We start from the raw sequence: 133,070 nt of genomic DNA, 5'->3' as shown, positions 1-133,070 counted from the left end.
CTTACAAAATACACATTGGAACCCAGTTGTCTGTTAGATTTATCAAATGTTTAAGGGGCTGATGTAATACATTAGAAATAGTGTATCCTCAGATATTTCGAAAACCCTCTATTTTCTAAATTGATGCCTCTACGGACTGCTGAAATTATTTTATTTTATGAGGAATAGTCAGTATTAATTCACACAGGGGAGTGGATAATGAATGAGAAAGTTAGGTTAAAGACAAATTCACCAATTCCTCTCTTGGTGTGAGGAGGTGTTTTCAATGATATTTCTTTGTATCTACAGTGAAATTAATCTTTCCTTAGTGTCATGTTTTCTTACTCTTTAATTTTCTTATCACTCTGAATGACCTTCATCTCTCCCTTTCTACAATTTAGACCAACTCACAGTAACAGGCAATGTAGATTAAAGTGACAACTAAAGTCAACAGCTGCTATTTTTCCCTTTGGCAGTGACCTAAATTCAACTCTGTGGAATTGGTTTCAAGGTCTACAACAGAATTGGTCTGTAAATTAAAAACTAATATTATTTGATCAATTTCTGAATCATCATAAGGAAAGTTCTTCATGGCCCATTGAGTTTTTCACTTAAATTCCAAATATACATGGGATGCAAACTTAACCTCACATTTGAATTATCTTATAAATGTCTTAATGTGTTATCAAGCCATGACATGTTATTTTCACAGTAAGAAGTTTAACAACACCAGGTTAAAGTCCAACAGGTTTATTTGGACCAAATAAACCTGTTGGACTTTAACCTGGTGTTGTTAAACTTCTTACTGTGTTTACCCCAGTCCAACGCCGGCATCTCCACATCATGTTATTTTCACTCAGATGTCCTTTCGTATTGGAGGTCTTGTGGTGCTGTGGGTAGCATCCCTACTCTCTGAGCCAGAAGCTCCGGGTTTGAATCCCAATCCAAGGCCGGGAATGTCTGGTTCCACCTGCAGCAGGAATCATCCCAGGCAGGAGGAGAGTTTGACAGGCCAGCCATAAGTCCATTGATTTTGGGTGGGATTTCTGGTCTCTTGGCCCAAGACTTAGTGGCCATGTAAGGTGCAAATGTAATGTGATCAAACAGGTTGATTATCATCCTGTAAATCCTTCGAAAATACCTATGGCAGGTAGTAAGAGTGGAGGAGTCCACTGATCAGCTTTTCTTGATGTGGAATGATGCCCCTCAAGCGATAACCTCTGACAACAGACTCACAGCCTCTCCATCCCTTGTGGACCCTACAGTCTCTCCATCCCCTGTAGGCCCCACAGTCTCTCCATCCCCCGTGGGCCCCACAGTCTCTCCATCTCCCGTAGCCTCACTAGTGAGTCTATCTACAGCAATCACGGATGAGGAATGACCTGTGATTGGAGAAGCAGCACCCTGCTATTTTTCCCTTTGGCAGCGACCTAAATTCAACTTTGTGGAGTTGGTTTCAAGGTCTACAAAATCTTTATAGCCTCAGCTTCACTTAACTGTCTGATCAGCAAGTGGCTCCAGGGGACATAATCTGACTCTTGGTCTATGTGTTAGACAAGGCTATGCTATATGGGATATTAATTCTAATTTCATCAGCTGGCATATGGAGCCTTTTGTAATGAAAAAGACACTTGTGCTAAATAAAGAACAATGACTTGAAGTAGCTAATTTGCACCTGTGAAGTCACGTTCCATGCCTTGGAGATGCAAAGTCAATGGAAACACCGGCAGAGACATTGACATTCCTGGTGGTGTGAACACTTCCTTCCTATTTCATCAAGATGGAGAATGGGTTGATCAGAGTTAATGACTGGAAAATTTTCAAGATGAATGACCTCAGCTATAAAACAATGGTTAGAGGGAAGTTATGTGAATCATGAGCTAGTCCTTTGTATTCTTTGGAATATACAACTGACATGAAGAGAAGCCATGAGATACAACCGTTCTCTTCTGCCACTGCCAGGCCAGGCCTCAATCTGAAAGGAGAAAAGCATTGGGCCCGATTTTACCATTTTGATTCTAAGTGCCGAATCTCGGCGTAGTACAGATCCGACCTAGAAATCCATGCTCAGACACCCCCATACGCTTTCAGCCGTCTCCAGTCCGATCTGCACTGTGGGCGGGGCTTAGCACTGCCGGAACGATCAGAGCTCTGAACTGCACATGCGCAATTTGAAAAATATTTGAAAAAGCGCGCCCGTGTCAGGAAGAAAAAAAAAGCAGAAAGCAGAGAGAGCGGCTTGGAGTGAAACACGGCAGCGGGGGTGTATCTCGGGGGGGCTGGCAGGGGGGTCTGCTGCCACTCTGTGGGCGATCGTGGGGGAGGGAGGGGGGCAACAGTGTTAAAAGCATCGCCCATCTCCATCAATATGAAAGAATCACCCATATCCAGCAGGTTGGAGTCATTCCATATTACGATCAGCACTAAAATGCCGCCAGTATATATCATGAAAATGTCACCCCGATCCATTGACATGAAGTTATCGCCCATTCCCATCAGTGAAACAACATCTCCCATATCCTTTAGAATGAATATTTTTCCCATATGTTTCATGATGAAAATTTCGCTCAGATCCATGACTATGAAAACATGGGAAATATTCAACAGTTTGAAAAATGATCTTCCATCCATCAGTGTGAAATAGCTCACGTATCCATCAGTCTGAAAATATCTCCCTCATCTATCAGACTAGAAAATATCTGTCACATCCAAAAACCCCTCTCATCTCCATCAGTGTGAAAATAGTGTAGGCATACATGAGCATGGAACGATTTCCCTTGTCAAAAATTAAGAAAGCATCTCCCCTATTCATCAGCACAGAAAATATCTTCTGCATCCATCCCAACATCTCTCAATCAATCAACATGAAAAATAATATCTAACAAACAGAACAAAAATTCCCAGAGCAAGCAACTAGCGCAAAATCTCCAATGGACATAGATATGAAAATCGACCACCAATCACTGTAGTGATGGTGTATCCCTTTACAGGCCCAGCTTGGTCCTTCTCCAGTGTCTCCTCTTGGAGTTGTACCTGATCTTGTTGCCGGTTTTCATGCAGACGCACTGTGGAATCGGCCGGTCCTGCTTCATCTTCTTAGCAAAGAATCGCTTGATCCTGAAGGTTTTGTGGGATGGCATGGCCGCACATCCACTCCGGGAGGTGGGATTCGTTCCTCCGGTGGGGAGCTGGGGTCACCCACAGAGTGGCAGCAGACCCCTCTGCCCCCCCCCACCAGAGATCCATCCGCGCCCCCCCCCCCCGCCCTCGGTAAAGTGGCAATTTGCTTGGACGCGGATGCAGATCGCGATAAAGGCCTCACACCCGGGCCCGAAAACGGGCGCAAATTGTTGGTAAAATTGTGCCCATTAGGTTGGGCTTGTAGTAAGAGGAGAGGGTAAAGCAAGACAGGCATTTATAGCTTGTAAATTAGAAGAGATTGTGATCCAAATGAAGGGATGAAGGGAAGTGCAATATAAAAAGGGAAGTGCAACATGAGAAGGAGAACTTATACCATCACCTTCAATAGTTTCCACCCTGCCACTGGTCATGGCTTCAGTCACTGACACTCCATTATGATTACTCTGTCCACCAATCAAGGTGAGGACATGCCAGTGCGCTACCTTCTCCTTCAAGAGAAGAGGAAGAATGTTGATTGATGTGCCTGAAAGGGTTGAATATCTGGTATTCTGTACAAGCTGTGAGATACGGATGTCAGGCTTGCAGTGATGCAAAGGATGTGAGAGTGAAGTGTACTTTGTGAGTGTTAAGTTTGATTGATAGACTGATGGCAGGTGAGTGATGGAAGTGTGATGCCTTGTGCAATATGTGAGGGTAAAGGAGCAGTTGGTGGGATATTGCATTTGGAGTGTATTCCCCAGACCTTGAAATTGAACTTCTTGTGGCACTGAGTCAAGGTCCTTGGGATTGTGCTCTAGATGGAGATTAACCATGATGGCTATATACTCCCATTAACCTCTGAAAGATTGACCGCAGTGTCTCCTGGCACTCTGCAGATGGATGACATCTATCTTCCTAAGCAGCCACATAGCCAAGGCTTCAAGTGCAGCATCAGAAAATCTTAGAGTTTGCTCTCTGTCATGTTATGCCATCATTCAGTGTTCCTGTAGCTCAGTCTCTCATCCCCAGCCATTTCCAGCATTTGCTCCAGATAGAATCTACCTATTTATTAAGAGGATCAATTTTAAGTATTGCAACTTAGTTTTATGTAGTGCCAACATCTCAGGATTTTGTGGTCCTTGCTCAGGTGTGCAGCCACTCACCAGAAATCATTTAAATGAGGAGACAGTCTAAAGTTGCAGTGCTACCTGCAGTGGTAGCAATGAATGTAAATTAATCACACACCAGGATCCATGTGCCCATTTTCAGGCTCTGAATTATTTGTGTGGCCAAGCCTCTGGGTGTCCAGATCACAAACAACCTGTCCTGGTCCCTCCATGCTGATGCTATAGTAAAGAAAGCCCACCAATGCATCTACTTTCTTAGGCAATTCGGCACATCCACTACGACTCACCAATTTTTAAAGATGCACCAGAGAAAGCATCCTTTCCAGATACTTCACAGCTTGGTATAGCTCCTGCTCTGACCAAGACGGCAAGAAACTACAAAAGTTTGTGAACGTAGCCCAGTCCATCACACAAACCAGCCTTCCATTCTTTGGCTCTGTCTACACTTCCTGCTGTCTCAGGAAAGTAGCCAGCATAATCAAGGATCCATGCACCCTGGACATTCTTCCACTTTCTTCCATCAGGAAAAAGATACAAACTCTGAGATCACATACCAACCAACTCAACAAATATATAAAATGAGAAAGAGTGGCTAAAGTAAACATTGGTCCTTTAGAGGATGAGAAGGGGGTTGTAATAACTAGAAATAAGAAAATGGCTGAGGCATTGAACATGTATTTTGTGTCAGTTTTCACAGTGGAAGACACAAATAACATGCCAAAAATTGATGACAGGAAGGCAATGGCATGTGAGAACCTAGAAACTATCATTATCACGAAAGAGGTAGTGTTGGGCAAGTTAATGGGGCTAAAGGTAGACAAGTCTCCTGGTCCTGATGGAATGCATCCCAGGGTACTAAAAGAGATGGCAGGAGAAATAGCAGCTGCACTAGTGGTAATTTACCAAAATTCACTGGACTCTAGGGTCGTTCCTACAGATTGGAAAAAAGCAAATGTGACGCCACTGTTTAAAAAAGGAAGTAGACAAAAGGCAGGTAACTATAGGCCAGTTAGCTTAACTTCTGTGGTAGGGAAAATGCTTGAATCTATCATCAAGGAAGAAATAGCGAGACATCTGGATATAAATTGTCCCATTGGTAAGACGCAGCATGGGTTCATGAAGAGAAGGTCATGTTTGACTAATTTGGTGGAATTCTTTGAGAACATTACATGTGCAGTGGACAATGGGGAACCTGTGGATGTGGTGTATCTGGATTTCCAGAAGGCATTTGACAAAGTGCTGCACCAAAGACTGCTGCATAAGATAAAGGTGCACAGTGTTACGGGTAATGTATTAGCATGGATAGAGGATTGGTTAACTAACAGGTAGCAAAGAGCGGGGATAAATGGGTGTTTTTCTGGTTGGCGATCAGTAACTAGTGGTGTGCCTCAGGGATCAGTGTTGGGACCGCAATTGTTTACGATTTACATAGATGATTTGGAGTTGGGGACCAAATGTAGTGTGTCAAAATTCGCAGATGATACTAAGATGGGTGGCAGAGCAAAGTGTGCAGAGGATGCTGAAAGTCTGCAAAGGGATATAGATAGTCTAAGTGAGTGGGCAAGGGTCTGGCAGATGGAGTACAATGTTGGTAACTGTGAGGTCATCCATTTTGGTAGGAATAACAGCAAAATGGACTATTATTTAAATGGTAAAAAATTGCAACATGCTGCTGTGCAGAGGGACCTGGGTGTCCTTGTGCAGGAATCTCAAGGAGTTGGTTTGCAGGTGCAGCAGGTAATTAAGAAGGCAAATGGAATTTTGTCCTTCATTGCTGGAGGGATGGAGTTTAAAAACAGCGAGGTTATGTTGCAGCTGTATAAGGTGCTGGTGAGTCCACACCTGGAGTACTGTGTACAGTTTTGGTCTCCTTACTTGAGAAAGGATATACTGGCATTGGAGGGGGTGCAGAGGAGATTCACTAGGTTGATTCCGGAGTTGAGAGTGTTGGTTTATGAGGAGAGAGTGAGTCGACTGGGGCTATACTCATTGGAATTCAGAAGAATGAGGGAAGATCTTATAGAAACATATACGATTATGAAGGGAATAGATAAGATAGAAGCAGGGAAGTTGTTTCCACTGGTGGGTGAAACTAGAACTAGGGGACATAGTCTCAAAATAAGGGGATGCAGATTTAGGACTGAATTGAGGAGGAACTTCTTCACACAAAGGGTTGTGAATCTGTAGAATTCCCTGCCCAGTGAAGCAGTTGAGACTACCTTATTGAATGTTTTTAAGGCAAGGATAGATAAATTTTTGAACAGTAAAGGAATTAAGGGTTATGGTAAGTGGGTGGGTAAGTGGAGCTGAGTCCACAAAAAGATCAGCCATGATCTTATTGAATGGCGGAGCAGGCTTGAGATGCCGGATGGCCTACTCCTGCTCCTAGTTCTTATGTTCTTATGTTCTTAGGACTCAAGACCAGCTTCTACCCTGCTGCCATCAGACTTTTGAATGGACCTACCATATATTAATCTGATCTTTCTCTACACCCTAGCTGTGACTGTAGCACTATATTCTGCACTCTCTCTTTTCCTTCTCCCCTATGTAATCTATGAACATTATGTTTTGTCTGTATTGTTGAAGAAACAATACTTTTCACTGTATCCCAATACGTGAGAATAATGAATCAAATCAAATCAAATCAAAGCTGCCTGAAACCACTATGGACAACGGTTCAGCACAAGGGGATTTTTATCCTTCAGAGACTGCAGCCATACAATATATTTTATGTCTTTTAGGTAGTGGGGTAATTTTACCCTAACTCCATCTGGCAGGAAGGGGAATGGCTCAGGTTGGGCATCTCTTTTGCAGCTCTCCCAATTTAATGTTTCAGTATCTTCAAAGATGCATAAAATTGAATGTGGTATAAAATGAACATCAAGTTTTAAAGTTTATTTATTATTGTCACACGTAGGCTTACATTAACACTGCAATGAAGTTACTGTGAAAATCCCCTTGTCACCACACTCTGGCACCTGTTCAGGTACACTGAGGGAGTATTTCACATGGCCAAAGCACCTAACCAGCAAGTCTTTCGGACTGTGGCCTGGAGCACCCAGAGGAAACTCATGCAGACACAGGGAGAACATGCAGACTCCGCGCACACAGTGACCCAGGCTGGGAATCGAACCCAGGTCCCTGTAGATGTGAGCTAGGAGTGCTAACCACTGTGCCACCCAGAGTTGAATCCATTCAGTTCCTAGCAAATATGATAGGTTAAATTACGCCACTACCTAAAAGACACATAAAAATATATTGTATTGCTGCAGAGAATACCTGGTCTCTTGCAAGATTATGAAAAACACAGGTTTGAGGAGTTATGGCATAGATGTAAATAAAACATGTAATTATAAAATAATTAATGATGCAGAGAGGGGAAGAAGATGTGATGATAAAACTCAGCCTCTGTTTCAAATCATGTTTTTGATGGCAGCTATCAGCTTGTTACATGCATAAACTGCACTGTTCATTAAGAAACTGCGTGTTACCAGGGTGACAGGTTGATGTTCTATCATGCTGTACCGTGCCACTGCAGGGCATTTATACAAGCCATTCCACATTCAGCAGAGTCCTTTTGTCTGTACAATTGGAGGAGTTGCTGAGTGATGGTGAACTATCCCAGAGTGAGCAGAGCACAAATCCAGGGGTCATCTTGTGCCGCTTTTGGCAATTGGCTGAAAATTGCTACTGGCAGAAACAACACAGACACACCAACCTGTTCCCTCAGTTGAGAAATAATGCATGTTCTCCAGAGATTCAAAGACAGAGAAGAAATACACAAAGGATGGTTAGAAAGAGTATTGTACAAATGAAGGGAATGTGATACTGCATGATCGCGGTTTCAATAATAAAATCCTTCCATATCTCTTCTCCTAAATTGTCTGAATAGTTAAAGTAGCAAAGAAGAGTTAAAGGGAACAGCTTTATTGGGTCATGATGCGACAACATTGATTGCTCAGAGGAAATGAATAAGACACATGTATACAATATAAACTTTTATCTGTAATAATATATTAAAAATGCCAAGCTAAATTAGGTGTTGTTGGATGTACTTTGGCTGCTTCACATGATCTATCAGTTCGGTTCTCTTTATCAGTTGGGATAAAGTGTTACAAATAAATAACTTGTATGTATAATGCCAGGCCTGACAAGTAATGCAAAAAGTTTAATACGTACATTGTCTGCTTGCTTAATTCACTATTTAAAATGTTGCTGGCTGCTGCACTTAGTTGATGAGCTAGTGGGAAGTGTGTGGGAGAGTGGGGAGCGATGGTGGTTGGGTTTGGAGGGAGCTGACACCTGAATAATATACTGACACATAGTTAGTTTCTGTCTGTCCTATTTCATTTGGACGGATGTTGCTTTTATGTACTTTGTGTAGTTTGATCATTTTATTTCTTGTGCAATCATGCGTTTGTTGTCTGTGACATACACCACCTCCCCCACCCCCCCCCCCCCCCCACCTCCCGTTTCCACCATTAAAATAATCACAATATAAAGTTGTGATCAAGACTGTAAAGGTCTCAGTTAGTACACGTTGCTATTTAAACTCCCAGTGAAAAGGTTTCAGGATTTTCCTTTAAAAGTATGGATACATCCGCAAAGAATTGTGGGGATATTCAGTTCCTATTTTATGCGTAATGTTTAACAAGATGTCAAACAAACTCATGACATGTGAAAACAAACTGGGCCAATTTAAATAATATTTTAGAATTTATTTGGCAAAACACTTCATTGTATTGAAATTTAATATAATTCACTTCACCTGAACATACAATGTTTCAAATGGCCCCTCTGTGTTCCATGCACAAGTACCCCCAAGACCCTTTGTGCTGTAGCTTACTGTAGTTTTTCTCCATTTAAATACTACTCTGTTCTTTTTTTCTCCCTTCCAAAATGAACAACTTTACATTTTTCCACATTTTTTGCCCACTTACTTAACCTATCAATATCCCTTTGTAAACTGTTTGTAACCCTCTCACAATTTGCCTTTTCATCTATTTTTGGCTACAGTACATCCACTTCCTTCCTCCAAGTCATTAATATATATTGTAAACAGTTGCAGTTCCAGCACTGATCCCTGTGGAATCCCTGTGGTTACAGGTCGCCAACCTGAAAAAGAACCCCTTATCCCCACGCGCTGTTTCGTGCCCTTTAGTCAATTCTCTGTCCATGCCAATATATTACCTCCAACACCATGGGCTCTTATCTTATGACTTTTACCTTTTGTGAGATATCTTTTCAAACACCTACTGGAAATTCAAGTACAATACATCTACTGGTTCCTCTCTATCCACTCTGGTTGAGGTTTTTCAGAAAAATTTTAATAACTTAGAGAGACACGCTTTCCCTTTCATGAAGCCATGCTGACTCTGCTTGATTAGATCATGATTTTTCAAATGTGCTTCCTTAATAATTGATTCCAACATTTGTCCAACAATAAATGTTAGGCCTACAGTTGCCCACTTTTTGCCTCCCTCCCTTTTTGAATCATCTGACACATTCACAGTTTTCCAATCCTCTCGTACTTCTTCAGAATCCAAAGGTTTTTGGAAAATTACAACCAATACATCCACTACATCTCTGGCTACTTCTTTTAGGATCCTAGGATGCAAGCCAACAGGGCCAGAGAACTTATCTGCATTTGACCCCATTAGTTTCTCTAATACTACTTCTCTAGTGATGGTGATTATACTTAATTCTTCTTTCATATTCTTTAGCATTAAAGGAGTGTTCGAAGTATCTTCCACCGTAAAGACTGATGCAAAATATCTGTTTAACTCCTCTGTCATTTCCTTGTTTCCTATAACTATCTCCACAGTTTCATTTTCTAAGGGGCCTATGTTCACTTTGACCTCTATCTTCCTTTTTATATATTTAAAGAAGCTCTTATTGTTCATTTGCCCTCATAGTTTATTTTCTCTCTCTTTATTATCTTTTTATTCCTCCTTTGCCTGATTTTGAATTTATCACAATCTTTGGGCTATCATTGACTTTTACCTCCTTATATGCATTTTCTTTCAACTTATTACTCTCCTTTACACCAATCTGAGGTCCCTGCCTGCTTCAAGAAGCTGACCATCATCCCGGTACCAAAGAAAAGCCAGGCAGTGTGCCTTAATGACTATCATCCAGTGTCTCTGACATCCATCATTATGAAGTGCTTCGAAAGGTTAGTCATAGCACAAATCAGTTACTGCCTACCAGACTGCTTGGATCCATTACAGTTTGCCTATCGCCACAACAGATCCACAGCAGACTCCCTGGCTCTACACTCAACCCTGGAACACCTAGATGCCTCGTGGGCCGTACTCAGAACCTAGATGGGTCGCATGTGGCCCCTGGGCTTCAGGTTGCCCATCACTATGTTGCACTATTCTATCTTTTCTTTACTTTCATTAAATTAAGGGATGTTAGTACTAGGGAATTGAACTCTTCTGTTTCAGACACCCAGGGGATAATCTTTTCAATTTAGAAGATTCTCATGCATTAGGACTATAAGCAGTGGGTCCCAATCCTGATGGATTCTAAATCCTTGCCCTTAATCCCGAAGGTATTAACAGGCCACATTTTGGAGCCCTGTCCAATTAAGATCAATGGGCAGGCTGAAGAGCCAATTGGAGTAGCCAAGGCTGTGGGTGGCCGGTAGCCGCATTGGGAGAGGTGGGCATTGTCAATGGAGGTTGGAGACCGTGAGGGCTCCTCTTGATGGAGGCTCCTTCAGAAGAGTTCAAAAACGGAAATTAAGGATAGGTAATAAATATTGGTTTTGCCAGTGAAGCTCACATCCAAGAATTAATTCTTAAAAATTAATTGGGTGTCCTTGTGCACCAATCGCTGAAGGTAAGCATGCAAGTGCAATAGGCGGGAAAGAAGGCAAATGGTATGCTGGCCTTCATTACGAGAGGTTTTGAGTACAAGAGCAGGGATGTATTGTTGCAATTATACAGGGCCTTTGTGAGGCCACACCTAGAATATTGTGTGCAGTTTTAGTCTCCTTTTCTGAGGAAAAATGTCCTTGCTTTTGAGAGAGTGGAGGAAAGGTTTATCAGGCTGATTCCAGGGATGGCGGGACTGATGTATGAGGAGAGATTGACCAAGCTAGGATTGTTTTCACTGGAGTTCAGATGAATGAGGAGGGATCTCATAGAGACTTATCAAATTCTAACAGGACTAGGCAAATGCAGGGAGGATGTTCCAGATTGTGGGGGAGTCCAGAACCAGGGGTCACAGTCTGAGAATTCTGGGTAAGCCATTTAGGACAGAGGTGAGGAGACATTTCTTTACCCAAAGAGTGGCGAGCCTGTGGAATTCATTACCACAGGAAGTAGTTGATGCCAAAACATTGAATGTATTCAACAGCAGCTGGATATAACACTTGGGGCAAATGGATCAAAGGTTATGGGGAGAAAGCAGGATTAGGCTATTGAGTTGAATGATCAGCCATGATTGTAATAAATAGTGGAGCAGGCTTGAAGGGCCAAATGGCCTCCTCCTGCTCCTATCTTCTATGTTTCTATGTTTCTAGGTAAAATTACATGATATGGGGAAGATTCCATTAGATTGGAAAATAGTAAATGTAACTCCTTTGTTCAAAAGGGAGGGAGACAGAAAACAGAAAGCTACAGGCCAGTTAGCCTAACATCTATCATATGGAATATGTTGGAAGCCGTTATTGATGTTAGAGCAGGGAGCTTAGATAAATTCAAGGTCGTCAAACAGAGTCAACTTGGTTTTGTGAAAGGAACATTGTGTTTAACTTAGTTATTGGAGTTCTTTGAAGAAGTAACATGTGCTGTGGATGAAGGGGGACTGGTGGATGCATTGGACTTAAATTTCCAGAAGGCATTTGATAAGCTGTAACGTAAAAGTTTATTATGGAAAATAAAAGTTCATGGCAGGGAGTAATGTATTAAAATGGATGGAAGATTGGCTGGCTAACAGGAAACAGAGATTCGACATAAATGGGTCACTTTTGGTCGGCAAGATGTAATGGGTAGTGTGCCACAGGGAACAGTACTGGGGCCTCAACTCTTTATGATTTATATAAATTACTTGGATGAAGAGACCGAAGGTATGGTTGCTGAATTTGCTGATGACACAGGGATAGGTAGGAAAGTAAGGTGTGAAGTGAACATAAGGAGGTTACAAAAGGATATGGTTAGGTAAAATGAGTGGATAAGATTGGAATAGTAATGGCAGATTGGAAAACAGCAAATGTGACGCCCCTGTTTAAAAAAGGAGGAAGACAAAAGGCGGATAACTATAGGCCGGTTAGCTTAACTTCTGTAGTAGGGAAAATGCTTGAATCTATCATCAAGGAAGAAATAGCGAGACATCTGGATATAAATTGTCCCATTGGTAAGACGCAGCATGGGTTCATGAAGGGCAGGTCATGTTTGACTAATTTGGTGGAATTCTTTGAGAACATTACATGCGCAGCAGACAATGGGGAACCTGTGGATGTGGTGTATCTGGATTTCCAGAAGACATTTGACAAAGTGCTGCACCAAAGACTGCTGCATAAGGTAAAGGTGCACGGTGTTACGGGTAACGTATTAGCATGGATAGAGGATTGGTTAACTAACAGGAAGCAAAGAGTGGGGATGAATGGGTGTTTTTCTGGATGGCGGTCAGTGACTAGTGGTGTGCCTCAGGGATCAGTGTTGCGACCGCAATTGTTTACAATTTACATAGATGATTTGGAGTTGAGGACCAAGTGTCGTGTGTCAAAATTTGCAGATGACACTAAGATGAGTAGCAGAGCAAAGTGTGCAGAGGATGCTGAAAGTCTGCAAAGGGATATAGATAGTCTAAGTGAGTGGGTGAGGGTCTGGCGATAGAATACAATGTTGGTAAATGTGAGGTCATCCATTTTGGTAGGAATAACAGCAAAATGGACTATTATTTAAATGATAAAAAATTGCAGCATGCTGTGCAGAGGGACCTGGGTGTCCTTGTGCAAGAATCACAAGGAGTTGGTTTGCAGGTGCAGCAGGTAATTAAGAAGGCAAATGAATTTTGTCCTTCATTGCTAGAGGGATGGAGTTTAAAAACAGTGAGGTTATGTTGCAGCTGTATAAGGTGCTGGTGAGGCCACACCTGGAGTACTGTGTACAGTTTTGGTCTCCTTACTTGAGAAAAGATATACTGGCACTGGAGGGGGTGCAGAGGAGATTCACTAGGTTGATTCCGGAGTCGAGAGGGTTGGCTTATGAGGAGAGAGTGAATAGACTGGGGCTATACTCATTGGAATTCAGAAGAATGAGGGGAGATCTTATAGAAACATATATGATTATGAAGCGAATAGATAAGATAGAAGCAGGGAAGTTGTTTCCACTGGTGGGTGAAACTAGAACTAGGGTGCATGGCCTCAAAATAAGGGGGAGCAGATTTAGGACTGAGTTGAGGAGGAACTTCTTCACACAAATGGTTGTGAATCTGTGGAATTCCCTGCCCAGTGAAGCAGTTGAGATTACCTCATTGAATGTTTTTAAGGCAAGGATAGATACATTTTTGAACAGTAAAGGAATTAAGGGTTATGGTGTGTGGGTGAGTAAGTGGAGCTGAGTCCACAAAAAGATCAACCATGATCTTATTGAATGGCGGAGCAGGCTCGAGGGGCCGAATGGCCTACTCCTGCTCCTAGTTCTTATGTAAAGATCTGACAAGTGAAGTGTCAGGCTCGATTCTCCTGGCCCGCTGCGTTGCTAAAGTAGCACAGTTGGCTGGGAGACATCAGCCACATCTTGGAGCCTATCCCCTTGGACCTGTAGTGGGACTCACAACTGGCGTCCAGCAATTGGCGAGTCTCCCGTGCCAATATTTTTGATGTAATCAGCCTGAGGACCAGGCGTGATCACCCCATTGGTGGGGACAGAGCCCATTGAGGCCCCCCCGGGAGATCCAGGGCAGGAGGTTGCCTCTTGGGCAATGCCAGCCTGGCACCCTGGCATTGCCCATTGGGCACACTGGCTTCACTCCCCTGCTGCCCCACATGGGCCAGCCCAAATTACCATCCCCCAAAGTCCAGCCCCGACCCCTCCCCACCCATGCGCAGCCCTGATTCCCCCTCATGTGCAGCCTACTGGGAGTGGGGGTCGATTGGTGTTGGTGGGGAGGGGACTCGCTGTGCACTCTGCATTAGGGATCGTTGGGGTTGGAAGGGGGAGGGCGATGAGGGTTGCACATGGTGGGATCGGGGCTGCACATGGGTGCGGGGGTCAGGGCTGGCCTTTGGGGGCTGGCAATTTGGGCTGGCACAGTAAGAAATCTCACACCAGATTGAAGTCCAACAGGTTTATTTCGTAGCACAAGCCACAAGCTTTTGGAGCGCTGCTCCTTCATCAGGTGAGTGGGAGTTGTGTTCAAAAACGGCATATAAAGACACAAACTCAATTTACAAGATAATGGTTGGAATGCGAGTCTTTACAGGTAATCAAGTCTTAAAGGTACAGACAATGTGAGTGGAGAGAGCGTTAAGCACAGGTTAAAGAGATGTGTATTGTCTCCAGCCAGGACAGTTAGTGAGATTTTGCAAGACCAGGCAAGTCGTGGGGGTTACAGGTAGTGTGACATGAACCCAAGATCCCGGTTGAGGCCGGCCTCATGTGTGCGGAACTTGGCTATCAGTTTCTGCTCAGCGATTCTGCGTTGTCGTGTGTCGTGAACGCCGCCTTGGAGAACGCTTACCCGAAGATCAGAGGCTGAATGCCCGTGACTGCTGAAGTGTTCCCCAACAGGAAGAGAACACTCCTGCCTGGTGATTGTCGAACGGAACAATCGCTGAGCAGAATCTGATAGCCAAGTTCCGCACACATGAGGACGGCCTCAACCGGGATCTTGGGTTCATGTCACACTATCTGTAACCCCCATGACTTGCCTGGGCTTGCAAAATCTCACTAACTGTCCTGGCTGGAGACAATACACATCTCTTTAACCTGTGCTTAACGCTCTCTCCACTCACATTGTCTATACCTTTAAGACTTGATTACCTGTAAAGACTGGCATTCCAACCATTATCTTGTAAATTGAGTTTGTGTCTTTATATGCCCTGTTTGTGAATAGAACTCCCACTCACCTGATGAAGGAGCAGCGCTCCGAAAGCTTGTGGCTTGTGCTACCAAATAAACCTGTTGGACTTTAACCTGGTGTTGTGAGACTTCTTACTGTGCTTACCCCAGCCCAACGCCGGCATCTCCACAATTTGGGCTGGCCCAGGTGGGGCGGGGGGGAGGGAAGCCAGTGATAGGGAGCGGGAGGGCCTGGGAAGCATTCGGGATGCCAGCAATCAGGAGGCTGGCAATGGAGAGTGGGGGGCAGTGCGCATGCGCTGATCTCCCCACTGACAGATTGGTGCATGTGCAGTGGCCCGCTCAGCACTATGCCGCTGGGTTCTCAGGCAGGATTAGGCGCCGCCTCTCCTTACTGGCATGAATCCCCCTGCGGCACTTTTGTGAGTGCCAGAGATCCATTCAACTAATTACGCCCAAAAAACGGGTGGGAAAAACTCCTGTTTTCCCACCCATTGGGCACTTAGTTTTTCTGGGGGAGAAATGCCCCCATAATGTACAAAAATGTGAAATTTTCCATTTTGGCAGGAGGAATAAAAAAGGAAGAGATTGCAGATCCTCCATCTGAGTGCCCTAGTACATGAATCACAAATGGTTAGTATGCAGGTTCAGCAAGTAAGCAAGAAAGCTAATAAAATGTTATTATTTATTATGGGGGAAATTGAATACAAAAGTAGCGATGATATGCTTTAGTTCTCCAGGACATTGTTGAGCCTGCGTCTGGAGTACTGTGTAAAATGCTGGTCTCCTTAGTTAAAGACTGATGTAAATGCATTGGAAGTTGTTCAGAGAAGGTTTACCAGATGAATACTTGGAATTGGCAGTTTATCTTATGAGAAAAGGCTACATCGGCTAGACTTATATCCGCTGGGGATTAGAAGAGTAATAGTGACTTGATTGAAACATATAAGATCATGAGGAGTCTTGACAGGGTGGACGTGGAAAGGATATTTCCTCTTGTGTGAGAATATAGAGCTAAGGATCACTGTTTACAAATAAGGGATCACTATTTAAGTCAAAGATTAGGAGATTTTTTTTTTCTCTCAGGGCGTCATGGGTCTTTGGAACTCTCTTCCTGAAAATCTGGTGGAAGAAGAACCTTTGAATATTTTTAAGGCAGTGGTAGATGGATTCTTGGTAAGCAATGGATTGAGAGGTTATCGTGGGTAGATGGATCTGAAGTTGAGGTTACAATCTGATCAGCCATGATATTATTGAGTGCATAGCAAGTTTGAGGGGCCAAGTGGCTGGTTTGTATGTTATATGTGTGGCCATCGCTGCCAGGCCATCATTCACAGTCTTTAGCTGCAGCTTTTAAATTCTGGCATTGGCAGATGCTGGGGAGAATGGTGCTGGGGGATGCAAAATTAAAGGAGGTCTTGCTGGCCCTCATTGGTTGTCAGGAAGATTCTAGCAGCATTACTGAATTCCACCAAGTGGGCAGTTAATTGTCACAAATTATCTACCCATTGCTGCCAGGCGACTAGCTAATACCAGTCTGACCTTTCCTTCACAACAGCTTTCAGAGGCAGAACTGTCAGCTAGACGACCTTATCTGCAACTTCCAAAAGTTTCTCAGTCTCCCTCCTTTGTTTTTATTAATTGATGGGATGCGGATATCACTGGCTAGGCCAGCATTTATTGCCCATCCCTAATTACCCTTGAAAAGGTGATGGTGAGCTGCCTTCTTGAACTGCTGCAGTCCATGTGGTCTAGATACACAGTGTTGTTGGGGTGGAGGGGTTAGTTCCAGGATTTTAACCCAACGACAGTGAAGGAACAATGATATATTTCCAAGTCAGGACAGTGTGTGGCCTTTCAAGGAACTTGGGAGGGCCTTCAATGTGACTGAAAAGATTTGGCCCCAGTGTTAGCTTTCCCAGGTCAGAATAGCATAACCTTCTATTATTCTCACCACACAGATGACCAGTCCCTACAACAGCTGTTAGGCTTTTATTTTGCATTGCCATTCCCAAGGCAAATCTGAATGAGATTCCCACATATTCAATTGTTGTTATTAAAAAAAAAACTTTTTATGTTTTTACCTATTACATTAGAAAATATAGTCACTGAGAAAAATGTTTTTTAAAATTTTCTTTAAGGTGTCATTGAGTGTTTTGGTAAATTCTCATGACTGGTCATTCAGGATTGGTTGTTTTAATAAATCCTTAATAGTTTTCTTTCTGTCAGTTTCGAGAGCATGTTCCTCTTGACAAAATGTTTTAGCGTACTTTCTTGATTGCAACATTTTCAGCAGCTGAACACCCCATGAATACAGGAATGCATTTCTAAATTTGAGCACAATTGATTCTACCAAATATAATTTTACAAATGGATTTTGAGGGAAGATTTCAGTCTGGATTAGCTCATTGAAACTGAACATTTGTGGGTTAAAAATTAATTCTGGCCTCTAAATTAATATTCCTCAAAGTTCTGCTTTAAATTCCGGTTTTATTGTTGCACAACCATGAATTTCACAAGATGGAAACAGATCATTTGGCTGAACCAGTTCATAGTAGAGTTTTCCCACATATAAGATGCAGTCCTATTCTGTTTGCCACTTCTGATTCCATATTCCTTAATTCTCTTTTTCTCCTTCAACCATCCATCCAGCCTATCTTTAAATATTGATACACTTTCCGCTTCAATCACTAAAGTGCATTTTGGCAACCTCTTAACAAAGGTTTCTCCTGTTCTCTATCCTAAATCTCTTATGTCTCTTGTTCCTGTGCTGAAATATTTGCAAGTACCTTCAACCAAAAGTGCTAAGTTGTCAATTCTACATAGGTTCCCTGATGATTTCACCATCATTGATGGAAGTATCCAGTCAATTTGATTTATAAGCTCCATGTGACATTATGAAACAGCAGACTAAATAGCAAAGACTACAGGCCTTAACAATATCCCACCTGCAATGTTAAAAACCTGTGTAACAAAGTTGTTCCCTAGAAACATTAGAGAGTGATATATATCAAAAAATGTGGAGTATTATCTATCTATAAATCTAACGGAGCCAGTTATCATCATGATGGTTTCCTTTCAATCATCAGTAAAGTTGTAGAAACCAAGCAACATCATTATGAAGGATATGGAGAAGCATTAAGCACAGTAACAAAATAAGATAAATGGGTCATTTACAGTTATTCTTGCCTGACATTAATCAGACAGTAACAGCCCCAGCAACAATGATGTTGCAGCTGGCTCTATTTCAAAGGTAACCTATCACTAGATGTTTAAAGTGCTCTCCTACTTTAGCAGAATATAGTAATTAGAGTCCTTTGAGTTAAGGAGGGCTCTGATTGAAAATAGATTTGAGTGTGCAAGTTGCATCTCACATGGCTACGGTCATAACAAAAGAAAAAGTTAATAGAATATTGAGAATAAAAGATAAAAAGTAATGGTTCAGGACTCCACCTTGGTTGGTGATAAGAGTTTTCATGAAGCCCTGTTCCTTCTGTTAATCGAATTTGATAGGACTGCACAGTTTTACTCTGAACTACTGTTTGTGGGATCCTATCATCTTTCTGTACAATGTGTAGGTCATCCTGTATCAGAGCATCATTAAGTTGATGACACTTTTTAATGTACACTTTGTGCGGTTTCCAGCAGGCCCATGAACATTTCACATTGAACCAAGACTGGTTTCCCTTGCAAGATCCTGATCAAGGAGTGAGGTCACGAATGTACTGGAGATTCTAATATGAATGAGGAACATAAAATAATTAATATTAGTAGACACACGTGCTGGAGGAATTAACATAGGTATAAAGGAAATAGGAGCAGCAGTGGGCATTCAGTCCCTCAAGTCTGTTCCAATATTTAATTAGGTCATGGCTGATCATCTACCTCAACACCATATCCACACTATCACCTTGATGTATTTACTATCTAGAAATCTATCGATATCTGACTCAAACATATTCAATGTCTGAGCACTGCCCTCTGAGGTAAAGAATTCCAAAAATTTACCACCCTCTCAGAGAAGAAATTCCTTCTCATCTCAGTCCTAAATGGCTTAAACTTTATTCTGAGATTGTGTCCCCTGGTTCTAGAGCCCCCAGCCAGAGGAAACATCCTTCCTGCACCTCCCTTTTTGAGCCCTGTAAGAATTTTGCATGGTACAATGAGATCACCTCCCATTCTTCCAAACTCCAGATAATAGACCCAGTCTCCTCAATCTTTTCTCTTGCTGCCATCCCAGGGATTGGTCAGGTGAACCTTCATTGCGCTCCCTTTATGGCAAGTATATCCTTCTTTAGGTTGATGTGGAGATGCTGGCATTGGGCTGGGGTGGGCACAGTAAGAAGTCTCGCAACACCAGGTTTATTTGGTATCACGAGCTTTCAGAGCACTGCTCCTTCATCAGGTGAGTGAAGAGTTGGATTCACAACTAGGGTACAATGAACTGTTTTGTTATCTATCTAAGGAACATTATACTTGCTTTTGAAGGGGTGCAAGGAAAGTTCATTAGTGCCTATTGGGGTGAGAGGGCTGCTGTATGAGGGGAGACGGAATATAGAAGAATGAGAGGTGATCTCATTGTAAAATTCTTAGTGAGCTTGACAGGTTTTATGCTGATTGTTTCTTCTGGTTGGAGAGTCTAGAACTGACGGTCATAGGCTGGAATTTACCAGACTCTCTGCAGCTGGTGGTTTTCCCACCATGGACGTGGTGAGCCATTGGCTGCTGGCAGGATCTTCCGGTCCCATCCACCACTTGGGAACCCACCACCAGTGCTGACTTTCCTGGGACTGGAAGGCCCTGGCAGCTGGAGAACCAGAAAACCCCACTTTTAGTCTTAGAAAAAAGGGATTAGCCATTTAGGATTAAGATCAGAAACATCTTCTCTCCACAGAAGTACATTGAAGACTAAGATTATTAAATTCTTGGACACTAAGTGAATCAACTGATTTGTGAATAGGGCGGAAAGCTGAAGTCGAGGTAAAAGTTCAGCTATGAAATTATGAAATAGCAGAGCAAGCTTTCAGCTCTATACTCTACTCCGGGTCCTCTTCTTGTGTTGTTACACATTGCAATGACATCTGCTGCTGAAAACCCACAATGCCTAAGGGAGCGGCTAACACCACTGAACACAAGAGATCTGCCGAATTTATAACACTCAGTTTTGCCACAATAATATCAAATGCAAATGATGCCCAAAGCGATGAAATGCACTTGAGCGTCAATTGCCCCGTTGAAGGAGTAAATATTAAAAAGTGTAATTTTACTTTCGGGATGTTCCCCTTTAAACCATACAAATAGAGACATTCAGTGTCAGACAAGGGAAAGTGGTGTGGCTGGGGAAACAAAGACATTTTCCTGCATTATATATTCCGTGTCACTTCCTGCAAGGTCGCAGCAAATGTCGGGATCACCAGCGGCTCCGCTGATCCAAAGCGGCGTACATAGCACCGCCTCTTGGAGCGAGTAGTCAGTCAGTGAAAGGTCCCTCCCTCTCCAAGTAGCTTATCTGTCTATCAGGGCAGTAGTCCTGGCAGGGGGGACGCAAGTACAGCAGCAAGCCGAAATCAACCATGATAGCAGCACTAACCGAACACGGTGAGTCCCTTCTTCCTAAGACCTTCCGCTTGCCAAGCCAGGAGGCTCATTTATTAAACTCAATGGTGCACCTTCGCAAAGAGATGAAAAAAAACACCTTCAGATTTTGCCAATAAAACTTCTACTTCCCCTTGACTGTTCCCACAGATTTATTGCCATTACTCAATGAAGAATCACTTGTTCTTTTTTTTCCATGACTGAATTCTTCACTGGTATTACTTGTTAATTTATCCACGCTCGGTTTTTGATCGCTTTAATATCTCGGGATCTCCTGGGTGTTGAAATCTGGCTGCCACAGCACTTTGCACAATAGCGGCTGCAGAGCCGTCGCTTTATGTCCCCGCTTACAGTAATAGGACACCAAAGACAAAAAAAATCATTTCCGCTGCTTTAGGAAATGGGGGAAGTTGGGACATTTTCGACTCGATTGTGTTTATTGTTAAAATTGCACAGCAGAAAGAGTTAAAATATTCACGTAATCTATGATTGACTTTCTATTATGCTCAGTATCTAAATGTTCGACCCTGTATCTCCGCCCACCGAGCCGCACCCTTGTCATAACTCAAGATGGTTACGAATTCATTTCATGTGACATTTGTGTCCTGAACAGCAATGTCACAGTTTATAAAGGCGATTCCTGAGAAAATTGGTAACCTCTTTTGTATCTTGAGAATGCCAAGATATTTCATTCCATTTAAACTATGACACCCCAAATATCTATTCCCCATCATTTGATAGCATAGTTATAATTGTTGGGAATATTTGATATCTCTGAAGTATCTTCTTTTTAAAAAAAAAATTCGTATTGGCCAATGACTTAAGTAGTGGATCACCAGACAGGCTAGCTTAGTAATGATAAAAGCAAAATATTGAGGATCTGGAATCTGAAACAAAAACGGAAAACGTTGGAAAATCTCAGCAGGTCTGACAGCATCTGTGGAGGGAGAATAGAGCCAACCTTTCGAGTCTGACCCTTCATCAGAACTAAGAGTAGAGAAAATCAGAGAAGATTTATACTATGAGGATGAGGGGGACTGTATTAGGACAAAGGTAAAGTAAATGAGGATGAAGAAGGCTGAGCGAGGTGCTAAAAGTGTCCATTAAATGATCAGAATGTGTGAATGGCAGACCGGAAGTACAGATAGTTAAGGCAGTTGCTTTGAAAGGCGGGGGGGGGGGGGGGGTGGTCGGGAAGGAGAGCGGGAATGGCGAAGTGGAGAAATGGTAGTGAGAAAGAAGGATGATAAAAATGGATGAATGAGTGAAAAGAAGAAACGGAATAAAATAAATGGAAATGGGGTGAAGGTGGAGAGGAGAGTGCATTGCCCTCCACCCCCCCCCCCACCCCCCATCCTCATGGTATAAATCTTTCCTGATTTTCTTTGCTCTTAGCTCTGAGAAAGCGTCATCCAGAATCGAAACATTGGCAGTATTCTCTCTCCACAGATGCTGTCAGACCTACTGAGATTTTTCAGCATTTTCTGTTTTTGTTAGCTTAGTAATGACTTAGCTTTACAGCTGTATAGCCATATTTTTCTGATACATTTATACGGAGATGCCCAAAGGAGATTGCTTTGGTGCCACAGTGGTTTAACAAACTGACAGGAATGGATCTCATTGCAGGGTGTTGGATGAGGAGATAAGGGTAGCTATAAGCAACACGTAGAGATGGTACATGGGGGCGGGCAGGGGTGGGGGGTGCGGATATTGGCTCATATACATTGATGTTCTTCCTGGTGCTGAGTGAGAATGAACTGCAGGCCAACTGGGAGACAATGGATGTCACTGGGAAAAGTTAAAGTAAAGTTAAAGTTTATTTATTAGTCACAAGTAGAAGTTATTGTGAAAATCCCCTAGTCGTCGCACTCTGACCCCTGTTCGGGTACACTGAGGGAGAATTTGGGAGAAAAGGGACAATAACTTAAACAAAGGGATTTATTGCTTATTTTCTTTCTGGAATATGTAAAAAGCCATCACCTCTGTCTCTGCCTCTCTCCAGAAGAAAGTGTCCCGCTTTTCTGGGTCCAAGGGCCTTATGCAGATTGGCTAAAGCAAAAATATAGGGAATTCAAAAGTATGTACAAGAATACTGCTGAATTTAGCCAAATAAAACCAGGCAGATGATTAGCACAGAGCATTAGTAAGATTATTTCTTTTCTGCCTGTCATATATCACTCCCCATTAGAACATTAGCTAAAGTTCGGGAGTTCATGGGGAACAATCCCAATTTTCAGTGACTGTCCTTCCAATTTCCATAAGTGAGTGAGACTGGTTACTCAGTCACTGGTAGTGTCTTAGAGTAATATGGACTTACATTGATTACATGGACTGGCATTGATAACAGGCTAGTGAGTCTTCCACAGATGGTTCACTTCATTTCAATCTTTTGTTACCAGGCTTGTTGTTCTGGAGATATTTAAACTGTAAAAACATAGCTTACCCACCTCCCACCCCAAGATAGATGTCATTAGATAAATTATAAACATCACTTTCAGATCTCTAAAAATAGACGGTAGCTGCAAATAATTTATTCTGAGCAGCACTGTGAGCACCACACCTTGTGTGCACATTGCTGCTATCCTTTTGAGCACATATTATGCTCCATTAAATGATGGCTCTACCAGTTGGAGGTATGGAGCTTCAGCAGCTACCTGTTTCTTTGCAATGTAAGGATGGTAAGCATGATTTTCTGAATGCACAGCACATATTCTTATGCCTGGCCACCAGTTAATGCCTGCCAATGGTTTTAATCTAACAACACAAGGTATTGCTGTTGGACTTTAACCTGGTGTTGTTAGACTTCTTACTGTGTTTACCCCAGTCCAACGCCGGCATCTCCACATAATGGTTTTAATCCCAAGTCTCAAAGTTTTGTCATGAACTGTATGATAGATATCTACTTGCAGCATGGTGGTAGGACCTCTGCAGAACACCATTTGCCATTCCAGAAATTAGAAATTTGTAATTTATTCAATTATGAGTATTAAAAAGTAGGTATTAGATAATGCTATCATTTACCTCATTAACTTTAAGGGAAGTTAGTATGTGGAGAACTGTCATGATTGCTGTATTGCATAGAATTTTTAAGTGTGATTAGTCACTTTTTGTGAGTCATCCAGAGATGATCCTATAAACATAATCAAAAACTACAGAAATACTGAATCTATTCAACAGGACAGACTAGACCATATAATGAAACAATTAGAAGGTTGCCTCACCCTGATGGCTCCAAAACTTGATATTTTTATTTTACATATATTCAAACAGGGAGGAATGTTAGGGTAGTTTGAAGATTCAAAATTTCAAACAACTTTATTCAGGTTTTATTAGTTGTCCTGACCTAGGGGGGAAAAAAAATCACAATTCTATCTTAGGCACAAGGACAAGTAAGGAGAAATACATAGTGGAATCCACATAAATGCAAGCCGAATGCAAGTAAATTTTTTTCACTGACCTGGTGCATTAAAAGTGTTTTTAAACCTCAGCCTTGCTCCATATATGATTAATGAAGTGATACTGTTCATTGCAGATACTATGCAGGATTATATTTCTGTAGCATAACTCCTTGAATAAATTAATTTCTTACTTTAAGCAATAGGGAAATTCACCAACAGTGCATTCCCTGTGAGGAACTGTGCTGAAAGGAATTTGGCCACAGATGGGGCTACAACAATGTTGTGCTGATTCTCTGACCCATGGTCCCTTTGAGTATGCCTTTGCACTAGAAGCATTGCATTTGTGAATTTACCTTAAAATTCTTCAGTTACTTCAATTTCTGCCTTGCTTACATACTCACAATAGCTAAACTATGTGCATACCACTGCGACAACAGGGGCTATACTTCAGTATTTTGGGACACCCTGAGGACATGAATGTTGATACTTTAACACAATTTTGTTTTCTCTATGTGACAAGGCCAGGCAAATTGTTTAAATATTAAATTATATATGATTGGATTTTGTTGTTTTATAAACTCGGCAACTTGAATTTTTCAAAATTTCTTTCTTGTTTTAATTTTTCCCTTCTGGGGGCTCGCACCTTCACTTAATTGAGATATCAGGTATGCTGTTCCAGATGATCACAAATGATGCTCTTCACCTGTCAATAGTAATTGTATCATAGCAATCTGGGCTGTTTTATTCAGCCCTAGTATGAGAGAATGTCTCATGTCTTCTCAGATCTCTTATACATAACTCAGTTGGTACTGGCAATTCATCATGTGTAGAATCATAGGAATAAGACTGATCTTTGATATTGTACTCAAGAATATTGGTACAGCAACATTGAATCCTCTAGAAGGTGGCAATTTTTATTCATTCATAGAAACATAGAAAATAGGAGCAGTGGTAAGCCATTCAGCCCTTTGAACCTGCTCCACCATTCATTATGATCATTCCTGATCATCCATCCTTTGATCCTCTTTGCCCCAAGAGCAAAATCTAACTCCTTGAAAATATACAATGTTTTGGCTTCAACTGCTTTCTGTGGTAATGAATTCCACAAGCTTATCATTCCCTGGGTGAAGAAATTTCTCCTCATCTCAGTCCTAAAAGGTTTACCTTGTATCCTTAAACTATGACTCCCAGTTCTGGACACTCCTACCATCGGGGACATCCTTCCTGTATCTACCCTTTCTAGTCCTGTTAGAATATTATATGTTTCTATGAGATCCCCCCTCATTCTTCTAAACTCCAGAGAATGTAATCCTAACTGACTCTATCTCTCCTCATATGTCAGTCCTGCCATCCCAGGAGGTCTGTTAGACCTTCTCTGCACACCCTTTATAGCAAGAACATTATTCCTCAGATAAGGAGACCAAAATTGCACACAATATTCCAGGTATGGCCTCAACTAGGCCCTATATAATAGCAGCAAGACCTGCTCCTGTATTCAAATCCTCTCGCTATGAAGGCAAACATACCATTTCCCTTCTTTACCGCCTGCTGTACCTAAATTCTTACCTTCAGCGACTGGTATATGGGAACACCCAGATCGTGTTGGACATTCCCCTCTCTCAATTTATAACCATTCAGATAATAATCTGCCTTCCTGTTTTTGCTTCCAAAGTGGATCAGCTCACATTTATCCACATCATACTGCATTTGTTATGTATTTGCTCACTCACTCAGCTTGTCCAAATCACACTGAAGCATCTCTCCATCCTCCTCACAGCTCACCCTCCCACCCAGCTTTGTGTCATCTACAAATTTAGAGATATTACATTTAATTCACTCATCTAAATCATTAATATATATTGTAAAAGCTTGGGTCCTAGCACTGATCCCAGTGGTATTCCACTAGTCACTGCCTGCCATTCGGAGAATGACCCTTTCATTCCTACTCTTTGCCAACCAGTTTTCTATCCATCCCAATACATTACCCCCAATCCCATGTGCTTTAATTTTACACGCTAAAATCTTATGTGGGACTTTGTCAAAAGCCTATTGAAAGTCCAAATAAACCACACCCACTGGCTCCCTTTGATCAAGTCTTATAGTTTATTTCTCGGAGAATTCCAGTAGATTTGTCAAGCAATGATTTCCCTTTTGTAATTCCATGCTAACTCTGTCCGATTCCACCATCATTTACCAAATGTTCTGCCATAACATCTTTGTTAATGAACTCTATAAGTTTCCCCACTACCCACATCAGATTGACTAGTCTATAATTTTCTGTTTTCTTCCTGCCTCCCTTTTTTAAATAGTGGGGTTATATTAACTACCCTCCAATCTGTAGGAACTGTTCCAGAGTCTACAGAATATTGGACGATGACCACCAATGTATCATTCTTCTGGAAGAAACTGGCACCGTATAAAGAGCACTTACATAAAAAGTTACTTAAAACACTGAAAAAAATATGTTTTATCATTAAGTGTTCTGTCTTGAGATGAGATAATCACGTGTGATTATTGTGAAATATTAATTATTACAATACAGAACTAATAGAAAACGTATTTTTGTAATGAAGAGGGGAACCTAGATGTAGAAGATATAAATATAGTACAGCAATAAAATAATTATTTCCCTATTTTTAAAATGATGATGAAATTGAGAATATAGGTGAAATAAGAGAGACCATAGGATAATTGTTACAGGAATTAGCTCTGAACAAAAGGAGACAAAATTGAAAAGTCATGATATCCTGATGGCATGCACTCATTCTAAGTAATTCATTCAATCCCGATGGTGATATTCCATGTTGAAGGATGTCAGAGGGGCCTGATCATAATTTCAAATCCCCTTTGATATGCAAGTAGTTCTGGAGGAATAGAGAATTGCATTAGCTCACTTCAACGAAGAAGGGAAGGATAAATTGGGTAACTAGACAAATTAGACTAACAAAAGTTTTGCAGAAACTCTTAGAGATTCAAGATCAAATGAATGTGTTCTGAAATGTATGGAGCAATCAAGATTAACCAGCATGGATTTGTTAATGATGTTTGACTAATTTGGTGGAACTTTTGATGTTTAGATAGGGTGAGCACAGTTGATGAAAAATATACAGATTGTCAGAACATATTTGATAAGTTATCTTACTGGACCTTTCTGCAAACTTCAGGCATATGGTATATGAGGAAATGAGCAGCATGGATAAAAAGTTTCTTGATAAACATAAAAGATGTTTGGGTAAATGAGTGTTGCTCAAATTAAAAAAGGGTTGGGAGTTTTAAATCTGACTTTTGTTTTCAATTGATGATTTGGACTTGAGCATAGGAACATAATATCAACATTTGCTGAAGACACAAAGGCAGATGTTTTAACAAACTATGAAGAGCGCTAGAATTGTCTTTGGCAGATTTGTAGGATTGGCAGACAGGTAATAAATACATTTTGAGAATATAAATGAAGAATGAGAATATGCAACCAATGGAAAGGTGCGAAGGATGTGGAGGAATAGAGATTCTACGGGGTGCCATACATAATTCCAAGAATGTGTGAGAACAGGTAGATTAAAACACAAAAATACCTCTGTAAACAGGCACATTAACACACAAGAAAAGTGGGATTATCATTTTGCACACTGATGGTTTGATTAGATTTCAATATTGTCAAGTGGGGACAAAAGTGGCTGACGAGTTTTGGGGCAAAGTTCCTGATTAAGCATAAAAGATAAAGCATGAAGGTAAGTTAATGCGGTGATTTTTAAACTGTGCAGGCAATTGCCTACATAGATAATATCAACACATTCACGGGAGAAAGAGTGGCAAAGTGGTAAAACCACTGGATTAGCAATCCAGGCTAATGCTCTGGTGATGTGGTGGAATTTACATTCAGTTAACAAATCTGGAATATAAAGCTCATCTTAATAATGGTGACCATGGCAACTATCATCAATTGTCATAAAAACTTATCTGGTTCACTAATGTATTTTAGGGAAGGAAATCTGCCATCCTTAACTGGTCTGGCCTACATCTGACTCCAAACCCACAACAATGAGAACTCTTAATTGCCCTCTGAAATGGCAGAGGAAACCATTCAGTTTGAGGGTAATTAGGGATGAACAACAAATGTTGGTCTTGCCAGCGACACCCACATCCCATGAAAATTAAATGAATAAGCTTCTGCAACTATTACCACATTTATGGTAACCCTGTACACAAATATCAAAACAATTAGTTGCCATTCATTCTTATGTCAAACATTGGCCGGAATTTTACCGCCCCGCTCACCACAAGAATCAGAGTGGGCGAGGGGCTGACACGAGAGGGTCCATTAACTTTGGGTGGGATTTTATGGTTTCAGGATAAGCGAGGCCGTAAAATCCTGCCCAACATTAACAACATCTGAAAATAGCAGCATACTCTCAATGATCACTGGAAATACTGGCACTCTGTTTTCTCGCAAATATTGATACACTTGATACACTGATACACTGCTGCCCTAATTTCCAAAAGACTCCATAACAGTGCAATTATCAGAGAAGATGTTATTATGCAGTGACATGAATACTGAGCTATTTAGCAAATACATTTGATGGTGGATAGAAGAAATTTGATGGCTTCAAGGAGCCACTATCATGGTCCAGGGAGGAACTCCAGTTACCAAGATTTAAGTATTTTAATTCTATAATCTTGAGGTATGGAAATCTAAAAAGGTAATTGTGAAACACCTCAGCATCAATTCTTGCGAGGGGTAACCAGGCATGTAAGACATCAGTTTAACTTGGGTTCGACGGTCCTTTTATGTCTACACAGACTTTTGTAAACTTTCAGAGGTGAAAGTTTATTTGAGGATTTTCAGTAATTTGATTCTATAAAGTCATTTGAGGCTGTTTTCATACCTTAACTTCTTTATAGATTTATGCAACTATCATTTTGTCATTAAAATAACAGATATTCTTAGTACCCTAAAACAATACAGAATTGGGTTTCCACATTACTCCTGACTTCGGTGCGTCCGTGAATCGGTGAAAATGGATGATTTAATATCTCATGTATAAAAACCCTTACGGTTCCTGATGTCCTGCATTATGTTGCAGATTAAAAAGCGAATTGGACATTACGAACAAAAGCTAGCACCGAGATATCCACCTGGAAAAAGGTGGCAGCTTGTCCAATTTTGGTCCATTTAAGCTTCCCTGTCTGCATGTTCCTTTGAAACAGTTTGCCAGAAATACAGTCACATGCGATAATAGTAAGCTTTCTTGTTATTTTGTAATTGCAGGGCTCTGTACGGTTAGAAACTGAAATTTTCTGCAGCCCGGAAGTGGATAAGTATCTAAGTGGTATGCATGGAGCTGCCTGAGAATCGCCTTTAGATGACGATAGCACCATGAACCCAGCCAGTGGCGCTGCTGAAAACAGACAACATCCTCACAACAAGAAACAGCAGCGAGCCTCATCGCCGGCTAGGTTCCGGGATATTAACTCCAGACCCTCCATAAAGACTTCCTTCGGTGCCAAATCGAACACACTCAAGCAGGGTTACCACCCGAGCCGCTTTTCCAACCAGGGGGCTGCGAATCTCAAAGAGAAAGCGAGCCGAGCCGGGGCTGCTGTCCGCTCCGCTGGTGCTGAAAGGGAGATCGCCGCGCCCGAGGAGCCCGGCAGGGTGGAGGCGGAAAGCTGCCGCTTCGCCCCGAGGAAGAACTCGGATTCGCCCCTCGCGAAGAGTGGCCGTGCGGCCGGGGACCCCCTTGAGAAAGCGGACGGTGCGGTAAAGGCAGCGCGGGGCAAAGCAGGCGAGCAGCAGCCGCCCGGAGGAGGAGGAGGTGGTGGTGGTGGGGAGGCGGAGGGCAGCGGGCAGCCGGGAGGAGCGGGGAGGGGCCCCGGGCTTGGCCTCCACACTCAGAGCGCGGGGTTGGGGTCGCCGCCCGGTGCTGCGGCTGTCATGCACACCAAAAACACAGCGGAGCCCGACAACCAGAACGAGAGAGCGGCGGGCGGATCCAACATGGAGACAATAATGACTGAGCAAGAAAAGAGCCTGCAAGAGGAGGTGGAGAAACTGCGCTCGGAAAACCTGGGCCTCAAGGTAAGGGATTGGCCCTGTGGCAGACTGCCAGAGACTGGGGGAGGGGGGAGTAATCTCTGCTCCGGGATAAACACGGACAGAATGCAACATAAATACCAAAACAACCCCGCTTCTGAGAGGAAGAGGCTTCACCCTGTGTGGGCCTGCAAGCTGCAATGCTCGCACAGGAGATGCTGTTGACAATTTACAATATGGCCATTGTCCTGGGAAACGCCTGCCGCAGATTTGGGAGAGTTTTGTTTTTTTATTTTGATTTTGCTCTTCTATCGAAACACATATATATACACACATAAAGATATCTTTGCTTTGTTTCAGGCCGAGATAGAGGAAATGAGGAACGAAATGGATGAAATGCGGGACAGTTTCTACGAGGAGGACGCCTGCCAGCTGCAGGACCTCCGGCGGGAGCTGGAGCGGGCCAACAAGAACTGCCGGATCCTCCAGTACCGCCTGCGGAAGACGGAGAGGAAAAGGATGAGGTTCGCCCAAACTGGCGAGATGGATAACGAACTGCTGAGGAGCCTGGAGCAAGACCTCAAGGTCAACTTTCCTTTTCAATCTCTTGACACGTCGTGAGTTTCCTGAATTTAGCAAGGATTAAAACAGAAAACAAATCTGCACCTTTTGAGATAACGAACTTTTAAGTAATTAACATCCATTTTAAAATAGTTATGACTTTAGTTTTATTTTCTGCGATTATTAGTATCCATTTTAAAACAGTTGTGACTTTGTTATTTCATTTTCTGTGATGAGGATGCCATTTACTGTTGTCATTACTTACAGGTTGCCAAAGACGTGTCTGTCCGGCTGCACCACGAATTGGAAAACGTAGAAGAAAAACGCACCAAAACAGAGGAAGAAAATGAAACCTTGCGTCAGCAGCTAATAGAAGCTGAAATTACCAAACAAGCTTTACAAAATGAACTGGACAAGATAAAAGAGGCAAGTACAGTAATGATGACCACCACTTCCCTATTCCAGGGTCATAAATTGAAGACAACAGATCACAAACTCAGAAATCATCTTTGGTCATGTCAGTGGGAGAACGTAATATATTCATCCAACATTTCTCTATTTCTTTAAATGGGGTTAGGCCTTATTAAAATGGTTAAACAACTGAGTAAAATCGTCACTCAGGAATATTGATAATTGTAATTTATGAACGTATTTCTTTGTTGTAAAAAAAAATCCCTGAAGGGTAGAAATTGGCCTTGTGCCCAAAATGAATGTTAAGTCACTGGAATGATATTCCCACACACTGGTATTTGCTGGTGTGAGGCCAGTACCACATTTAGTCACAGGTCTCATCTGCACTTAACTGGTGATCTGTGGTGCCAAGCAGATGACCATGGGAAGCAACTCAACAGTGCCAATAGCAATAGAACAAATTCAAGTGGTTGTAGCCAAGTAACTTGTGGGTAAACATGGATATATATGTCAGAAAGAAAGTGTGAAGCAGGCTATGTCAATCTGTCAAGAAAGACATCTGTTGAGTAGCTGACTTTAAGCATTTGCTATTCCAAAGTTGTCTGGTACAAATCAAATTCTTGTCCAATAGGTCGGTACATTTAAGAAAAATGGGGGGAATTAAAATTAACTTTGGCAGAGCAAAAAACGGGCAAAATGAAATCAGCTGATTATATTACACCCTATGAATAGAAAATAAAGGGTGAGGTATAAAACTCCTTATTACCTAGTTACTATTACCCCCAAGATCTTAATTTGGTAACAGTCAGATTTTGCTAGAACGTTATTGATGGGTTTAGGAGCAAACACAACTGAAACAAGTGTGATTATAAGGACAAAGTAGATTTATTTTTCTTTTAACTATACCAAAGGAACAATGTCAGCAATTTAAAAAAAACATTTGGTGTGTGAACAAGGGGTGATTGGTGTAGAGTACACTGTTAAATACCCCGGGATTATGGAAGGGCTCCTTTAAACTGGTCAATATGGTGCCTGAGTTCTCCATTGGTACTTGGATGAGAACCAAATTGTTTGATAGATCCATTTTCCTAGGAAATATTTCATTAAAAATAATCGCCATTGAATAGAGATTTTCAAATTATATTTTGCCTCACACGATTAACATGAGAAAAAATATGAGTGAATAACATAGGCTGCCTCGAGATGCCATTTCTCTCTCATTCATCTGCACATTTCACTGACTCCCCACTGCTTCCTTTCACATGAAAGATTCTTTTGCATTTTCGCTACCTTTCTTTGTTTTTGTGTTCCTGCAGTATCTACCTGTATCTCTATTTTTTCTGCAGATTTCTTTATCTGTTGATGTTCGTGTGTATTTGTCTCTTTTTTTCTCTTTGGTCACTGTAAATGGGAATTTTAAACTGAAACTATGTATGGTTTTGAGAGTGGGTGGGTGTTTTAAAATGCTGACATTGATGGTGTGTTGGGAAGTTGACAGCACCCATTGACTTCTACCTTTAACATGGTAATCTTCTGCCCACAAATTCACCTCACAGGTGACTGAATCCATGTTTGCCAAGGCAAAGAATTATGTGCATCATTAACTGATGAGTGTAGTCAAAATGAGTAGACATTTAGCTTTGTGGCTCTGATTGGGTTTCCATAGATCCAGGGAATCATCAATTGCATGCATTAATCTGCATAATCTTAAGAAAAAAAAGCAAATACTAGACATGTATCATTGTGTTAGGGACACACGTGCATACAATCGTGCAGCTACAGTTCTTTACTCTTTATTTCTGTACTACTCCTATCTGGTGCAATTGTGTGCAATTTCTGGCAATTTGTGTGCAACCACAGCGATGTCATCACATCCTTGTGCAAGCTTCCCAGGAACTACCATGATGCTTTTGTCCTGCACCGGTCAAGCCTCCCTAAACTCTTAACATCAAAAAGCAAAGTTAGTAGCTGGCTCCTTAGGGACAAGGGGTATCTATTGAAGATGTGGTTGATGATACATATTTGGAATTGAGACAATGTAGCCAAAGAAAGTAACAGTCAAAGCCAGATGACCATGAGAGCTGTCATTACCAAATATTTGGGATGCTGAAGATGTGGTTTGAGGTGTCTGAATAAATCTAGATTCGTCAGGCTGGATATCAAGAATGATTGTGGTGTGTTGTGCCTTTCACAACATAGCGCAACAGAGAGGACGGGAGTTCTTGGAGGAAGAAGGTACAGAGTGCACTGTTTTTTGAGTGGGAGGAAGAGGAGCAAAGTGAGGTGCAGCAGGAAGAGGAACATGATGGGAACTAGCACTCATGCACATGGCTGCCAGTGATAACTAGGATTGCCTAATTCTAGCTGGACTTAGTTAGAGGGAAGCAGAAAATTCATTTGGCAGCTAAATTCTGAACCAACTTGGATTGTATCTCACAATGCAAAGCAGTCCTACAATCTACAAACCATTTCTGTCAAGACATCCTTTGTTCATCTTTAACTCTTGTCTTACCTCCCATCACAAATGGGAAAACTGTTTTCTTATTTCAGCCTCTCCCGCTTTACTTGTGGTGGCCACAAAGGTTGATCACCTTTCAACATCTCCACCAGTCAGTCACTCAATCTTCTTCCAATCTTGCTGTGTTTAAGTCTCTCACCCCTGTATCCTTTTACCTTACGCCTTCCTTTTCTTCTTCCTGGCAGTCTTGTCTCCATCACTTGCCTGACCACATCCTCTCTCTGCAACAGATTACCATCTTATTTCTTCTTGGCTACTTTCTTTAATTCTTCCACAATCTTCACTGATTCCCTTATATATTGCTCCTGATCTTGCCCTTTCTTGTATCTCCACACATCCGTTTCAACATCTGCATCTCATTCATGTTCACTCATTGTTCCTCTTGCCCTGATGTTACCAAAGTTTCTGCACTATATAACAAGGCCATTCTCACAACTGTCTTGTACTTCTCCCTTTCAGTTTCAGAGACTCCATTGCGCTTCTTCCAATTACTCTAACCAGAGCAAATCCATTGCTGAATTTTCATTCGCGTACTTTTATTAGTATCTCAAAACCAGCAACCTTGAGACCGAAGCTTTTAGACCTTGTTGGATTTTAGCTCAGCAGTTCAGGCCATTGACAGTTCGGAGCAAGCTGGATTGGGTGAGGTCAAGGGTCACTTGGAGTGTGGGAATAGATTGGCACTGAAGCAGCAAAGGGGATAACTAGTCTGTGGCCAGACCATGCCAATACAGTGCCTAGCCAAATTGCTCAGGTAAGTTTTTTTTTGTACTTTACTCAATTAACTTTGATGCATGGTCCATTCCAATTTTCAGACAACTCCAAATTTTGGACATTCGGATTTGAGACACTCTAATGTACCTGAACTGGTCCCACTGCTTTGTCATTTTTCATTTTTCCGCGCTGTTCTGATTGCTACTGGATTGATACTATCATTTCTTCATTTATGACTACTTCTTCTGTCTTCCTTCTTAAGTTTTCTTCATTCATAAGCCAGTTAAAATATTGACCCCACTTCTCTTTGATTTCATCCTCTTTCACAAAGGTTATGCCGCCTGGTTCCTTGATTGTATGTACAATTCCCACATCTTTTGTTAAACTACCTCTCAAAGCTGCTGAGATCCTTTTGTTATTCTTTGGTATCCAGATGTTTAGATTTTCTTCTTGGCCAGGGATCTCTAGCGATTACTTTTGTTGCATTCTGTTTTTGGCTTTTCGTAGTGTTCTTCAGCCAAATCAATTCACTCCATGTGATATCAAGAAAGGGCTGAAGGTGCTGGATACTGTAAAAGTTATGGCCCTGACAGTATTGCAGAATAGTACTGAAGACTTGTGCTGCAGAATTAAACAGGCTCTTAGCCAAGCTCTTCCACTGGCATCTACACGGCAATGTGGAAAATTGCCCAGGTATGTCCTATACACAAAAAGGCAGAACAAATCCAACTTGGCCAATTACTGCCCAGTCTACGCTCGATCATTAGTAAAATCATTAAAACAGTCATCGATAGTACTATCAACCGACACCTACTCAGCAATAACCTGCTCACTAACACTCAGTTTGGATTCCACCTCGGCCACTCAGCTTCTCACCACATTATGGCCTTGGTCCAAAAATGGACAAAAGAGCATTTTGTAATTGAGAGTGACTGCCCTTGACATCAAAGCAGCATTTGACTAATTGTGGGATCAAGGAGCCCAAACAAATCTGGAGACAATGGGGCTCGGGGAAAGTCTCCACTAGTTGGAGTCATACTTAGCACAATGGAAGATGATTGTGATTGTTGGAGGTCAATTATCCCAGTCCCACTGCCGGAGTTCTTCAGGGTGGTGTCCTGGGCCCAACAATCTTCAGCTGCAGCATCAATGACCTTCTTTCCACCATAAGGTCAGAAGTGGGGATGTTTGCTGGTGATAATAGAATATCCAGCATCATTTGCAACTCCTCAGATATTGAAGCAGTCTGCGTCCATGTGCAGCAAGACCTGGACAACATGCTGGCATAAGCTGAAAAGTGACAAGCAACATAAGGGCGACATAGTGACACAGTGGTTAGCACTGCTGCCTCACAACGTCAGGAACCTGGGTTCAATTCCAGGCTCGGGTCACTGTCTGTGTGGAGTCTGCACGTTCTCCCCGTGTCTGTGTGGGTTTCCTTCGGGTGCTCCGGTTTCCTCCCACAGTCCAAAGATGTGCGGGTTAGATTGATTGGCCGTGCTAAATTGCCCCATCGTGTCAAGGGGACTAGCAGGGTAAATGGGGTTATGGGGCTAGAACCTGGGTGGGATTGTGGTTGATGCAGACTCGATGGGCCAAATGGCCTTCTTTTGCACTCTAGGCATTCTATGATTTGCACTACACAAATGCCAGGCCATGATAATCTCCAATAAGGGAGAATCTAACCAGCTCCCCTCGACATTCAATTACATTACCATCACTGACTCCCCCACAATCAACATGCTGGCATTACTTTCCATCAGCAACTGAACTGGGATCAGCTTTATAAATACTGTGACTACAAGAGTAGGTGGAGAGGATGGGAATTCTGTACTGAGTAACTCACTTCCAGACTCCCTAAAGTGTCTCCAACATCTACGAGACTCGGGATGATGGAATACTGCCCATTTGCCTGGAAAAGTACACTCCTGCAATACTCAAGAAGCTTGAAACCATCCAGGACAAAGCAGCCCACTTGATTGGTACTCCGCCCACCATATTAAACATTAATTCCCCACACAACCGATGCGCAGCAGCAGTTTGAACCATCTGCAAGATGGACTGCAGCAATTCAACAAGGCTCCTTCAGCAGTATCTTCTGAAGCCTCGAAAGACAAGGACAGCAGATGGATGGGAACACCACCAACTTCAAGTTTTCCTCCAAGCCACGCACCATCCTGATTTGGAACTATATTACCATTCATTTACTATCCCTTGGGCAAATCCTGGAACTCCCTTCCTAAGAGCACTGTGGGTGTACTCACATCACATGGGGACTGCAGGAGTTCAGCACCACCTTCTCAAGGGCAATTAGGGATTGACAATGAATGCTGGCACAGCCAACGATGTGAAATAATAAAAAAAACAATAATTCTCTGACCTACATAGTGAATTGGCCACTGCATCACAACCTCCTGGGCTTCCTTATCTCTGTCACAAGAATACCTGCAAGCAAGATATGAAGATTGAAGACATTGACACTGGGAGACAGTTGCTGACGGTCCTAAATCTCTGGAGACTGACTGTTTGGAGGGACATTGGAAGAGACAAGCAGAAATGAAAAGTTCAGCTGGTCGAGAAGAGAGCCCAGGCAAAACAGAGGCCTGTGAATTGTGCACCTTCTCAGCCCACTGGCTTCCTATGCAGCAAATGCGGCGGAGGCTGCCATGCCAGAGTGGAGCTGTTTAACATAGAATTGATCATCGTGACATAAATCATTGTCTCATGAGACAGAAGGCTGCAATAGAGCTGCTAATGCAGTGACTGGGGTTAAAAGTCACTGACAAGCACACTGCTGAAATTCCTGAGTTCTTCATGCACTATCGGGTTCCCTTCATTGTCGGTGCATTGAACAATTGAAACACAATCCTTGTTCTGTTTCAATTTGCTCTCTCTCATTTTTTTATTGCTCTGATCAGTGTCACTTTTTAAATTACACTTTACCTTTACCATCATCTCACACCCCTTCGACATTTCACAGACTCCATTTTATGTCCAACTTGGCCTTTTCTCTGTATCATTTTGTCTCTATTATTCTCTGTTTCCCAAGCCACATATTTTCTGAAGTATCCTGTCACACTAACAAATCACATAATCTCTGCACAAAAGGAACCTATTCCGTCCACTGCATTTGTGGCAAAGTTCACTCTACATTTCCTTGTACTTTGCATTATTTAATTTCTTTTTGTGGTGCAGTATTTGATCCAACTGGAGCACATCAACAAATAACAATTATTTTATTTTTAATGTATAAATATATTACCTTGATCCTAAACTATCATCAATGAGAACAACTTTTTTTCTGTCTGCCTTATCTAAATCTGTCTTAATCTTGTACACCTCTATCAGAGCTCCTCTTAACTTTCTTTTCTACAAGGAAAACAATTCTAGCTTCTCCAACCTAACCTAGTAGCTATATTCCCTCATTCCTGCAATCATTTTGGTAAATCTTCTCTGCATCCTCTCTAGGACCTTCACATAAATTGGAGGGATTGGGGACTTGGAACCAATTCAGATCAGTGGGGACCTGTATGTTTGATGAGTGGGACTTGTTATAAGAAAGGATACAGGTGGCACAGTATTAAATGAGCTGAGGCCTCAAGGAGGATGGAAGGGAACAAAGGAATAGATGAGGATTTCAGTAGTAGACAGTTGAGTGAGTGATACAGTGGAGGTGAAAGAAGGCGATCTTAATGAAGGTGCTATGGGTTTGAAGCTCAGATTAGGATCAAACGAAATGTCAAGGTTGCAAAGAAAATGGGAAGGGGATGGAATTGGTGACAAGGATACAAAGTTGTGATAAGGACCAATGATGGTGGTTTTGGTCTTCCCAATTGCTCACCAGAAGAAATTGAGCCTCATCCACAATTGGATGTCAGATACTGTTTGGGACCAGAGAATATCGGTTTAAGGTGAAGAGTAAATGGTTTAGAAAGGATCTGAGGAAACGTTTTTTTCACCCAGAGGGCGGTGGAAATATGGGATGTGCTGCCTGAGAGGGTGGTGGAGGCAGGTACTCTCGCAACATTTAAGAAGCATCTGAAGGAGAACTGAAACTGCCAAGGCATAGTAGGCTATAGGCCAAGTGCTGGGAAATGGGATTAGTATAGATTGGTATTTGATGGTCGGCATAGTTGCCCAAAAGGCCTGTTTCTGTGCTGTCTGACTCTGTGACTCTATAAGCAGAGAAACAATAGAGAAGTTGAGAGATGTGATGGTGAGGTAGAGCTGTACATGTTGAAGCTGGCTTCAGAGCCTTGAACATTATTAGCAAGGGACAGGATGCATATAAAATAAAAGTTTATTTATTAGTCACAAGTAGGCTCACATTCACACTCTAATGAAGTTACTGTGAAAATCCCCTAGTTGCCACATTCCGGTGCCTTTCTGTGTACACTGAGGGAGAATTTAGCATGGCCAATGCACCTAACCTGCACGTCTTTAGACTGTGGGAGGAAACCCACGCAGACACAGGGAGAATGTGCAAACTAGACAGTGACCCGAGCTGGGAATCAAACTCAAGTCCCTGGCGCTGTGAGGCAGCAGTGCTAACCACTGTGCTGCCTCATATGAAGAAGAGGTGTAAGGAAAAGATAGATCTTTAGGGTGCACTAGAGATAATGGTGCAGGGGCAAGATAAGAAGCAATTGCTGGAGATGCTCTGGCACGATTGATAGGTAGGAATGTAACCAAGTTAGGGCAGTTCCAGTGAGCCAGACAATGCAGTTCAGGCATGGAGGGAGGATAATTTTTGATCAACCATGTCACAGGTTCCAGAGAGATTGGGAAGAAATCATTTCATGGTTGCAGTTGCAGAGGATGTCATTGCTAATTAATGCAGTTTCTGCTTTGTGGTTGGAATGAAAAGCTGGTAGGAGAGATTCAAAATGGGGGGATGATTTGAAACTCAGGGTCACTTGTTTCCTGTCTGAAGAACAGGTGGTTCTGAAAATGTTGGACATGCCTCAGCTTCCTCATTGATCCCCAAGGCTTGTCTGATGTAATTTTCAGATAGATTTGTAAATGGGCGCACAACATTCCTGACAGGGGCATGCAGATATTTGTAGCAGACATTGTGCAGCCTAACTAACTGAGCTTAAAAGGACTGTTGCTCAAAATAGTGTCCTGGAAATTTTCATCTCTTCTCTTGGACCCACAACAAAACCCTGGCTCAGTGCCAGAAAGAGTGATTGATGATGAGGTGGTAGTTTGTAATGATGGAACAGTCAAGGGTGTCTAATTTTAGAATGCACTGAATATTCATTTTTCTTACCTTTTCCCAAAATAAGTTCCTATTGACAGTATTCTCTGATGAGACTGCACATTCCTAAAGCTACCTCTGTAATTCCCCCTTAAATTTTGTAATAGATCATACGACCATTAGAAATAGGAACAGGAATAGTCCGTTTAGCCCCTCAAGCCTGTTCTGCCCCGCCATTCAATAGGACCATGGCTGATCTGACATTCCCCACTTCCACTTTTCTGCCCTTTCCCATAACCCTTGATTCCCTTATTGATGCCCAACTGAACTGAAACCCCCTACCCTTCCGGGGGCCATATCCTGGCCGGTGAAGGCAAGCATGCCGTATGCCTTCTTGACTACCTTTTGCACCTGCGTTGCCACTTTCAGTGACCTGTGTGCCTGTACACCCAGATCCCTCTGCCTATCAATACTCTTAAGAGTTCTGCCATTTACTGTATATTTCCTATCTGTATTAGACCTTCCAAAATGCATTACCTCACATTTATCTGGATTAAACTCCATCTGCCATCTCTCCACCCAAGTCTCCAACTGATCTATATCCTGCTGTATCCTCTGTTGGTCCTGATTGATGCCGGCAAATCCACCAATCTTTGTGTCGTTCGCAAACTTACTGATCAATCCAGTTACATTTTCCTCCAAATCATTTTTTAATATATATATTACAAACAGCAAAGATCCCAGAACTGATCCCTGAGGAATGCCACTTGTCACAGCCCTCCATTCTATTTACATAAGATTCCACACTAAATATAGTTTACTCACAAAAAGTTAATATTCACATTGATTATTTTTTTTAAGTTTAAACAGGTGTTAGTAATTTAAGTGGGATCCCTTCCACTGCTGACTCTTTCAACTTGTTTTGCTTGTTTAAATATATGGTTGTGAGAAATTAATATTTGATTTCTTAATTTCTGCAGTCTAAGCAAACTGTGGTGCTCCTGGATTACATATTATTAACATAATTTTGTCTTTGACTGATTTGCCTTTTGTGTGTTCGGATTTGACTATTTGAGAAATATGTTTCTTCCTTTAATGTTTACATTTGTGATTCCAGCTATTAAGGAGTTCTGCACTGCTCTGATGCATCCTTAGAGGAAGCATTCTTTGATGAGTAAGAGGTGAGCATACCTCATTTTAATGCAGTAAAATGCTGACATTTTGGAGCAAAGTAGTACTTGGCTTTTTTTTTTAAGCCCACCTTTGCTTACAAAAGCCAATTAACATTCTTGATGATGAGAACACTAAGTACCTAATTTAATGGATGGAATTCTCACAAGCTCCCATTGGCGTGTTTGATGGCAAGCGTGGGGGGTCGGGGCAGTGGGGGGAGAATATGGCAGGAGGCCCAGAAATTGGTTTCATGCTGGTGTGAATTTACAGTATGATCTTCTGTTGGTGCTTGACATGGTGAGTTGGAAAACTCACCAGGGGTCAGCATAAATCTCTTTTGCAACCCGTTTAATGGGATGCGGATGAAGGCCCGATATCCTTGGGGCGGCATGGTGGCACAGTGGTTAGCACTGCTGCCTCACAGCTCCAGGGACCTGCATTTGATTCCCGGCTTGGGTCACTGTCTTTGTGGAGTTTGCACATTCATAAAAGAATCATAGAATCTCTACAGTACAGAAAGAGGCCATTTGGTCCATCGAGTCTGTACTGACCACAATCTCACCCAGGCCCTATTCCCATAACCCCACACATTTACCCTGTTAATCCCCCTGACACTAGGGTCAATTTAGCATGGTCAATCAACCTAACCCGCACATCTTTCTCTCCATGTCTGCGTGGGTTTTCTCTGGGTGCTCCAGTTTCCTCCCACGATCCAAACGATGTGCAGGTTAGGTTGAGTGGCCATGCTAAATTGCCCCTTAGTGTGCCGGAATATGTAGGTTAGAGGGATTGGCGGGGTAAATATGTGGGGTTATGGGGATAGGGCCTGGGTGGGATTGTCGTCGGTGCAGATTTGATGGACTGAATGGCTTCCTCCTGCACTGTAGGGATTCTATGATTCTATGATCCTCATGCAGTGCTGGTGGGAAAATATGCCAGTGTGAAACATGTTTGGAACAACTAGGATTGCAGATGTTGGGACTCATCTGAACCATGCCTGGGGCTGCCTCTGAAATTTGGGGTGGAAACTGCCTGCAACCCTCTGAGAACATCTACAAGTGGACCTTATAGAGTAGGTATCCTAGAGGAGACGCATCCTTCATCCTCAAAATGTTCCTGATCCATCTTCATTCTCGGGAGGTCTACCTTCCGGTCTCAATGCCCTCCTGGAGATCTATGTTAATTTGCAGGCAGGCCACCACCTTTCTTCAATAAAGGTCAATGATATTGGGTCCCACCCAGAGATGACAGCGGACTATTCGCCATCCAGGCCTGCCCCACCACTGAATATAGCAGAATACACTCGGGTGCATAACTAATGATGTTGGGGCCTGAAGTTTGTGTGTTTTCCCACCAGCTGCCACAGCACTCCACCATCCCATCCCCACAACGGCACTTAATCTCAAAGCAGGAGAAATCCGCCACCCAATATTTCGCAAACATATTTAGGTCAAAGGTCAACTCTTTCCCTTTTACAGTTTGATTTGATTGTTTATTGGATCATTGATATGGAAAGTAAACTATAAAATGATTAAAATAGATTATTCCAGGAAAGTAAGAATGCTAACATCTTGCTCCGCGAAGGCTTTTTTTATATAATCACTTGTCTGGGTCAGAATGGCATCAGAAAATTGACAAAAGGGAGAGAATCTTTCCTCAAAAAAGTATTAATTGCAGGGAGGCTGTCTTCCTCTCGACTGGATCCACTTTCTGTTCTGTATTGGTAACATACAAAGCAGATGTGTGTGCAACCATCAAAAACAGCAGGATTGGTACCTTAGATTAACTGCATTTGCAGAGGGTATATCCTTTCATTGGAAATGGATTTTCAAAGAATAACCTTGTACACTGTTGAACTTTAGCTCACATACTATTAGCAATTTCTATTCAATCTAATCCAATGGTGCATTTCATTCAATAGCATAAGATAGATACCCAAAGTCTATTAATAATGTGTTAAGTCACTGAAGAAAAATGGAAGAGTTTTAAAAATGATATACTCACTAAAAGTAAACCGGAAAACTTTATACAAAATTGGTCTCCATTGTCAGCCACTATAGGGAGATCAACAGTACCTATGATAGGTAAATACAGGTAATTCATCATGCATGAATTTCCATGGTCATCCACGAGCCATTTTCCATTGGGTTCCTCTCCCATCAGCTAACTTTGCTGCTTCTCTGTTCATTGTTGTTGCTTGAAACACGTTTCTGATCTCCTAAACTCTCCTAGACTTAGGGCTGTCCCACCATGCCAGTTGTTTAACTTTCCTTAAAGCATTAGTTTTAAAAAAAAATTCTTTCCTGGGATGTGGACATCGTTTGAAAGGCAGCATTTGTTGTCCATCCCTGATTGCCCATGCACTGAGTGGCTTGTTAGAGTATTTCAGAAGGCAGTTAAGAGTTAACCACACTGCTGTTGGTCTGGAGTCACACATAGTCCAGACCGGTAAGGGTTAAAGATTTCCTTCCATAAAGTACTCTAGTGAACCAGATGTCTTTTTACAAGAATTATAGTTATCATGGTCACCATTACTGAGACCAGCTTTATATTCCAGATTTATTAATTTACTTTAAATTCCATTGATTTAAATTTGAATGGTTTAAATTTGAATCCATGTCCCCACAGCATTAGCCTGGACCTTTGGATTACCAGTATAGTAATAGTATAGTATTATCACTATACCACTGACTCTTCTTGAGGTCTGGGTGCTGTTTTATTCACCAACAACTGTGCAGAGAATAACTGTTAAAACCTGGAGAACCACAGTATTCAAACAAGCAAGATCAATGAAGCAAGAAATAAGAAACAATTAGTATCATTGCACAGTAATGTAAATTCATATTTTAATTTTTAGATCTGGTAATGGTATCAATTTGTGGTGGTATTTATCCCTGTAATTTGTACATCCGAGAAGTTAGACATATCAACTAAAGGTAATTTGCATGTCATGTTCGCTGCACACATTTCATTGAAAAGCCAATTCCAACATATTAATGAATTCATAAACACATTTACAAATGAATATGTTTTATATTAACATGGAGACAATCAGTGCAAGGCTATTAATAATGACTATACTAATGTTTAAAGAGAAAGTCCACCTTAGCTGGTGTTCTGAGGATGAGGGTTCAAGTTTAACCCATTCAAATTTAAATCAGTGGAATTTAAGTTCAATTAATAAATCTGGAATATAAAACTAGTCTCAGTAATGGTGACAATGACAACTAAAACCGATTGTTGTAAAAGCCTATCTGGTTCATTAAAGTACTTTGGGGACAGAAATTTGTCATCCTTACAGCAATGAGATTAACTCTTATCTGCCCTCAGAAATGGTCTAACAAGCCACTCAGTTCAAAGGCTATTAGGGATGGGCAACAAATGCTGCCTTTGCAACAATGTCCACATCCCATAAAAGAATGAAGAAAAAATGATCAAATGAATGCGTTAAACAAATAGCATGGGTAATAGAAGAATAGCCCTTACTGTTCTCGATTTAATAGTTTAGTAAGCTGAAGCCTGGACTTGTGCAGATGGAATATCATTCAAAAAGCCTGGCAGCATCCAGGCAAAGTATTCAGTTTGGTTAGCACTCCTGCCACTCCTGACGAATTTAGTCGTCACACTCACCAGTGCAATGTGGCTGCAGAATGTATAGTGTGCACTGTAGCAACCTGTTAGACTTATTTCAACACTTTCCAACCTTGTAAACTCTATCTCTGAAAAGGATAAGAACAACAACATCATGGGAATGCCATCACCTGTAAGTGCCTCTCTAAGTCATAAGCCATTCTGCTTGGACGTAACCTACCATTTCACTGAGCAAAGTGCAGGAAATATGTAGCACTATTGTGAGAAGACCATCACCACTAAGATAAAGGCCACCATCACCACTCAAGGAAAAATGAATTGGTGATTAAATGTAGCCTTGGAAGTATTGCCTACATCCTAGAAACAAACAAAAATGCAACAACATTAATGATCAAGACTAGTAAGCTAATACTTTTTTCCCAAATTTCTGTATTTGAAATGTTTCTAGCTCCTTTTCGAAAGATTGTACAGACTCAGTACTCAACGCACACCATGTAAAAGATAAGGTGACTAATTCAAGCAATCTCCTCAACCTCTTATTTTTTTACCTCTCATTCTCCAGTTTTCTCCTTGTATTCAATCCAACTATTGTAATGTAAATCTTGATCATTTAAGGAATCAGAAGGAATATTTTGAATTTTTTCCAAAGCCGTCCCCAATTAGTTTAGTCAGTTTTGCTTATGTTAGTGCCTTGGACCTGAACCATATGGTATATTATGAAGCCAGACTAGGCCCAACAATTTCTTTTTTATTTTGGCATAAATGTGAGGATATTATGCTTCACTCTAGGAGTAATTCCGCTGAAAAAAATAAGGGATCCTTTATAGTAAAACAAACTTTATCTAATAACATAGTGCAAGTATAACTCTAACAAATGACACCGCTTAACTATTAACAGTTGAACAATAATTAAAAAATGAAAGGAAACAAGTTTAATTTCTAACTTATCACTGTTTCGGTTCCAAATAAGCAACATTCTCTTACGAATTTAAAATTCCACTTTAAATACAGTTAGAGACCATTAGTATACTTGGAGTGTACACAGCCTTGAAGCTTTCAGAGAGGTTTTGATTTTCAGAGCAGCTTGCAGATCTCTGTCTTAAAAGAAACCCCAGCTAGAACTGAAAGCTATTTCTCTGAAAGAAAACCTAGCTCCTCCCATTAACCTCATTATCACATTATCCTGTCAATCAACCTAATCAAAAACCCCAGGGGATATCTTCATCTATAAACAAATATATATTAGCACTCTCCTAAGTAAACATCCTGCTCTCCCAGCATCTGAACTGTATTCCTACCAGACAATCTGACTACCTGTAGAATAAGAGCTGAATTTTAAAACATTCCCCTTAAACATAAAATATATCAATAGCACATTATCATCACACCTCTACTGTGGGAAATAATTTTAGTACCCTAAGCATTTACTCAAAATAAAGTAATTGTTTTTTGGAAATCATGACTACTATTACTTTTATTTTCATCAGCAAAAAGCTGGAGGTAAAATTATTAATATTAAAAACACTACTTTAAGACAATCTAACAGTTGTATTGTAATGGGTTAATGTCACAGCCCCAAGTTCATATTTCTTGACTTTGGCAGGGACCCAAACATTTTATTTAACTTACTAATCACAATCTAGCAGTCTGGAGATATTTTTGAAGAGCAGTTGATTACAATCATATCCCTCTTAGAAGAGAGGTCAACCAGATTTAAGTTAAGGGACAGGAAGTTTATAGGAGATGTGAGGAAAATCTTTTTCACCCGGGGGTGGTGAGAATCTCAAACTCACTGCCTGAAAGGATGGTAGAAGCAGAAACCCTCACAACATTTAAGAAGTATTTAGATGAACATTTGAAATGCCATAGGATGCAAGGCTTGGGCCAAGTGCTGGAAAATGGGATTAGAATAAATATGTGCTTGATGGCCAGTGCAGACACGATGGGCCGAAGGGCTTCTTTCTGTGCTGTAAAACTCAATGGGCGGAATTTTACCATCCCACCTGCCACAAGAATTGTAGCAGGCGGGACACGGACGATGCAACGGTCCATTGACCTCGGGCAGGATTTTCTGGTCTTGGGGCAAGCGCAGCCAGAAAACCCTGCCCTATGTCTCTATGACAATGTCCCAGTTTTTACTCTCCTCCCTTGCACTTTAAGGTGCGACTCTTCATATCGTGCTTTAAAATGAATGGACTGTACCTTTTATGTTCATTATTTTGTGTTTTTCTTTTCAATGTGATTTGACAACCAGTCAAATTAATAACCCTGACTGGACTTTTAAAAATTGAATCGGCCTCCTGTTTAAATGTTTGTGTCATTAACACAGTCAGCTATTATGCATTTTCTGTCATTGTCCAAGTTTTATACACACCGTGGATCTAAGGGCTAATTCTTTAAAATATAATAATCACCTCTGTTGTAAAATAAGGAGAATTACAGGAGAGGGATGATCCTTAATTATTTGTTATTTTCTACATTTAATTGTAACAAGGACAGAAACTGAACAAAATTATTTTATTCAGTAATCCTTGAAATCTAATTCCTGTTGATTTGTTAGTAGGAAGTCATTCTGCAAAATTTAGGGCACATTTTATTTTAATAATTAAATAATTTAATAATTATTAAGATGAGGATCGTTTTGTTGAGGAATTAAATTCTTCCAAATGACTGTCAGGATCTAACTCCCAAACCACACAGGTAGACTAAATAAAGCATCATTCACTCTGCCCCAATACCATGCCTCTGCCCCAGCATTAGGAAAACATTCTGTATCCATTTTCTACATTAGCTATGTGAATAACTGAAGTGGGGAATTCTATTTTGGAGGCTGGATCACTTTAGAAAGTTCTAAAAAGCAACTTTGATAAGTAAACTCTTGCAAAGGTAAACGAAACTCAGCCTTCAAATTGTAATAAAATTATTATTTTTTTAAAACTAGTTTTATTAAAACATTGAAATGTTAGAATCAAAAATATTACAAATTAACAATATTCAGACAAACATACAATTAAGACAAGACAAATTTGCTTCGGCCGAAAGGAAGATCTCTGATTTCACTTACACAGCAAATGAGCTATGAGGCATTCTCAAAAGAGCTCAGATTTCATGCCGAAAAGCAGAATGGTTATAGTTTTGTTATCAGATTATAAAGCCCAGCATTTAATTAAAAGCATTTTCATTAATTCATTGTTCTGTCAATCTAACAATGGCATGTCCTTCAATCAATTATAGTTTGACACCTTCAAATATTGATCCGTTATTTGTCTGTCCATTTTACGGAAGTTCTCTCCCAAAAATGGCTTCTTATGATTCAGCATTTCTCTAACCAGTTTAAACCGGCTCTAATACCAAATGAAGGCACGTTTATCATTTGGCATTATCCCCCAGCCTGGATATGCATGGGTAATTTACTTTATTGCATAATTTGTGTCTGACTTGTGCTGGTATTTTCCATGAATACATCTTTTATTTTACTGGCATGTTACAAATTCATTTCTTAGAGACATTATTAGTATGTTACTTAAATATTTTACATTATTCTCCAACAGCATATTAAAACATTAGCTGCTAATTATCCTCATGTTGGGCATGTAGAATTAATCAGAATTCTCAACTACAATAACATTGCCAATTAGCGTCAAATGTGGCATAGTTATATTATTGTTGACCCATGCCCTGTAGATACTGCATTATGACTGTACACACTCATTTCACATAGAACCCTCACAGCAAACAGATGGAGGCATCTTTCATCCCATAAATTTAGGCTAGTGTTTTGAATCTCAGTCCCAAAACTAGAAGATTATACCTAATCCACTATACAACCCAATTCCCAAACAAGCTTTAGTAATAGAATGTTGGTAGCTGGAGATCACTGCAGCAAGACGAATATACCATGATGATTAAAAGTGTTTGTTTTGATTAAGTGTTTCACCAAAGGTTGGTGGCAAAAATGATAGATTTGGAATTCATAGAGTCATAGAGGTTTACAGCACGGAAACAGGCCCCTCGGCCTAACTTGTCCATGCAGCCCTTTTTTTTAAAAACCCTAAACTAATCCCAATTGCCCGCATTTGGCCCATATCCCTCTATACCCATCGTACCCATGTAACTATCTAAATGCTTTTTAAAAGATAAAATTGTACCCGCCTCTACTACTACCTCTAGCAGCTTGTTCCAGACACTCACCACCCTCTGTGTGAAAAAATTGCCCACTTTTGTATCTCTTTTGTATCTCTCCCCTCTCACCTTAAACCTATGCCCTCTAGTTTTAGACTCCCCTACCTTTGGGAAAAGATATTGACTATCTACCTTGGCTATGCCCCTCATTATTTTATGGACCTCTAAGATCACCCCTTCTACGCTCCAGAGAAAAAAGTCCCGGTCTATCCAGCCTCTCCCCAAAACTCAAACCATCAAGTCCCAGTAGCATCCTAGTAAATCTTTTCTGCACTCTTTCTAGTTTAATAATATCCTTTCTGTAATGGGGTGACCAGAACTGTACACAGTATTCCAAGCGTGGCCTTACCAATGTCTTGTACAACTTCAACAAGGCGTCCCAACTCCTGTGTTCAATGTTCTGACTGATGAAACCAAGCATGCCGAATGCCTTCTTCACCACTCTGTCCACTTGTGACTCCACTTTCAAGGAGCTATGAACATGCACCCCCAGATCTCTTTGTTCTGTAACTCTCCCCAACGCCCTACCATTAACTGAGTAAGTCCTGCCCTGGTTCAATCTACCAAAATGCATTACCTCGCATTTGTCTAAATTAAACTCCATCTGCCATTCGTCAGCCCACTGGCCCAATTGATCAAGATCCCGCTGCAATTGGAGATAACCTTCCTCACTGTCCACCATGCCACCAATCTTGGTGTAATCTGCAAACTTGCTAACCATGCCCCCTATATTCTCATCCAAATCATTAATATAAATGACAAATAACAATTCGTGGAAATATTAACAAAGAAAATCTGAAACTGGAGAGACTGGTGAGTTATCCAGGAATCTAGCAGTCTGTCATCGATTGTTGTGCTGCATTAATCCCAGCACTGGGAAGGAAATTGCCAAAAGTAGAACCGAACTGCCCTACTTAGGCTATATCTCCAAATTTACACACACTGTTCAACAAGTTCAAAGTTTAATTTGGGAATATTGATGTGGGATTGCATTCTGTAATGAGGCACCTTGTTTCACCCAATAATGGCTGTACTTTCAGTTCCAGTGTTGCCTTTGATATGTTCGCTTGTCGATTTTACTGCAAGCTCATTAGTATGTATTACATTGAGATTGACCAGTATTGATATGCCTAAAACACAGTGGAGGAATTTACTGTGTCAACTGAAGCAGGAAAAGCGATGTGTAACCCGTCGGCTCCACTGATGGCATTTCCCGTCATACTCTTTCGACACTTGGGTCTCACGACATTATGCTGGTTCAGAGCCCGTCCCACCAGTAACATCGGCATCAATCTAAACATAATAAAAATAAGAAAGGGGTCCCCCCTCAGGGACATAGGGAACGGCCCGCGCATGTGGTCCTTCCGCCAGGGAAAGCCCCTCCATCCCATGGACACGGGAAACCACCCCCCACAGACCTCTCCATCAGAAGACTCCCTCGCCAGAAATGCTCTAGGCACTTCCCCATTGCAGTGCCCGGGCATGACCCTTTCCTCTCCATTGGGGGCTGTGGCCCTGTCAGAATCTTTTCACCAGGTCCCTGCCAAATTGATATCATGGTGGTGGGGGAGATTAACTAATGTGAAAGTGTGGGGAGGTAGTAGAGTGGGGAAGCCTGCCAATGATATTATAAGCTTTCATGGTGGGAACCCATTACATCATTGGAGAGGTGTGAAGCAATCAGAACAGGAAACCCCAACAGCGTAAAAGCTGTTTGGAAACTGCCGTTAGATTCTCCACTCCCACCGCCATTCCCCCCCCCCCCCCCCCCCCCCCCCCCCCCGCCGAAAAAGAGGATGGAAAATTCCCCCACCAAGTGTAACTCATGATGAGTTAGAAGAAATTTATCCTTTAATCAGTTTACAATACTGGAAGTGCTTTATTTTGGAAGTTGCAGCTTGGAGAACCTTTGAGTAGTGGTTGCAGACTTTAGAATATTTTTATTTTGCTGTGGTTGGATTGGACAAGTAAAGAAGCTCCCTTAATATGCCTCCAGGAATGCTACTATTTCCCTTGAGAGTACTGCCTGAACGGTGGTATTTGCTGCCACCCCCAGCAAATTTGCGAGATGCTGGCTTTTGATCGCGGGGGCGGTGGGGCAGTGAGACCTCAGTGGTGGGGTGGGGGAGGTTTTCTTTTCCTCTGATCCCTTTACAAAATGGTGCCCCAATCTCAATCCAGCCAGGCTTTGCATGTAGGCCCTGCTCCTCAACATAGAATCCCTACCGTGCAGAAGGAGGCCATTTGTTTGGCCCATCGAGTCTGCACCGACCGCAATCCCACCCAGCCACTATCCCCTTAACTTCACACATTTACCCCGCTAATCCCTCTAACCTACACATCCCGGGACACTAAGAGGCAATTTAGCATTGCCAATCAACCTAACCCGCACATTTTTGGACTGTGGGAGGAAACCGGATGTAATAACTCCACAGAGGCGAAGGTCCTATCACCAAAAGTTAATTTATTTACAAGACATACTATACAACAGAGTGCTTCAGCAGGCAGAGAGACTGACACACCTGCTTTAAATATGGAACATGAGGCTCCCTGATTGGGTCAGTCAGGGAATTCATGCTCCAGCAAGCCAACCTCATTTGCCTGACTGAAGTCATCACACTGGAGCACCCGGAGGAAACCCATGCAGACACAAGGAGAACGTGCAAACTCCACACAGACAGTGACAAGCCGGGAATCGAACCCAGGTGCCTGGAGCTGTGAGGGAGCAGTGCTAACCACTGTGCCATGATGGCGTGAAACACATGGCCATATTTTTTCTTTTTGGGCAACGATCTGACGAGCAAACCTGCCTGTTTCTCTGGAGGGAAGCATGCTGGTTTTCAGTCAGATCCTGACACTTTGCCATTTTTGGTAAGATTCTGCCTGTTATGTGGAATAAATTATGGGGCAATCTTATCAAAAAAATTCAAAGTGCCGAATGAACGTGAAAATACATGAGTTTCAGATCTATTTTTTGGGCGAGTTTGAAAATGCAATCTTACGCCACTTTGTGCAAAAAAATGATGCACAATCTGTTTCATGCCATAGGAAGAGGAGCAGGGCCTAAGTTCACCAGAAAGCCAGCTGCTCACAATAGAGGGCGCAATCACACACGTGCAGATCTCCGTTCTGTTGCACAGAACAGAGAGGTCTGTCTGTTACCCACCCCCTCTGGATATCGACCCCCACCCACCCTTCTGGATATTGCCCCCCACCCACTCCCAGTTAATCACATTCACCCCACTGATTTAAATATTTATAATCAGCCTCACACCCGGGAAGGGTGTTGTAGTGTGCAAGAGCTAAAATTGCCATCCTATCAAAAGCATTAATGTGTTCACTGTTGATGTACCATTCATTCTGAACATATTTACTTATACTTGTATATGGTTTAGTGTGCGTTTGTACACTCCAGAAATCCAAAAGAATGGTAATTGGAATGGAATGGGAATGGAATGGAATGGTTATCACAGAGACGTGGCTGCAAGGGGATCAGGGCTGGGATCTAAATATCCAAGGATATGTGTCCTATTGGAAGGACAGGCAGATGAGCAAAGGGGGCGTGGTTGCATTGTTAGTAAGGAATGAAGTTAAATCGAAAGCAAGAAGTGATATAGGATCAGAAGGCATAGAATCTCTGTGGGTAGAGTTGAGGAATTGCAAAAGTAAAAAGATCCTGATGGGAGTTATGTACAGGCCCCCTAGCAATAGTCAGGATGTGGGGCAGAAAATAAATCAGGAGATAAAAAAGGCAATATCACAATAATCATGGGGGACTTCAATATGCAGGTGGTCTGGGAAAATCAGGTAGGTAGTGGATCCCAAGAAAATGAATTTGTGGAACGTCTAAGAGATGGTTTTTGGAGCAGCTTGTGACAGAGCCTACTAGGGAACAGGCAACTCTGGATTTGGTGATGTGTAATGAAGCAGACTTGATTAGGGAACTGAAGGTGAAGGAACCCTTAGGGAGCAGTGACCACAATATGATAGGATTTACCCTGCAGTTTGAGAGGGAGAAGCTGGAATCAGATGTAATGGTATTACAATTAGCTAAAGGTAACTACATGAGGGAGGAGCTGGCCAGAGTTGATTGGAAAGGGAACCTAGCAGGGAAGACAGTAGAACAGCAATGGCAGGGGTTTTTGAGAGTTATTCGGGAGGCACAACAGAAATTCACCCCAAGGAGGAGGAAACATGCTAAGGGGAGGACAAGGCATCCATGGCTGATGAGGGACAGCATAAAAGCAAAAGAAAAAGTATACAAAGTGGCAAGGATTAGTGTAAGCTCGCTAATAATATGAAAGAAGATAGGAATAATTTTTTCAATATATAAAAGGTAAGAGAGAGGCAAAAATAGCCATTGGACCACTGGAAAATGAGGTTGGAGAAGTAATAATAGGAAACAAAGCAATGGCAGAGGAACTGAATAGTGACTTTGCATCAGTCTTCACGGTGGAAGACACCAGTGGGATGCGAGAACTCCAGGAAAGTCAGGGGGCACAGGTGAGTGTAGTGGCCATCACTAAGGAGAAGGTTCTGAAGGTGGATAAATCATTTGGACTGGATGGACTACACCCTAGGGTTCTAAAAGAGATAGCTGAGGAAATTATGGAGGCATTGGTGGTGATCTTTCAGGAATCACTGGAGGCAGGGAGGGTACCAGAGGACTGGAAAGTAGCTAATGTAACACCACTGTTTAAGAAAGGAGGGAGGCAGCAGATGGGAAATTATAGGCCGGTTAGCCTGACTTCGGTCATTGGCAAGATTTTAGAGTCTATTATTAAAGATGAGATTGCAGAGTACTTGGAAGTGCATGATAAAGTAGGATTGAGTCAGCATGGCTTTGTCAAGGGGAGGTCATGTCTGACAAATCTGTTAGAGTTCTTTGAGGAGGTAACAAGGAAGTTAGATAAAGGATAACCATTGGACGTGATTTATTTAGATTTCCAAAAGGCCTTTGACAAGGTGCCGTATAGGAGACTGTTAAATAAGTTATATGCTCATGGTGTTAAGGGTAAGATCCTGGCATGGATGGAGGATTAGCTGGCTGGCAGAAGGCAGAGAGTGGGGATAAAGGGGTCTTTTTCAGGATGGCAGCCGGTGCCTAGTGGTGTGCGTCAGGAGTCAGTGCTGGGACCACAACTTTTCACAATATACATTAACGATTTGGAGGACAGAACTGAAGGGAATGTTGCTACGTTTGCGGATGATACAAAGATATGTAGAGGGACAGGTAGTATTGAGGAAGCAGGGGAGCAGCAGAAGGACTTGGACAGGTTAGGAGAGTGGGCAAAGAAGTGGCAGATGGAATACAACGTGGAAAAGTGTGAGGTTATGCACTTTGGAAGGAGGAATGGAGGCATAGACTATTTTCTAAATGGGAAAATGCTTAGGAAATCAGAAACACAAAGGGACTTGGGAGTCATTGTTCAAGATTCTCTTAAGGTTAACGTGCAGGTTCAGTCGGCAGTTAGGAAGGCAAATGCAATGTTAGCATTCATGTCGAGAGGGCTAAAATATAAGAGAAGGGATGTACGTCTGAGGCTGTATAAGGCTCTGGTCAGACCCCATTTAGAGTATTGTGAGCAGTTTTGGGCCCCATATCTAAGGAAGGATGTGTTGGCCTTGGAAAGGGTCCAGAGGAGGTTCACAAGAATGATCCCTGGAATGAAGAGCTTGTCGTATGAGGAACGGTTGAGGACTCTGGGACTGTACTCGTTGGAGTTTAGAAGGATGAAGAGGGATTTTATTGAAACTTATAGGATACTGCGAAGCCTGGATAGAGTGGATGTGGAGAGGATGTTTCTACTAGTAAGAAAAACTAGAACCAGAGGGCACAACCTCAGGTTAAAGGGACGATCCTTTAAAACAGAGATGAGGAGGAATTTCTTCAGCCAGAGAGTGGTGAATCTGTGGAACTCTTTGCCGCAGAAGGCTGTGGAGGCTAGGTCATTGAGTGTCTTTAAGACAGAGATAGGTTCTTGATTAATAAGGGGATCAGGGGTTATGGGGAAAAGGCAGGAGAATGGAGATGAGAAAAATATCAGCCATGATTGAATGGCGGAGCAGACTCGATGGGCCGAGTGGCCTAATTCTGCTCCTATGTCTTATGGTCTTACGGTAACATTACGAAGGGGGTTCTTGCCAATAATAATGAGGGTGACATTCTGAGGTCCATTCTGACATGCTGTCAGCAGGACCAAGGTTGTTGTCTGATGTGTGAGGCTTTGGAGCTCTTCTCCCTTCTCTGCTGTGTCACGTAATAATCCAGGATTCAAAGGTGCAAGCACTGTGATCCTCCCTGTAACTTTCATTGTCCACCCAAACATGACTTTCTGGGAGGTTCAATGATCAGACTTTACAGTTATGGGCAGCATGAGTGCTGTATGCAAAGCATTCATCCTCACTGCAGTGTTACACATTGGCCAAGATGCAGGCATCACAGCTCCAGAGGTCAAGTATCGAACAGGTACAATTACTCATCTGCTGTGCCCACTGCTTTGGTTGCATTTGCATTTCATCTGTCACAAAATATGGTTAGTTCAGTAGCCAGATGTCTATGGAGCCAGAAATGTTGGGGGCGATTCTCCCAGCCTGCTGCGTAGTGGGCCAGGAGACATAATTGGAGGCCGTGTAGCAGACTTCCCGCTGGGCGCCATGGCCTCCGTGTGACTCCGGCCGCCAGATTTCCAGTGTCATCAGCTCCGTGCCAGAAATTGGCGTAGAGCTGATTAAAATATTTAAATTAGAATTTGAATCTGATTAGCAGGCCTGAGACTGAAATCTCTGGGCCCAATGGCCTCTCTTTCCATCCCCCTCCCCACCTCCAACCAGTGGGGTTTACAATCGGTCTCCACGAACAGGGAGCTGGCGGCCCCACCCCGCTGGAGTGGAGGGGGGCCATGGAGGCCCCCGAGGAGGTCGGGGACAATGGGGTTGCCCTTTGTATTGCCAGCCTGGCCCCTGGCACTGCCCAAGGGGCAAAGTGGCAATGCCCAGGGGACACTTTGGCACTGCCCACTGGGCATCAGGCAATGCCAAGGGGGTGCGGCCAGAGAGGCCAGGGTCTAGAGGGGGCAGGGTCTACTGGGGGCAGGGCCTAATGGGGTGGGGGGGAGATTGGTGGAGGTGGGGGGTCCTGCTGCCACTGTGCAGTCGGGATCGCAAGCAGAGGGAGGGAAGGGCTGATTGGGGCTGGCCATCGGGGTTGGAGGTGGCGGGGGAGGGGGATGGTCGGGGCTACCATTGGGAGGGGGGGGAGATTGAATTCCACCCTTGTATTTGGTGCTCACATCAGAAACAACCATTGGCCAGAAAGGATGGTGCACAAGCTCTTTTAAAGAGCTGTGGTTATACAGTTCTGGGCTCCACATGCATGAGGTACCTTATCTGCATCTTTGCTACAGCATGCAATCCTATCAACATGTATATAGTTTTAAGTATTATGTCATGGCACTATCAGCATTGTGGGCATAGTTTGATTATGGACAAATTGGCCTCCTCATTTACAGTCACTGGCACTCATTTGAGCAAGCCCGATTGTGAATGACTTATTCTATGTGTGTTTGTTAAATGAAGAAGTCCATGATTATGATGGTGAGTGTTTCAGAGCTATGAATGTGATTGAGTAATAATTGATGTTGTTTCCCTTAATGTGCCACTGGGCAGCCCCTTGAGTAATGTGCAGTCAATGTGCAATGTTGATGTATAGGATGCTTGGGCGGATGTGTAGGATGCTTGGGCGGATAAACACATGGCTGAGGAACTGGTGCAGGGGGCAGGGTTTCCAATTCTTGGATCATTGGGACCTCTTTTGGGGCAGGTGGGACCTGTACAAGAGAGACGGGTTACACCTAAACTACAAGGGGACCAATATACTTGCAGGGAGATTTGCTAGTGTTATTGGGGAGCGTTTAAACTAGATTTGCAGGGGGGTGGGAACCAGAGTACCAGAGCAGATAGTGGAGCAGGGGTAAAAAGACAGGTTAGTTCAAGCAAAATCACAAATGGAAGGGTAGAGTGTGGAGGAAATAATTTTTTGAGGTGTGTCTATTTCAATGCCAGGAGTATTGTGGGGAAGGCAGATGAGCTGAAGGCGTGGATAGACACGTGGAAATATGACATTATAGCCATTAGTGAAACCTGGCTACAGGAGGGGCAGGACTGGCAGCTCAATGTTCCAGGGTTCCAATGTTTCAGGCGGGATAGAGGCAGAGGGATAAAAGGTGGGGGGGTGGCATTGTTGGTCAGGGAAAATGTTACAGCGGTACTCAGGCAGGATAGATTAGGGAGCTTGACTACAGAGGACCTATGGGTGGAGCTGAGAAACAGGAAAGGTATGACCACATTAATGGGCTTGTATTATAGACCACTCAATAGTCAGCGAGAATTGGAGGAGCAAATCAGCGGAGAGATAGCTGACAACTGCAAGAAACACAAAGTTGTGATAGTAGGGGATTTTAATTTTCCACATATAGATTGGGACTCGCATACTGTTAAAGGTTTAGACAGGGTAGAGTTTGTAAAATGTGTTCAGGAGAATTTTCTACATCAGTATATAGAGGTGCCAACTAGAGAGGATGCGATATTGGATCTCCTATTGGGAAATGAGTTAGGGCAGGTGATGGATGTGAGTGTGAGGGAACACTTTGGATCCAGTGATCATAATGCCATTAGTTTCAACCTGATCGTGGATAAGGATAGATCTGGTCCTCGGGTTGAAGTTCTGAACTGGAAAAAGGCCAAATTTGATGAAATGAGAAGGGATCTGGGAAGTGTGGATTGGCACAGGCTGTTCTCTGGTAAGGATGTAAATGGAAAGTGGGAGGCCTTCAAAGGAGAAATTTTGAGAGTGCAGAGTTTGTATGTTCCTGTCAGGATTAAAGGCAAAATAAATAGGAATAAGGAACCTTGGTTCTCGAGAGAGATTGTAACACTGATTAAGAGGAAGAGAGAGTTGTATGAAATGTACAGGCAGCAAGGAACACATCAGATGCTCGAGGAGTATAAAAAGTGCAAGAAGCTACTTAAGAGGGAAATCAGGAGGGCTAAAAGAAGACATGAGGTTGCTTTGGCAGACAGAGTGAAGGAAAATCCAAAGAGCTTCTATAGGTATGTTAGGAGCAAAAGGATAGTGAGGGATAAAATTGGTCCTCTTGAAGACCAGAGTCGTAGACTGTGTATGGAACCAAAAGAGATGGGGGAGATACTAAATGGTTTTTTTGCATCCGTATTTACTGAGGAAACGGGCATGGAGTCTACGGAAATAGGGCAAACTGGTAGGGAGGCCATGGAAGCTTTACAGATTAAAGGAGAGGAGGTGCTCGCTGTCTTGAGGCAAATCAGAGTGGATAAATCCCCAGGACCGGACAGGGTATTCCCACGGACCTTGAGGGAAGCTAGTGTTGAACTTGCAGGGGCCCTGGCAGACATATTTAAAATGTCAGTATTCACGGGGGAGGTGCCGGATGATTGGAGGGTGGCTCATGTTGTTCCGTTGTTTAAAAAAGGTTCCAAAAGAAATCCGGGAAATTATCGGCCAGTAAGTTTGACGTCAGTGGTGGGCAAGTTATTGGAAGGTGTGATAAGGGATAGGATCTACAAATATTTGGATAGACAGGGACTTATTAGGGAGAGTCAACATGGCTTTGTGCGTGGTAGGTCATGTTTGACCAATCTATTAGAGTTTTTCGAGGAGGTTACCAGGAAAGTGGATGAAGGGAAGGCGGTGGATGTTGTCTACCTGAATTTCAGCAAGGCCTTTGACAAGGTCCCTCATGGGAGGTTAGTTAGGAAGGTTCAGTCGCTCGGTATACATGGGGAGGTAGGAAATTGGATAAGACACTGGCTCAATGGAAGAAGCCAGAGAGTGGTTGTGGAGGATTGCTTCTCTGAGTGGAGGCCTGTGACTAGTGGTGTGCCGCAGGGATCGGTGTTGGGTCCCTTGTTGTTTGTCATCGATATCAATGATCTGGATGATAATGTGGTAAATTGGATCAGCAAGTTTGCTGATGATACAAAGATTGGAGGTGTAGTGGACAGTGAGGAAGGTTTTCAAAGCTTGCAGAGGGATTTGGTCCAACTAGAAAAATGGGCTGAAAAATGGCAAATGGAGTTTAACGCGGACAAGTGTGAGATATTGCATTTTGGAGGGACAAACCAAAGAAGAACGTACAGGGTAAATGGTAGGACTCTGAAGAGTGCAGTTGAACAGAGGGATCTGGGAATACAGGTACAGAATTCCCTAAAAGTGACGTCACAGGTGGATAGGGTTGTAAAGAGTGCCTTTGGTACATTGGCCTTTATAAATCGGAGTATCGAGTATAAAAGTTGGAGTGTTATGGTAAGGTTATATAAGGCATTGGTGAGGCCGAATTTGGAGTATCGTGTACAGTTTTGGTCACCTAGTTACAGGAAGGATGTAAATAGGGTTGAAAGAGTGCAGAGAAGGTTCACAAGGATGTTGCCGGGACTTGAGAAGCTGAGTTACAGAGAGAGATTGAATAGGTTGGGACTTTATTCCCTGGAGCATAGAAGATTGAGGGGAGATTTGATAGAGGTGTATAAGATTTTGATGGGTATAGATAGAGTGAATGCAAGCAGGCTTTTTCCGCTGAGGCTAGGGGAGAAAAAAACCAGAGGGCATGGGTTAAGGGTGAAAGGAGAAAAGTTTAAAGGGAATATTAGGGGGGGCTTCTTCACGCAGAGAGTGGTGGGAGTGTGGAATGAGCTGCCGGATAAAGTGGTAAATGCGGGGTCACTTTTAACATTTAAGAAAAACTTGGACGGGTTCATGGATGAGAGGGGTGTGGAGGGATATGGTCCAAGTGCAGGTCAGTGGGACTAGGCATAAAATGGATCGGCACAGACAAGAAGGGCCAAAAGGCCTGTTTCTGAGCTGTAATTTTCTATGGTTCTATGGTATATTACCAGGGACTAGCTGATGGCAATTGTAATATTGGAGAATCTCATGAGAATCTACTTTACAGAAGATGCATCTGGTGATAATCCTCTCCTGCATAGAGTCAGCCTTGGCTACGTGGCCATGCCTCCCAGTTGCTATATCATTGGCGGCCTCATCCTCATCCATCTTGGAATCTTGTGAATAGACAGAGGAATAGACATTTTCCTCCTCCTCGGTTTGGAGCTCTGTCCATGGCCTCATCATCATTGTTTTGAAGGCCTCTCTGCTGTGCTTTGTTGTGCAGCGTGTAGTACAGCACTCCTATTCTTGATAACCTTGCTGGGGCATATTGTAGGGCTCCACTTGAGCCATCAAGGTACCTGAAGTAGATCTTTAAAAAGCCAGTGGCCTGCTCGATGGTTATCCTTGTGATCACAGTAAGAGTTTTAACAACACCAGGTTAAAGTCCAACAGGTTTATTTGGTAGCAAATGCCATTAGCTTTCGGAGCCTTGTGATGACATGGCTGCTCTTGTGGTTGCTTCTGCCTTAGTTTGTGGGCTCCTCAAGGGGGTCATTATACAGGTTCCTAAGGGGTGGCCCTTGTCCCTAGACGCCAGCCGTGTAATATGTGTGGGTGACTGGAATATCTGAGGGTGTTGGGAACTCCTTAGTATAAAGAGGATGTGGCAGCTGCCAAGGAATCTTGTACAGACTTGAAGGAAGACTTTGTTGTGGTCACAAACCAACTGGCCATTGAGTGGCTAAAAAAGCTTTCGGTTGACAAAGCTATCTGCATGTTAAGTCGGGGCCTTTATTGAAACATGGGAGCAATCAAAATTTTTTGCATCTGAAAGAAGCATGCTAATTTGGAAAAGGCCATAGCTCTCTGCAACTGAGACAGCAAATCAATAGGGAAATTAATGTGATCCCCTACACAAGCAAATAGGGCATTAGTTACAGTCTTAATGGAGGTGTTTTGCTGCTGACTAGGATATACCAGACAAGTCTCCTGATGAGCCCTGGAAAGATGCTGAGGCGTAGACGTTAAGACCAATGGTTACCTTTGCAGCACAGGCAGAGCATGGGGTTGATGGATTGTGGCTTGAATTACTGCTGGACCATGTGACGTCTACCTGTTACCACCTCACATCTTAACCTCAGCTATTTTTCACAGTGGTTCTCTGCTATTTGGAGGTCTGATGACCTGCAGTGTCTTCCCAGAGGGTAGTAACTGGTTGTCCTGCCTCTCCTCCTCCTCCTTCCTGGTGCACGTGCTGCTGCCTTTTCCTCCTGAGCAATTCCTCTCTCTCCAGCTTCCAGCTGATCAGTGACTGGCTTCTATGGCGTCTATGTGCAAGGTGCCATTGCCTATCTTCTATCTTCTTTCGGACAAAGTACTATGTGCATTCTTCAGCACGAAGTTCTCCCTGGCTCCTGGCTATGTGAGTCAGTAGGGTAAAGGAAGTTATCCTTTGAGACCAGGAGCCTAACCCTGCTCTCTATTGGGTTAAGAGAAGACAAATGGAATTTGTTTTGTGTCACTTCTGGGGTAGTGAAAACATTTTTAAAGCAAATTTCAAAGGGGCATCCAGCCTCTTCAAAGGAAGTTCTCCTGGCTATCCAAAGAAATACACCAAGTTCACCTTTGTTCTTACCGGGTTGCTCTGCACACTTCAGTTTTCGTATTCCTAGTCTATCAAAATCCAACTTGAATGAAGGCAGCTGATGATTTGAATATCCGGACTTCTTTCTAAACGTGCATGTATGAAACATGCCTTCCCCATTCCTGCCTCGGCAAAAATGGGAAGTGCCATGTTTGGGGGCGGGGGGGGGGACTTATGATTTTTGGGTACAACCACCATTTTTGCCACAACAAAGAGACTTTCCATTGTGGCGAAAATCTGGGCCGTTGTTCTAAAATGGCAAATCATCATACGCTGAATGAGTCCTCTTAGATTATATAGAATCATCATATATAAAATCATCATTCAGTGTTTATTAAGGTTCATTAGTGAATGGTATGCTTTGTCTGTATAGCGCACAAGAAACAATACTTTTCATGAATACATGTGACAATAATCATTCAAATCATTATCAGGTTTTTTTAAAAATCAAATTTCTTTTTCCCTCCATTGAGTTATCAGATTTTAAGATTTAGACTTGCTAATTGCTGATGGAGGCTATTTTCTAATGATTTAACTCATAGTGAATATGAAGTAAACTAATATTAGGAATACATTTGGATGAAGGAGCAAAGGATTTGGGAGTGATCATTCGCTGAACATTTTTAGTCAAGGTGAAGTGATTATTAGCAAAGTGACAACTTTGATCAGTGATATCACATTTGCCTCTGAGTAAGATAGCCATGGATTCAAGCCGCACTCCAGGACTTGGGCACACAGTTCAGGTTAACACTTCAGAGCAGTACAATGGAAGTCCACACTCTACACGAAAGATGGCACCTCAGTATACAGAAAAATACAGCATTAGTATGAAAGGTCTTGTGCCTGTATTTGAAGAAGTTAAGGGAATCTACTTAGTACCCTGATTAATGTTTATGCCCTGCCAACAAAACGTTGTTAGCTGGGGTCTTTGTTGTAAGTGGAATCATGTTGTATGAAAATTGGCTTACCTTTGAGCAGATATTCAGAAGCACTGGAGGACATCTTAAGGAAATTAAAGTTGCTATATAAATGTAAATTCACACCAGGAGTACCTGTTTGCTGAGATCATAGTGTTGCTTAAGCTTTAAAAAGACACTGAAGCACTGGAGAAGTTTCAAAGAAGATTGACAAGAAAATTCAGGTCAAAATAGTGAAAACATTAGCTAGGAGGAGACATTCCATTGGGGAGCGTTGCACCCCAGCAGGACTGGAACACATATTCTCACGGGGTATTTACGAGTACTATTGGGGAGGGTTTAAATTGGAGTGGCAGGGGGATGGGAACCTGAGCAGGGAGACACAAGCGAGGGAAACAAATAAATGAAAATGAAAATATAAAGCATAAGTGAAAGGCAAAGGAAACAAAGACTAACAGAAAATAGAGCCATATTTCAAAAATGTGTAAAAATGTTAAATAGACTAGTCTGAAGGCACTATATTTCAGTGCACAGAACACAAGATAGACAAATTAAAAGCACAGATAAATGTAAATGGGTATGATATGATTACAATAATAGAGACATGGTTGCAGGGTGACCAAGGCTGCAAATTGAATATCTAAGTTTATTCAGAATTTAGGAAGGACAGGCAAAGTGGGAAAGGAGATGGGTTGGCATTGTCAGTAACAAATGAAATCAGTACAAGAGTGAGAAGGAGCTATTGGGACAAAAAATCTAGATGTAGAATCAGTCTAGGTAGAGCTAAGAGCACCAAGGGATGGAACACATTAGTGAGAGTTGTCTACAGGCCTACACCACAGTGGTAAGGTGGGGGATGGCATTAAACAGGAAAGCAGAGATGCATTTGTCAAGGGTGTCTATAATAACCATGGGTGACTTTAATCTATATATAGACTAGGTAAACCAAATTAGCAATAGTACTGTGGCGGATCAATTCCTGGGGTGTGATGCTGTTTTAGACCAGTACGTCGAGGAACCAACTCGGAACAGGCTATCCTAGATTTCATATTGTGCAATAGTAGGGGTGAATTAATAATCTTTTTGTGCAGGATCTTTTGGGAAACAGTGACCATAATATTATATAATTCTTTAATAGGATGGAAGATGAAGAAGTCTGATCCAAAACTAGAATCCTAAATCTAAACAAAGGAAGCTATAAAGGTTTGAGGCATATGTTTGCAAAGATAGATTGGGGAACTTCATTGAAAGGCATGATGGTGGATAGGCAATGGCTAATATTGAAGGAACAGATGTATGCATTTTAACAGTTGGAAAGTATCTTCCTTTCTGGCACAAAAACTCAAAGAGAAAAGCAGTCCATCCATGGCTAACAAAAGAAATTAAGAATAGTATTAGATCCAAAGATGAGTCATAAGAAAATGTAGCAAACCTGAGGATTGGGAGCACTTTAGAATTCAGCAAAGGAGGACCAAGAGATTGATTAAAATGAGAAAAATAAAGTATGAGAGTAAACTTTCAAGTAATATAAAAGTAGACTATTCAATCTTCTCTAAGTATGTCAAAAGAAAAAGATTAGAGAAGACAAATATAGATCTCTTACAGTCCAAAATAGGAAAATGTATTACAGAGAAGGAAATGGCAGCGCAATTATATTTGAACAATGAGAATACCACTAGGCCATCACCTCCCTTATTATATCTATTATACAAGTTACGTCCTCACAAAACAGAAGTTTTGTCTTCATGGAGGAAGACACAAATAATTTCGCAGAAATGTGAGGGATCCAAGGGCCTAGTGAGAAGGAGGAATTGAAGGAAATTAATATTACTAAAAAAAATGCTGCAGAAATTATTGGGACTGAAAGCTGATAAATCCCCAAGGCCTGAGGGTACTAAAGGACACAGCCAGGGAGATGGCGGATGCGTTGGTTGTCATTTCCCAAAATTTTGTAGATCCTGGAACAATCCCGGCAGATTGGAGGGTGGCAAATGTAATCCCACAATTTAAAAAAAGAGGGAAGGAGAAAACTGTGAATTACACACTGGTTAACCTAAAATCAGCAGTCAGGAAAATGCTAGAGTCTATTATTAAGGATATGATAACAGGACACTTAGAAAATATCAATGGGATCAGAAAAAGTCATCAGGGATTTATGAAAGGGAAATCATGTTTGACAAACCTACTGGAGGATGTAACTTGTATAATAGATATAATAAGGGAGGTGATGGCCTAGTGGTATTCTCATTATTGATTGTTGGAAAAACCCATCTGGTTCACAGATGTCCTTTAGGGAAGGAAATCTGCTGCTTTACCTGATCTGGTCTACATGTGACTCCAGACCACAGTAATGTGGTTGACTCTTAATTGCCCTCTGAAATGGCCCTAGCAAGCAACTCAGTTTCAAGGGCAACTAGGGATGGGCAATAAATGCTGGTCAGTCAGTGACAATCATGTCCCATAAACGAATAAATAAATGAGGGAGAATCAATTGATGTGGTGTATTTGGATTTTCAGAAAGCTTTTGATAAAGTCTCATATAATTAGCATTCAAAATTAAAGCATACGGGATTGGGGCTATATATTGACATGGATTGAGAATTGGTTAGGAGACTGGAAACTGAGAGTAGGAATAAATAGGTCCTTTTCAGAGTGGCAGATGGTAACTAGTGCGGTACTGCAGGGATCAATTCTTAGGCCTCAGCAGTTCACAAGATACATCAATGATTTGTATGAGGGAACCAAATACAATATTTTCATGTTTGCTGATGACACAAAACTTGGTGGGATTGTGAGTGGTAAGGAAGATGTTAAGAAGCTTCAAGGTGATTTAGACAAGTTGAGTGAGTGAGCATGCAAGGCAGATGTAGTATAACATGGATAAATGTGAAATATCCATTTTGGTAGGAAAAACAGAATGGCAGGGTATTTAAATGGTGATAAATTAGAAAATGTTGATGTGCAAAGGAACCTGGGTGTCCTATCACTGAAAGCAAGCATGCAGGTGCAGCAAGCAGTTAAGAAGACAAATGGTATGTTAGCCTTCATTACACGAGGACTTGAGTAAAGGAGCAAGGATGTCTTACTGTGGCTGTACAGGAACTTGGTGAGACCGTGGAGTATTGTGTGCAGATTTGGTCTCCTTAACGAAGAAAGGATATACTTGCTAGATGGAGTGCGGCAAAGGTTCATCCGAATGATTGCTTAGATGACAGGATTGTTGTATGAGGAGAGATTGGGTCTACGAGGCCTGTATTCTCTAATTTGGGTGCCTGACAAGGCAGACTTAACCAGTTAGACGCAAGTGGTTACCATGGCACTCAAAAGCTAATATTTGGAATCACGTGAACATCTTCCACCTGACCAGGATTAAAAACTAAAGGGGAGCATTTTGTTTCTAGAGAATGTAAAAATATTTACATCAAGTAAAAAATCTGATTTTCTATTATTAATACAGTTAAACCTATTTGTACCAAATGCTTGGGCCATTTTCTTGCTGGTACGCAGCACTGGACCATACTGGCTTGCTTTCACCTCTGTTCCCCCTGCTCAAAGATCCCGGACCTCATTCACGCCTGTATCCATGTGCATTCTTCTTGTGCCTGCTTGCAGTCCCAACAATGCCTATTAATGTGTCCTTGGCGCTGCCAGACTGATGGAGCTGCTGGCCAATCAGATTGTACAGCAACCTCCAAGAACGGGACTTCCTCCCCATTGCAAGGCAGAAGTCCCACACTGCCCAATAGTTGCAGGATGGGCTGGTGTGAAGCAGGATGGCTCTATGTCAACATTATTTTGGGGGATGGGGGGGGGGAGGGTGGCGGTGGTGGTGTAATAATTGTGTTCACATTTGTTAACTCCTGTCCTGTGACATTAGAGTTTTCCCACTCCAAAGCAAACTACTAGATTCTGGAAATCTGAAATGGAAACAGAAAATGCTGGAAATGCTCAGCAGAACTTCAGTACCTGTGGAGAGAGAAACAGCCTTAACATTTAGGATCTGTGATCATTTATCGGATTATCTCCATAGCTGTTGCCAGTGCTGCTGAGCATCTTCAGTATTTTCCCATTAATGTGACAGTCTGTGACTCTGTAGTTCCCTGCTGTGGTCACCAGGTGGTAACATGGGATAGATTTGGCATCCTTCCTCTGAGAATTTTAATTTTCCCTTTTTCCTTAATCAACTGTAGTTTCTAGTTTTCATATTGAGGAGTTGCAGAAAATGTTTTAAAATTAAGAGAATTACAATAACAAAATGAAATATATCTACTGCATTGTTCTTTGTGTTTTACTTAAGGTTTTAAGGCCTTTTTAATGCCTTCAAAAGGACTGGGCTTCAGATAACATTTTTTAACCTATGGAACTCTATAGCATCCCCTCCTCCACTACCAATGAGCTTTTCAGCATTCATCTAATCTTCTTTCAGTTGGCTTCCATGTTTTTGGCTACATCTCTGTGAAGCCTAATTGCAAGTTGTAGTGTAGTATGAAGGTTGGGCACATAAAGGGTTGACGTGGGGCTGAGTACCAACCACACAATGATGTAAGAGGACACGTGACCCACACTTAGAGGTCATTATAGTATTGAATGGAACCATGTGTAGAAGCAAGCATGGAGAGGGATTTTAGCTTGGATCTTTACAGTACCTAAGTACATAGTTCCTCGCAATTAATAAATGCTTGTTGAGTTGCCTAAGACTACAAATAGCTTAATAATACCTAGAATCACAGAACCATACAGCGCAGAAGAGGCCCTTCAGCCCATCGAGTCTGCACCAACTCAATGGAAACACCCGAACTCCCACCTAATCTCATCTGCCGGCACTTGGCCCATAGCCTTGAATGTTATGGTGGGCCAATTGCTCATCCAGATACTTTTTGAAGGATCTGAGGCAACCCACCTCCACCACCCTCCCAGGCAGCGCATTCCAGACTGTCACCATGCTTTGGATAAAAAAGTTTTTCCTCACATCTAAACCTCCTGCCCCTCACCTTGAACCTATTTCCCCTCGTGACTGATCCTTCAACTAAAGGGAACAGCTGCTTCTTATCCACTCTGTCCATGTCTCTCATAATCTATGCCTTGATTGATAAAGGCAAGTGTCCCATATACCCTTTTCACCACCCTACTAACATGCCCTTCCGCTTTCAGAGATCTGTGGACAAACATACCAAGGTCCCTTTGTTCCACAGAACTTTCTAGTGTCCTACCATTCATTAAGTACTTTCTTGTCAAATTACTCCTTCCAAAGTGTATCACCTCACACTTTTCAGGGTTAAATTTCATCTGCTACTTATTCCGTCTATATCTTCTTGTAGCCCAAGACATCCTGCCTCACTGTTAACCACCCGTCCAATTTTTGTGTCATCCGAAAACTTACTCATCCTATCCCCCACACAGTCATCAATGTAATTTATATAAATGATGAATCATAGGGGGCCCAACACAGACCCCTGTGGTATACCATTGGACACTGGCTCTTCTGTAGACTTTCCCATTTGTAGCTGTCCCCAGTCTACCGTGGCCAGATCCTGTCTTATTTTACTAAATTCCACTCTCCCCCAATCCAAAACTTTTTTTGCAGCTTGTCTATTTCCTTGTCCATAACGAACTTAAATTGTACCATGTTGTGATCGCTATCACTAAAATGCTCCACCGCCACCACCTCAACCACCTGTCAGGCTCCATTCACCAGAATCAGGTCCAGCACAGCTCCCTCCCTTCTTAGACCCTCCACATATTGATTTAAAAAGTTATTCTATACACATTTCAAAAAATCTACTCCATCCAAGCCCTTAACACTATATATATCACACCTACCGTTGGAAAAATGTAAACGCTGAGATCATGAATGCTATTATTGTGTGGAATCCACCAAAACTGATGGGGTAGGTGTGATGAGATAATACAGTGTGTGGACTAAACGGGGATAACTTGTGAATACGTTGGATAAGGACTGAGGAGTATAAGGATCTGGTACATAAAGGGTTAACGCGGACTCAATATAGTAGTACCACCCATGTAAGAGAATATGTGACCAACACATAGTGGTTGGTGTAATGTTGGATAAAGCCATGTGTGGAAGCAAGCATTGACGTAGCTCCTGGGCGGAATTCTACCCCAAAAAATTCGAAGTGTCGAATTTGCATGCAAACTGGAGTAATTCACGCTGTTTTTTCAGTGGGTGTTCAGAGAAGAATCTCCCACAATCTGTGCACTGCAGAGGCCACCAGCATGAATATAATTAAATTTCAGGAGGCGGGGCCTATCCCCACTGGAGAGGCTGAAATCAGTGCGCTGAGCGGGCTACTGCGCGTGCACTGATATGTCAGTGTCGAGATAGCGCATGTGCCGAGGCTTCGCACTGATGGCCTCCCGATTGCTGACCAGCTCGATCGCTGGCCCCATGACCATTCCTGGACCAGCCTTGAGCCCCACTCCACCGATTTTACCCCCCTCGCAGTCCCTGCTGACCACCTCCCCCAACCCCCAGCCTGCCCTGATCGCTGGCCTTCCTGCTTCCCCCACCGATCCCTATGCAGAGTGGCAACGGGTCCCCTCCCCCACCAAATGCCCTGCTCCCTTCGCACTGCCTGATGCCCAATGGGCAGTGCCAAGGTGCCCACTGGGCTTTGGCATTTGCCCCGTGGCAGTGCTGGGGGTACAGGCTGGCACTGCCAAGATGCCAATGTCATGCGGGAACCCCCCAAGCCCAACCCTCTAAGGGGCCTTGATTACATCCCGCCTTCACTCCAGTGGGGTCGAACCGCCAGCTCCCCGAAAGTGGAGAGCTACTATAATCCCCGCTGGAGTGAAATACTCAAGCAGGGTGGGAGATGCTAGTTGAAATCTCTGGGCTGGCTAATTATATTTCAGTTATATTAGAATGACCATGTAAGTGGTCTTTGTGCCTTCCCACTGATTTCTGGTGTGCAGCAGACGCCGTTGGTAATCCGGCGCTGGAAGACGCAAGTGGGTGCGAATGCTCGTACAAACCCTGCGAATTGGTTGGCGCGAGAATCTCCTGCAGCAAATCTAGTGCAACGGGATGGCAGAATTGCAGCCCCTATGTTGGATCTTTACTTCTGTAGATAGTTTCTAGTATTTAATAAATACTTGCTATTGAATTAACTAAGGTTATGAATACCTTAAGACCTACTGAACTATACCCGAAACTTTACAACACACTGGGCATAATTTTGATTTTGGTTGGCAATATTAAACATTGTTATTCATCTCTCCTGATTGTTATTTCTATTAGCATCCAGTAACCCTTCACCCTGTGACTTACATTTGGTCTACTGATCTTCATCTGCAAGTTGCTCTGCACTCCATTCCCACCCATTCCATAATACTGGCATTTAAATGAAGTTTTGTGTCCTGAAATGTGTGAATAGCCATAACCCGTACCAGTTTATATCAACCTCCTTGCTACTGAGATAAAAGATGCTGGTCTAGAAAAAAATCAACCAGTCCTTTGAATGGTTCTTGTAAACCTGTCAACCAGCTGCATGCTATGAGTAATATGCTCTCGAGCATAAAATAGCAGCTGTTATTTGTCACAATGTGTTGTAGATTTAACATTGAAAATGCACATTATAGCAATTCCTACAGGAATAGCAGGTATTGGAAGTACTTATAATGTATATTCAATGGAATAAATGTCTTGTTTATTGAATTTGATACATAATATAGCTGGATATGTGCAAGTTGTTAAGTTTTATGAAGGGCAGCTGAGAAATATATGTAGGTTAGGGGGTTAAGAATGATATAAAGGATCTGAATGTATTGGTGGACAAAATGCAGCCCATTTAAATATTTCACCTGTACAATTGAAATGTTTTTAATCATAAAACATGACAGCTAAATCAAAATAAATATTATTTGAAAATAGCCCAACTACAAAATTCACAAATGTAACATCATGTGGGGCAACAATTGCACAATTTAGTACCATAATATTTTAAATTATGTATTTGATCTCACTAAAATTGAGCTGAATACAAAGAAACATGCGTTGATTTTTGTTTTGCTAATTTGCTGTTAGAATCTATCTAATTATCTGCACAAAAAATGTAACAAATGAACATCGATGGGTATAGTACTGATGGCAAAGAGGTTCCAAAGGACTTTTCATGAATGTATCAGTTGACCGTGCTAAACAGTAATGAATATTTTTCCATTCATTAGTGGTCAAATTAAAAATTACCATCTTGATACCTGATTTCTTTTCCTTTGTAGTCTTCATTAAAGCGGCGAGGAAGTAAAGACCTGCAAAAATCTGAGAAGAAATCCCAACAGGTCACTCACGAGGTATTGTGATTATTAAGAGGTTTATAATAGATTTTTGACAGTACTATGACAATTTTTCAAGAGATTTTTTGAAGACTAATAGTGGCCGCTGTGTGGATTAAAAGGCACCATTTTTAATAGAAACTAAAAGACGCAATATTTTGTATGGTTTTGAGGGTTAATTGTCCAAATTTGTACCTATGTGACTTATGGGGGCTTATAGTGGCACTCAGAAGTTGCAGCATTGATCTTATTGCCTCATTCACACCCCCCCCCCCTCCCCCAATAGGTTCACTGGCATTGCCAGCTGGTCTTGGAATTGGGCAGCCAGAGTGACTACCTGGTCCAAGCTGACACCACATTAAGGCATGTACATAGTGGTCCCATGATGTGCCGGTATATAGGGACTCCATTCAATTTTCCAGACCTAATGAGCAGAATGGGCTCAGCACACGCTGTAAGTATTAGTACCTAGATGTAGAACAGCCTAACTACTAATCCTTAACAGGATCACTGCAGAGTAATCAGAGCTCAAAAAAATGGCCCCATTAAATTTTAGATATTTATGGAGTCAGAAAGAGCATTAGAGCTTACATAAGTCCATCCCATTGACTATCGGGCCTTCATGTACTCACACTCAGCCTGTCCCCAATGCACTCCCTGTGATTGCCTCTCCTGTTGCACTTTCACTTCCACTTCACTTGCACTTTCTCAGTTCTGGGGAGAAGTCATCAAATTTTGTGTGCCTCCTTAGCTCAGTAAGCTGTTTTTGAGTGTTGATTCAATAATGATACTTCTCTATTTCAAATGAAGCCCAATCATTAAAATGGCTCGGGCACCACACGAGGACATTAAGTGGGTGACACAGTCCCTGCCCACTGTACAACTTAAGCCCACCGAACTAAGAATCAGTATCATGACGTTAGAATATTACAACATCCTTAGCTTTGCATCTCTTCTAGCCTATATTTTTAGATGTTCTCCACTGCTTTATGTCAGCAGTGGCAGTGCAAATTCATTATTAGGCCCTGGAAGCATGATCAGAAGTGGCCAACATCCATCAAACCTATGCACTTTTATTTGGGCATAAGGTCATTCCTCAGCAGCCTCACCAAAAACCAACAAGATGCTTATTGTCAAGTGGCAATGAGCAGCATAATGGTCCCCTGAAAGCTGCATGCATATGTGCAGGTTTTATGCAATTGACGTTCATTACTTAGTATGTAACCTTTTGGAAAATGTTAAGGGAGTGCAGATTTCCTTTCAATATTATTTTTTATTCATTCATCATCACACTAACTGCTGCAATGTTTACCTTCAGATTTACTTCCTCCAATCTCACTGTTTTTCATTGACCATTTTTACTTGTTGGCCTCTGACACTGTTTCCTCACAGGTTCACTCTCCCGAAAACTAAGTCTGTACAGAGATTAAACCTCAGCATTATCGGTACCACAAACGAATGAAAGACAGCACTCCTGAAGTATTGCGTTGAAGTGTCAACCTGAATTATTCTCTTAAGTCTTACAGAACAAGATTTGAACTGAGAGCCTTCAGACTCAAGTATGATCACAATACCAGCTGAGCTAATTTGGCACTGACACAATTAATGTATTTATCAGTCCAAGCCTCTAGAGCAGTAGTTCCCAACTAGTGTGCCATGGAGATCCTCCAATTGTGTCATGAAAAAAGATTCAAAATTCATGCAATTAAACTAAAATCAACCTTCGTCTTCAGCTCTGAGGTTAGTTTTTCCAAGACCCAATGAATCTTTTTTATGTGCATGACCAACAGGACTTGGAGTTGAAGACAAAGGCCCTGCACAAAAAGCGAAAACTCAAACAGGGTGCAAAAACCCTGGGAGGAATGAGAGAGACAGGAAGTGGTTAAAAAATAGTTCCTAGTAAGGGAAGAAAACAGAGAAAATAGGAGGTGTGCCTCAATTTTTTTTATAGCATACAGGTGTGCCATGACATATAAAAGGTTGGGAACAACTGATCTGGAGGCTTGGACGATGAATACATTAATCACGAGTTCAAGTCCCACCTTGGGCTGTTGTGAATTCTGTCAGTATCAAATTAGCTCAGTGATCATATTTGAGGCTGAAGTTCTCAGTTCAAGTTCTGTTCAGTAAGCCTTGAGTACATAATTCAGATTGACACTTCAACACAATACTGAGGCATTGCTTCATTATCAGGAGTGCTATCGTTCATTCATTTGTGGTACCAATAATGCTAAAGTTCAATCTATCTCGGCAAACATTTTATGTTTAAAGAGATGAGCTTTCAATATTTATGTTACAGTTTGCAGGATCATCAGATTACTGTGAAGATAATGGGACCTAAAAATCTGAGTATGACCTGTTTCAACCAAATAAGTGAGCTTGAAGCATGGTGCACACTTGCTACCTAATCTGCAATTGGATCAGCTGATTTATGACAATTTTTGACAAATTAGTTCTATCAGTACATTCCGGTATTGTTTTAAGTTTTTAAATTTATGTTTATTTATTAGTGTCACAGATAAGGCTTACATTTACACTGCAATGAAGTTACTGTGAAAATCCCCTAGTCGCCACATTCCGATGCCTGTTCGGGTACACTGAGGGAGAATTTAGCAAGCCCAATGCACCTAACCAGCACAACTTTCAGACTGTGGGAGGAAACCGGAGCACCCAGAGGAAACCCATGCAGACTCCGCACAGACAATTACCCAAGCTGGGAATCAAACCCGGTTCCTGGCGCTGTGAGGTAGCAGTGCCCATTAAGTTAAGGTTTCATTAAATTGAGGTGGATTTTAAATTGAATAGTGCACCTCTGATGATCTTTTAGTTATATGTATGGTGTACTCATCAACTCTGAGTTTGCTGACCTATATGACTCCCGGTTGAGTAATGCCAAATCCTCGTTCTTGTTTTCAAAGCCATCCATGGCCTCACCCTTCCCTATCGCTGTAATCTCCTCTAAGCCCACATCCCTCTGTGATAGCTGTGCTCCTCTAATTCAGACCTTTTGAGCATCCTTGCTTTTAATTGCCCCACCATTGGTGGCCATCCAGCTGCCTAGGCACCGAGCACTGCAACATCTCTGCCACCAAATCTCTTCCCTCTCTATCTCTTTCTTTTCCTCCTTTAAGATGCTCCTTTAAAACTGCTCTCTTTGGCCATTCTTTTGACCATCTTCTCTAATATCACTTCATGTGGCTATGCTTCAAATTTTGCTTTTAACACTGATATGAAGCACTTTGGGATCTTTTATTATGTTACTGTTGTTATACAAATACAAGTTGTCTTTGAAGTTAACTTTTCATATGCTGGTAGCTGAAATTGTTCATTCCAATAGAAATCTTCTGAAGTATGAAAAACACAAACTGTTGTTCTGTTTCACAGATTCACAGTTGTACAAAGCCACATTTACTTGTTTGTACTGTTTCATTGGTATCTGTTACTTCAAATGATAGACATGAGAATCTTTGTTTTTGTTCATTACCCCCACTCTCAAGGAGGACAATGATGATATAAAATGCCAACTACAGTTTGTCAAGGAAGAGGCAATTTTAATGCGCAAGAAAATGGCAAAAATCGATAAAGAAAAAGATAGACTTGAGTGTGAGCTGCAAAAGTACAGATCCTTTTATGGGGATCTGGATAGTCCTTTGCCAAAAGGTGAAGCAGGAGGGCCACCGACAACTAGAGAAGCTGAACTAAAACTTCGCCTCCGTCTGGTGGAAGAAGAAGCAAATATCCTGGGAAGGAAGATAGTTGAGCTTGAGGTTGAAAACAGAGGATTGAAGGCTGAGTTGGATGATATAAGGGGCCACTATGAGAAAGAAGGAGCAGCCGGTGAAGATTATATTGGTGTCGGTGCTTCTGCTTTTCGGGATCAAAGTGAAGCTGTGTCAGAACTAAGACAGAACTTGCAGCTTGTTGAGGATGAAGCAGAATTGCTGAGACGAAATCTGGCTGACCTGGAAGACCAAAATAAACGACTTTCTGCTGAGGTCAATAAGTACAAGTATAAAACAGGAAGTGTGCAGGATACTTCCAGGAATAATGATAATTCCAAAGTTACAGAAGTTCTTCAAGAGGAACTCAAAGCAGCCAGGATGCAGATCAATGAACTCAGTGGCAAAGTCATGCAGCTACAATATGAAAATCGTGTGCTAATGTCCAATATGCAACGCTATGACCTGGCATCCCACTTGGGCATCCGTGGCAGCCCCAGAGACAGTGATGCAGAAAGTGACGCAGGAAAGAAAGAAAGTGATGATGATTCTCGGCCTCCTCACAGGAAAAGAGAAGGGCCCATTGGTGGAGAAAGTGACTCTGAAGAAGTTCGCAACATCAGGTGCTTACAGACTCCACCAAGATCTTTATTTTCTACAGATGGCAGATTGCTTCAAAAAAACCTCAAGGACCGACAACAAATGTCGGACATACGGCTGGAGGCAGAGCGACTGAGCAGAACTATAGATCGGTTGATCACAGACACAAGCACAATTATAACTGAAGCAAGAATTTATGTAGCAAATGGTGATCTATTTGGCAGAATGGAGGAAGAGGATGAAAGCAGCAGGATTAGAGAACACGAACTTCTCTACAGAATCAATGCTCAGATGAAAGCATTTAGGAAGGAGCTGCAAACTTTCATAGACAGACTAGAGGTTCCAAAAACAGCAGACGAAAAAAATACAGAAGAACCTTTGTCTGTCAGTCAGGTAAGCAAGGTCCAATGTCAATTGTTTAATATAATTAAATGTTGACAACTTCAATGTAAAATTTACATTTTTGTAGCATACTTCATATATGCTGGTAGGTACATTGTTGGTTATTGTATTGGGTAACATTTAGCAAAAGAAGGCAGTTCTCTGGACGTTAGCAGCATTTAACCTAAATGCACAAAAATGTTCAGCTAGATTCCCAGATAACACATGACGTGACACATAGATGTCGTTAAATGTTATTCTTAAGTTCTAAGTAACCTTGGATAAGTTCAATAGTGTGCATTGCAAACATTATCTATCCTGACATACAAAGTTCTGACAGCAGTCATCAGTTTTATGTATTAAGTTGTTTACTATTTTATCTGCAGTAATATACTCAAAATTATATTGTGACATTTCTATACTTGTATTTTTTCTAAAAACTCATGTTGCTTCTATTGATATGTGTATGGCTGTTATTTAACAGTAATTCTTGCTTTTTGTATTTGCCTGCCCAGATGTTTCAACCTATTATTTTGCTTATTCTCATCCTTGTATTATTTTCATCATTGTCATACGCCACCATATTTAAATTGGTTTTTCTTTTCACACTTTTCTTTGTTCTGTAGAATCTCCATCCACTTCAGTATACCACCTTTTTAGTTTGTTTATTTATTTTAATATCTCATCAAGAATTCAGCAAATACAAAATAACACACATAGCGTTCAAGACATTACAGAATCACCATATGCAAAGCTTTGTAAAATACTGGAGACTACCAATTTTCAACTTGGATTGTTACAGGAAGCCATTAGGTGAGTGATTTTCTAAATTGTTTTTCATTTGGTTAACTTTGATACCGGATAAGAATATGAGCTTACAACATCTTTATTGTACTGAGCTTCCTATGTATGTTGCTTATAAAATTAACAAAACCATACCAGGCTAATGATAATCTATGACAGTGAAAAATTAAACAGTATTTATTTCACTGCGGCATCATAGTAACCGTAACAACACAAATTATCTCCAGGGCACTGGTTTCATTGGTAGCAATCTCATCAGTGAGTTAGAAGCAGGGGTGTCATGGAGACAATACCGAATATGCCCTCTTTTTATTTTTGGTTGAACCTCTGGGAGGATGCCATTCCAACTGGGTGGGAACCGTGGTCACCTTTACTTCTTCTGCTCGCTGGAGAAGATTGACAGCTACGTAGCTATCCCTGCTGATGAGATAGAAGGGCTGATTTTGCACAATGTACATCAGCTCCATGATCTGTTTATTGATGTATTTCAAGGGTTCCTGTATTCTGCCAATGATTGGGAGTTGGACCCCCCCTCAATTGCCACTCTGGCATCTGAAACTAACTTAAAGTTGTTTAGATGGCTGTTTACAATGTTGTCTGCATCCTGGAATGAAGAGCCTCATCAGCTGATGTTTCCTAAAAAGAGAGGCTGAGTACCTTCCAGGTCACTGGCCTCAACCTCATGGATTGCTTTCAGGTTGTCTGTGTGATGCTAGGATCCTGATTTCAAAGTTTACTGAAATGTTCCTAACTGTAGCAGTGGATGCGCTGGGCAGTATTCGCAGGACATTGGTCTTTCCTGTGATGACACTTTGCACTGCAGTGTTGCCAAGGTTGTTCATCTGGGTGGTTCAGATGTGGCTTTCTCTGAATTGGCCATCCCTGCACTTCTGTGGCTTGATGTGGCAGAGTGAGGTGTGGCTTTTTCCCTACGAAATGTTCTGTGTTGGTTATGCAGTTCAGAGTCTAACCAGACAGACAGCCTTGTCAAGAGTAAAATCATCTTTGGCTTGGAGGAGGTCAGAGAGCGAATGGTCTGCTACACCCACCATGATTCTGTGTCAGATGAGTTCAGATTTTAAGTTGCCATATTCTACCTGCCATGTGGTAGAGATCATTGATGAAGCATAGAAAGAGGGCAGGGTGGGAACCTGAGTTGCTCCACTTTAAAAGTTGTTGGCATCATTGTAGAAGTGGGAATTTCAGAAATTCTGGAATTTTCATGGATGCACCAGGATTTGGAAGCCTTTCTAAATCACATCTGTGGAGTGAAAGTGGGAACCATGGGTTGGAGCCAATAAGAGTATAAAAGATTAATAAAAATGATGTTGTCTCCTTTACAGCTTATCATAAAATTATTTGGCCTGAGTTGTACCTATCTTTCCAAAAATAAATGATGATGATGCTGTGATTGTAAAATATAAGTGACCATTAAATAATTTGGTTGTCAGGTTGTTACTTCTGACAAGTAACAAGTTGTAAAGTGACAGAACGGTGGCAATGTCTTCAGATGCATTCATCCACTGATCATCGCTGGATAAAGTGCTATCTTACATTGTATAATATTAAAAGGCCAGCCCAGTGTGAGGTTCAGAACTGATTGTTTAAACTCTCCACATTAGTTTCAGCCATTCTTTATGGATCAGTTCAGTTATCTATTTGGCTGTTTGCAAGCTCTGTCAGATGTACAAACAGTTGTTCTGCTTTCAAAAGCACTGCTAGATTTGAAGAGCAGAGTTTGTTTACTTAGCTATCCTATGAAACATGAGTTTGATAACTTGATTGGCTTCCAAAGCACTAATGAGTTCCGAAGTACAGAGTTTGTTTATTCAGCAGTTCTTTGGAATGAGAGTTTGATGGCTTTGACAGATTTACAAGCTTCTGAAGAGACTAATTGATTTTTAAGTGCCTATTCAAATGATGATTTTATATTTTGACAGATTTATAAAAGTGCATTATCAGTTAATGTTTAATATTGACAAATTTATTAGCTTTTCAACGACTTCCTAATGTTATTATGGGGCATGTGAGTTCTGTTTATAAAGTGGATACTGGGTGAGTGGCCTAGGTGATGAGATGATGAGTGAAGGGGAGATGTGGAGGGCTGTAGGGATGAGGGGGTATTGCGGGGTTTTTTCAGAGGCTAAGTATTGAGCTTAACTTTAGCTAATACTCGGGAAGTCAGTATCCTGGTTAAAGACATATCTTTATTTGACCAACGATCACTGGGAGAAATAGCATTGGGCAGTACAACACCTCTTTGAAGAGAAGGCCCTGAGCATTCCAATACCACTCTGAAGTTACAGTACATCAGACAGGACAATTATACATTTTCAAGTTTGCTTTTCCCGCCTTCCCATTAGTTATGAATCAGTCATCATTAGTACAAATCAATCATTGTTAACAGTTGCCATACACCTTAGCCAATTACATTCTACCTCTGACATCATGGGATTTCATTGGTCCATAGAATCCAGATGTTTCTTTCTCCCTGTCGCATAGCAATCCCTGATGCTTAGCTGTAGTGTTCAAAGGTACTGGTATCACCAACTCTCAATTCCATCCATGATCAGACAGTTGGTATTCCCATGTCTGAGAAGCACTGTCTTATCAGTACAAATTGAACAGCTCTATTCATACTATGGCTTTGGGAACCCGTACAGTCGGTTACTCATGCTGATAAGAATATACACATTCCGTGGTTTAATTGTTCCAAAGAATGTGGTTCGTCTTACTCAGTTTGCATCCCATCATGCTCTGGAGCAGCCTGCCTTTGGCTAAAGTGTACAGATAACTTTAAAAATACATGTTCAAATTCAAAATACATGTTTAAATCAGAAATACTTGTTCAAATCTCTTACTTGTTGAAATCTCTTACTGTGATTATATGCGTCTTTATGTCGACAGAACCCCTGTTAGTCTGTAACTCTGATCTGGAGTAATTTCACTTAGTGCTAGTAGTTTTATTGGTGTCTTATATCCCTGATTATTTGAAATTTCTCTAATGGGGGAAAGGTGGGTGGGAAAGACTTCACACTGATCTGGAGGTTTAACTTAATGTGGAGGAACTGCTGGTGTCAATGAAGAACTTTTATTGGACAGAGGTGGGCCTTTTAATCTGGCCACCTTTGCATCAGCCTGTCCCTTTCTGTACCTCAGTAACAGGCCCGACTCCAAACCAACCTTCCCTCCAAGGCAAAAGAATCCTGCCTGTTGGATGGGAATAGGATCACAATGTTGGGATTAAATATAACTTCTGATTCCCACCTCCAAAGGAAATTTCCAAACTGTGTGTCACAGGGAGGATTGTTCATTTTTGTTGGTTGCTGTTTCTTACCCTGCTTGCGAATACCACAAACAGCTTATGGAAAAGATGCCAGATCAGAAGTTTGACTGCTCTAGTTAATCTTCAAATTGGACAATTACCTTGATCCTCCCGCCAGCCCCTATCATGCTTAACCTCATTATTTAAAAGGGAACTGTTACAAAAGTAAGGTCAGCCCAAGATATTTTCTTGGATAAATTGCGAACTAGTCTCTTCTGTAATTCGATCCTGTATTACTTACTTTCCTACCTAATAGTTGAGGCCCAATATTAATAAATAATATTTAACCTGCCTTATTTATCAGTCAGTAAATTAGTATACTTGTCTATTCCTGTAATTACTGTGTGTGGCATTGCCCCTTTAAGAGGGCAGTCACGTGATCACTCCGTGACACCACTGGGGCCTCCACAGGCTGCTGGTAGTTGGGGATTGGAGCCTGTACAATGCACACTTAAAAATGAACATCCTGATATTTTTTAAAAACCTTGTAATGGTTATGGCAAACATCTATCGCCTTGCTTAAATTTACTTCTGTTCTTCTTTGTAAATGAGAACAATAATAAACCATGGTTAGTAAGTTTGCAGATGACACCAAGATTAGTGGCATAATGGACAGTGAAGAAGGTTATCAAGGAATGCAACGGGATCCTGATCAATTGGGCCAATGAGCTGACAAATGGCAGATGGGGTTTAATTTCGATAAATGCAAGGTGATGCATTTTGGTAGATCAGACCAGGGCAGGACTTACTCAGTTAATGGTAGGGCGTTGGGGAAAGTTATAGAACAAAGAGATCTAGGGATACAGGTTCACAGCTCCTTGAAAATGGAGTCACAGGTGGACAGAGTGGTGAAGAAGGCATTCAGCATGCTTGGTTTCATTGGTCAGAACATTGAATACAGGAGTTGGGACGTCTTGTTGAAGTTGTACAAGACATTGGTAAGGCTACACTTGGAATACTGTGTGCAATTCTGGTCGCCCTATTATAGAAAGGATATTATTAACTAGAAAGAGTACAGAAAAAATTTACTAGGATGCTACCAGGACTTGATGGTTTGAGTTATAAGGAGAGGCTGGATAGACTGGGACTTTTTTCTCTGGTGCGTAGGAGGCTTAGGGGTGATCTTGTAGGGGTCTATAAAATAATGAGGGGCATAGATCAGCGAGATAGTCAATATCTTTTCCCAAAGGTAGGGGATTCTAAAACCAGAAGGCATAGGTTTAAGGTGGGAGGGGAGAGATACAAAAGGATCCAGAGGGGCAATTTTTTCTCACAATTCAGAATAAATTTCCATAATAATTCATTAGCCCCAGAGAGAATTTCAATTCCGTGGTGTTCCTTGGAGTTGGTGCCTGCTTACTGTCCCTCATCTTGTCCTCCATCGAATAAAGGCCCTTGCCATCCACCTGATAGCCCAAATAGGCCACAGAACTTGCTTGGAAGACATATTTTTCTCTTTTCAGATGTACCCCAATCTCCAAACATTGCCAGATTTGCTGGGTGCTTGCATTCCGAAGTTTTTGTGACAAGAGTGTCTGGAACAAGTTGCCAGAGGTAGTAGTAAAGGCGGGTACAATTTTGTCTTTTAAAAAGCGTTTAGACAGTTACATGGGTGTGATGGGTATAGAGGGATATGGGCCAAACTTAGGCAATTGGGACTAGCTTAGTGGTTTAAAATAAAGGGAGTGGCATGGACAAGTTGGGCCGAAGGGCCTGTTTCCATGCTGTAAATCTCTATGACTCTAAATTGTCCTGTTGTGGTTACCCGGTAAATAGTGCTTCTTGGACTAAATGAATCAATCAATGCCTACTTTGGGCTTGACAAGTTCTAGTTTTAAGATAGATCGAAGATGAATTAAACCGTACCTGCCTTTCACAACTGACCAATAAGATGTGCTTTTCTTTTGTTGTGTGTCCACAGGAAATTGAGGGATGACCTTCTGTTTGCAGGTAGTTAGAAGAACTTTCAATCTAACCAGCTACTGCTCCTGACTGGATGGAAATTCCTGTCAACTAACTCATCCTGTATGGACAGAATTTAGTTCTTCCCAGCATTTCAAGTGTAATTGTCAACCAGACGTTCTTAAACCTATTTTCCTATGTCACCAGCCATAACAAATTCAGCGGTTGGTTTTTAAAGGAGATCATGAACATACAAATCCTCTCTTTGTCCCAACATGGCTGTCCTTTGGACCTACTGCTCTTATGAACAAGATTTAATGTAGAAGCAATGCCTTTGATTCAAGTTACTTCAACATCCCTTCTGTGGCAAAATGATTGAAATTTAGATATGCAACTGGCAATCACTTTGATTTGACTGAAGGATGGATCTGTGTCCTGGCAAGAGGTGAAGAGGATCTTGAAAAGTCTTCCTATACTTCCAGGTGATTTATTAACATTGTCTAGTGTTTTGCAACAGGTTCACTAAATGTAAATTTAATTGATGGAATCTATTGCTGATATGATTTCTGTTGTTGTATTTCTGTCTAATTTTATTGTGATAACCTCAAATTATGAGTCAGCTGTCAACATTACCAGTTATTTTCAAAAATTAGAATATTGCGTGGAACGCCAAGTGGAATTTTGATCCATTACTGCCAAGTACAAGATTAAACAAACTAAAATGCTTGAGGTCCAATGAATAATCTATTTTGTTTGTGAAGGCAGCACAAAGTTTCACAAGTACTGACAAAGTGTGAGTCCTCTATCCATGAGCTCATTCTTCAAGTGTGGGCCCAGCGTTGAGTTTTAGCAGATTGACTGTATAGGCATCACAACCTGGGAAGAAACCTGACTCCTCTAGTTATCCACAAGGGCACCCTGATTAGTGCTTAAATAAATGCACCCCCACCCATGGATATGAGATATGAGGATCCTCCTCGCCACCCCCACCACCCCACCCCACAAGCACTGGGGCATTGAAGCAACCCTCCCCACACACACAAAGGAAAGTACCCCCCCGCCTCCCAATGGGGCTGCTCAGAGGGCCTGCCCTTGGCATCCTGACATTGCCCTCTGAAGCAGTACCAGGGGGCAGTTGCAAGGCACTGCCCGGGCATGGCCCTCTTCCTCCCCGGATCTTTATTTACCTGTGCATCCACAACTGGTTCCCCTCAACTGCTTCATGTATTTAAAAAGCAGGGGGGAAATTCTAAATGAAGGGAGTGATATGGTGGGGAAGCCCACTAATTACATTAAAATTTATTAAAATATATTGAATAAAGGACAGAAGCCTCGTTGCTTCACCGATGAGAGGTGAGAAAAATTGGAAAATGAGATCTCGCTGGCGAGAATCTTGTTTTCCGATTCTCACTAGATTTTGCACCCATGTCGCCGTTTGTGTTCATGGCAGATGTGGGCGCAAATTCGCACCAATATTAACCATTTGTTAGATTTGCTGTTGCACCCTTCTTCTCAAAAAATGTTGCCCTCAAAGTTGCTAAAATTGAGAGCTGATCAAAGTGCAACAAAGAAACAAGACAACTCACTTCTGTGCTACCAGAGTACCCAACAGGGTCCCATCTTAACTCATTAAATTTTATGAACTGGGATATAAACAGCAGAACTACTGAGAAGCAGGGTTAATTAGAGTGGGTGAGGTCAGTGTCATAGAAATAAAAATAAAGAGAGGGAAAGAACTTTGGATTAACAGAGAGAATAAAAAGGCTGAAATGAAAAGTAAGAAAAAAATTTAAAATGACATTTCTATAATCTCCCTAAAAAAATCAACATGTGAAGAAATGAGAAAATACACTTGTTCATTTATCATTAATTTTCTATGCCAGAGATGTTTATTAGCAATAATTAACAATTACTATGCCTTTAAATAGGTATGTACACTATAGTCTTAAATACCTCTGGCGCGTTTAGTTCATATCTATCTTACAAATATAGCAACTTCATGATATGCAATTCATGTAAATGCTGAGGCAGACCATGAAATATTGTTTTCCCAAAACTAACAGGAATGCACAACTTGGATAACAACTTATTATTCACATTAAACTATGCATCTGCTCATTGCCTGAATTGCTGTACCATTTATGTTTCTTCAGTCTTTCTTTGCTAACGCAAAGAGGGGGGGGGAACTTTAACCATGGAAAATGGGCAGATAGGGGTTAGATGATGGGTGAAAGTCTTAAAAATCAAAATCCCAACCTACTCATCTCCAACCTGCCCACTTATGGCTTTAATGGAGGTGGGAAGGTGGACAAGCAATTAGCTTGTTTCAAATAAATGAATGGGCTCTTCCAACATTATAATGATGTTGCAAGCCTCATTGTTAATCAATTTTAAAAATTTAACTGCAGACAGCTGGATTATCCAAGCTTTTGGGAACACAGCAATTACATCCAGTTCAGGACTGTTGGATGAGTTAAGTGTATTTATACCAACCCTGCTAATCCAGCATCTGTGCCTGGGAAAGCACACGCAATCATCCCTCCAATACCTTTCCAAGAACGCCATGCCTGATTCTATCTCCCTGACCTTTTTTGTGTTCAGTAAAAGCCCTGGATATCTTTGACCTTTATTCCTTTTGAAACGATTAGTGCAATGGCTATGTTGCCCATTTTTTTTCTCCTTCCTGTGTTGGTAATTCAAGCTGACTGATTATGAATAGTTCTGTCCCTGGGAACTGGGCTTTTTAATCACTGGGTTTCTGCCAACTCTGCAAGCCAGGCCCTTCTGCACTGTAGGGATTCTATGATTCTAATAACAAGGTTCTACTGCTGGACACGCAGTAGGAAGATTTTCAGTGCAGCCTTATGCCAATAAAGTGTGCTCACTTCATATTAAGCAAACAGAAGTTTTGCCTGTGCGCATTTCTCAGCAACTTGCTTGATAGAGTACTGACATGATTATTTTCAAGGTGAAAATTCTTTTCAAACATGCTGATAGGATCACTGCACCCCGGAAAAATACTGCATTTCGTTTGCTTAAAAACTTTATCAAAATGATTGGAATGTTTGATTGCATTGCTGAACATTAACAAATGACATTTAAAATACAATGGAGGTCACCTAAACTCCTTAATAATCCTTTTCAGTCTGGCACTAATATTTGCAGGGGATTTTTGGATTCCAATACCTCAATGTAAGCTATTGAATGGGATTTGATTATTACCTAAGTCTGGATGTTGCATGTACTTCTGTTTATACAAGTAGAGTTTGTTAACAATGTAAGCTTTGAGGAGGGTGCAGAAAGGCTGTAAAGAAACATGTGCTGGACACAAACAGTCACTTGGTGGTACAGACCTAAAGATGCCGAAAAGGAACAAACGTTTTACAGGACAAACTGCGAGAAGGCCAAATTTCACGAATAATTTATACAATAGGAGAAAAAGGTGCTTATTGGTTGGCAAGTCAACTCTCATTGGCTGAGGCATTGCCGGGGAGGAAGCAACCATAGGCTGCCCAAGCCCCCACGTGGACAGTGAAATCCCCGACCCAAAGTGATTTTGCGCCCTTGCCACCTTCAGTGCTTCCTCCAACTTGGAGGAGGAGTGATTCTTCAGCCGAAAAAGGGCAGTATGTGGCAACCAGTAAAAGGTTTCCTTGTCCATGTTTAACCTGAAGCCATGAGACTTCAATGTTGAGGATTGTTCAGGCTACTCCCTCCCGACTGTGTACCACTGTGCTGCCACCTCTGCTGGGTCTGTCCTACTGGTGGGACAGGACATTTCCAGGGATGGTAATGGTGGTGTCTAGGACCTTATCTGTAAGGTATGATTCCGTGAGAATGACGATGTCAGGCTGTTGCTTGACTAGCTGTGAGACAGCTCTCCCAATTTTGGCACTAGCTCCCAGATATTAGTAAGGAGGACTTTGCAGGGTCAACAGAGCTGTTTGTTTTTTGCCATTGTCTTTTCTGGTGCTTAGGTCGATGCCAAGTAGTCCATCTGGCTTCATTCCTTTTAATTTACTTTGTATTGATTGATACAATTGAGTGGCTTGCTGGGCTGTTTCAGAGGGCAGATGAAAGTCAACCACATCGCTGTGCCTCTGAAGTTACATGTAGGGCAGGCCAGGTAAGGATGGCAGATTTCCTTCACCAGATGGATTTTTCCGACAATTGGCAATGGTTTCATGTTTATCAGCAGATTCTTAATTCCAAATATTTTTATTGAATTCCACCATCTGCCATGGCGGGATTCGAAACAGGGTCCGCAGAACATTAGCTGAGTTTCTGGATTAAAAATCGAGCAATACCACTAGGCCACCACTTCCTCTCCATATTGCTCCATCATTTAATATATTTAAGGCTGAGATAGTCAGATTTTTAGTGTGTCAGGATATTAAGGGGTATGGATGTGGGGAAACTGGAGTTGAGGCAGAAGATCAGCTGTGGTTGTATTGAATGGTGGAAAAGGCTTAAAGGATCATATGGCCTAATGCTGCTTATATTTCTTATGTTTTATTCTTATGAATTTAGATTGTGTAATGTGTTGGCAAACTGTTTCTTTATAAATGTGATACATCTATTCTTTAATTTCCTGCACCTAAGCGACACATGAAGTTTTGAGATAGAACAATGCTATTTGAATTTGGAAGAGCAATAGTATTTACACTTAAAGAATTACAGTATGTTGATCATTTTCAGAGAGTGCATATTTTTACTTAACTCAAAATGTGGTGATTTAGCGTTTATCAGTATAAGATTTTAAAACAGCAGGGTCAGGAATCATTATAATCTATCATGAGTTGTGAGATATTTGTTTCACTTTATCTAAAGTGTTTAAAAGAACTATCAGTTAGATGAGAGAATTTAGCCCATAAGGTTAACTCTAATGCCTGGCTTTAAAGTGCTGTGATATGCTAAATTGTTAAAACTACCCATCTTTTCTTATTTGAAACTGGCATAAAATGTTTAATTTGAAATTGAAATATGCTTAATTTTTTTAAGACGTGTCTGGTGGAATTTAGGGAGCTTTCAATTTCAGTTTTGCTGATCTCTACTTAACTCAAAATTGAAATGTCTGAACAAAACAAAGCAAAAGTCTGCAATGCATTTGTTTGTGCAAGGTTTGAAACTAATACAATGGATGCCAATGTTAACTAAATAGCTTAAGTGAATGTAATCAGGATTTTCACAGCCGTGATAGCCATTCACAGTGTTGTTAATGATAATATTGTGATTAGTTGTATGACTGAGAAAACTGGTGTTCAGTTTCTGTGTTCCTGGTTTAATTCCTCAGACTCCTATGATGATAAATGACAGGGCATGCTCCAAACAGTTACAATGACCACTGATGCGCTCCAGCACTGATCCTGCTAGAGTTTCTGGTTCAGTGGGAGGACAGCTCATTAGCATTGTACTGACAGGCATCCACATTCACTATGGGCCTATTTCTCGTGCCTGTCCTATATGTGCTGCCTGCTAGAGAGATGCTCAGGCTCCTCTCAGACTCTAGAAGAACCTCATAGTGACAATGAAAAATATAAAACAAACCCCTTATCTTTGGGGAAGTGGGATCTAAAACAGTTTCTTGGGTAACATCCTTTTCACCATGGGTGCATCTGACTGACTATACCTGCTGTCAGGATTATCATAGAATCATAGAATCCTACAGTGCAAAAGGAGGCCATTTGGCCCATTGAGTCTGCACTGATCACAATCCCACCCAGGCCCTATCCCCATAACCCCATGCATTTACGGCAGCTAATCCAGTAAGGGGCAATTTAGCATGGCCAATCCACCTAACCGGTACATCTTTGGAGTGCGGGAGGAAACTGGAGCACCCGGAGGAAACCCACACAGACACGGGGAGAATGTGCAAACTCCGCACAGTGACCCAAGCCGGGAATCGAACCCGGGTCCCTGGCACTGTGAGGCAGCAGTGCTAACCACTGTGGTTATATTGGGACCCATAATGTAGCTGGCAATCTCAGCATAAGCAGTTGTTGTCTCCGATTCTACCAGATTGGTGCCAACAGCCTTGGAAGTAATGGACAGAAGCTCTGCTGCTTGCAAAAACTCCCAGTTCAGTTTGACTCAACATCTGCAGAGTTTTGTTTTTATTTTGGCTTAGTTTGGAACCTGATTTGAGCTGTTTCATCGGGTTTCCAACAGATTTATGATGATGTTCCCCAGAACGACCAAGGAATTTGACGCCCTATTTAAGGTCAACAGCATGTTGTAGTTTTTTGGTCCTTTGCCAGCATTATGTTTAGAGACACAGTGGTATTAGCAAATGAAGTAAAACTTCTGCCCATATAAGTAGTACTATGTGTGCCCAGTGATGGGATGATTAATGTGAACTTCACGATGTAATATGGAAAGTCTCTGCAGCAAGTATATAAGTGGATTAATTTTAAACATTGCCTATGCCATATTGAATGTAAGGCTTTTACTGGTGCTCAAGACATGAAAGCAAAACTGTCAGTTATTAATCTTGTGCACAAAGGAAATGTTCCTAACTTGCTTAGGATGTCTGCAGATATCTGTGTTAATTGATCTGCCTTGAGACAACATTGTGTAAAATTCTGTAAGTTTGAAAAGCTAGATTATACTGGGAAGTAGGAAAATATAGAGAATGAGAGAAGCAAAGTAAAGAGAGAGAATGAGAGAAGCAAAGTAACAGTCAGAATGCCACAATGTAAGAAATCAACATTAGTGAATTGAGAACTAACTTAAAGGAAATGTGCTGTTATATATTTTTATTTGATTTATTCTGATAAAGAAGATATTGATAAAGCAGTAAATCGAGTTTTTATATGATGACTATCAGTGAATACTTATTTTTAATGTCCATTTAGTAAATGTTCTTATGTGTTCATTCTTTTTATCAGCTATCATTTTTCTCAAAATTTTTAAATCCAAGAAATAGCTGATTAAGATAGAATGATGCTCAAGCAGATTAAAGTTACGTATGAATTAGGAATAGGACTTGATAAGTTTTTGCAAGCAGCAGAGCTTGGCCCCTCAAGCCTGTTCCACCATTCAATTAGATCATGGCTGATCTGATTGTAACTCCCAACAACCCCTGTTTAGCCCCCTCGTTTATCAAGAATCTAACTACCTCTGCTTTAAAAAAAATATTCAAAGACTCTCTTCCATTACCTTTTGAGGAACAGAGTTCCACAGACTCGCTACCTTCTGAGGGGAAAAAAATTGATCCTCAGCTCTGTCTTAAATGGGTGACCCATTATTTTTAAATATTGACCCTAGTTCTAGGCTAAAACATTTCTCTCCTTTCCGCCATCTGTGAATCAACAGATAATTTGTAGGAATAGAGTTATCCTGCCAAAGAGGATATTGGTGACTTCCCTATAGAGGGATACACAACGTATTGCCTGATCTGACGCAAGTTCTCAATAGCTCATTCAAATTAGCTTGGGGCACAAGAATTGAGAGCTGTAGTTACTTTTTGTGCCACAATGAGGGTTGTGAATCTTGATTGGAAAACTGACTACAACAATCAATAAAGTTTGTCCACAGCTTCTTAACTGAAAGAAGTTTTGGAAACTGCATCTGGATTTATGCGTCATAGAAAAAGAGGTAGGCCTTTCCGCGCCTGCCTCCTCGCCAAGTTTAAATTGACTTACTGGGCTGCATGCCCAGCTTTACCAGCACTTCCCCCTTTACCACCACGTTCGCCCACCTGGAATCGGCGCGAAACAGACATGTTCCATATAAGTCCGATTCGGACACTCCATCAGTGAGGGTTAGTGAGGAGGTTCTGCTTGAGATTGGTTGGGGGGGAGGGGGGGAAGAGGGAAGGTGGGTCCGCTGCCACTCTGCTTGAAATCGGTAGGGGGGAATGGGGGGTCTGCTGCCACTCTGCCTGAGATTCATGGGGGGGGGAAATGGGGGGAGGGGCCCGTGATCAGTCTGGATGGTGAAGGGCTGGGGGAGGATAAGGGGCTCAGTAATGTTGTGGGAATGGGGCGATGCCTGTGGGGGCCAAGGGGACATTATCTGGCCCAGAAGAATGTTGTGGAGATGCCGGCGTTGGACTGGGGTAAACACAGTAAGAAGTTTAACAACACCAGGTTAAAGTCCAACAGGTTTATTTGGTAGCAAAAGCCACACAAGCTTTCGAAGCTCTAAGCCCCTTCTTCAGGTGAGTGGGAATTCTGTTCACAAACAGAGCTTATAAAGACACAGACTCAATTTACATGAATAATGGTTGGAATGCGAATACTTACAACTAATCAAGTCTTTAAGAAACAAAACAATGGGAGTGGAGAGAGCATCAAGACAGGCTAAAAAGATGTGTATTGTCTCCAGACAAGACAGCCAGTGAAACTCTGCAGGTCCACGCAACTGTGGGAGTTACAAATAGTGTGACATGAACCCAATATCCCGGTTGAGGCCGTCCTCGTGTGTGCGGAACTTGGCTATCAGTTTCTGCTCAGCGACTCTGCGCTGTCGTGTGTCGCGAAGGCCGCCTTGGAGAACGCTTACCCGAATATCAGAGGCCAAATGCCCGTGACCGCTGAAGTGCTCCCCAACAGGAAGAGAACAGTCTTGCCTGGAGATTGTCGAGCGGTGTTCATTCATCCGTTGTCGCAGCGTCAACTGCGACGCTGCGACAACGGATGAATGAACACCGCTCGACAATCACCAGGCAAGACTGTTCTCTTCCTGTTGGGGAGCACTTCAGCGGTCACGGGCATTCGGCCTCTGATATTCGGGTAAGTGTTCTCCAAGGCGGCCTTCGCGACACACGACAGCGCAGAGTCGCTGAGCAGAAACTGATAACCAAGTTCCGCACACACGAGGACGGCCTCAACCGGGATATTGGGTTCATGTCACACTATTTGTAACTCCCACAGTTGCGTGGACCTGCAGAGTTTCACTGGCTGTCTTGTCTGGAGACAATACACATCTTTTTAGCCTGTCTTGATGCTCTCTCCACTCCCATTGTTTTGTTTCTTAAAGACTTGATTAGTTGTAAGTATTCGCATTCCAACCATTATTCATGTAAATTGAGTCTGTGTCTTTATAAGCTCTGTTTGTGAACAGAATTCCCACTCACCTGAAGAAGGGGCTTAGAGCTTCGAAAGCTTGTGTGGCTTTTGCTACCAAATAAACCTGTTGGACTTTAACCAGAAGAATGTGGCAGGAAAGCATTATATCTTTTTTTTCTGCACATGCGCAGTTGGAGGTGCCATTTGGAGCTGCAGGATTTAAGTCCCGCCCACAGGCTTGTGCAGCGCGATTCGGACTTGCTGCTATTTTTGCAGGCAGCGTGTGAATGGGGGTGCCTCAAGAATGAATCTAAAAGTCGGATCTGTAACACTCCCAGTTTCAGGTCTGCCCAGCACTTAGAATCAAAATGGTAAAATAGAGGCCAACTTTCCCGCAATTGGAGTACATCCTACTGGATCGATAGTGATAGGATTGTGTAGCGCTTCTGTGATTTTTACCCGATTCATTTGGCTTTTCAAATAACATCAGTTCCACTTTCTCCAACAAATAATCAAGGAAAGTGTGCAACAATTATGAAATTTATAAGGTTATTATATTTTGGAACTGTAGCTTGAAATTTAAAGTAAATGTGGGGGTCATGTGGCGTGTTCTGAAGTCTGCCTAACAGTGATTAAATGGGTTCAATCACTACTTTTGAATCCTGAGTTCCAGTGAAGCCCTTGCTAGTTGCATAGAAGCTACCTCTCTCACACATAATTTAAAGACCCACAGCAGAAAAAAAAACCTATATTTGTGTACGAATTTCTCGCCACATGGATATCAGTAGTCCAAGAAGACAGCTCACCATCACCTTCCCAAGGGCAATTGGGGATGGGCAATAAATGCTGGTCTAGTCTGCAAAATCACATCCCGTGAAAGAATGCCCCGTAAATAAAAAAGAAACACTACACCGACAGTCTCAAGGAGAACTTTTATGATTCAAAGATTCAAAAATAGCATATGATCCACAATTGAGAACGAAAGTGCCATGGTGTTCCAATGTTGAGTAAATAAACAGGATGCAAAGAGATGTGCAGCTTGGAGATCTATTACAAAAGTCAAATGTTTTCGATACCGGAAATCTGAAATTCACGGCTTTCAAAAAGGTATTGAATAATTATCTGAAGAGAAAAAAAGTAAGGGCTACAAGGAGCCCTGTAGAGAGCTGGCACTGACATGATGAACTGAATAACCTCCTCTTATGCTGTAATCATTTTATGATTCTATGAAATAAAAACAGAAAATTCTGGAAATACTCATAGATCAGCAGGACCTGTGGTGAGAGAAACCAACATCATTTCAAGTCAATTATCTTTAATCAGAATTAAACTTGTCCGGTTATCAACCCCTTTTCCACTGTCATAGCTTTTGCTACTAAATACTCCTGCCCTCGACCCTATTTATAAACCTTCATGTTTGTTGATTCCTGCTCTTCCTCATACTTGGTTAAAAGCTGTGCATCTCTAACATCTTCCAATTATGATGAGAGGTAATTAACCTGAAACATTGGCCTTCTTTCTCTTAGTAAGAAGTTTAACAACACCAGGTTAAAGTCCAACAGGTTTATTTGGTAGCAAAAGCCACACAAGCTTTCGGCTTCTTTCTCTTACCAGAGATGCAGCTATCTGATCTGTTGCATGTTTTCAATATTTTCTGTTTAAATGTTGTTTATACATATATGCATAAGAAATTGTTATTATTTTAACATTGATAATGGAGGAAGACACTAACTAACCTTTCCAGTTCCAATTAAATGCAGAATAAAAAACTCCTGATTTAAGAACTGCAAGGTAGAAATGAGGCTAGGATGATCTTGTGACAGATGAATGGCATAGTGCAAAGGTTAGACTTTGTTATACCTGACATACTTTCATGAGTGACCTGTAACTCAGTTGTAGCACTCTTGCCTCTGACTCAGAAGGATCTGGTCCCCTCCAAAAGGTGCACAAAAATCTAGGCTGACACTTCAATGCAGTATTTAAAGGAGTGCTGCACTGCCAGACGTATCAGCTTCCAGATAAGATATTGGGTTGGATTTTACAGCTCCTGGTCAGTGTATTGATGGAGGGGTTTGTAAAATGGAGTGTGTGGCCTGTCCGCCCTGACCTGTCTCCCATTTTATACTGACTGCTTTTGGAACTACTGAGGCCCTTATGTGGCCAATTAATGGCCATTAAAGTGCTTCATCCTGGCACCACCAGTATTTTACCCACATTAAAAGGAGACCCATGGTAGGTAGATAGCCCAGGAGCTTTTACTCTGCAGGCTGCTGTTGGGAAAGAGGGGAGGACCTGTTTTTGGGGGGTTTCTTTTGCCCCTTGAGGTCACCCCCTTTAACTCTTTCCCCCTGGCCTGTCGAACCCAGTCCTCCACCTCAACCTCCTCACTGGAGTCTGCCAGGTCCCACCAATACCATGGACTTAGCTTGGTGCCTGGGCTATGTAACCTCTGGGTCAGGGACTGCCTGTAAGTTCAGCAGTGGCCATCACTCAAACCTGTGCTGCTGGGACAACAGAGCTGGGCCAGCAGCTCTCTAAGGCTGGACTTTTCCCCAGGTGGGGCAGGTGATTAACACTTGCTTTCAACATCAAATGGTTGTGGGGCAGCTGGCTTTTTGGTGGGCAGGCTCCCTACTGGCATTTTAGGCACCATGAAAATCCAACACATTAAACCAGGTCCCACCTGTTCTTTGGACATAAAAGATCTCATGGTACTATTTTGAAACAGTAAGAAGTTTCACACCACCAGGTTCACGTCCAACAGGATTATTTGGAATCACGAGCTTCCGGAGCGCTGGTTTGCAGGTGCAGCAGGTAATTAAGACGGCAAATGGAATTTTGTCCTTCATTGCTAGAGGGATGGAGTTTAAAAACAGCGAGGTTACATTGCAGCTGTATAAGGTGCTGGTGAGGCCACACCTGGAGTACTGTGTACAGTTTTGATCTTCTTACTTGAGAAAGGATATACTGGCACTGGAGGGGGTGCAGAGGAGATTCACTAGGTTGATTCCGAAGTTGAGAGGTTGGCTTATGAGGAGAGACTGAGTGGACTGGGGCTATACTCATTGGAATTCAGAAGAATGAGGGGAGATCTTATAGAAACATATAAGATTATGAAGGAAATAGACAAGATAGAAGCAGGGAAGTTGTTTCCACTGGCGGGTGAAACTAGAACTAGGGGGCATAGCCTCAAAATAAGGGGAAGCAGATTTAGGACTGAGTTGAGGAGGAACTTCTTCACACAAAGGGTTGTGAATCTGTGGAATGAAACAGTTGAGGCTACCTCATTGAATGTTTTTAAGGCAAGGATAGATAACTTTTAGAACAGTAAAGGAATTAAGGGTTATGATGTGCGCCCTGAACCTGTCCAACGCCAGCATCTCCACATCATGACTATTTTGAAAGGAGCAGGGGGAAGGTATCCCTGTGTCCTGATAAGATTTATCCCTCGATCAACGTCACACTAAAAACTGTTGTTTGGGGGAGTAAGGTGCTGTGTACAAATTGCCTACCACAGTGACTACAAAAATACTTCATTGGTTGTTGAACACTTTGAGACATCATACGGTCATTTAAAGGCACTAAATAAATGCCAATTTTATTTTTAAAAATATAATGCATATCTGCAGTTTGTAGCATAAAACGGTTAAATTCATCACAAACTGGCTGGCCAGTAAGCACAACGTCATGATGTGGAGATGCTGTAGTTGGACAAGTTGACAATGGACTTCCCTGCAGTGGTACTGTTTTCTACTGTGGTACGGGGGAGGCTTGGTTGCTGCTGGTGGTGATGCCGAGTTTCTCAAGTTTCCTGTTCTTGGTGTGCATGTCGATGGCGTAGTTCCTTTGTCTCGTCTGCTTGACAGAGTCTCGCAGCTGGTCTGCATCCTGAGCGCAAGTTGAGAATATGGACTCTATCTTGGTTTCCAGGTTGCGGCGTTTGCTGTTCCCACTCACCTGAAGAAGGGGCTTGAAGCTTGTGTGGCTTTTGCTACCAAATAAACCTGTTGGACTTTAACCTGGTGCTGTTAAACTTCTTACTGTAATAAGCACAACGTCAGTGACATAAATACATTAGCATCCTCTGGAAGCTGGGATCCTTGGGCTACTTAATATAACTTGTGTTACTCTATACTTAACAGGTTGTGGTATTTTGCCGCAGGTTCCACTTGTAAACATCCGGTTATACACTGTGTCATACACAGCCAGTAAAGACAAAAGCACACGAAGAGAGAGCACAGATTTCTGTTCATACCAAGCAGGATTTGCAGGTGTTTCTTGATAACCATAATCGTATCAATGTTATTCAGAATAGAAAAGAGACCAGTTTTATGCTATTGGGAATGATATCATCAACAACGTGTAGTGGTGGATCGGGAACGGTTTCGCTAAAGCCGCCAAAGTCCTTGCGACCTGTGTTTGCCTTGATCCATGCTTTGTCCATGCAGTGTTTTGTATTTGAAATGTGGCCGTGCAATCCCGGAGACTGGGATGTTGTGTGTGAGCCGAGCATTAACGCTCTGGACCGAAGGTGGCATCAGAGTTGTCTTTGTCACTGTACCGCTGCTGAATAACTGACTTGTCCTGAACGTGTTCAGTGTAAACCCCAAAGTGGTCCCAGGCCACCCGGGAGGGTCAGATTCCGTGCGGTGAAGCTCGGCGTGGGTTTGGAAGTGTGCTGAGTTTTGGGTCACGGGTTGGGAAGTGAGTTGTGGGTGAATTGGACAATGATCTTGTTCTTGACGACGTTTCTTCCTCTTTCTCAGAAGGGGCTGTACAGAGGTTTGAGAAGCGCGTCATCTTCCCGGCTCTGCTCTGGACCATGCCCAGAGAAGGGGCAAAACTGAGTGGCACTTCAAGGAGGAAGGCAGGTGAGGCAGACACAACTGCTTTTTGACTTAAACAGCGATGCTTGCTCCCAGATGGCCTGATGTTGCTGTTTCTTCTTTTCGAATGTAATCTAAAGTGGATGCATTATTTTTCTGTTTTTCCCTATAACAGTGATGCGTTTAGAAGGCTATTTATTTGAGTTCCCGTTGCTCGGTGATAAGTTATTAAATGCTAGGGCTTCTACGATGTTGAACAATATCCAGAATTTTAGCCAGCTTTCCTGCTATTGTATAAAGAGGCGGCCCTTCAAGTTTAGCAGTGGCGTTTTTACACCTCCCAACAACAACCCACCGCCAGAAACAAAGCAATAGAAAGTTTGAAGATTGTAAACAGCTGGAGGGAAAACAGCTTCAGGACATTCTCAGCGTTGAAAATGAAGCCTGTTGTCGGCGTAATCGCCTGTCCTCACGGTTATATTTAGGAACCCGTACGTTTGGCATTAAACCTGTCTTTTTGCGAGCTGTTATTTGGGGACTGGGATTGAGGAGTGTCAGTTGAAGCTGAACGAGAGACTTGCATTGATATGGCGCCTCTAAAGCGTTTTAACAGCTTCCCCCAAGGCGCTAAATGTCAACGGTGTTGCTAAACAAACTGTGCTAAAATAAGTTGAGGAATCTGCAGTGTTCCAGCGTGTGGTTTACACCCCCAGTCCTTGGCAATGTGCTGCGCCTGTTCTGACCTTGTGAGCGGGCGCACCGAGTGAAAGCGATGCTCCTGACCCAGATAGCAACGTGGGGAGAGGCGAGCCACCTCGGAGCCAGGGCTGATTTTAGCTGAAGCGACTCGCCACTCCTTTTCTGGACAACTGACGCGGGGTTAAGAAAGACAGCATCTTCCCTGCTCGCAGAATGCCGGAGATGTGGGGCGTCTTTGGACATAACGCCGAGGCTTACGGTGGAGTGCGGGGCTGGGAGACCGTGTCCAGAGGCAGGGAGAGGAGCCGGAGCCCCCTGACAAACATGTCAACCCCAGCTAGCTTCGAAGAGTCAGGGCAAAGGCTCGCCACCAAAACTCAACCCGATAAAAATGAGCTGCAGTATCAGCTCTTCCGGCTCAAGAGGAAACTCGAGGAAGCGAAGAAACGTTACAGACAAGACAAAGAAGTCTGGGTGAAAGAAAAGGAGATGTTACTGAGGGAAGTCGCCGAGATCCAAGTAAATAAAGTGCACCAGAGTTCACTCATTGGTCCTTATATCTGCGAGGGGAAAGTGAGGGTTAAAGTGGTTTGGGGAGGATTTCATTGTTTCCTTCACCATGGTTCCCGACATCAACATCATCCTTGGGCAGGTCTAGACAGTGCAAACATGAAATGCATGTTGTCCTTGTTTACTATGGGAGTCACGGGACAGATATAGCTCACAGCTTGTTCAGGTTGAGTTCCAAATTTACGGGAAAATAAGTTCATGATTTTCTCTTTGGAAGAGACAGTTTCCTACATTCTACCTTTGGGTAGCGCATTATGGGCGGCACGGGAACACAATGGTTAGCACTGCTGCTTCACGGCACCAGGGACCCGGGTTCAGTTCCCGCCTTGGGTCATTGTCTGTGTGGAGTTTGCACATTCTCCCCATGTCTGTGTGGGTTTCCTTTGGGTGCTTCGGTTTCCTCCCACGGTCCAAAGATGTGCGGGTTAGGTGGATTGGCCAAGATAAATTGCCACTTAATGTGAGGAGGATCAGGAGGGTAAATACATGGGGTTATGGGGATAGGACCTGGGTGGGATTGTTGTCGGTGCAGGCTTGATGGGCCAAAATGGCCTCCTTCAGCACTGTAGATTCTATGATTACTTTATGTGAAGTTTGTGAACATCAAAAGTTGATGCTAGATGTTAAATAATCAAACATTGCTCTCAGTCACAGGTGCAAAGTCACTTTCTAAAAATAATTAACTTCTATATTGCTTCTTTTTATTAATTAAATAACACTCTCTCCCAAAAAGTAATGACAAATGTTTGAAGTTGCTGGATCCAAACATTGATGGACGCTGACTTTTAAAATGAGAAGTAATCGAATAATTAATTGTAAACATCTGATACATATCAAGTGGACATTTTAGAATATATAGGTGTTTGATGGCTGGCACAGACATAATGGACTAAAGGGCCTCTTTCTGTGCTGTAAAACTCTATGACTATGACTCTTTATATATTTCTTGGAATGGTGCCTTTTGAGTAGTCTGATAAGAAAGCATTTTGTTAAGTGTGAATAATATTTGACATGCTCTATTTACTATGCAATCTGAGTGGCAACAGTAATTATATCTGCATGGCCTTCAAAGTACTATGCAAGTATGAAGAGTGAAAAAAGAGCTTGCATTCAAAACCTTCCAAAATGTTTCACAGCCAATTAAGTACTTTTGAAATGTAGTCACTGTCGTACTGTGGGAAAACACAGCAGCCAATTTGTACACCCAGCAAGGTTGCACAAACAGTAATGAAATAAATGATCTGACCATCTCTTTGCAGACCCTGTGTCCTTCTCACTGTTTACATTTTCACCTAATTTTGTATTGTCGGCAAACGTAGATACATTACTCCCTGTCTCTCCGTCTAAGTCATGAATATAGATTATAAATAGTTGAGGCCAGAACACTGATCCATGCACCATTCCACCAGTCACAGGCTGCCAACTTGAACGCGTCCCATTTATGCCTCCTCTTTGCTTCCTATCCGTTAACCAATCATCCATCCATCGCTGCTGAGATATGTTCCCGAACTCCCTGAGCCCTTAGCTTGCCGATTAACCTTTTGTGTGGCACCTTATCGAATTTCCTTTTGGAAATTCAGAGATGCTACTTTTATTGGTTCCCCTTTATCTACCCTACTGGTTACATCCTCAAAAAACTCTTAATCAAGTTGACAGACACGAATTCCCTCTTGTAAAGCTATGTTGACTTTGGCTATACAGTGATTTTCTAAGTGCATTGTTAAGATGTCCTTAATAATACATCTAATAATAATGTTTTACTGATATTAATTGAGAGATAAATGTTTAAGGGAAAACTTCCCTGGTTTATTTTAAACTGTGCCATGGGGTTAAAACTGTGTGAATAGAACATCCCTTGTTTTGGTGACCAACTTGATGACAATTCAGTCTTTTCATAACCTGATTGAACATAAGTTATTTATCAGATTAAATTGGCTCAGGAAAAAAACAGCTTTATTCCCACCCTACTAAAATACTAACCGATACAGCAATGGAATTCCAACAGTGTCAGCAACACTCTCAGTATCCAACATAAGTAGAAATTTTTTTTGGTGGTATTGGTGAGGCCTGAATCTGGAGACATCTCTGCTGTCCTAATAATGCCATGAGATTGTAACATTCATCAGAACAGGCAGACACAATCTTGGTTTGATGTCTCATCCTGCTTAAATAAGCAACATTTTCTCCATCGTATTTCACTGTAGTGCCAGCCTGCATTACAAACTTAAACTTTGTTACAGAACTCAAACCATAATCTTTTGGCACAGGGTTGAGAGTTCTACCACCTGACACAAGCAGGCACATAATGAAACTTTGTACGTTGATTTTTAAATACTTACCTAAAGAATTCTAACTTTTATCCTAGGCTGGTGAAAACAGAAGAATTTTACTTGATCTTAGGTCTATTTTGGAAGGTGTTCAGGCTAAAGTTAAAAAGGAGGAAGATCAAAGAGCCAAACTGCAGCATCAGTATTCCAGTGACAAGTGTGCCTGGGAACTGGAGAGAGCAGAGCTGAAGTGCCGTATCGGAGAGGTAAACTTTTATGTGGAAAACTTTCCACATGATTGTAAGATGTATAGAAGAAACAGCAAGCAGTGAGATTCTGGATAATATTCAGCAATTTATGCAAGGCAAAAGTTTATTATTTGGTAGCGCACTACACAAAAATTGGATAGAATATTTATACTGTACAATGAGGTGTTACGAATTTAAGTAAATGATTAAGTGACAATATGAAATGTTGCCAAAATGTGAGACATTTTACGATCAGAATTAGTGATTCTTAGCCTCCACCTGGAACTGAAGGAATAACAGTCTGGGAAAAAAAATAGGAGACTTATCTGCAAAAATCAACCCCTAACTCAGCACAGAAACCCACCGATTAATCATGAACCATAACAAACATAACCAAAATGACCACTGAAGCAGGGACTCTCAACCCTGAAACACCCCCACTCCCTCAATCCTGCAGCTTCCCAGACCTAACTAATCCTCATAAACCAAGACAAAACAAGTTGTGTCAACTCCCTGATGACTACTACCTTACCCATTGTGACTGGTTACAGGTCGAAGGGCCTTCTCTAAATACAGCAGTGTGTTAGGCCTGTAAACATCCTGTGTTATGACTTTTCACGCTCTGAGAGTTTCATATTGTCAAGGTTTTTGTGTTTGGGATGAGAAGCTATTACAATACAATAAAATGTTGATGAGATCCATTTCATGTTCGTCTAACATCCATTGAGTTTTGATGTCTCTATCGTCTATGATAAAGCAAAGTTGGCTGATATGTTATTGCCCTTTCTGTTGATGGTCCATCCTCAATAAAGGGGTGTGTAAATTTCACAAGTAGATCTGCTTGTCCATATTTAGTTAGGAATTGGCTTGAGTTTAAGGATAGTCTGGAGATGAATTTTGCCAAGTCACATGAAATACTACAGCCATCTTAAGCAGCTTTTGATGTCTGCTTTTTAAAATATAGGCCGGAATTCTCTGACCTCGCCTGGGGCTGGGATTGTCCAGTCCCACTGCCGTGAATGGAGATTTGGCCAAATTCTCTGTTCTTGCTGGCAGCGGTGGTGGGCGTACAACATCAGAGAATTGCAGCCATAGTGTGAAAATTTGTAATACCTTCATGTTTGTACTGGGTACGACAGTCTTGAATATATTCAATTACCCAGCCTCCACTGCTCTTTGGGGAAAATAATTCCACAGACTAATATAATGTCCTCTGAGAGGAAGAAATCTCCTCATCTCAGTCTTAAATGAGAGATCCCTAATTTTTAAATTGTTTCCCCAGCTCGAGACTCCTCCACAAGGGGAAATTTTCCCTCAGTATGCACCCTCAAGTCTCCTCAACATCTTATATGTTTCAATAAGATCACCTCTTATTCTTTTAAACTCCAGTGAGTATAGGCTCAACTTTTCTTCATAAGCTAATCCCTGGAGGAAGCCGTGGACTGAACACTCTGCCTTTATCTTGTGCAGTGATCAGGTTTTCACTTCAGAATTACAGAAACACAGATCATCAGAATAAGCAGCCACAGAAAGGGTGCAATTAGTGAGAGTCTATTTACAATGGTGAACATATGTACAAGTATTTAACACCCATGTCCACGCTGTGCAACTAGAGCTTCTTAACCTTTCTAACCCTGCCACTATGTCTTGGTGCATCCCCAGTGGAGGTGGAGGCAGCCTGCTTCCTTTCACTGCTTGTTGTCTGTGATGACCTTGGCGGGAGTGCTCTGGAGGGCCAAGAGCTGGGGGGGTGTGGCCCTGGCCTGCTTTCGAGGTTTAGCTGCGTGGCAGTGCCACACTCCTCAGCCTGTGAAGCTGGAGCTGAAGTGGGAAGTGGGGATTCGGATGGACAGGATACTCCTGGAGTTGCCTAGGTGGATGGCCCAGGATGTGCACCAGCAGATCCTCCTCACTATGGATGGGTGAGGGCCCCTGGCTCCCTCTTTGGTAAAGAGGGGCAGCTGGAGTGAGTCAAAAAGACCTGCTGTCCTCTGGCATTGGCCCTGGTGGATCTGAGCAAGTGCTTGCACCATGGAATGCATGTCCTGCAGCAGTGGACACCAAGATTTCCACGGCAGTCACCACCCTAGCTGTGTTGACCTCATTGCATTGCAGTGTCGGCACAATCACCTCAGACATAAGGCAGACAGACTCCTCTATGCAGCCTTTCAATCTGAGGAGTGTATCTGATATCCTTTTCTGATTTTCCTTCCCTTGCCTTTGGAGCTGCAGCAACTGAGGCATGACCTTAGCTTGCTGTGGATCAGAAAGTATGAAGTGCTCACCAGATTGTGACCCCGAGGCTACTTGAAAACTAGTTGAAAATACACAGAGGAGGTGTGTCTCTCTGCACTGGTGGAGGGTGCAGCTGAGCGCTGTGACAGTTCTTTCACTTTGGGCTCTGTAAATTCCTCGTTTGTGTAATTCTCAGCCCACCAGTCAAGAACCTGGCTGGTGGACCCCCCTTGGGCTGTTTGCCAGGTGCACCTGCATCAGAAAGGAGAGGTCATTAGTGCATGGCAGGGGCATTTAGAAACAGGAGACATGACTCATAGCATTGTTGTCTGAACAAAGAATAAAGAAAATTACAGCACAGGAACAGGCTCTTTGGCCCTCCAAGCCTGCACCGACCATGCTGCCCGACTTAACTAAAACCCCCTATGCTTCCGGGGATCATATCCCCCTATTCCCATCTCATTCATGTACTTGTCAAGACGCCCCTTAAAAGTCACTACCGTATCCGCTTCCACTACCTCCCCTGGCAACATGTTCCAGGCACCCACCACTCTGTGTAAAAAATCTGCCTCGCACATCTCTTTTAAAACTTGCCCCTCGCAACTTAAACATATGCCCCCTAGTAATTGACTCTTCCACCCTGGGAAAAAGCTTCTGACTATCCACTCTGTCCATGCCTCTCATAATCTTGTAGACTTCTATCCGGTCTCCCCTCAACCTCCGTCACTCCAGTGAGAACAAACCAAGTTTCTCCAACCTCTCCTCATAGCTAATGCCCTCCATACCAGGCAACATCCTGGTAAATCTTTTCTGTACCATCTCCAAAGCCTCCACATCCTTCTGGTAGTGTGGCGACCAGAATTGAACACTATATTCCAAGTGCGGCCTAACTAAGGTTCTATAAAGTGGCAACATGACTTGCCAATTTTTAAACTCAATACTCCGGCCGATGAAGGCAAGCATGCTGTATGCCTTCTTGACTACCTTCTCCACCTGCATTGCCACTTTCAGTGACCTGTGTACCTGTACACCCAGATCCCTTTGCCTATCAATACTCCTAAGGGTTCTGCCATTTACTGTATATTTCCTATCTGTATTAGACCTTCCAAAATGCATTACCTCACATTTGTCCGGATTAAACTCCATCTGCCATCTCTCCACCCAAGTCTCCAACTGATCTATATCCTGCTGTATCCTCTGATGGTCCTCATCGCTATCCGTAAATCCACCAACCTTTTGTGTCGTCCACAAACTTACTAATCAATCCAGTTACATTTTCCTCCAAATCATTTATATATATATTACAAATGGCAAAGGTCCCAGCACTGATCCCTGAGGGACACCACTCGTCACAGCCCTCCATTCAGAAACGCACCCTTCCTCTGCTACCCTCTGTCTTCTTTGACCAAACCAGTTTTGTACCCACCTTGCCAGCTCACCTCTGATCCCATGCAACTACACCTTCTGCATCAGTCTGCCATGAGGTACCTTGTTAAAGGCCTTACTAAAGTCCATATAGACAACATCCACTGCCCTACCCTCATCCATCATCTTCATCACTTCCTCGAAAAACTCGATCAAGTTCGTGAGACACGACCTCCCCTTCACAAAACCATGTTGCCTCTCACTAATACGTCCACTTATTTCCAAGTGGGAATGAATCCTGTCTCGAAGAATCCTCTCCAATAATTTCCCTACCACTGCTGTAAGGCTCACCGGCCTGTAATTACCTGGATTATTCTTGCTCCCCTTCTTAAACAAAGGAACAACATTGGCTATTCTCCAATCCTCTGGGACCTCCCCTGTAGCCAGTGAGGATACAAAGATTTATCTCAAGGCCCCAGCAATTTCCTCTCTTGCCTCTCTCAGTATTCTGGAGTATATCCCATCAGGTCCTAGAGACTTGTCTACCTTGATGTTCCTCAAGAACCCCAATACCTCCTCCTTTTTGATCTCAACATGACTCAAACTATCTACACATCTTTCCCAGACTCTTCATCCACCAAGTCCTTCTCTTTCGTGAATACTGACGCAAAGTACTCATTTAATACCTCGCCCATTTCCTCTGGCTCCACACATAGATTTCCTCCCTTGTCCTTGAGTGGGCCAACCCTGTCCCTGATGGATGATGCAGAGTTGGATCCGCACTTGGTTTATTGCTGCCGACCTCACCATCAGCACAGGAGCGATCGTGGCGCTATCCTCAAAATCCATGAGGACTTTCAACTGTGGGATCTCTCCACCCATCTGGGATCTCTCCCTCTCATTGTGAACTAGCTTGTCCTACATAAAGACAAATGAAGAGAGTGTAAGCAGGGCACATGTCAGGGCAGATGACCAGGTTATTTGACAAGGAAGGATGGTGAGTGGGACTGGCAAGGTGATGAAGTCACGACCTGCAGGGGAGATGAAGATGTGTGTGGGAGAGTGAGTGGTGGTGTCCTGTTGAGCCGGTGAATCTGTAATGGTGTGTGAGCATATGAACTGAGAGTGATGAGAAGAGAGACTTACCCTGGCAGAACAGAGGGGATCATTCATCCTCTTCCTGCAGTGGATGACCGGCCTGTTCTGCAGCATGTCAGAGCTGATCACTGCTGTCACTGCACTGCCTTCCATACTGATCTTGCTGACAGTCTTCATCCAGAGCGCAGGTATATCACATCGCAATGGGTCTCCACTGAGTCCAGCAGGTGCTCCAGGGAGGCTTTGATGAACTTTGGGGCAGTATACTTCTTAGCTTTTGCAGCCATGACATCCCAATCACAAGTGTGCTAACTGAGTTCAGGGGCAGCATTTAAATGTGACCTCATTTATTAAAGAACTGAGGTGATGGCGCGCCTTGCGCCTTTGCTGATTTCTGAGAAAACCTCGCCCTGAATGATTACTCTTAGGCTGAGCAGATCCTGTCCATTATGAAGATATATATTTTTAAAAGGGTATGACTTATTCACTGTGCTAGCTGTTGTACATAGATGTAAATCCATTTATAAAGATTGATTTTTCAGCTCCATTATGATATAACACCCAGAGGAAATCTTCTTTAATCTGTTTCCTAAAGATTGATGAAAGTTATCTGATTCACAAAACTTGAGGCTAAATATTAATTTAGCTGTCAAGACATAGTTCAACTCATGTGTCTAAAGGCAGACAGCTTCTTCCTGAACATCAGCATGCTATGGAAAATGAAATTTTGGTGTTTATTGCAGGGGAATCGAGAATAAAAGTGTTGCTACAGTTGTACGTGGCCTTAGTTAGACTGCATCTGGAGTACTGTGTACAGTTTTGGTCCCCTTACTTATAAAAAGATATAATTGTATGAGAAGCAGTTCAGAGAAAGTTCATTCAATTCACTCCTGGGAAGTAGGGGTTAGGTTCCCAGCACATTGCTGGCGTCCCCTCACTGACTGAACACATCTGTCATGCCTGTATCTCAGAGGGACTGGGGAGGTGGTGCATAGTGATATTGTCGCTGGACAAGTAATCCTTTAAGGACCCAGGGTTATGCTCTGGGGACCTGAGTTCGAATACCACAATGGCAGATGGTGAAATTTAAATTCAATAAAAATCTTGAATTGGAAAGTCTCATAATGACAATGAAACCACTGTCGACTGTTGTAAAAATGACATGTCCTTTAGGGAAGGGAATCTGCCATCCTTACCTGGTCTGGCCGACATGTGACCACAGATCCAAGAAATGTGGTTGACTCTTAAATACCCTTGAGATCTAGCAAACAACTTAGCTTGGATAGATTATAAATGCTGCTCCAGCCAGCGATGCCCACATCCCCTGAAAGAATAAAAACAGAAGGATGTCTCCCACATGTACAGGACTAGCTTCACTCATTCCAGTCATGATCCATGTGTGCTGTCTGAATCTTTGAGGTGCGGCTGGCCCCCTATTCTTCAGCCTCTCGTGACACTGAATCTCAGGTTTGCAGCTCATAATGGATGCCGTATGATCAGGAGATCTTTCCCTATGACCGTAGTTATTGAGAACAAGTGAGCTATCACCAGCCAGTTAGGAATCAGATATTCACAGGAGCTCTGTGAGGAACTATGCACTGTCCCCACTGCAAACTGCCAGCTAGGGACCATGGGCAACCCCTGTGTCCCCATGACAGGAGTCTTTTCACAGAGGGTGCCATCAGTCAGACGAGAGATCAATCTTCACAGAAGCCATGTGAAGATAATGGGATGCTCTCACTGGATGTCTTCATCGTCCTCCATGAATCTAGTGGCATTGAGCACATCCTGAGCTCCTCTGCCTCATCTGGACATCACTATTGCTTCACGATCGGCATCCTCTCCCTCAAAGACCTCCCCGGCCTCGTTCCCTTCAATGTCCTCATGAGAGGCAATGTGCTGCCCCCATTTCCTCCTCAGGTAGTTCCCCCCCCCCCCCCCCCCCCCCCCCCCGCCAGATTGTGCAGAACACAGAAAGCAACTACAGTGCGTGGCACCATCTGCAGATAATATTGCAGGCCTCCACCAGACTTGGCCCGGCACCAGAACCACATCTTCAGCATCCCAATGGTCTGCTCCAGCAAAGTGCAAGTTGCAGCATGAACCTCATTATATCTTGTCTCAGTTGCACTCTGTGGCCTCCAAGCAGGGGTCATCAGCCACCTCCTCAGCAAGTAGTCCTTGACCCCAAGGAGCCAACCTGCAGCCTCTGTGGAACCTGAAACATGTCAGGGATTTGAAAGCTGCTCAGAATGTAGGAGTCATGCACATTTCCTTGGAATTGAGCACACACCTGAAGGATGTGTTTGGTGTGGTCACAGACCAGCTGAATATCCAGCACGTGGAACCCCTTGTGGTTCACATAATTTACTGTTTGATGTCACGGAGCTCTGTGTGCCACCTGAGTGCAGTCAACGGCACCCTGCACCTGTGGAAAAACCAGAGATCAGCACAAAACCCATTGTGCATGCATCTTGGCTTACTTGATCCCAGTTGAAATGGACAAAGTTAGGTGCCCTCACGAAGATTGTGTCCACTACCTCTTGCGTGCACTTGTGAGTGGAGGCTTGCAAAATCCCATAGAGATCACCTGTGGAGGCCTGGAAGCAGCCACTGGTATAAAATTGAGTGCTGCAGTAACCTTTAGTGATATTGGCAGTGGATGCCCTCCAAGTCCCCATGGTAGCAAATCCTGCAAAAGGTGGCAGATGTGACCAACAAGTTCCCTGGACATATGTAGTCTTCACCAACACTAGTTATCGGACATCTGCAGGTATGTTAGGTGCCCTGTGTAGACCCTGGATCTGGTGAGGCGCCTCCAAGCGACAGCTCTCTGGAGTTCTCCTCTGCGTACGGAGCAGGCTCTGCCAACCCTTCTTCTTCACAATTCTGCTTCTACCTTTGGCAAGACAGGCACCTCTGTTGATGTCTTCTTTTCCTCTCCTACCCATAAGCATGAGGAATGACAGCAACATTATGAGGTTCCACATTCCATACATTCTCCTCACTGCAGTATTAAAGTGAGAGACTTGACAGTTAGCATTTGTCTTTTGAGGACCACCCTTTATCCATTCATTATCTGAAACTGCCTCGCAGAGCCCACTGACTGATGTCCTGGCCACCACATTGGTGCCTCGTCCTTAACATCACATTCTGCTTTGGCAAGATCCCACACCACCCTTGGCCAATACCACATAATCAAGTGGCCACAGTTTTGGCCACTGTACTGCATCCTAAGCTCTCATTTCAGGCACAGCATTGTCCCAAGCTTCGCTCTAAGACCTTGCCCTCAACCTGGTCTATGGGGAGCTTTGTGGTGTATGTGGTGTTTGAATGGACATAATTGTGTGACTAGTTTGACTCCAGGCATGTCAGTTGAGTTACAGCTGAATAGTCTCAGCTGCAACAGGGTATAGATGATTGACAAGTTTTACAATTAACCTTGCCCTTTAGCATCATCTCTCCTCCAGAAGCAACCCCCCCCCCCCCCCACGTCCACCACCAAATTTGAGTGGCACTGTAAATCCGTGATGACTCGCAACCCCCCTCCCCCTCCTCCCATTGCACTGCTACAAGCTTCCCTTCCCTCTAACGCCATTCTAAGAAGCCCATGGCCCAGTCAATCCTGGTCTTCCAAGAGTTACACTCCAGTCTCCCCAAGTCAACCATCCGGTATCCCCTGAGTCAAACCCTTGGCCTCCCCAACTCAACAACCCACCTCCCCTTGCCTGCTCCCCGGTCATTGCTGAGTCAACCCTCTGGTCTCCCCTAGAATCAAGCCTCTGGTACCCCAGAGTCAACACCTGGTACCCTGCAGACAAACCACTGGTACCCTTCCAGTCTTACTCCGGCGCCCTTTTTGTGTTACCCCGGTCTCCCTTACCCCTGAGTAGATTTGAATATGTATTTGTTGTTTTGTCTTAATTTTCTATACATTTATCTCAGAATTATGCTGCATGAATCTTGGTAGCCCAATCCTTAGACCATTTTCATGAAATTTCTATTTGCATGGACACATTACCTCCATGTGTCTCTGTTAAAACAACAACAGATTTGGCGCAAATGCATTAAGCATCTGTAGGTTCATATTTTCACAGCATAATTTCTAAGGTCAGTGATTCCAAAGCTGTTACAAAGCCTTTGTAACATTCTTCAAATTCCTTGAGCTCTACTGTTAAATCTAATTTCCATTGCCTGGCAGCAGCCTCAGAGAACCAGCTGGCTAACTCGACCATTAGGCTATGATAAATGCATTTTCAAAGTATGGAAGCTGGCAGTCAGCACAAGAATGTTAGACTTTCAAAATCTAAAAAAAACAAAAGTAAACATCATAAAATCAGATAGTATGCATGATTAAAAAGGAAACAGTTTAATTATTTATATGATGAGATGTGGCTATCTACGTTTTAATTGTCTTGGAAATGTGGACCATTTTCTGGTTCGGTTTTATAATTATTCTCTTAGCAAACACATTGAAAATCTGAACACTAGAAAAATACAAGCCCATGGGTATGAAATATTAACAAGTATGTTATTTCTTGCATCCAAATAGCTGGAACTAAAGGCAAGTAAACAGGACGTAGAAAAAACACCCCAAGAAACAAGAGAAACATTTGGAAAAGAAAAGGAAGAACAGAAGCAGTTGTTGGCAAACATTCACTCAGCAGCTATGGACCTGAGGAAACAGCTGGAGATCAGTGAGAGAAACTGGGGCAGGGAGAAGATGGAACTACTTGAACAATTTGATAATGAAAGAAAGGAATTGGAAAGTCAACTGAAGGACATGCAGAGGAAGATAGAGCAGGTGCTGTATTTAGCATATGGAAAAAGCATGCAGAACATTTTTGGAAATATGTTACAATGTTCTTGCGTGTTATGAAGGGTGTCTTATGTTGCTTCTTTAATTCATTGACGTCCAACCCAATGATGTAATTTGGTTATCATCACAGATTGCTCTAAAGTCTACTTTGATGCAATAAGGGAAAAATTGATAAAATCATCCATTGCTTTAGATCACAAGAAACAAGAGCAGGAGCAGGCCATTCAGCGCATCAAGTCTACTCTGCCATTCAATAAGATCATGACTGATCTGATTGTGGCCTTAATGTCTCACCCACTTTGAATATATTCACTAACCCAGCCTCCACTGTTATCTGTGGAAGAAAATTCCAAAGACTGATGACCCCCTGAGAGAAGAAGTACCTCCTTTTCTCTGTCTTATTTTCTCTACTTATCTTTAAACTTGCTTTACTTGATTGAAACATTTAAGATCCCGAGGGGTCTTGACAGTGGAAAGGATTTTTCTCTTGTGGGAAAATGTAGAACTAGGGGTCACTGTTTAATATGAGCCGCCCATTTAAATAGATGAGTATTGTTTTTTGTCAGAGCATCGTGAGTCTTTGGAATTCGCTTCTTCAAATGGTGGTGGAAGCAGAATCTTTGAATATTTTTTAAAGCGGAAGTAAATAGATTCTTGATCAGCAAGGGAGTGAAAGGTTATTGCGGGTAGGTGGAAATGTAGAGTTGAGGTTACAGTCAAACCATCCACGATCTTATTGAAAGGCAGAGCAGTCTGGAAGGGTTGAGTGCCCTACTCCTGCTCCTAATGTGTATGTTTGTATATAAACTGTGCCCCCTAATTCTAGATTGCCCTTCCGAGAGGAAGAATCCTTACAGTATCCACCATGTCGAGCCACATCATTATCTTAACTGTTTCAATAAGATCACCTCCCATTCTTCTAAACTCCAATGAGTACAGGTTCAACCTGCACAGCCTTTGCTCAAAAGATAATCTCTTTATTTCAGGAGTCAGTCTAGTGAAGCTTCTCTGAACTGCTTCCAAAGCAAGTATGTCCTTCCTTAACTAATTTCGTGTCATCTGTTATGATTTTAATTTGTAAGGAAATATTTCATCCATCTGCAAACGGCTACATCCGTCTTGTCTGTTCCCATTGGCTTCCCACAGTATATTACACAAGTTAAATGGAGTGGTAAACGTACACTGAGAGAAAAGTAGAAAATCTACTTCTCGACACTAGTGTCACCCTACCATGGTGAGCACAAAATTCATTTGGACATTTTCAAAATAAAACTCTAAAACCGACGAAAAGAACAACAGTAACTGGTGCTATTACAACAAAAATATTTATACAGCACATTTATGCAGTTACAAATTTCCCAAGTATTTTCAAACAAAATTTGATACTGAACCACATATTAGGGTACTTGACCAAAAACATGGAGAGAGAGATTGGTTTTAAGGAATGTCCAAAGGAGGAAAGGGAGGTAGATAGGCGCTGAGTTTAAGGAGAGAATTCAAGAGTTTAAAGCCCTGGTATCTGCAGACACAGCCATCAATGACAGAGTGACTAAGATCAGGGATGATCAAGAGGCAGATTGGAGAAAATCAGATCTTCAGAAGATTATAAGGCTGGAGAAGTTACATAGATAGAGAGGGGTGAGACCCTGAAGGGAGCTAATAATAGGGATGAGAATTTTAAAGTTGAGATGCTGCTTAACCAGGAGCTCAGGTTAGGTCATCGAGCACATGGGTGATGGATGAATGGGACTTGTTGCAAGTAGGACACAGACAGCAGAGTTTTGGATAAGCTCTACATTACAGAGAGTGGAACATGGGAAGTCAGCCAGGAAGGTATTGGAATAGTCAAATCTAGAGGTAACAAAGGCATGAATGGTGATTTCAACAATGAATGAGCTGATATGAGTGGAGTCAGATGATGTTATGGACACAGAAATAGGCATCCTTAGTGATGGCACGGATATGTTGGAAACTCATGGTGTTAAATATGAAACCAAATTTGCGAATGATGTGGTTCAGCCTCAGACAGTTAACCAGGAGAGAAGAATGGAGTCTGTAACTAGGTAAATAAGTCTGTGGTTTTGAGCTACTCAATATTTAGTTGGCAAATATTCCTGCTCATTCAGAAGTGAAAACTGGACAAGCAGTTCTGATAATTCAGAGATTGCAGAGGAGTCGAGTGAGGTGGTGATGAGAAAGAGCTGGCTGGCAAAGGAGAGAGAACCATTAACAACTTCACCAACATGGGAACCAAGAAATTAATTTCCTTTAGAGAAGGAAATCTGTATCCTTACCCAGTCTGACCTACATGTGACTCCAGATCCACAGCAATGTGGTTAACTTTTAAATGCCCTTCATGGGCAATTAGGTTTGGGCAAGAAATGCTGGCCAGCCAGCGATGCCCACACCCCATGAATGAATTTAAAAAAACATGAATTTGGGTGACCAGTTTAATGAGAATAGGTTTGAGGGATGAGGAGGAGATGGATCTTGTCAATAAATAAATTTAGAGATGCAAGGACTGATTAGGGACAGTCAGCGTGGCTTTGTGAGTGGAAAATCGTGTCTCACAAATTTGATTGAATTTTTTGAAGGGGTAACCAAGAAGTTAGATGAGGGCAGTGCAGTTGATGTTGTCTACATGGACTTTAGCAAGGCCTTTGACAAGGTACCACATGGTAGGTTGTTGCATTACGTTAAATCTCACGGGATCCAGGGTGAGGTATCTAAATGGATACAAAATTGGCTTCTTGACAGAAGCCAGAGGGTAGTTGTAGAGAATTATTTTTCAAACTGGAAGCTTGTGACCAGCGGTGTGCCTCAGAGATCAGTGCTGGGTCCACTGTTATTTGTCATTTATATTAATGATTTGGATGAGAATATAGGAGGCATGGTTAGTAAGTTTGCAGATGACACCAAGATTGGTGGCGTAGTGGACAGTGAAAAAAGTTATCTCCGATTGCAATGGGATCTTGATCAATTGGGCCAGTGGGCTGATGAATGGCAGATGGAGTTTAATTTAGATAAATGCAAGGTGATGCATTTTGGTAGATTGAACCAGGGCAGGACTTACTCAGTTAATGGTAGGGCATTGGGGAAAGCTACAGAACAAAGAGATCTAAGGGTACATGTTCATAGCTCCTTGAAAGTGGAGTCCCAGGTGGACAGAGTGGTGAAGAAGGCATTCAGCGTGCTTGGTTTCATTGGTCAGAACATTGAATACAGGAGTTGGGACGTCTTGTTGAAGTTGTACAAGACATTAGTAAGGCCATACTTGGACTACTGTGTACAGTTCTGGTCACCCTATTATAGAAAGGATATTATTAAACTAGAAAGAGTGCAGAAAAGATTCACTAGGATGCTACCAGGACTTGATGGTTTGAGTTATAAGGGGAGGCTGGATAGACTGGGATTTTTTTCTCTGGAGCATAGGAGGCTGAGGGGTGATCTTATAGAGGTCTATAGAATAATGAGGGGCATAGATCAGCTAGATAGTCAATATCTTTTCCCAAAGGTAGGGGAGTCGAAAACTAGAGGGCATAGGTTTAAGGTGAGATGGGAGAGATACAAAAGTGTCCATAGGGGCAACTTTTTCACGCAGAGGTGGTGAGTGTCTGGAACAAGCTGCCAGAGGTAGTAGTAGAGGCGGGTACAATGTTGTCTTTTAAAAAGCATTTAGATAGTTACATGGGTACGATGGGTATAGAGAGATATGGGCCAAATGCGGGCAATTGGGATTGGCTTAGGGGTTTTAAAAAAAAAAAGGACTGCATGGACAAGTTGGGCCGTAGGGCCTGTTTCCATGCTGTAAACTCTATGACTCTATAACTGAACTTGGGGAAAGAGGGGAAAAAAGAGAGAAAATAGAAAGAATTGCAAGTTCAGTGCAGCGGGGCACCAGTGGAAGTTTGTTTCCATGAGCTAGAGGAAGAGGGGCAAGTGGCAAAGGCTGCTAATCAGATCAATTAAATTTTGTTGATGATGTTTGTAAACTTCTCACACTTGTTAGAGGAGGTAGGGTAGAGCAGTTTAGGAAGGTAATTTGCATCAGAGAAAAAAAGCTGGGGATTGTCTTTGAATTTGAGCATAATCCTGGAATAGTGAGCAGTTTTGGTAAATGAGAGCAGAACTTGATAGTGCTTTGCATGGTCTAACCAGATATGATAGAGCGTGGTTAAACATGTTGTCAATTCAATCTGCATCCGTTGGACTTGAGGGAGCAGAGCTGAGGATCGTATTGAGGTAACAGCCAAGATGAGAGAGAGTAACAGTTTTAATGGGGATGAAGACATCAAAGGTGCAAGTAGAGAATTGTTGAGTCGATCAGTAGCTGCAGAAATGCCAGTGCTTTTCCACTTAAGGTAAAATGAAGAGTGAAGTTGTCTTTATATATAACCTTTTATAACTTTATACCTTCCCAAAGTGCTCCACAATCAATTATGAAGTGTTGTCAATGTTGGTAATGTAGGAAAATTACAAAGGGTATTGTTTCTTTGCCCATAACTCCTTACTTTGATATAAGTCTTTGGAGGATATTACTGCAATGTTACAAGATGAAGATGATAAAATAGGAAAGATGCAGAATTATCAAGACATAAAGAGGGACAGATTCATTCACATGGTGCTGCTTCTAGTGATGCTACCCAGACTTTTGTCAATTCCCTGAAGGCAGGCTGCAGTATGTGCCAGCTATCATGGCTGCTCAGCGTTTCCCATTGACATCAATGAAGAACACTGTGCAGGTGGTAGTCTACAGCAAGCCATGTCCCTGAGGAATCAACATAGCCACTACACAAACATATTTCTCCTCCAAAAGGATATTTGGGTTTAGGAACAGGTGAAAGTTCAAACACATCAATCATTTCAGCTAATTGGTAGCAGCTACAGGACTCTGTTTTAAATCTGTAGATGGGGTGATGTTATTGTCCAGATTTTGCAGCAGTGATGATGTCAGTCCAAAATGATCTCATCCAATTATCCTGGGACTGTACTTCTGTGTTATAGATTTCTTAGCCAGGGGATAAACATCTCAACATCTACTACGTCAACTCCCTAGAGAACTTTTCATCCTTCTAAATTCCAGCGAACTTCAACTTACCCAGTCCTCATCATTGGGCAACATCGCACTAATTTCATATTTACTGATCTAACAGCCTCATTGACCCTGAAAATTTTACTGAATAGAACAATTAGACAACTTGAAATTTTATGGAGTTGCCAGTGTGGATGTTCAAAAACTAGCAGATGTTGAATTATTAGAAATAAAAGGGATCCGATTATCAACAATATATATTTGTGTATTTTTGCACTTCTGGAAAAAGATACAAAATGCAAAATCATTGAACATGGCATCAGCATTCACTACTTGAAGGACTTAAAAGGCATAACTTTTTAAAATCAATTCTTAGGATGTAAGAATTGGTGGCAAGGCCAGTAATCATTATCCATCCTTATTTTCCCTTGGAAGGTGGTGGTGAGCCAGTTTCTTGAAGCGTTGTAGTCCAGTTGGTGTAGGGACATCCACAAGGGTGGAAGGCCGTTCCAAGTTTTTGTTTGTGATAGTGAAGAAATGATGGTATAGTTCTAGGGCTGGATGGGTGTGGCTCAGAGAAGAACGTGCAGCTGGTGATGTTCCCATGCGTCTGCTGCCATTGTCCTTCTAGGTGGTGAGGTCACATTTGGAAAGTGTTTTTGAGGAAGCCTTGGAGAGTTGATGAAGTGCAGTTTGTATATGGTGCACATTGCTGCCACTGTACACCACTGGTGGAAGGAGTGAGTGTTTAAGATAATGGATGAGGTGCTTGATTAAAGCAGGCTGATTTTCCCTGGATAGAATCATAGAATCCGACAGTGCAGAAGGAGGCCATTCGCCCTATCGAGTCTGCATCGACCACAATCTTACCCAGGCCCTATCCCCATAACCCCATGCATTTACCCTAGCTCGTCCCCCTGACACTAAGGGGCAATTTAACATGGCCAATCCACCTAACCCCCACATCTTTGGATTATGGGAGGAAACTGGAGCACCTGGAAGAAACCCACGCAGGCACGAGGAGAATATGCAAACTCCACACAGACAGTGACCCAAGTCGGAAATCGAACCCAGGTCCCTGGCATTGTGAGGCAGCAGTGCTAACCACTGTGCTATCGTGCCACCCTCCAATCTTTAACTTTTTGAATGTTGTTGCAGTTGAACTCTTCCAGCCAAGTGGAGTGTATTCCATCACACTCCTGACTTGTACCTTGTAAAATGATGGGCAGGTTTTGGGATTGAGAAGGTGAGTTAATCGCGAAAGAATTCCCTGCCACTGACCTGTTCTTGGAGCCACCATATTTCAGTGATTGGTCCAATTAGGATTAATTCAACGATGACTGCTTCTAATTTTGTTTTTGATCTACCCTGGACTCAACCTCGGGTTCTGGAAGTGAAAAGACTTTATTTCAATGAATCACATCACATAATCTATAATGGTGAATGAATTAAAGTTTAAAGTTTATTTATTAGTGTCACAAGTAGGCTTACATTAACATTGCAATGAAGTTACTGTGAAAATCCCCTTGTCGCCACACTCCGGCGTCTGTTCGGGTACATTGAGGAAGAGTTTAGCATGGCCAATGCACCTAACCAGCACGTCTTTCAGACTGTGGGAGGAAACCAGAGCACCCGGAGAAAACCCACATAGACACGGGGAGAACGTGCATACTCCTCACAGGCAGTGACCCAAGCCGGAAATTGAACCTGGGTCTCTGGCGCTGTGAGGCAGCAGTGCTAACCACTGTGCCACCGTGCTTGAATATGGTGCCTTGTGATCATGTTATTCCATTTGAGAAATATTGAACGTAAAATATTTGTTCTTGTACTTGTTAAAATAATACACGTTGCATTTACATAATTATTTTTTATTGAATCTGCAGATTTATTGGGATGTAAATTCAAGACAAGAGTGTAAATTGAATGGACAGAGAGCTGGGCAGAGACAAAGAAAAAACACAAGAGATAATTGGGTACTGCTTAATTCACATACCTCCAATCCTGAATGCAATGAGTCACGTGAAGCCCAGAATTGTATGAACAGTGCAAAGGCCCATAGTCCATGGATGGAAGATGTTATTTTAAATGATACTGATCAAGGCATAAGAAAGAGTGCAAGTGATCCATTGTTTATTGAAGAATCATCACTTGCAAATTTAGAGGAATGTGGGGGCAACCAACATGTGGGAATTATACAGAATGATAAAAAGAAATTCTCCAGTGCTCTGAATGCCGTAAGTCTATTTCCATAAATTACAGTGTGTCAGGTGCCATATTGTTGACATTTGGGCACCTACATCTTACAATTTGTCTTCTCATTTTCACAGGCTTTACAAGAAATAGCAAAAGTAAGTGAAGAATTGTGCAGTTACCAAGAGGACATCCAGAAAAAGGAGAGCCAAAGAAGGTATCAATATATCAGAAACATTTAAAGTTGCAATTCCTATTTATTCACAGAGTGCAGATTACAATATCAAGAAGTAAAAGAGATGAGAAAGAATTTTTCATGGGCAGAACTGGGCTGAATCAACTCTGCTGGACTTTCTGCCAAGTTGCAATGTACTTTGAGGATAGGCTACGATATGTTTTATGTCCTACATGAAGTTGACTCGAACCAAGCCTGGGTTTTGAAAGGAGTCACTTTAGATGGAATGTTGCATCAATGCAATGAACCATAATGGACTGGCATTAACTTTGGCTGGGTTGGAAGATATCTCTTAATTTTATCAAGCTATAGAGCCTATTATAACTTGAGTTGAGAGTTGTACAGACAGCAGATGATCCTGACTCCTACAGAGTAATGTCCTAGGGCTTTTACTTCTTGTTCCTCATCTGCATTAGGCCACCATCAGTGACCTCTCGAACCAGATGGAAGCAGGAGCTGACCAATGGCAAGCACAAGATGTCAAGTGGCAGAAAGCTGCTGCCATGGGCTCAAAGGAATGGGTCCCAATGCTTAACCAAATGGGGTTCAGGAGGGCATCACAGTTAGGGGAAGAGGTCAGTAGCCTCGGCCAGTTTTGTCTGTAGGACCCAGAATAAACACTTCTGTTGCTCTGGACACTACAAGGAAAGTAAAATAAAACCACTTATCGCTTTGGGGTCCAGGTCCAGGGCTCCTCTCCCTATCAAGTTAGACTAGCAGGGAAGCCACAATAGCTTACTAAACTGAAATGAGAGAAAAAAAAGTGTAATTAACTATCTTATACTTATCAATCACATAGACCATCTATTTTATGTCTTTTTTGAACCAGAACAAAATCAGTTTCACATCTGCAAGAATTTAAAGAGAAACAAAGTGAAAATACACTTTTAAGAGTTGAAAGCTCCTCAGATGAGAATTGCTGCATGTCAAATGATATCTTTAAAGCACTGAGACCAACACTTTCAGAATATCAAAAATGTTCTGAAGAGCTTCATACTGAGAAAAACTGGAATCATTCCAAAAGGGATGGGCATGGAATTTCTCCTGCAAATTCAGGAAGAGATAGTGAAAATGATGCCTCTTCCTCGAGGAAAGAAGCTCCACCAGTTCCACCAAGGACATCCTCTTGGTACCTTGCAAATTCATTTTCAATGTTTCCGCTGGATCACAAAGGTGCTGTGAAGGAACGTGATAGTAACTACACAACTCAAAATTATGTTGTGAACCAAAGTTACAATCGCCCTTTTGTCCTGAGAAAATTTGAAACCTCGTTGCAGGAAAATGAACGTAAATCTGTAGTAGGTGGAAGATATTTTGAGACCTTAGCACCACAAATTAAGTGTGACATGGGGCCTAAATGCAATAAAAACAATAACCACAACAGGTGGTCATGTGATGCAACTAAAGTTGGCTTCGGAACTGGTAACAACTACTTTGGTTCAGCAGTAAAAACATTTTCTTCCGATAAGAACATAATGTTACCAACGCAGGAGCAGAGTCTGGATGGTAACTCCAACAGTGGACTCAGACAAAGGAAACCTCTGTCTCCAAAATGTAATCCAACAGCGTGTAACTTTTCAAACTCTCCATCAACAACTGGAGTTTGCAGTACCAGTGGTGTGTTTGTGCATTCCAAATTAGATGTACCTTCAGCACAAACTGGTACCTTCAGAAAAGCTGCTTTAAACACTGAAAGCTGTGAGCCTTTTGCATTTGGAAAATCAGTGGATATGGCACAGAATGAGACCTACCCAGGATCAAACTTCTCACTTCACTCTGCAGGGAACATTCATGCCAAACAATTTTCTTCAAAGCATACTGGTTCAGCTTTTAGGCCTTATGTTTCACCTTACATCGCCAACACAAAAATAGCAGGACAGGATAAGCATGGCTATTGGATTGCTGATAATGACAAAAGCCACTTGGTTGACAAGGTTGACTTGATTCCTAATAATTTTTCCAGCCCACAACTGTCATCATATGCAAGGTCCAATTTTGATATTGTCCAAACAATGTTGAGAAACAATGAAAGACAAGCAAGTCCTTCCTTTCCTGTGAAGAAAAAGGTTGCCAATTGTGCTGATGACAGAACAAAGCCACAGACACCTCATTCTGGATCTTTGCATGAAAATCCAAATAGGATCACTCACCTTTTTCGAATACTTCACCTAGATCAAGACAAACAAGAGTTGATGAAGAAACCAGGACCATCCCGATGCGTCTCAGGGCAGCAAACTTCATTACCTATGGTAGGCAAAACCTTTGCTGTACAAAATTCAAACAATGCACAACAAAGGTTTCTAGCTGCAATTGTCCATAGTATATAGATTCTATAGTAATTGTTGTTAATGTTGCTCTTCTAATTTTAAATCTTTTTTTCTCTCTGGTCAACATGGGAGACAGGTGTCTGTTCTTAAGCCTCTAAAGATGTTCCTTTAAAGAGACCACTGCAATTTGCATGAGTATGACCTAGGATGGTTAACCTTCTGTGTTTTTATTCTACCTATGGTGAACTGTCTATTGTTTACTATTTAATTACATTTATCATTTACTATTTAAGTTTGAATGTGTTCATATAGACGTGTACTCCAACTTGCTCAGTATTTTGATATCCGCTGCAGCTGATCCAGTACATTTTGGCGCAGACCTAGGAAAGTCTTCTGATAGCATTCTTTTCAGTTTTATATCAAATAGAACCAAACAAATTTACTCCACAAAGAAACACCCCCCCCCCCCCCCAACTCTGCCTCAAACAGTCCCTCTGGCTCCATATTTCTTGCTCCATCAGTCCTCAGTCTAAAGAAATATCTAATGACCTCTTCCTTCATTCTGTGACAATTATAAACTACACACTGTACTGTCAGTAGGGCCTAACCAATGTTTCTTTATAAATTTACTATGGTATGCTATATCTAATGTCATATTGAGAGTGCTATAAAATCTAAGGGCTCAGATTTTATAAGATGATACTGGATGTTGCAAAATTGCAGTAAAGCCTTCCAATATATCTTTCTTTTAGACCTTGCCACCTGTAACAATGAGATTGAATGGGATGAGCTTTTCACGTCCTGCAAGACCACAGAATCAACGCTTACCGTCACGATGGGCAACAAGATCATCATCTGCACCGGCTGTACATAACAGAGCTGCACAGAAACACAGACAAGCTTTCTTTTTTGACATAAAAACTTCAGTCATATAACATTTTCAAGTGCTCTGTGCAAGTTATGCTTCATCTGCACACTGACTTTCTTAAATTATAGTACATTTTAATCGTATAAAACATTACACAGCAAGCATCCTACACCTGATCTCAACATGATTTAAGAAGGAAACGTTTGTTAAAATTATGATCGGTAGTCTCCAGTACTTGCATTAACTGTCTGAAGCTTCACACTTTGCATATCTGTAACAATTAAATTATGCCATTACAAATTAATTATTTTACAATGTGCATTTATCAATTAAGTGAATGTTTATTTTGCAATGTTTACTGTATAATTCTGTATTTTGTTGTAAACTTGTATATCAGCTGTATTCTATGAGGAGCAGAAAGCTCAGTTATTTGCATGCTAATGTGTTTGTATATGCATGTGTAGTTGAAACTTGCAGCAATGTCTGTGGGCATTTAGGTAACACTTAACATCTATATTACCTGTTTATGTTCAGGAGCAAGTTTCCTTCCAAGCAGGTTTTTTTTCCCATTATGACATGTGGAAGTATAAAACAGAGCAATGAGACAGTCTCATTATTTCATTTTAAACGTGTCTTGACATTATTACTCATTTAAGGCACTTTGAAGAACAAAATGTTCTTCGTTAAGCCTATTCCCAATGTAAAAAAAAAATCAAATGTACAATATTAAAAATAAAACTGGCTGTAGTTCAGGTACCTAAGATTTTATATTGTAAATCTGCAGTTGAATTTTACATTATCCCATAATGGTTGTCATGGCTCCCTGAAATGCACTTCCTGCTGGGAACCACCTTTAGTAGAATTGGCTTTCTATTTTTGGCAGCAAATTATCCAAAGCCCGGGATGACATATTATCCAAGGACGTCAATTTTTTTACTCTGATAAGCACCTGTTGCTTTCCTCTTGGAGCTTACTTCTGTACAAACATCAAAAATGCAAATTGTATTGCACTTGCTTGACATGTCTGTTTCTCAAAGATACCCCGTGGTGTGTTTTGTGGCAATGGAGGCCTTCTGGTCTCATTGCTGTCAACGAGGTTTCTCAATGTTCGCACCCTCTGCTGCTGGTGAATCCGATTGGGGGGGGGGGGGGGGGGGGGGGGGGTCGATAAGACCAGAGATTTTCACTGGTGGGAACAGCCTGAAAAGTTCGCCACATGAAGGTTTTTTGAGTAGAACTGCACAGCGAACCCTGGGACTTTTTATTTCATTTTCCATGAGCTTGCATCTGAGTGCTAGATTGAGACTAACCAAACATGTTTTGTTTGTGGCACATTTGCATCAATGTTACCAAGAAATATGCTCAACACATCAAACTGGGTAGTTTCCAACAAAAGTACCAGACTGAAAAATGTTAATTCATGGTGTTGCTCAGTTTTCATATTCTGCTTTGATTCACACACTTGTGTGTAAAAGTCCCCCTGCTGTACAAGAATTGTTGCAAAACTACTGCAAGGACCACTGCTGAAAAGTTAAAGGAGGTGATTCTTTCAGCCTGCTGAGCTGCTCTAGCAGCGGAACTGGGCCGGGAAACTTTAGTAGGCTCCCCACCATGGCCTCCACATGTCTCTGGTTCCAAAATCTTTGGAGTTATCAGCTCCATGCCGTAAACTGGTGCAGAGCTGATTTAAATATATAAATTTGAATTTCAGTGTCATTAGTGGGCCTGGTACTAAAGTCTCTCGGCCCGCTAGCGCTCCCGCCCCCCCCCCCCCCCCCCCCCCCCCCCTCCCTAGACTGCTACATAAGATAAAAGTGCACAGTGTTACGGGTAATGTATTAGCATGGATACAGGATTGGCTAACTAACAGAAAGCAACGAATGGGGGTAAATGGGTGTTTTTCTGGTTGGCGATCAGTGACTAGTGGTGTGCCTCAGGGATCAGTGTTGGGACCGCAATTGTTTACAATTTACATAGATGATTTGGAGTTGGGGACCAAGTGTAGTGTGTCAAAATTCGCAGATGACACTAAGATGGATGGAAGAGCAAAGTGTGCAGAGGATGCTGAAAGTCTACAAAGGGATATAGATAATCTAAGTGAGTGGGCGAGGGTCTGGCAGATGGAGTACAATGTTGGTAAATGTGAGGTCATGCATTTTGGTAGGAATAACAGCAAAATGGACTATTATTTAAATGGCAAAAAATTGCAGCATGCTGCTGTGCAGAGGGACCTGGGTGTCCTTGTGCAGGAATCTCAAGGAGTTGGTTTGCAGGTGCAGCAGGTAATTAAGAAGGCAGATGGAATTTTGTCCTTCATTGCTAGAGGGATGGAGTTTAAAAACAGCGAGGTTATGTTGCAGCTGTGTAAGGTGCTGGTGAGGCCACACCTGGAGTACTGTGCACAGTTTTGGTCTCCTTACTTGAGAAAGGATATACTGGCACTGGAGGGGGTGCAGAGGAGATTCACTAGGTTGATCACTAGGTTGATTCCAGAGTTGAGAGGGTTGGCTTATGAGGAGACACTGAGTAGACTGGGGCTATACTCATTGGAATTCAGAAGAATGTGGGGAGATCTTATAGAAACATGTAAGATTAATGAAGGGAATAGATACGATAGAAGCAGGGAAGTTGTTTCCACTGGCAGGTGAAACTAGAACTAGGGGGCATAGCCTCAATAAGGGAAAGCAGATTTAGGACTGAGTTGAGGAGGAACTTCTTCACACAAAGGGTTGTGAATCTGTGGAATTCCCTGCCCAGTGAAGCAGTTGAGGCTACCTCATTGAATGTTTTTAAGGCAAGGATAGATAAATTTTTGAACAGTAAAGGAATTAAGGGTTATGGTGAGCGGGTGGGTAAGTGGAGCTGAGTCCACAAAAAGATCAGCCATGATCTTATTGAATGGCGGAGCAGGCTCGAGGGGCCAGATGGCCTACTCCTGCTCCTAGTTCTTATGTTCTCCCCCGCCGCCAAGAGTGGTTCCCTCTGGTGCGGTTTACAACAGCTCCCCACCAGGTGGGCAATCCCACTGGAGGGAAGAGAGGCCATGGAAGCCGCCCCAGGAGCTCGGGGTAAGGGAGGGTGCCCCCTGGAATTGCCCAAGGGGCACCTTGGCACTGCCCACCGGGCATCAGGCAGTGCCAAGTGGGTGGAACCAGAAGGAGGTGGGGCTTGAAGGGGCCGATCGGTGGGGGACCCGCTGCCACTCTGGGATCGGTGACAGAGGGAGGGAAGGGGCTGATCATGGGAGGGGGTGTGGAGGCTGTCGGGGTGGGGGCTGGGGTTGGGGCTGCTGGGAGAAGGGAGGATTGGAGTCGGGAAGTGGGGGCTTGCGCGAAGAGGTCCAGGAGGCCAGTGATCGGGGTGTGAGGGTGCCAGAAGGGCAGCGATGCGGGGTCATGGGGCTGGCAGTGATCAAGAGGCCAGCAGTGTGGGGCCGCTGCGCGGCGCCGATCTCGGCGCTGACAGATTGGCCCCGATCAGCGCTATGCCGCCGGCCTCTCCAGTGGGAATAGGCCCCACCCCCTGATTTTCAGAGTGAATCCCGCTAGGGCACTGTGCACTGCTCAGTGTGGGAGATCCATTCTGAAAATCACGCTAAAAAAATCACGCGGATTCGGCACCTAGAATCTTTTTGGATAATCACCCTCAATCACCCTTTGTGAATCAAAGCAGAATACAGAAAACTGAGCAACACCATGAATTAACATTTTTTACGCTGGTACTTTTGTTGGAAACTACCCAGTTTGATGTGTTGAGTATATTTCTTGATAACATTGATGCAAATGTGCCACAAACAAAACATGTTTGATTAGTCTCAATCTAGCAAGCTCACTTCTCCACTTTAACATTTACGAAGGTAAGCCCTATACTTATTTCAGATGATATAGCTGTACTGCATTTTGTAACAAGGCAGCCTCAGCTTTAAACTGATATATGTTACTTCTGTTCCACTCTTTCCCATTCAATCCTTTCCAAAAGTTTAAATAGACCTGATTCCTATCTATTTGGTTTATATCCCTGCCGAAAATGAACTGGAATTACACTTTTCTTCTTTCCCTTGCCTCCTTTCGCAAGATACAGTTGGATTGGCTTACAAAATGGCTTTGATAGGTATTTTTAAAAATTAAATCAGAAGACTGATACATTGCACTGATCTCTGATATGTTTTTACACTTTAAAATTGGAAATAATTTCTGACAAGTTATGCTTATCAGTGCTTCATCTACTATTTGTGTGTCCAATGTTAACAGAGACAAGTGTCTGTAATGATGTAATCCTGCAGCTATCTCATTATTACCAGTCAGCATCATTGGATATGAAGTTGGCAGAGCAGTTACCTTCATTGGCCCCACCAGGATTAGCATACCAATCATCAGCTAATTCTGGCACACGGGTTGCTTTCAGGGAATCGAGTCAATGGAAAGTAAAATCAAGAGACATTTAAAACAGACAACTGATTTGATGGAGTCCATTCCCTGTCAGGTGGGCTAGGGTAAACTTAACTCCCATTGAATCAAATATGCATCAAGTTGCCTTTATTTTAATTTAACAAGATTGTGCTGTTAACTGAATAGCAACTACCAATGTGTTAACAGGGCTAGAAATATTTCAGACAGAAGCTGTTTCTGCTCATTTTCTGCCATTAAGTCACTTCCTGAATTCCTTTGCACTTCCTGGCCCTTTCTACAATACAATTCCCCAACACTCTAACTTCAGTAGCTGCTAATGAGGGCCAAAGGTGCTGGAGATCCTAGCTTTTGCTTTGATATTTACAGTTCATTGGTAGCGAATTAATAAAATGATCAGTGGACACAGGAGAAAATGAGATGTTTCTGAACCTGAAGAATCTGGTGTGTTACTAATGATTTCTGTAGCTGGGAAACCCAGTTTACAGGGTTTAATTTTGACATTTTGCATATATGCACCTGGATTTGTTTCTCATTGTTATGTCAGAGTCAGACAGCTACTGGAGTTTCACCACTGCCCACCTCCCATCTCCTATCCAACAATTAGGGCAACTCAGAAACCTGTCATTCTAGACCACTCATAAAATTACATCATAAAATATACAAATGACCAAGGTCTTGTGAGTATTTTACTGAGGAAAAAAGAAGAGTGCACTTCGCCAAAGAAGCCATAGGGTATCTTACCCACAGCCATGCTTATCTGCTTACACTAGTCTGTGTCTAGAAAGGTAACCGATACAAACATCATTGATGATCACTGAGATCGAGGCAGACACAAAGAATGTCCTTTTTAAAGACCGTCACAAATTGGATGAAAGCACCATCAACAAGGATGATTCACATTTCTAGAGCAAGATTAACATGAAAGTCCATGATTGCTGATGCCCTTTTAGGGTATGGTACTAAAGAGACAGAGAATGATACATGTACAAAAGAGTTGATCATTTCAACCCCTTTGGCATCAAAACAATGAAGCAGCAAGATATGGCTATCCTGTTCAATGAGGTTGCTAGTTTCCCCAATGTGCAGGTGCAGTTGATGAACACACCTACAGAACATGTCCACAACTACCTCAACTGAAAGGCTTCCTCTCCTATTAACAGATTGTATGACACAATATGCAGATGATCCTATCAATGCTGCAAGTTGTCAAAATGCCGTCATTCTTTGAAATTTGGCTCCCCTTTAGCCATTTCAGAAAAGAAGATCAGATTAATGTTGGTCTTCCAGATGATAAAGCCTATCCCCTAATCCAATGGATGATTAACCCAGCAAGAGTGGTCCAAACAGCAGTGACCTGGTGTTACAAATAAGGCAATCCACTCGAGCTTGATCACTGAACTCAGATGGGCCTCCATCATTGTAGCTTGTGGCTGACAGCATCTTTGTAGCATGCTTGATGCTGCCTCTCATAATCCATTGGTTACTGTTCTGCGGGAAGACTGGAGGCCTGGCATGTGTTGCTATCAGGAAAGACAATGACTATCAGGCAGGCTAACTCCAGCTATCACCATTCTATAGGGCCCTTATTCTGCGCCCCTACTGAAAAGTAGTGTGGCTAGTCTAATAATAAATATCGGACCTTGAAAGCCCTGAGGGACAGCCTGCAGAATGCATTGTAACTGCAATAGCTGTTATGCAGGTTGCTCCCTATCCTCTTTTCTCACCAGAATTACAATCTATATTTCCATGGAAGTTGACCCATCAACTGGGCCAGGCTGTTGCTTAGATTTGTGTCTGGTAGAGATTCCAATGAAGTATTTACAATGACATTTCCTACCCACTACTGCACTCTCACACTGCTCACCTCAACACACCCAGCAACACTTCACAGCCCCCTGGGCTCATACTAAAGATCAGATTCTCCACTTCATCCCCCCATAATAATCAATGATACCAGCTTCAAACCCACCTCTCACTGCTTCCACATACCTCCAGCTATTCAGCTGTGGCAGACACATCACCCAAACACAGTGCAACACAATCATTGACATTCTGTCCTCTTGCAGGACAAGATAACCCACAACAGAAGGGAGCAGAGCAGGGCCAGCAAGGGACAAGGATATCCACATAGGAGATGGAGAATCCATATGGAGGAGGTGGCTTTCAGCATCATTGGGGTCAGCTGCCATGGAGCCCACAGCATCTGAGATCACTGCAAATTTTAAGAATAATGACAGCTCTTAACTCCAAGTCCACCTTAGTCTTGTTACCATGATGAGCAAGCTGCAGATGGATTGTTCCTTTGTACCTCACTGCCCTTTCCGCACCTCAAACTTCTTCTAATTTCATGCTTTCAAATCCCTAAGAACTACCACCTACCCAGCGAAAGCCCAAAGAAAGAAGAAAGCAACGCTCAGCACAGATGAAGTGGCTCAGTCACCTGATCTGACTCTTACAGCCACCAGCTCAGAAATTGGCACCAAAAGAGAAAATGCTGGAAAATCTCAGCAGGTCTGGCAGCATCTGTAAGGAGTGAAAAGAGCTGACATTTCGAGTCCGAATGACCCTTTGTGGGACTGCACGTACCTTGGTATGGAGCAGCAGAAATTTGAGCAAGTATTTTGTGTATATCCTCATGATAGAAGACACTAAAAGTATCCTAAGAATTGCAGAAAATCAAGGGTCAAAAGAGAGGGGAGGAGAAACTTAAAACAATCACGATCACTAGAGAAAAAGTATTAGGAAAACTAATGAGTCTAAAGGCTGACAAGTTGCCTGGACTGATGGTCTGCATTCTAAGCTCCTAAAAGATATAGCTGTGGTAATAAGATGAACTGGTTGTAATATTCAAAAATTCCATACGTTCCCAAAAGATCTCTGCAGATTGGAAAATACACTACTGCAAGATCTTCACGCAGAGAGTGGTGGGAGTGTGGAATGAGCTGCCGGATAAAGTGGTAAATGCGGGGTCATTTTTAACATTTAAGAAAAACTTAGACAGGTTCATGGATGAGAGGGGTGTGGAGGGATATGGTCCAAGTGCAGGTCAGTGGGACTAGGCATAAAATGGTTCGGCACAGACAAGAAGGGCCAAAAGGCCTGTTTCTGAGCTGTAATTTTTCTGTGGTTCTATGGTTCTTCTAAATGGGAGCAGGAATAGACCATAGAGCCCAATGAGCCTATTCCGCCATTCAATATGATCAGCACTGATCTCGGGCTTGTTACAGACAGGGCAGGGGTTTAATTTCAAAAAGCCCTGATTTCTCCTCATCATCCATCTGTAAACAAAAGAATGTTTTTGGTTTTCCTCTTTATAAATGGTGCTGTATTTTCCCCACCCTCTCAGTTTTGAAGTGATCCAATCTTCTATTAATAACTCCACAACAAACTCGAGATAGGGTCAAATCAGGAGGTAAGTTAATTTTACACACAGTCAAAAATGCAGGTCAAGGGTTTGCAACATCACCCCCCCCCCCCTCCTTTTTTTTAAACATTCATACAATAAAAGAGGAATAAGGGAAAGAAACGGGTATAGGGCAAAGACCACAGACAAAATAAGAGTTATTGTTTCACATGAATCCAGAATCAAAAATCCAGGTAGGAGTGCAGGAGTGTCAGCCACTGCAATTGTCTGACAGCTTTGAGCTTCTTTCAGTTTGTTTGGATGAGAATGGGATGGATAAGCTGACTGACCATGGCACTGTGGCACAGGAAGCCATTCAAGTGGAGGGCAAACATAAGAAAGTAATGGTGATAGGGGGCAGTATAGTGAGGGTGATTGACACTTTTCTCAGTAGCAAAGAGCAACAGTCCCGATGATTGTGTTGTCTGTCCTGTGCCAGGGTTCGGGACATCTGCTCTGGGCTGGAGAGGAACTTGCAGTGGAAGGAGGAGGATCCAGTTGTTGTGGTCCATGTAAGTACCAACGACATAGGTAGAATGAGGAAAGGTTCTGCATAGAGAATTTGAGGAGCTAGGCATTAAAGAACAGAACCTCCAAGGCTATATTCACTGGATTATTACCTAAGTCATGTGCAAATTGGCATAGGGTACATAAAATTCGAGAGATGAATGCATGTCCCAAAGACCACTTAATGGGCACTGGCATCAGTACTGGGGAAAGAGGAAGTTGTACTGTTGGGACAGCCTTCAGCTGAATCGTAGTGGGACCAGTGTTCTTGCTAATTGCATAACTAGAGAAGTAGAGATAAACTAAATAGAGTGGGGGCCACAATTTGTGCCATTTATTCATTTATTTTGTGCCGAATACTCTGTGCATTTAAGTAAAGATCCATTAACTATTTGTTCCCTTTTTGACAGTTGTTGCTGTTTCTTTATGTTTGTACATTCTGTCCCTTCCTGTCACATTCTGGGTATCATTACCTAAATAGCTGCCTCGTAATGCTGTCATATCTTTGCTTTGTAAGCCCAAGGGCCTGTTCCTGTGCTGAAATTTTCTTTTTCTTTGGCTCTGGACGAGGGATATGTGGGCTTACAAAGGAAAAATATGACAGCATTACGAGGCAGCTATTTAGGTAATGATACCCAGAATGTGACAGGAAGGGACAGAATGTACAAACATAAAGAAACAGCAACAAATGTCAAAAAGGGAACAAATGATAACAAGGCAAAGTTAATGGATCTTTACTTAAATGCACGTAGTATTCAGCACAAAATAAATGAATTAATGGCACAAATTGTGGTTAGTGGGTATGATCTTATAGTCATTACTGAGACGAGGTTACAAGGAAATCAAAACTGGAACTAAATATTCAGCGATATGTGACTTTTCAAAAGGACGGGCAGGAAGGAAAGGGTAGTGGAGTAGCTTTGTTAGTACTAGATGGAATAAATACGATCGTAAGAAATGATCTTGGATTGGAAGATGTAGAATCAATATTGGTGCGGGGGGGGGGGAAATAACAAGGCAAAGAAAACATTGGTGAGAGTAGTCTATAGGCCCCCGAACAGTAGCTATACTTTAGGTTGGAGAATAAATCAAGAAATAATAGGGGCATGTAAAAGGGTGACTTTAATCTTCTAGTAGATAGGGAAAATCAAATTGGCAGAGGTAGCCATGTGGAAGAATTCATAGAGTGTATTTGAGACAGTTTGCTAGAACAATATGTTGTCGATCCAACCAGGGATCAGGCTATTTTGCATCTGGTAATGTGTAATAGGCAGGTTTAATAAACAATTGCAAAGTAAACGATTCCCTAGGAAACAGTGACCATAACATGGTAGAATTTGGTATTCAGTTTGAAAGTGAGAAACTTGGGTCAAAAACAACTGTGCTATACATAAATCATAGAAACCCTACAGTGCAGAAGGAGGCCATTCGGCCCATCGAGTCTACACCGACCACAATCCCACCCAGGACCTACCCCCACATATTTTACCCACTAATCCCTCTAACCTACACATCCCAGGACTCTAAGGGGCAATTTTTAACCTGGCCAATCAACCTAACCCGCACATCTTTGGACTGTGGGAGGAAACCGGAGCACCCGGAGGAAACCCACGCAGACACGAGGAGAATGTGCAAACTCCACACAGACAGTGACCCGAGCCGGGAATCGAACCCAGGACCCTGGAGCTGTGAAGCAGCAGTGCTAACCACTGTGCTACCGTGCCGCCCATAAATAAGGGTAATTATAAAGGAACTTATTATAGGAATATAAATGCCATTGAATGTCATGAGACAATGGTTGTATTCTATGTTGTTGGAGATGGTGATTTTATGGCAATTGTGTGGCATGAATATTACTTGCCACTTATCAACCCAAGTCCGAATATTGTCCAGGTTTTACTACATTTGAACACGGACTGTTTCAGTATCTGAGGAGTTATGAATGGTTCTGAACATGGTGAAGTCATCAGCAAAGATCCCATATTCTAACCTTATGATGAAGAGAAGGTCATCGATGGTGCAGCTGAAGATGGTTGGGCCTAAGACATTACCCTGAGGACTCCTGCGGTGATGTCTTGGCACTGAGAAGATTGACCTCCAACAACCATAACCATCTCCCTTTGTGCCAGGTATGACTCGAATCAGTGATTTGATTTGATTTGATTTGATTTATTATTGTCACATGTATTAACATACAGTGAAAAGTATTGTTTCTTGCGCGCTATACAGACAAAACATACCATTCGTAGAAAAGGAAACGAGAGAGTGCAGAATGTAGTGTTACAGTCATAGCTAGGTATAGAGAAAGATCAACTTAATGCAAGGTAAGTCCATTCAAAAGTCTGACTGCATCTGGGAAGAAGTTGTTCTTGAGTTGGTTGGTACATGACCTCAGACTTTTGTATCTTTTTCCCGAAGGAAGAAAGTGGAAGAAAGAATGTCCGGGGTGCGTGGGGTCCTTAATTATGCTGGCTGCTTTGCCGGGGCAGCGGGAAGTGTAGTCAGAGTCAATGGATGGGAGGCTGGTTTGCGTGATGGTTTGGGTTACATTCACGACCTTTTGGAGTTCCTTGCGGTCTTGGGCAGAGCAGGAGCCATACCAAGCTGTGGTACAACCAGAAAGAATGCTTTCTATGGTGCATCTGTAAAAGTTGGTGAGAGTCGTAGCAGACATGCCAAATTTCCTTAGTCTTCTGAGAAAGTAGAGGCATTGGTGGTCTTTCTTAACTATAGTGTTGGCATGGGGGAAGTAGGACAGGTTGTTAGTGATCTGGACACCTAGAAACTTGAAGCTCTCGATCCTTTCTACTTCGTCCCCGTTGATGTAGACAGGGGCATGTTCTCCTTTATGCTTCCTGAAGTCGATGACAAGTTTCCCCATGATTCCCATTGACTCCAGTTTTGCTAGGGCTGCTTGACATAATCAAATGCTGCCTTGATGCCAATGCAATCATTCTCACCCCACTTTTGGAGTTCAACTTTTTGTCCATGTTTGGACTAAGGCTGTAATGAAGTCAGGGAGCTGACGGCTAAATTGGTCGTCAGTTAAAAGTTGTAGGTCTGGCTCACACTGAAGCACACAATGTGCTAGAATCTACATATATTTACATACATGGCCCTGTTCTTCATGAACAGGAAGAACTGGTCCATGCATTGCAACTTCTTCAACTAAGCTAAAATTTGGGGGACAGTCATTGCCTGGTTCATTGCCATGACAACGTCTTGCCCAATCAGAGTTGATATGCCTTGTTTGAATGTAAATATAAGTTTGGCAGTTAACAGTTCCCTGGTGCATTTTTCATAGTAATGCTTCCACCAATAAGGGTCTACTTGCCAACCAGTCAGCATTGTCTTCTCATGCATTATAAATTATTGTTCCCTTTAGAAATGGTATTCTTGTGAATCTGTCTTGATGCGTGCAAGATGAAAAGCTTCAACAGCATAGCTCTTTTCTGAGTGATACTGCCAAATGACTATTTGCATGAAAATTGTTTAATATATTTTAAAATATTTCTTTAACAGCTTTTATTTAAAAATGAGTCATTTATATATCTGTAATAAAAGATAAATGACTGAAAACTTCTCAATGCAAAATGCTCTGCAGTGATCTTTTGGCCCACTCCATTTGAACACTGTTGTCACACCAGTGACAGAAATATGAATGGCGTGTGATGTGAGAGTAGCTCATTGAAAGGAAACCCAATACCTCAGTCTCATCAGACTCACAAGTCGGACTCCTTCAATCCATGCTTCAGAGAGGCAGCTGTTCAATGCATCTAATTAAAGCTGTAATGTCAGGCGACACTTCAACTGATTGCAAGGGCAGGCTTTGATGGACTGTATGTGCCTTTCTCAACAAGGTGCCCTGGAGAGCACCATGGAAGTCCTCTGTAGAATCTTTAAAAAACAGATGATGCCTCCATAGTGTCAATTTTGCAGTCTGTTCAATGCAGAACACTGTCATAATTATGTGTCTGAGGCAATGGAAGTGCTGAAGAGCATTTCAGACAGAATAGATTAGTATCCACTTCTTCCCTGATGCCCTATTAAATGCTGCTTAAAAACTGAACTATGTGAAGTTTGGAGTGCCAGAGGATTTTATTCTTTAAGGAATAGTAGTTCTTTTTTTGGCTTTCATAGAAAATAACAATTAATAAAATACTGATCTGTGCCAGTACCCAATGAGATAGCACTTGTTAAGTGCAATTGCTCTGTCTTTTAGCAAACTGGTGACAAAGGTATTTAGAAATATCCATATATTAAACAAGATTAGAAGGGTGCAAAATATGTATTTGCACAGTGCTGCTTCTAGTGGCCTTACAAAGGACTGCCTGAGTTTCCTGGAGGCAGGCTGTGCTGCTGGTCGCTACCTGTGTAACCCATGGAGCATACTCAGAGGATATGTGCACAGGCAAGGGTGTCCCTGCATGTATCAGAAAACATTGAATTGGCGCTAACCTGAGGTCACACAACCTAAAATGGAATGTGCAACAAAAAAAAGTATGAAAATCCAACCTGGGCCCGCAGTAGGCTATTTAATGGGTCATATTAATAGTTAGTTGCTTATGTTGTTAAAAGTACATGGGTGATGGGCAGTGTTTATTTAAGGCCTAAGAACACATCTAAAAAAAGTTAGCTGGGACACATTTGGCAGTTTGGAGGCAGAGTTCTGTGATGCTGCAACCTGTGAATAAATCTACAAACAAGGAAAAGATCTGTATCTTGTTCTGTAACATTATTTAGCTTGGATCCAATTAACAGGCCAGGCATCAAATTTGCAAGTAGGTTAAATTTGTAGAACCTGTTTCCATTGCCAATTGTCTGAAAGTTCTCTGGAATGTTTCTGGAGATGATATAGTGAATTTGGAAGAGGCTGTTGTCTCATCCTCATATGGATAACTAACATCCAGATAAATGTTGCAACAGGTATGGAGGCTACAGTGTATTTGGTCTGCAACACATCAGGTAGATAGAGCAGAGGCTATGGAGAGGACAAACTTGGAGCCAGACACCTTCATGTTCCTTACAGCTGCAGAAGGCTGCCTGGCAGGCCAGCCAATGTACTCAGCATTACAATATGCAAGGGCATTTTCCTGTCTGCCACCCCATTAATGTCCTCATCTGAGTCCTCTCATCTCCGAGTGAACTGGCAAATGAACCATCCTTTCTCCCTGATCAGGTTGCAACCCATTTGTGCCTGACTCCTCACCATGTGCTGATCCCAACTGTATAGTAGCCTCTCAAGTATGTTCAGTGCCAGTATCTGAGCTGATGGCTTATAATGCTGTGAGTCTCAGGTCAAGGCATGGGGCCTTTTCATCAGTGCTGTTGTTCAACTTCCTCCTGGTGTAGAAGTTCTTGGGTGCCTGAAAGCAGGAAATCAGAATGGGCAGGTCAGAGTGAGGGAAGTGGGGTGGTGTAGGTAGCAAAAGCTCCATGGCCACACCATCTGCAGTTTGTCCATCATGGTAGACAGCAGGGTAAGGGTGATCTGGGAATTGAGAAGGGCGTTAAGACAGGAAGATGTCATCATCCTTAACGTTCTCAGCAATGTTAGATGCTATGAGCCCCAAAGGCTGGCACCATGATGCAAATAACTAATGCATTTCCTTTGTAGGACTGAAGAGATGCAGATGCCTTTGTCCCACGCCATTCCTGCTCAGTCCTTTTCTATTGCGTGCCACCTTGCTTTGCAAGAGGGTGGGCAGAACGCATATAATTGTATAGCACTGTATTTGGCTGATGAGCCTGCCATAGCTGAATAGCTGGAGGTCCTGTTGCAGAGTTGCTAGGTAAATGAACATCGGAATGTTGGGCCTGAGTCCTGAGTGCCATGAAGTACTATTGGGTGTAATGAGAGGTTAGTGATA

The 133,070-nt window shown here is 42.3% G+C and overlaps 2 protein-coding genes across 2 annotated transcripts; both read left to right on the top strand.

Moving 5' to 3' along the window:
- Positions 1-30,125: 30,125 nt before the first annotated feature.
- Positions 30,126-95,363, top strand: mtcl3 (MTCL family member 3). The gene is made up of 9 exons (XM_078213555.1): positions 30,126-30,334; positions 30,650-30,874; positions 31,118-31,276; positions 70,367-70,438; positions 73,918-75,132; positions 75,747-75,933; positions 94,305-94,433; positions 94,929-95,033; positions 95,164-95,363. Exons 1-9 carry the CDS (start codon positions 30,191-30,193, stop codon positions 95,361-95,363), a joined length of 2,436 nt encoding a protein of 811 aa, XP_078069681.1. The 5' UTR covers positions 30,126-30,190.
- mtcl3a (MTCL family member 3a) lies at positions 94,362-120,635 on the top strand. Its single transcript, XM_078212837.1, has 8 exons — positions 94,362-94,433; positions 94,929-96,206; positions 98,623-98,790; positions 108,023-108,274; positions 115,205-115,555; positions 115,649-115,728; positions 116,576-117,995; positions 118,766-120,635. Exons 2-8 carry the CDS (start codon positions 95,901-95,903, stop codon positions 118,946-118,948), a joined length of 2,760 nt encoding a protein of 919 aa, XP_078068963.1. The 5' UTR covers positions 94,362-94,433; positions 94,929-95,900; the 3' UTR covers positions 118,949-120,635.
- The last annotated feature ends 12,435 nt before the right edge of the window (positions 120,636-133,070 follow it).

Source organism: Mustelus asterias, chromosome 5 (genome assembly GCF_964213995.1).
Source record: "Mustelus asterias chromosome 5, sMusAst1.hap1.1, whole genome shotgun sequence".
Classification (NCBI taxonomy): Eukaryota; Metazoa; Chordata; class Chondrichthyes; order Carcharhiniformes; family Triakidae; genus Mustelus; species Mustelus asterias.
The sequence above is the reverse complement of the archived record's forward strand: the minus strand, read 5'-3'. Positions and strand labels throughout refer to the sequence as shown.

What these genes read in the sequence shown, in the direction of transcription:
- mtcl3 (XM_078213555.1), top strand. Translation starts at nt 30,191, where the DNA reads ATGCACACCAAAAACACAGCGGAGCCCGACAACCAGAACGAGAGAGCG. An exon ending in AACTGGACAAGATAAAAGAG is followed by an intron (nt 31,277 to 70,366) that starts GCAAGTACAGTA and finishes TTTCCTTTGTAG; the next exon opens with TCTTCATTAAAGCGGCGAGG. An exon ending in ATACCAAGCAGGATTTGCAG is followed by an intron (nt 94,434 to 94,928) that starts GTGTTTCTTGAT and finishes CCTCTTTCTCAG; the next exon opens with AAGGGGCTGTACAGAGGTTT.
- mtcl3a (XM_078212837.1), top strand. Translation starts at nt 95,901, where the DNA reads ATGCCGGAGATGTGGGGCGTCTTTGGACATAACGCCGAGGCTTACGGT. An exon ending in GGGAAGTCGCCGAGATCCAA is followed by an intron (nt 96,207 to 98,622) that starts GTAAATAAAGTG and finishes CTTTTATCCTAG; the next exon opens with GCTGGTGAAAACAGAAGAAT. An exon ending in AAAAAGGAGAGCCAAAGAAG is followed by an intron (nt 115,729 to 116,575) that starts GTATCAATATAT and finishes TTTTTGAACCAG; the next exon opens with AACAAAATCAGTTTCACATC.